The sequence below is a fragment of the Myxine glutinosa genome, chromosome 7 (genome assembly GCF_964187855.1).
Source record: "Myxine glutinosa chromosome 7, kmMyxGlut1.1, whole genome shotgun sequence".
NCBI lineage: Eukaryota > Metazoa > Chordata > Myxini > Myxiniformes > Myxinidae > Myxine > Myxine glutinosa.
The window spans coordinates 166,753,110-166,897,288 of record NC_136267.1 but is presented as its reverse complement, the minus strand read 5'-3'; positions in this window follow the sequence as shown (position 1 = coordinate 166,897,288).

Sequence of the window (144,179 nt, the reverse complement as noted above, 5' to 3'; positions counted from 1 at the left end):
TGCAGTTCTACGCATCCTTTTAGGGCCTGGACAAGGCCTGCCTTTTTTACTTGTGTAAAAAGGTAAAAAGTCAAACATTCGAACAGCCTCGGACGTGCACCTTGACCCCATGGTCAAGGCACATCGTCAACAAGGCTGTCCCCATAACAATACACATGCGCCTCAACCCCGAGGGGGAAGCGCATGGTCATTCAAACGCATGCACCATGCCCCCCGAAGGGCCACAATGCATGGTCATACAGTTGGGACCACTCCTCTTAATAGGAGTGAGACCCCTTAATCCACCAGCAGGGTATTACTCCTGCCAGGTCCGATTTGCATGCAGTTCTACGCGCGTTTTGGGCCTGCACGGAAGGCCTGCCTTTTTTACAATGAAAAAAGGTAAAAAATCAAACATTCGAACAGCCTCGGACGTGCAACTTGACCCCATGGTCAAGGCACATCGTCAACGAGGCTGTCCCCATAACAATACACATGCGCCTCAACCCCGAGGGGGAAGCGCATGGTCATTCAAACGCATGCATCATGCCCCCCGAAGGGCCACAATGCATGGTCATACAGTTGGGACCACTCCTCTTAATAGGAGTGAGACCCCTTAATCCACCGGCAGGGTATTACTCCTGCCAGGTCCGATTTGCATGCAGTACTTGTTCGCGTGTTTAGGGCCCACACGGAAGGCCAGCCTTTTTTACACGAAAAAAGGTAAAAAGTCAAACATTTGAACAGCCTTGGACGTGCACCTTGACCCCATGGTCAAGGCACATCGTCAACAAGGCTGTCCCCATAACAATACACATGCGCCTCAACGCCGAGGGGGAAGCGCATGGTCATTCAAACGCATGCATCATGCCCCCCGAAGGGCCACAATGCATGGTCATACAGTTGGGACCACTCCTCTTAATAGGAGTGAGACCCCTTAATCCACCGGCAGGGCATTACTCCTGCCAGGTCCGATTTGCATGCAGTTCTTTTTGTCCTTTTAGGGCCTGGACAAGGCCTGCCTTTTTTACTTGTGAAAAAGGTAAAAAGTCAAACATTCGAACAGCCTCGGACGTGCACCTTGACCCCATGGTCAAGGCACATCGTCAACGAGGCTGTCCCCATAACAATACACATGCGCCTCAACCCCGAGGGGGAAGCGCATGGTCATTCAAACGCATGCATCATGCCCCCGGAGGGCCACAATGCATGGTCATACAATTGGGACCACTCCTCTTAATAGGAGTAAGACCCCTTAATCCACCAGCAGGGAATTACTCCTGCCAGGTCCGATTTGCATGCAGTTCTACGCGCGTTTTGGGCCTGCACGGAAGGCCTGCCTTTTTTACAATGAAAAAAGGTAAAAAATCAAACATTCGAACAGCCTCGGACGTGCAACTTGACCCCATGGTCAAGGCACATCGTCAACGAGGCTGTCCCCATAACAATACACATGCGCCTCAACCCCGAGGGGGAAGCGCATGGTCATTCAAACGCATGCATCATGCCCCCCGAAGGGCCACAATGCATGGTCATACAGTTGGGACCACTCCTCTTAATAGGAGTGAGACCCCTTAATCCACCGGCAGGGTATTACTCCTGCCAGGTCCGATTTGCATGCAGTACTTGTTCGCGTGTTTAGGGCCCACACGGAAGGCCTGCCTTTTTTACACGAAAAAAGGTAAAAAGTCAAACATTTGAACAGCCTTGGACGTGCACCTTGACCCCATGGTCAAGGCACATCGTCAACAAGGCTGTCCCCATAACAATACACATGCGCCTCAACCCCGAAGGGGAAGCGCATGGTCATTCAAACGCATGCATCATGCCCCACGAAGGGCCACAATGCATGGTCATACAGTTGGGACCACTCCTCTTAATAGGAGTGAGACCCCTTAATCCACCGGCAGGGCATTACTCCTGCCAGGTCCGATTTGCATGCAGTTCTACGCGTGTTTAGGGCCCACACGGAAGGCCTGCCTTTTTTACGTGAAAAAAGGTAAAAAGTCAAACATTTGAACAGCCTTGGACGTGCACCTTGACCCCATGGTCAAGGCACATCGTCAACAAGGCTGTCCCCATAACAATACACATGCGCCTCAACCCCGAGGGGGAAGCGCATGGTCATTCAAACGCATGCATCATGCCCCCAGAGGGCCACAATGCACGGTCATACAATTGGGACCACTCCTCTTAATAGGAGTAAGACCCCTTAATCCACCAGCAGGGAATTACTCCTGCCAGGTCCGATTTGCATGCAGTTCTACGCGTGTTTAGGGCCCACACGGAAGGCCAGCCTTTTTTACACGAAAAAAGGTAAAAAGTCAAACATTTGAACAGCCTTGGACGTGCACCTTGACCCCATGGTCAAGGCACATCGTCAACAAGGCTGTCCCCATAACAATACACATGCGCCTCAACCCCGAGGGGGAAGCGCATGGTCATTCAAACGCATGCATCATGCCCCCCAAAGGGCCACAATGCATGGTCATACAGTTGGGACCACTCCTCTTAATAGGAGTGAGACCCCTTAATCCACCGGCAGGGTATTACTCCTGCCAGGTCCGATTTGCATGCAGTTCTACGCGTCTGGTTTAGGGCCATAGACAGGGCCTGCCTTTTTTACACTGAAAAAAGGTAAAAAGTCAAACATTTGAACAGCCTCGGACGTCACCTTGACCCCATGGTCAAGGCACATCGTCAACGAGGCTGTCCCCATAACAATACACATGCGCCTCAACCCCGAGGGGGAAGCACATGGTCATTCAAACACATGCATCACGCCCCCGGAGGGCCGCAATGCATGGTCATACAATTGGGACCACTCCTCTTAATAGGAGTAAGACCCCTTAATCCACCAGCAGGGCATTACTCCTGCCAGGTCCGATTTGCATGCAGTTCTACGCATCCTTTTAGGGCCTGGACAAGGCCTGCCTTTTTCACTTGTGTAAAAAGGTAAAAAGTCAAACATTCGAACAGCCTCGGACGTGCACCTTGACCCCATGGTCAAGGCACATCGTCAACAAGGCTGTCCCCATAACAATACACATGCGCCTCAACCCCGAGGGGGAAGCGCATGGTCATTCAAACGCATGCACCATGCCCCCCGAAGGGCCACAATGCATGGTCATACAGTTGGGACCACTCCTCTTAATAGGAGTGAGACCCCTTAATCCACCAGCAGGGTATTACTCCTGCCAGGTCCGATTTGCATGCAGTACTTGTTGGTGTGTTTAGGGCCCACACGGAAGGCCAGCCTTTTTTACACGAAAAAAGGTAAAAAGTCAAACATTTGAACAGCCTTGGACGTGCACCTTGACCCCATGGTCAAGGCACATCGTCAACAAGGCTGTCCCCATAACAATACACATGCACCTCAACCCCGAGGGGGAAGCGCATGGTCATTCAAACGCATGCATCATGCCCCCCAAAGGGCCACAATGCATGGTCATACAGTTGGGACCACTCCTCTTAATAGGAGTGAGACCCCTTAATCCACCGGCAGGGTATTACTCCTGCCAGGTCCGATTTGCATGCAGTGTTATTTACCTGTATTGGGGGCCACAGGGAAGCCCTGCCTTTTTAACTTGAAAAAAGGTAAAAAGTCAAACATTTGAACAGCCTTGGACGTGCACCTTGACCCCATGGTCAAGGCACATCGTCAACAAGGCTGTCCCCATAACAATACACATGCGCCTCAACCCCGAGGGGGAAGCGCATTGTCATTCAAACGCATGCATCATGCCCCCCGAAGCGCCACAATGCATGGTCATACAGTTGGGACCACTCCTCTTAATAGGAGTGAGACCCCTTAATCCACCGGCAGGGTATTACTCCTGCCAGGTCCGATTTGCATGCAGTACTTGTTGGCGTGTTTAGGGCCCACACCGGAAGGCCAGCCTTTTTTACACGAAAAAAGGTAAAAAGTCAAACATTTGAACAGCCTTGGACGTGCACCTTGACCCCATGGTCAAGGCACATCGTCAACAAGGCTGTCCGCATAACAATACACATGCGCCTCAACCCCGAGGGGGAAGCGCATGGTCATTCAAACGCATGCATCATGCCCCCGGAGGGCCACAATGCATGGTCATACAGTTGGGACCACTCCTCTTAATAGGAGTGAGACCCCTTAATCCACCGGCAAGGTATTACTCCTGCCAGGTCCGATTTGCATGCAGTACTTGTTGGCGTGTTTAGGGCCCACACCGGAAGGCCAGCCTTTTTTACACGAAAAAAGGTAAAAAGTCAAACATTTGAACAGCCTTGGACGTGCACCTTGACCCCATGGTCAAGGCACATCGTCAACAAGGCTGTCCCCATAACAATACACATGCGCCTCAACCCCGAGGGGGAAGCGCATGGTCATTCAAACGCATGCATCATGCCCCCCAAAGGGCCACAATGCATGGTCATACAGTTGGGACCACTCCTCTTAATAGGAGTGAGACCCCTTAATCCACCGGCAGGGTATTACTCCTGCCAGGTCCGATTTGCATGCAGTTTTATTTACCTGTATTGGGGGCCACAGGGAAGCCCTGCCTTTTTTACACGAAAAAAGGTAAAAAGTCAAACATTTGAACAGCCTTGGACGTGCACCTTGACCCCATGGTCAAGGCACATCGTCAACAAGGCTGTCCCCATAACAATACACATGCGCCTCAACCCCGAGGGGGAAGCGCATGGTCATTCAAACGCATGCATCATGCCCCCCAAAGGGCCACAATGCATGGTCATACAGTTGGGACCACTCCTCTTAATAGGAGTGAGACCCCTTAATCCACCGGCAGGGTATTACTCCTGCCAGGTCCGATTTGCATGCAGTTTTATTTACCTGTATTGGGGGCCACAGGGAAGCCCTGCCTTTTTTACTTGAAAAAAGGTAAAAAGTCAAACATTTGAACAGCCTTGGACGTGCACCTTGACCCCATGGTCAAGGCACATCGTCAACAAGGCTGTCCCCATAACAATACACATGCGCCTCAACCCCGAGGGGGAAGCGCATGGTCATTCAAACGCATGCATCATGCCCCCCGAAGGGCCACAATGCATGGTCATACAGTTGGGACCACTCCTCTTAATAGGAGTGAGACCCCTTAATCCACCGGCAGGGTATTACTCCTGCCAGGTCCGATTTGCATGCAGTACTTGTTCATCTGGTTTAGGGCCACAGATGAGGGCCTGCCTTTTTTACGTGAAAAAAGGTAAAAAATCAAACATTTGAACAGCCTTGGACGTGCACCTTGACCCCATGGTCAAGGCACATCGTCAACAAGGCTGTCCCCATAACAATACACATGCGCCTCAACCCCGAGGGGGAAGCGCATGGTCATTCAAACGCATGCATCATGCCCCCCGAAGGGCCACAATGCATGGTCATACAGTTGGGACCACTCCTCTTAATAGGAGTGAGACCCCTTAATCCACCGGCAGGGTATTACTCCTGCCAGGTCCGATTTGCATGCAGTACTTGTTCATCTGGTTTAGGGCCACAGATGAGGGCCTGCCTTTTTTACGTGAAAAAAGGTAAAAAGTCAAACATTTGAACAGCCTTGGACGTGCACCTTGACCCCATGGTCAAGGCACATCGTCAACAAGGCTGTCCCCATAACAATACACATGCGCCTCAACCCCGAGGGGGAAGCGCATGGTCATTCAAATGCATGCATCATGCCCCCCGAAGGGCCACAATGCATGGTCATACAGTTGGGACCACTCCTCTTAATAGGAGTGAGACCCCTTAATCCACCGGCAGGGTATTACTCCTGCCAGGTCCGATTTGCATGCAGTACTTGTTCATCTGGTTTAGGGCCACAGATGGGGGCCTGCCTTTTTTACGTGAAAAAAGGTAAAAAGTCAAACATTTGAACAGCCTTGGACGTGCACCTTGACCCCATGGTCAAGGCACATCATCAACAAGGCTGTCCCCATAACAATACACATGCGCCTCAACCCCGAGGGGGAAGCGCATGGTCATTCAAACGCATGCATCATGCCCCCCGAAGGGCCACAATGCATGGTCATACAGTTGGGACCACTCCTCTTAATAGGAGTGAGACCCCTTAATCCACCGGCATGGCATTACTCCTGCCAGGTCCGATTTGCATGCAGTTCTACGCGTCCTTTTAGGGCCTGGACAGGGCCTGCCTTTTTTACACGAAAAAAGGTAAAAAGTCAAACATTTGAACAGCCTTGGACGTGCACCTTGACCCCATGGTCAAGGCGCATCGTCAACAAGGCTGTCCCCATAACAATACACATGCGCCTCAACCCCGAGGGGGAAGCGCATGGTCATTCAAACGCATGCATCATGCCCCCCAAAGGGCCACAATGCATGGTCATACAATTGGGACCACTCCTCTTAATAGGAGTAAGACCCCTTAATCCACCAGCAGGGAATTACTCCTGCCAGGTCCGATTTGCATGCAGTTCTTTTTGTCCTTTTAGGGCCTGGACAAGGCCTGCCTTTTTTACTTGTGAAAAAAGGTAAAAAGTCAAACATTTGAACAGCCTTGGACGTGTACCTTGACCCCATGGTCAAGGCACAACGTCAACGAGGCTGTCCCCATAACAATACACATGCGCCTCAACCACGAGGGGGAAGCGCATGGTCATTCAAACGCATGCATCATGCCCCCGGAGGGCCACAATGCATGGTCATACAATTGGGACCACTCCTCTTAATAGGAGTAAGACACCTTAATCCACCAGCAGGGAATTACTCCTGCCAGGTCCGATTTGCATGCAGTTCTTTTTGTCCTTTTAGGGCCTGGACAAGGCCTGCCTTTTTTACATGAAAAAAGGTAAAAAGTCAAACATTTGAACAGCCTTGGACGTGCACCTTGACCCCATGGTCAAGGCACATCGTCAACAAGGCTGTCCCCATAACAATACACATGCGCCTCAACCCCGAGGGGGAAGCGCATGGTCATTCAAACGCATGCCTCATGCCCCCGGAGGGCCACAATGCATGGTCATACAGTTGGGACCACTCCTCTTAATAGGAGTGAGACCCCTTAATCCACCGGCAGGGCATTACTCCTGCCAGGTCCGATTTGCATGCAGTTCTTTTTGTCCTTTTAGGGCCTGGACAAGGCCTGCCTTTTTTACTTGTGAAAAAAGGTAAAAAGTCAAACATTCGAACAGCCTCGGACGTGCACCTTGACCCCATGGTCAAGGCACATCGTCAACGAGGCTGTCCCCATAACAATACACATGCGCCTCAACCCCGAGGGGGAAGCGCATGGTCATTCAAACGCATGCATCATGCCCCCGGAGGGCCACAATGCATGGTCATACAATTGGGACCACTCCTCTTAATAGGAGTAAGACCCATTAATCCACCAGCAGGGAATTACTCCTGCCAGGTCCGATTTGCATGCAGTTCTTTTTGTCCTTTTAGGGCCTGGACAAGGCCTGCCTTTTTTACATGAAAAAAGGTAAAAAGTCACACATTTGAACAGCCTTGGACGTGCACCTTGACCCCATGGTCAAGGCACATCGTCAACAAGGCTGTCCCCATAACAATACACATGCGCCTCAACCCCGAGGGGGAAGCGCATGGTCATTCAAACGCATGCATCATGCCCCCGGAGGGCCACAATGCATGGTCATACAGTTGGGACCACTCCTCTTAATAGGAGTGAGACCCCTTAATCCACCGGCAGGGCATTACTCCTGCCAGGTCCGATTTGCATGCAGTTCTTTTTGTCCTTTTAGGGCCTGGACAAGGCCTGCCTTTTTTACTTGTGAAAAAAGGTAAAAAGTCAAACATTCGAACAGCCTCGGACGTGCACCTTGACCCCATGGTCAGGGCACATCGTCAACGAGGCTGTCCCCATAACAATACACATGCGCCTCAACCCCGAGGGGGAAGCGCATGGTCATTCAAACGCATGCATCATGCCCCCGGAGGGCCACAATGCATGGTCATACAATTGGGACCACTCCTCTTAATAGGAGTAAGACCCCTTAATCCACCAGCAGGGAATTACTCCTGCCAGGTCCGATTTGCATGCAGTTCTACGCGCGTTTTGGGCCTGCACGGAAGGCCTGCCTTTTTTACAATGAAAAAAGGTAAAAAATCAAACATTCGAACAGCCTCGGACGTGCACCTTGACCCCATGGTCAAGGCACATCGTCAACGAGGCTGTCCCCATAACAATACACATGCGCCTCAACCCCGAGGGGGAAGCGCATGGTCATTCAAACGCATGCATCATGCCCCCCGAAGGGCCACAATGCATGGTCATACAGTTGGGACCACTCCTCTTAATAGGAGTGAGACCCCTTAATCCACCGGCAGGGTATTACTCCTGCCAGGTCCGATTTGCATGCAGTACTTGTTCGTGTGTTTAGGGCCCACACGGAAGGCCAGCCTTTTTTACACGAAAAAAGGTAAAAAGTCAAACATTTGAACAGCCTTGGACGTGCACCTTGACCCCATGGTCAAGGCACATCGTCAACAAGGCTGTCCCCATAACAATACACATGCGCCTCAACCCCGAGGGGGAAGCGCATGGTCATTCAAACGCATGCATCATGCCCCCCGAAGGGCCTCAATGCATGGTCATACAGTTGGGACCACTCCTCTTAATAGGAGTGAGACCCCTTAATCCACCAGCAGGGTATTACTCCTGCCAGGTCCGATTTGCATGCAGTACTTGTTGGTGTGTTTAGGGCCCACACGGAAGGCCAGCCTTTTTTACACGAAAAAAGGTAAAAAGTCAAACATTTGAACAGCCTTGGACGTGCACCTTGACCCCATGGTCAAGGCACATCGTCAACAAGGCTGTCCCCATAACAATACACATGCGCCTCAACCCCGAGGGGGAAGCGCATGGTCATTCAAACGCATGCATCATGCCCCCCAAAGGGCCACAATGCATGGTCATACAGTTGGGACCACTCCTCTTAATAGGAGTGAGACCCCTTAATCCACCGGCAGGGTATTACTCCTGCCAGGTCCGATTTGCATGCAGTTTTATTTACCTGTATTGGGGGCCACAGGGAAGCTCTGCCTTTTTTACTTGAAAAAAGGTAAAAAGTCAAACATTTGAACAGCCTTGGACGTGCACCTTGACCCCATGGTCAAGGCACATCGTCAACAAGGCTGTCCCCATAACAATACACATGCGCCTCAACCCCGAGGGGGAAGCGCATGGTCATTCAAACGCATGCATCATGCCCCCCGAAGGGCCACAATGCATGGTCATACAGTTGGGACCACTCCTCTTAATAGGAGTGAGACCCCTTAATCCACCGGCAGGGTATTACTCCTGCCAGGTCCGATTTGCATGCAGTACTTGTTGGCGTGTTTAGGGCCCACACCGGAAGGCCAGCCTTTTTTACACGAAAAAAGGTAAAAAGTCAAACATTTGAACAGCCTTGGACGTGCACCTTGACCCCATGGTCAAGGCACATCGTCAACAAGGCTGTCCCCATAACAATACACATGCGCCTCAACCCCGAGGGGGAAGCGCATGGTCATTCAAACGCATGCATCATGCCCCCGGAGGGCCAGAATGCATGGTCATACAGTTGGGACCACTCCTCTTAATAGGAGTGAGACCCCTTAATCCACCGGCAGGGTATTACTCCTGCCAGGTCCGATTTGTATGCAGTACTTGTTGGCGTGTTTAGGGCCCACACCGGAAGGCCAGCCTTTTTTACACGAAAAAAGGTAAAAAGTCAAACATTTGAACAGCCTTGGACGTGCACCTTGACCCCATGGTCAAGGCACATCGTCAACAAGGCTGTCCCCATAACAATACACATGCGCCTCAACCCCGAGGGGGAAGCGCATGGTCATTCAAACGCATGCATCATGCCCCCCAAAGGGCCACAATGCATGGTCATACAGTTGGGACCACTCCTCTTAATAGGAGTGAGACCCCTTAATCCACCGGCAGGGTATTACTCCTGCCAGGTCCGATTTGCATGCAGTTTTATTTACCTGTATTGGGGGCCACAGGGAAGCCCTGCCTTTTTTACACTGAAAAAAGGTAAAAAGTCAAACATTTGAACAGCCTTGGACGTGTACCTTGACCCCATGGTCAAGGCACAACGTCAACAAGGCTGTCCCCATAACAATACACATGCGCCTCAACCCCGAGGGGGAAGCGCATGGTCATTCAAACGCATGCATCATGCCCCCCAAAGGGCCACAATGCATGGTCATACAGTTGGGACCACTCCTCTTAATAGGAGTGAGACCCCTTAATCCACCGGCAGGGTATTACTCCTGCCAGGTCCGATTTGCATGCAGTACTTGTTCATCTGGTTTAGGGCCACAGATGGGGGCCTGCCTTTTTTACGTGAAAAAGGTAAAAAGTCAAACATTTGAACAGCCTTGGACGTGCACCTTGACCCCATGGTCAAGGCACATCGTCAACAAGGCTGTCCCCATAACAATACACATGCGCCTCAACCCCGAGGGGGAAGCGCATGGTCATTCAAACGCATGCATCATGCCCCCCGAAGGGCCACAATGCATGGTCATACAGTTGGGACCACTCCTCTTAATAGGAGTGAGACCCCTTAATCCACCGGCAGGGTATTACTCCTGCCAGGTCCGATTTGCATGCAGTACTTGTTGGCGTGTTTAGGGCCCACACCGGAAGGCCAGCCTTTTTTACACGAAAAAAGGTAAAAAGTCAAACATTTGAACAGCCTTGGACGTGCACCTTGACCCCATGGTCAAGGCACATCGTCAACAAGGCTGTCCCCATAACAATACACATGCGCCTCAACCCCGAGGGGGAAGCGCATGGTCATTCAAACGCATGCATCATGCCCCCGGAGGGCCAGAATGCATGGTCATACAGTTGGGACCACTCCTCTTAATAGGAGTGAGACCCCTTAATCCACCGGCAGGGTATTACTCCTGCCAGGTCCGATTTGTATGCAGTACTTGTTGGCGTGTTTAGGGCCCACACCGGAAGGCCAGCCTTTTTTACACGAAAAAAGGTAAAAAGTCAAACATTTGAACAGCCTTGGACGTGCACCTTGACCCCATGGTCAAGGCACATCGTCAACAAGGCTGTCCCCATAACAATACACATGCGCCTCAACCCCGAGGGGGAAGCGCATGGTCATTCAAACGCATGCATCATGCCCCCCAAAGGGCCACAATGCATGGTCATACAGTTGGGACCACTCCTCTTAATAGGAGTGAGACCCCTTAATCCACCGGCAGGGTATTACTCCTGCCAGGTCCGATTTGCATGCAGTTTTATTTACCTGTATTGGGGGCCACAGGGAAGCCCTGCCTTTTTTACACTGAAAAAAGGTAAAAAGTCAAACATTTGAACAGCCTTGGACGTGTACCTTGACCCCATGGTCAAGGCACAACGTCAACAAGGCTGTCCCCATAACAATACACATGCGCCTCAACCCCGAGGGGGAAGCGCATGGTCATTCAAACGCATGCATCATGCCCCCCAAAGGGCCACAATGCATGGTCATACAGTTGGGACCACTCCTCTTAATAGGAGTGAGACCCCTTAATCCACCGGCAGGGTATTACTCCTGCCAGGTCCGATTTGCATGCAGTACTTGTTCATCTGGTTTAGGGCCACAGATGGGGGCCTGCCTTTTTTACGTGAAAAAGGTAAAAAGTCAAACATTTGAACAGCCTTGGACGTGTACCTTGACCCCATGGTCAAGGCACAACGTCAACGAGGCTGTCCCCATAACAATACACATGCGCCTCAACCCCGAGGGGGAAGCGCATGGTCATTCAAACGCATGCATCATGCCCCCGGAGGGCCACAATGCATGGTCATACAATTGGGACCACTCCTCTTAATAGGAGTAAGACACCTTAATCCACCAGCAGGGAATTACTCCTGCCAGGTCCGATTTGCATGCAGTTCTTTTTGTCCTTTTAGGGCCTGGACAAGGCCTGCCTTTTTTACATGAAAAAAGGTAAAAAGTCAAACATTTGAACAGCCTTGGACGTGCACCTTGACCCCATGGTCAAGGCACATCGTCAACAAGGCTGTCCCCATAACAATACACATGCGCCTCAACCCCGAGGGGGAAGCGCATGGTCATTCAAATGCATGCATCATGCCCCCGGAGGGCCACAATGCATGGTCATACAGTTGGGACCACTCCTCTTAATAGGAGTGAGACCCCTTAATCCACCGGCAGGGCATTACTCCTGCCAGGTCCGATTTGCATGCAGTTCTTTTTGTCCTTTTAGGGCCTGGACAAGGCCTGCCTTTTTTACTTGTGAAAAAAGGTAAAAAGTCAAACATTCGAACAGCCTCGGACGTGCACCTTGACCCCATGGTCAAGGCACATCGTCAACGAGGCTGTCCCCATAACAATACACATGCGCCTCAACCCCGAGGGGGAAGCGCATGGTCATTCAAACGCATGCATCATGCCCCCGGAGGGCCACAATGCATGGTCATACAATTGGGACCACTCCTCTTAATAGGAGTAAGACCCATTAATCCACCAGCAGGGAATTACTCCTGCCAGGTCCGATTTGCATGCAGTTCTTTTTGTCCTTTTAGGGCCTGGACAAGGCCTGCCTTTTTTACATGAAAAAAGGTAAAAAGTCAAACATTTGAACAGCCTTGGACGTGCACCTTGACCCCATGGTCAAGGCACATCGTCAACAAGGCTGTCCCCATAACAATACACATGCGCCTCAACCCCGAGGGGGAAGCGCATGGTCATTCAAACGCATGCATCATGCCCCCGGAGGGCCACAATGCATGGTCATACAGTTGGGACCACTCCTCTTAATAGGAGTGAGACCCCTTAATCCACCGGCAGGGCATTACTCCTGCCAGGTCCGATTTGCATGCAGTTCTTTTTGTCCTTTTAGGGCCTGGACAAGGCCTGCCTTTTTTACTTGTGAAAAAAGGTAAAAAGTCAAACATTCGAACAGCCTCGGACGTGCACCTTGACCCCATGGTCAGGGCACATCGTCAACGAGGCTGTCCCCATAACAATACACATGCGCCTCAACCCCGAGGGGGAAGCGCATGGTCATTCAAACGCATGCATCATGCCCCCGGAGGGCCACAATGCATGGTCATACAATTGGGACCACTCCTCTTAATAGAAGTAAGACCCCTTAATCCACCAGCAGGGAATTACTCCTGCCAGGTCCGATTTGCATGCAGTTCTACGCGCGTTTTGGGCCTGCACGGAAGGCCTGCCTTTTTTACAATGAAAAAAGGTAAAAAATCAAACATTCGAACAGCCTCGGACGTGCACCTTGACGCCATGGTCAAGGCACATCGTCAACGAGGCTGTCCCCATAACAATACACATGCGCCTCAACCCCGAGGGGGAAGCGCATGGTCATTCAAACGCATGCATCATGCCCCCCGAAGGGCCACAATGCATGGTCATACAGTTGGGACCACTCCTCTTAATAGGAGTGAGACCCCTTAATCCACCGGCAGGGTATTACTCCTGCCAGGTCCGATTTGCATGCAGTACTTGTTCGTGTGTTTAGGGCCCACACGGAAGGCCAGCCTTTTTTACACGAAAAAAGGTAAAAAGTCAAACATTTGAACAGCCTTGGACGTGCACCTTGACCCCATGGTCAAGGCACATCGTCAACAAGGCTGTCCCCATAACAATACACATGCGCCTCAACCCCGAGGGGGAAGCGCATGGTCATTCAAACGCATGCATCATGCCCCCCGAAGGGCCACAATGCATGGTCATACAGTTGGGACCACTCCTCTTAATAGGAGTGAGACCCCTTAATCCACCGGCAGGGCATTACTCCTGCCAGGTCCGATTTGCATGCAGTTCTTTTTGTCCTTTTAGGGCCTGGACAAGGCCTGCCTTTTTTACTTGTGAAAAAAGGTAAAAAGTCAAACATTCGAACAGCCTCGGACGTGCACCTTGACCCCATGGTCAAGGCACATCGTCAACGAGGCTGTCCCCATAACAATACACATGCACCTCAACCCCGAGGGGGAAGCGCATGGTCATTCAAACGCATGCATCATGCCCCTGGAGGGCCACAATGCATGGTCATACAATTGGGACCACTCCTCTTAATAGGAGTAAGACCCCTTAATCCACCAGCAGGGAATTACTCCTGCCAGGTCCGATTTGCATGCAGTTCTACGCGCGTTTTGGGCCTGCACGGAAGGCCTGCCTTTTTTACAATGAAAAAAGGTAAAAAAATCAAACATTCGAACAGCCTCGGACGTGCACCTTGACCCCATGGTCAAGGCACATCGTCAACGAGGCTGTCCCCATAACAATACACATGCGCCTCAACCCCGAGGGGGAAGCGCATGGTCATTCAAACGCATGCATCATGCCCCCCGAAGGGCCACAATGCATGGTCATACAGTTGGGACCACTCCTCTTAATAGGAGTGAGACCCCTTAATCCACCGGCAGGGTATTACTCCTGCCAGGTCCGATTTGCATGCAGTACTTGTTCGCGTGTTTAGGGCCCACACGGAAGGCCTGCCTTTTTTACACGAAAAAAGGTAAAAAGTCAAACATTTGAACAGCCTTGGACATGCACCTTGACCCCATGGTCAAGGCACATCGTCAACAAGGCTGTCCCCATAACAATACACATGCGCCTCAACCCCGAAGGGGAAGCGCATGGTCATTCAAACGCATGCATCATGCCCCCCGAAGGGCCACAATGCATGGTCATACAGTTGGGACCACTCCTCTTAATAGGAGTGAGACCCCTTAATCCACCGGCAGGGCATTACTCCTGCCAGGTCCGATTTGCATGCAGTTCTACGCGTGTTTAGGGCCCACACGGAAGGCCTGCCTTTTTTCCGTGAAAAAAGGTAAAAAGTCAAACATTTGAACAGCCTTGGACGTGCACGTTGACCCCATGGTCAAGGCACATCGTCAACAAGGCTGTCCCCATAACAATACACATGCGCCTCAACCCCGAGGGGGAAGCGCATGGTCATTCAAACGCATGCATCATGCCCCCAGAGGGCCACAATGCATGGTCATACAATTGGGACCACTCCTCTTAATAGGAGTAAGACCCCTTAATCCACCAGCAGGGAATTACTCCTGCCAGGTCCGATTTGCATGCAGTTCTACGCGTCTGGTTTAGGGCCATAGACAGGGCCTGCCTTTTTTACACTGAAAAAAGGTAAAAAGTCAAACATTTGAACAGCCTTGGACGTGCACGTTGACCCCATGGTCAAGGCACATCGTCAACAAGGCTGTCCCCATAACAATACACATGCGCCTCAACCCCGAGGGGGAAGCGCATGGTCATTCAAACGCATGCATCATGCCCCCCAAAGGGCCACAATGCATGGTCATACAGTTGGGACCCCTCCTCTTAATAGGAGTGAGACCCCTTAATCCACCGGCAGGGTATTACTCCTGCCAGGTCCGATTTGCATGCAGTTCTACGCGTCTGGTTTAGGGCCATAGACAGGGCCTGCCTTTTTTACACTGAAAAAAGGTAAAAAGTCAAACATTTGAACAGCCTCGGACGTCACCTTGACCCCATGGTCAAGGCACATCGTCAACGAGGCTGTCCCCATAACAATACACATGCGCCTCAACCCCGAGGGGGAAGCACATGGTCATTCAAACACATGCATCACGCCCCCGGAGGGCCGCAATGCATGGTCATACAATTGGGACCACTCCTCTTAATAGGAGTAAGACCCCTTAATCCACCAGCAGGGCATTACTCCTGCCAGGTCCGATTTGCATGCAGTTCTACGCGTCCTTTTAGGGCCTGGACAAGGCCTGCCTTTTTTACTTGTGAAAAAAGGTAAAAAGTCAAACATTCGAACAGCCACGGACGTGCACCTTGACCCCATGGTCAAGGCACATCGTCAACAAGGCTGTCCCCATAACAATACACATGCGCCTCAACCCCGAGGGGGAAGCGCATGGTCATTCAAACGCATGCATCATGCCCCCCGAAGGGCCTCAATGCATGGTCATACAGTTGGGACCACTCCTCTTAATAGGAGTGAGACCCCTTAATCCACCAGCAGGGTATTACTCCTGCCAGGTCCGATTTGCATGCAGTACTTGTTGGTGTGTTTAGGGCCCACACGGAAGGCCAGCCTTTTTTACACGAAAAAAGGTAAAAAGTCAAACATTTGAACAGCCTTGGACGTGCACCTTGACCCCATGGTCAAGGCACATCGTCAACAAGGCTGTCCCCATAACAATACACATGCGCCTCAACCCCGAGGGGGAAGCGCATGGTCATTCAAACGCATGCATCATGCCCCCCAAAGGGCCACAATGCATGGTCATACAGTTGGGACCACTCCTCTTAATAGGAGTGAGACCCCTTAATCCACCGGCAGGGTATTACTCCTGCCAGGTCCGATTTGCATGCAGTTTTATTTACCTGTATTGGGGGCCACAGGGAAGCTCTGCCTTTTTTACTTGAAAAAAGGTAAAAAGTCAAACATTTGAACAGCCTTGGACGTGCACCTTGACCCCATGGTCAAGGCACATCGTCAACAAGGCTGTCCCCATAACAATACACATGCGCCTCAACCCCGAGGGGGAAGCGCATGGTCATTCAAACGCATGCATCATGCCCCCCAAAGGGCCACAATGCATGGTCATACAGTTGGGACCACTCCTCTTAATAGGAGTGAGACCCCTTAATCCACCGGCAGGGTATTACTCCTGCCAGGTCCGATTTGCATGCAGTTTTATTTACCTGTATTGGGGGCCACAGGGAAGCCCTGCCTTTTTTACACTGAAAAAAGGTAAAAAGTCAAACATTTGAACAGCCTTGGACGTGTACCTTGACCCCATGGTCAAGGCACAACGTCAACAAGGCTGTCCCCATAACAATACACATGCGCCTCAACCCCGAGGGGGAAGCGCATGGTCATTCAAACGCATGCATCATGCCCCCCAAAGGGCCACAATGCATGGTCATACAGTTGGGACCACTCCTCTTAATAGGAGTGAGACCCCTTAATCCACCGGCAGGGCATTACTCCTGCCAGGTCCGATTTGCATGCAGTTTTATTTACCTGTATTGGGGGCCACAGGGAAGCCCTGCCTTTTTTACACTGAAAAAAGGTAAAAAAGTCAAACATTTGAACAGCCTTGGACGTGCACCTTGACCCCATGGTCAAGGCACATCGTCAACAAGGCTGTCCCCATAACAATACACATGCACCTCAACCCCGAGGGGGAAGCGCATGGTCATTCAAACGCATGCATCATGCCCCCCAAAGGGCCACAATGCATGGTCATACAGTTGGGACCACTCCTCTTAATAGGAGTGAGACCCCTTAATCCACCGGCAGGGTATTACTCCTGCCAGGTCCGATTTGCATGCAGTGTTATTTACCTGTATTGGGGGCCACAGGGAAGCCCTGCCTTTTTAACTTGAAAAAAGGTAAAAAGTCAAACATTTGAACAGCCTTGGACGTGCACCTTGACCCCATGGTCAAGGCACATCGTCAACAAGGCTGTCCCCATAACAATACACATGCGCCTCAACCCCGAGGGGGAAGCGCATTGTCATTCAAACGCATGCATCATGCCCCCGGAGGGCCACAATGCATGGTCATACAGTTGGGACCACTCCTCTTAATAGGAGTGAGACCCCTTAATCCACCGGCAGGGTATTACTCCTGCCAGGTCCGATTTGCATGCAGTACTTGTTGGCGTGTTTAGGGCCCACACCGGAAGGCCAGCCTTTTTTACACGAAAAAAGGTAAAAAGTCAAACATTTGAACAGCCTTGGACGTGCACCTTGACCCCATGGTCAAGGCACATCGTCAACAAGGCTGTCCCCATAACAATACACATGCGCCTCAACCCCGAGGGGGAAGCGCATGGTCATTCAAACGCATGCATCATGCCCCCCAAAGGGCCACAATGCATGGTCATACAGTTGGGACCACTCCTCTTAATAGGAGTGAGACCCCTTAATCCACCGGCAGGGTATTACTCCTGCCAGGTCCGATTTGCATGCAGTTTTATTTACCTGTATTGGGGGCCACAGGGAAGCCCTGCCTTTTTTACTTGAAAAAAGGTAAAATGTCAAACATTTGAACAGCCTTGGACGTTGTCGCGGAAGTGGAGGGTGAGACTCAAGACGCCAATGGTCGGAAACAGGTTTTACAAAAGGTCACAACTTTATTAACTGGTTATTCACTTGATTCCATTTACCAAATAATACCGCATTATTCAATGGCTGAGATTAACTCTTTTCCATGGTCCTTTTCGTTCGGCTGATGTTCCTCCGCCATGGTCCCGTTCGTCAGAGCTCCTCGCAGCAAGTCCTCTCGACTCCAGCCGCAGCTCCCGCTTATATGGACCAACTCGACTTAATCCTCTGTCCGCTGAACTCGTAATCTCCTCTCCGCCGACGTCACCGGTCGCCTTCCTGGCGCCAGCTAGCCCCCCCCCCCTGCTGTGAGTTCCTTTTATCAAACAATAGGGGGGTGCTCCAGCCTGGGGCTGTGACCAGGTGTTTCAAGAGACCATCATGTTCGTGCACATTCCTAACTCATTTACAAACCCGTCCCCCACAGAGTTTGCATGTAAAATGCATCTGCTTTGTTACTAGGTCAACCAATAAGTTACCAGTGCCAATTAATAAGTTACACTGAATTACACTTCCACAATTCCCTCATCTTTTTGTTTTTGTTTATATTAACCATTAATCTAAACATCAATATAAGTAAACAATCAATCACTACAAGTAAACATCATTACAAGTATAAGTAAATAATCATAACTTTGGTAATCAAATTCCCTTAGGCATACACCGTCATCCTGCAAGAATCACAAAACATTTCGTTGGTCATTGACTCCTTCCATATTGTTCAATCTATTGCATTTGCATCACAAATATATTTTCAAAACAACACTTCACCATCACCAAGATACAACAATTTCACTTCATTTTCAAGTTTTGTAAAGCATCTGCACCATCTGGCAAAAACGTTTGCCTCCACACAAATGTTGACTTTGTTTGAAAGGAAGGGCTGATCACTTGTGTTTGAATCCAGGTATGAAACATTTTCTCCTAATGTCTTCATAGCTCCTGCACTACTTCGTGTAGGATTTCGCTGTTGTGGTAACATTGCGGAGTCATAGACTGACCCTGCTCTCCTTGTAGCATTCTTGCCACTTTTTGCTGTAAACCATAGTAATTCCTGAACAAGGCCTTCACCCAGTTGTAGTTGACTTGCCTCCTCCCTTATTGTGAGTGGGCAGCAAGTATTGGTGTGACATTGATTGGCCAGCAAGATGTGGAACAGGGATGCCGGATGCATCCACAATGATGTTGGGACCATGGTGTTCAGGTCATTCATGGTCCTTACCAGGAGCAATCCAGCAGAATCGTGCACAGCTGTTGTGACAAGGGCACAGCCGTTTTTTGCAGCTCCATGCTGGTTCCCCGGACGTTGGTGAAGTAATAACATATGTCCCCGCATTTCACAGAGGTTGCAGGTAAAATGTCGTTGTCCTGCAACTTCTGATGTGGTGAATGTTCGAAGTCTTCGAACAAGAGTAAGTGATCGCCTTTCTTTCATATGTTGCAGTGTGATCCAGGCAAATGGTCACATAAATTTCCTTGGTGAAGGTAAGCATTCATCTCCAAGTTACACGGGAGAATGTCTTCATCATTCTTTGAGAAAGAGGGTGTATGCCACGATTAACTTCATTTTTTAGCCACAAATTTTCTTTCTTTCTTCTTCCCAATTCCGTTAGCAATCCCTCCAAAATGTGATCTCGTCTTATCCTTATGCTCAGTCATATCTGAATCTGCTTTCCGCACACACTGAATCAGATAGGGTACATCTTACCATGAAATCAGCATAATCATGTATATCTTCCGACAGTTTCACATTCAACAATTTGTTGTTTTTCCTTAACACAAAAAGTTATATTCATTTCTATGCGTCACACAAATAATATTCAATCAGGTATGTATTTTATTACTAAACTAAGAATAGCATTGTATATGATTACAATCACACACGGGAATACCTAATTCCCAACAACAATTTTCCCAAACCAACAAATTAAGCATAATGTATTATTACCATAATTCCTCTCCACTTTTTCTTTTCCCTCTTTTTTTTTTTTTTTTTTTTTCTCCTAACAGTGTGTCACTCGTGGTGATATGAGTTCATTGATATTGTAATTGACACAACTCATAACATTGTCGTTATGCCATTATCTTAATTCTACTGTATTCATTTGCAACATCACTTGATTTAGTCTTTTAATCTCAGTATTTATGTCGCCATAAAAGTCTTCCTTTTCTGGTTCCACATTTCTTTCCTCATTTGTCACTTCATGCGTTATCATCGTGTTGTTGGTTACCTTATTCAAACACACCGTCACTAAGGCTTTCAAGCAAGCCACCACTAAAACAATTGCCAATATAACTACTAAACCAACAAACAAGTCTGCTACTCCTTGTATATATTCATATCTATGACATAGTTATATGTCGATGACATTTAACATTATATACCAAACTAACAAGCTTCCTAAAAGGTAAATAAAGAAAATCCCTTAATATGTAACATAATCAGATTATTTGTCTTACCCTGATCCCCCTATCTCCCGGGGTTGAACTCAATCCCCTGATCATGAGTGTAGTTGTGATACATTTTTTCACTCATGCTGTATTAATATCAGCAGGTAATTGTATGTCATGTAGGCAAATAAATGTCACTATTCCAAGTAGGAATATCACATGTTGAAAATGTAATGTTTATCAATGCAAGGGGTGTTAAAATGTAATTCAAATGACTGTAAATCATGACTATCATTTTTCTACCACTGAATGTTCTGCTGGGCTGCTAGGTGCAGCCTCATTTTCTGTGGGATCGTCCACCTTAGCCCCATGTGCTTGCTTGCAATGAGAGGCATGAATCCAACTTTCTATTTTGGGTCCATATTTGTTTCTATTCTTATCAATCTCCTATGGTTTATCAATTCGTTCCAAGATACCGCAACCAAAGGTTTTAACCAAAGCTCTACCAAACTATTTCCAATTTGAACAAAAATGCCAGTGAAACAATGATTCGAAGGATTAACTTCAAGGGGTCAATAAATTTATTCTATAGCCAGATCTAATTTTCCCATCCAATAGTTTGCCTTGCCACATGTCATATTATAACACCTTAATAAACCTTCGAAAAAATGTTTCCCATCTCAACAAATTTCCTTTTTTACAAATAGCCATGTGTAACTTACGTATTTAACTACAATTTCCTCTCAATTTGTTTGGCCTAACTGGCCGCAAAAGTGGCTGCCAGCATGCAGTACCGTTTTTATCTACCAAGGAAGTGTTCCACACAAGACCTCTACCAAAATGTTGTTTGTAAAAACAAATCTGGGATTTCTGATTACATGGATGCACACTCTCAGGACATTTTCAGGCTGCTGTTAACAATCCACTACGATGACTTAATTCCTTTACCCACAATCAAATAATTAGTACAAATTGAGGATATTATCCCTATCACATTCTTTTATAGATTCATTATGTTGGATCTAATTTTTTCCAATAATTTTCCACTGCTGTAAGGCGGAACAATAGCTCTCATAAGTCTTAGTAATATCGTACTTAATTTGCCCAGCAGAGAATAATTTATTTACTATCCTTTCTCATCTGTTAACCAGTGACTTTGTTTAAACTCCAGAACTGAAAAACCCACAATAGTTCAAACCAGCAAAATTTTCTTTACTCTTTTCCCATATCATCTATGCCTAAAACACATCCATACATACAGCACAATTTATATGCTGATAAAATTCAAGTTTATATATATAAAATCCATGAGCAGAGTATTCTGGGAAGTTAGTGTAAGACCTCTCCCAAATTTGGATGATTTTGTACTTCCTCATTTCCTTTTATGAAGCTCATATCCATAAATAGATGTTATTCTCATATACATTCTATCAAAAATGGAATCCCAAAATTACTCACAATTTTACTATTAAATAATGGCTGCTCATAACCCAGCACATCAAAAAAAAATTTTTATATTCCATTTCCCTTGACAAAAGAGATAATGTTCATAATCAAATTATATTTCTATTTTATTTTACGGATTCTCTGGATATTCAATCCCATCCACATATCCCAATCCCATCCACATATAACTATCCATTTCCAGACAGGCACACTGTCGGTGTCAACAATCTTGTAAGATTGATACACAAAAACACACACACACATGCATTATGCATATTTGTTTGCGTTGGAACCATTATTTACAGATCAGATGGGTGTCAATTTTATTTCAATTTCATAAAATTTGTCAATCAAATTCAAAATGCTTATAGACAAATAAACCAGAAGTCCATTCTTAGAAAACCCTTATGATGTCAAATTGAAATTACCCTTTCTGCCTTCACAATAATCTATCCAAATTTTGACTACACACCCATTTGCATGTCAGTCGACCATTGACCTATCAATCGTGCGGAACAATAGTCCGAAATTCCCACCTGATCATCATGTGACTCTTGTTACTTGGTTTGCCAACAATTGCAACGCAATTGTTCCAAACTTTGTAAATTTAAAATTGCTGTGCCCAAAATAGAAGATCCAATTTTGGCATTTTATCAATTAATTATTAATTTGTTAACAAGCAAAAAGAAAAATGAATCATTCTTGCTCTGAAAACTTTTCAGACACAAGAATCATTGACAGTTGTTCATGTTTGTCCAGTAATCGAATCTGTTGAGGCCAATCATCATTTGGGATTTGCAGCAATGAAGGCCTAATCATTGTCTGAGGTACCGGTAAGCACTGGTACCCTTGATCTTGGTTTGCCCCATGACCTTGTCTTCCTGTTGACATACGGACATCTTCTTCTCCAATGTCCCATCTTTCCACACTCGAAACACCGGTTTCTGTCGTTGTCTGATCTGTGCGCCTGTGCACTTGTATTGCTGGGCTGCATCTCTACATCCCTGAGTTGCCACTGCAATCTCTCGTTATCTCCTGAAACACGAAAAAATTCTCTGTACCGTCCTTTTTGGGGAGACAACTGGAAATCAGATGGGACAACTGTGACTTTCATTCCTAATTTCGAGGGCAGTTGTGCATTTGTCTCCTCCACTGTATCCTGTATCCTTTTTATTTTAAGTTCTAGTTCCGTTATCCGTTCTTGCTGTTCCCGTTGTCTGGATTCACCATCCCAAAGATGGAATGCAAGCCAGTCTACCGTTAGATTCTGTCTCTTCCTGGCTTTCAATCTTTGTTCCAATCTTTCCAATCGACTTCGCTCAAATGTACCATCTCTTGGAAACTCCTCATCATGTCCCTTTGTCCACAAATACCAATTCTCGACCTGCCTTATAGCTTCGGCACCATAACGGTCGTACATATGATGTGTACAAGTACCTTTTTGTGGAATCTCTGGTTGTCCTTGTGTGTTCTTGCAGGCTCCATTTCCCATTCTGCCTTTTATCAAAGTAGCGTTGGATGTGTTGTAGCTTGTTCCAGGTTCCTCTAAAGCTTCACTCGTACCTCCAGGAAGGATCTCTCCACCTGTTCGCACGGTGATTTCCAGAGAATCTCCCTCAGCTGTGGCTTTTGCACAATCCAATCTCACAGATCAGTATTTGCAGATGAGCCGGAGGGTCAGTATGAAGTGGGTGAATCCTCAGGTGTCCGCTCTGTTTGACGGGGAAATCACACAATGGTAACCGCACATATATATCTGTATATAAACTCACCACCTTGCTCAATTTTCCCAGGTTGTCTCCACATTGATAATATCTCGCAAAGATATCAAAGCTTCTTTCTTGAGACCGCATTTTCATCAATCAAACAATCAATATATTCAATTCAATTTATTCAGTTCAATTTATGCAATTAAATTCAATCAATTAGATTCAATCAATTAACAATTCAATCAATTATTCAATTTCAATTAATTCATCAATATTCATCAATAAATCAAATTAATCATTTTGAATGACTCCTTGCATAAGCCCTTTCCCCAATGATGTCAGGACAGGTCCATCCATTGACTGAGATCGAATTTCATCGGTCGTCACCTCGGATTCGTACCTCATGTCAATTGATGAATCGCCGTCCTGTCCTAGGGTCATATCTGACATATTTTCCCATTTTGCCTGGTCTCCACAAATTTTTCTTTGCAACCACTAAAGGCAACTCATCCTTCATTCGTGAGACAGCCAAAATGGATGCCAGATATTAAAGTTCTTTAGGAAAAATATCTCATCATTTTCCTTTTAATAGTACCCAAAATCTCTTGGCAATATAAATTTCGTAAAACTCCTGTAATGGGACTGTCAAATTCCTTCAATCATGCTAAATTTTGAAACTCCATTGCTTGTAATACCCAATTTATCCCCATAGGGCTTGAAAGTTCTTTCCCAAGTTCATGCAATCATTCTGCATTTGAACCCTATGATATCATTCATAATAATCATCATGATTTTATAGTCATGGTCCTATCATAATCATCTATTTAAACAAACATTTCCTTTATCACCACAGCTATGTGGTATAATCAACAATAGAATAAAACTGTACATAGCAACAGGCTACCTCATGGCCACTTAGTATACCTATTGACAAAAAGTCATAACAATATCGAATAATCATTGAACAATTCAAAAATCGCTTCCACTGCTCTAGCCGCAGCATCCGTGATATTTGTTTGCTCATTCCCTATTCCTGATTCGTCATCAAGGATCTCCATCATCACACAGCGTACTTAATTCCGCATTTTAATGAGAATTCAACAGGAATTTACGACTCAAAGGAAAAAGAACGAGCAGACCTTTTGCAGGATGATCGTTACAAAATCGTTACATATATTAAAGTATTTCTAATGTCGACAAATCATATCTTAATTCTTGCAAGATTTGGTTCTTTGAATAAATCACAGCACCGGGAGAACCAGCTCCAAAAATGGATCTTTGTGTTTATTCAGCACCCTAGTAATTGGTTCTTTGTGTACTAATTACACAGCACCCAGGCCCCGCTCATATGGATCTTTGTGCAGCGCTACACAGCACCTGAGCAAAAGGGGTTTCATCTACATTTTCCCTATCTGGTGTACCATCCGTGATATTTGTCTGCTCATTCACTATTCCTGATTCGTCATCAAGGATCTCCATCATCACACAGCGTACTTAATTCCGCTTTTTAATGAGAGTTCAACAGGAATTTACGACTCAAAGGAAAAGAACGAGCAGACCTTTTGCAGGACGATAACTGGAATTAGTCGTGAAAATATATCCAAAATACTCAAAATAGACACCCACAAAAATAAACAACAAACCCAAACAAACCCAAGGTCGACCATATTACACAATAAATTACATCATTTCAGCATCGTATTGATTGCTGAAATATTCCAGGGTTTATACACACCTCAAAAGAGGTATGCGTGGTGTTGCCCCCTCCCACGTTTATTCCAGGGTTTATACACACCTTAAAAGAGGTATGCGTGGTGTTGCCCCCTCCCACTTTTAATTCCTCATTAAATCGTTTCCATTTAAAAAACATCGCCTTTACTGCTCCAGTCGCAGCATTTGTCACTTTGTTTGCTCATCCGCATGACCAAAACGAAATAAAGGGAGCTCAACCATTACACTGCGCTTTTAATGGCGCATGCCATAGAAACTCAACGCAATTTCGACTCGGCCAGCAAACGAGCAAATTGTGCAGGATGTTAACTGGAATTAGTCGTGAAAAATATATCCAAATTCACAAAAATACACACCCACACAAATAAACAACATTTATTCCGTTTAACAGAACAAACATTTCCTCTATCATGACATGCATGTCTTCAAAATTATATGCCCAAGAGAAAAAGTAAAATTAATTAAAACTGCGGGCAGTGATGATCCGGGGACCATACCGCTCCATCCTGATTGGACGAGTGCGTGCTAGAGTCGTTAACAACGACAGTCCAGATCCGATTGTTCAAAATTTCAACTCAATCGATCGAAAAATGAACGCAGGGATGCATTTTAAAGGTGCAGTGGCACTAACTGAGTTGCCACGAATATGGCCACGAAATTGCCAATATGGCCATCACAAAATATTTTCCTTAATCAATTGGCTCATAGCATAACCAATCTGCAAGTATTTCATCCGAAGATGTATCTCTCAGGAATTTTAATTAAATAAGTCATTTATAAATCAACGAGTTAATTTATTAAATGATTAATCAATAAATCAATATTTTCCTTGACAGCCACATCCCTTGGTCAGTGTCATGTCCAAATATCAGCTTCCTTACTCAAAAGGTGCCTGAGTTAATGTAATGTAATTACTGTAATAAGATTACTGCAATTACTGTAATGATTACTGTAATTACTGTAATTACCGGAACTGTAATTACTGTAATTACCTCAGGTAATTACTGTAATGTAATTACTGTAATGTAATAAGAAATGTAATTAATTAAATAAGTACGGGTTCCAACAACAAGTTCCAACAACAAGTTCCAACAAGTTCCAACAGCAAGTTCCAACAGCAAGTTCCAACAACAAGTTCCAACAACAAGTTCCAACAAGTTCCAACAAGTGCCAACAGCAAGTTCCAACAACAAGTTCCAACAACAAGTTCCAACAAGTTCCAACAGCAAGTTCCAACAAGTTCCAACAACAAGTTCCAACAACAAGTTCCAACAACAAGTTCCAACAACAAGTTCCAACAAGTTCCAACAGCAAGTTCCAACAGCAAGTTCCAACAGCAAGTTCCAACAACAAGTTCCAACAACAAGTTCCAACAAGTTCCAACAAGTGCCAACAGCAAGTTCCAACAACAAGTTCCAACAACAAGTTCCAACAAGTTCCAACAGCAAGTTCCAACAGCAAGTTCCAACAACAAGTTCCAACAACAAGTTCCAACAGCAAGTTCCAACAGCAAGTTCCAACAACAAGTTCCAACAACAAGTTCCAACAAGTTCCAACAAGTGCCAACAGCAAGTTCCAACAACAAGTTCCAACAACAAGTTCCAACAACAAGTTCCAACAAGTTCCAACAGCAAGTTCGAACAGCAAGTTCCAACAAGTTCCAACAACAAGTTCCAACAAGTTCCAACAAGTGCCAACAGCAAGTTCCAACAACAAGTTCCAACAACAAGTTCCAACAAGTTCCAACAACAAGTTCCAACAACAAGTTCCAACAGCAAGTTCCAACAACAAGTTCCAACAAGTTCCAACAACAAGTTCCAACAGCAAGTTCCAACAAGTTCCAACAAGTGCCAACAGCAAGTTCCAACAACAAGTTCCAACAACAAGTTCCAACAAGTTCCAACAGCAAGTTCCAACAAGTTCCAACAACAAGTTCCAACAACAAGTTCCAACAACAAGTTCCAACAACAAGTTCCAACAAGTTCCAACAGCAAGTTCCAACAGCAAGTTCCAACAGCAAGTTCCAACAACAAGTTCCAACAACAAGTTCCAACAAGTTCCAACAAGTGCCAACAGCAAGTTCCAACAACAAGTTCCAACAACAAGTTCCAACAAGTTCCAACAGCAAGTTCCAACAGCAAGTTCCAACAACAAGTTCCAACAACAAGTTCCAACAAGTTCCAACAAGTGCCAACAGCAAGTTCCAACAACAAGTTCCAACAACAAGTTCCAACAACAAGTTCCAACAAGTTCCAACAGCAAGTTCCAACAGCAAGTTCCAACAAGTTCCAACAACAAGTTCCAACAAGTTCCAACAAGTGCCAACAGCAAGTTCCAACAACAAGTTCCAACAACAAGTTCCAACAAGTTCCAACAACAAGTTCCAACAACAAGTTCCAACAGCAAGTTATTATCACATTGCAATGACCTCTAAACATTCCTAAACCAATATCCCATTAAAAAATCCCATTAAAATCCCATATTTTGTCACCCTTTGCATTGTTGAAAGCAATTAATTCCATAACTTAATATTACCTCTGGTTTATATATACTAGGGCGTGCCCGCACGTACGTGCTCGCCCGTACGTGCTTGCAAAAAACATGCGTGCAAACAACAACAACAAAACTTTGAAACCACAATCCAATCTCACTTGGTCATCACTCTGTCTATCTCTTTTTGTCTGTCTCTCTCTATGTGTCTGACTATCATCTTTATCTCTGTTTGTCTCTATGTCTCTCTCTCTTTCTCTCTCTGTCTATCTCTCTCTGTCTGTCTCTCTCTATGTGTCTGACTCTGACTATCATCTTTATCTCTGTTTGTCTCTATGTCTCTCTTTCTTTCTTTTTTCTGTCTATCTCTCTCTGTCTGTCTCTCTTTCTCACTTTGTCTCACTCTGTCTATCTCTTTTTGTCTGTCTCTCTCTATGTGTCTGACTATCATCTTTATCTCTGTTTGTCTCTATGTCTCTCTTTCTTTCTTTTTCTGTCTATCTCTCTCTGTCTGTCTCTCTTTCTCACTTTGTCTCACTCTGTCTATCTCTTTTTGTCTGTCTCTCTCTATGTGTCTGACTATCATCTTTATCTCTGTTTGTCTCTATGTCTCTCTTTCTTTCTTTTTCTGTCTATCTCTCTCTGTCTGTCTCTCTTTCTCACTTTGTCTCACTCTGTCTATCTCTTTTTGTCTGTCTCTCTCTATGTGTCTGACTATCATCTTTATCTCTGTTTGTCTCTATGTCTCTCTTTCTTTCTGTTTCTGTCTATCTCTCTCTGTCTGTCTCTCTTTCTCACTTTGTCTCACTCTGTCTATCTCTTTTTGTCTGTCTCTCTCTATGTGTCTGACTATCATCTTTATCTCTGTTTGTCTCTATGTCTCTCTTTCTTTCTTTTTCTGTCTATCTCTCTCTGTCTGTCTCTCTTTCTCACTTTGTCTCACTCTGTCTATCTCTTTTTGTCTGTCTCTCTCTATGTGTCTGACTCTGACTATCATCTTTATCTCTGTTTGTCTCTATGTGTCTCTTTCTTTCTTTTTTCTGTCTATCTCTCTCTGTCTGTCTCTCTTTCTCACTTTGTCTCACTCTGTCTATCTCTTTTTGTCTGTCTCTCTCTATGTGTCTGACTCTGACTATCATCTTTATCTCTGTTTGTCTCTATGTGTCTCTTTCTTTCTTTTTTCTGTCTATCTCTCTCTGTCTGTCTCTCTTTCTCACTTTGTCTCACTCTGTCTATCTCTTTTTGTCTGTCTCTCTCTATGTGTCTGACTATCATCTTTATCTCTGTTTGTCTCTATGTCTCTCTTTCTTTCTTTTTCTGTCTATCTCTCTCTGTCTGTCTCTCTTTCTCACTTTGTCTCACTCTGTCTATCTCTTTTTGTCTGTCTCTCTCTATGTGTCTGACTATCATCTTTATCTCTGTTTGTCTCTATGTCTCTCTTTCTTTCTTTTTCTGTCTATCTCTCTCTGTCTGTCTCTCTTTCTCACTTTGTCTCACTCTGTCTATCTCTTTTTGTCTGTCTCTCTCTATGTGTCTGACTATCATCTTTATCTCTGTTTGTCTCTATGTCTCTCTTTCTTTCTTTTTCTGTCTATCTCTCTCTGTCTGTCTCTCTTTCTCACTTTGTCTCACTCTGTCTATCTCTTTTTGTCTGTCTCTCTCTATGTGTCTGACTATCATCTTTATCTCTGTTTGTCTCTATGTCTCTCTTTCTTTCTTTTTCTGTCTATCTCTCTCTGTCTGTCTCTCTTTCTCACTTTGTCTCACTCTGTCTATCTCTTTTTGTCTGTCTCTCTCTATGTGTCTGACTATCATCTTTATCTCTGTTTGTCTCTATGTCTCTCTTTCTTTCTTTTTCTGTCTATCTCTCTCTGTCTGTCTCTCTTTCTCACTTTGTCTCACTCTGTCTATCTCTTTTTGTCTGTCTCTCTCTATGTGTCTGACTATCATCTTTATCTCTGTTTGTCTCTATGTCTCTCTTTCTTTCTTTTTCTGTCTATCTCTCTCTGTCTGTCTCTCTTTCTCACTTTGTCTCACTCTGTCTATCTCTTTTTGTCTGTCTCTCTCTATGTGTCTGACTATCATCTTTATCTCTGTTTGTCTCTATGTCTCTCTTTCTTTCTTTTTCTGTCTATCTCTCTCTGTCTGTCTCTCTTTCTCACTTTGTCTCACTCTGTCTATCTCTTTTTGTCTGTCTCTGGGGTAGATGTAGGGATGGGTTCTTTTTAGGATCATGTTGCATCGAGCATTATTTTTCAAACAGTGTGACTATTAAGCCCACGCCAAAACCTCTGACATCCCACCATTAACACCTATTTTAAGCGTGCCGAATCAGTAAGCATCACCCCTTCTATGAGCCTCGACCAGAGGGTGGTTGTCACCCACAAACACTCGTCGCGAGCTGTTCCATTGTCTGTTGATTCCCATTCTGCTGTTTTTGTCTCATAATCAAGATAAATTTGGAACAGCCCTTAAACTAACACCAAGCAGATCAATTTTTATATTTAAATATAAAATCATTTTCTCATTAATTCATAATCATAAAATCATTTAATCCGTGTCACCCATGCTATTTATCTAGCAAATTTCGTCCAAAAAAAACAACAAGTTTTAGTTATGGCGGGAAAACTGAAAAAAAATTCTCTATTTAAAACGGGTGTACACGATTGTACACGTGTACGGACCTTACCGACCCGGCAAACAAATCGCCTCATGGTGCACTTCATGAGCCGACTTGTCCGCAGACCAGAGTAAGGCTCTTAACACCCAGCGTATACCGTACGCATATGCAAGCACACGAATAATAGAATCATTTAAACCGTTCCATCCGTGACTTTTACCTTGGACGGTCGTGACAAAAATACTTTTACACTCCTTGGATTACCTACGGAATGCAAGTCCCACACACCAAATCCTCCATCTTCAGAATTCATATTTCATTATGGACAGATCCCCAAGACGTCATGCTTACATGCTCACCTTGGCGACGTCCACTCGAAATTTCAGCGGTGCCTCCATATTGTCGCGGAAGTGGAGGGTGAGACTCAAGACGCCAATGGTCGGAAACAGGTTTTACAAAAGGTCACAACTTTATTAACTGGTTATTCACTTGATTCCATTTACCAAATAATACCGCATTATTCAATGGCTGAGATTAACTCTTTTCCATGGTCCTTTTCGTTCGGCTGATGTTCCTCCGCCATGGTCCCGTTCGTCAGAGCTCCTCGCAGCAAGTCCTCTCGACTCCAGCCGCAGCTCCCGCTTATATGGACCAACTCGACTTAATCCTCTGTCCGCTGAACTCGTAATCTCCTCTCCGCCGACGTCACCGGTCGCCTTCCTGGCGCCAGCTAGCCCCCCCCCCCCTGCTGTGAGTTCCTTTTATCAAACAATAGGGGGGTGCTCCAGCCTGGGGCTGTGACCAGGTGTTTCAAGAGACCATCATGTTCGTGCACATTCCTAACTCATTTACAAACCCGTCCCCCACAGAGTTTGCATGTAAAATGCATCTGCTTTGTTACTAGGTCAACCAATAAGTTACCAGTGCCAATTAATAAGTTACACTGAATTACACTTCCACAACGTGCACCTTGACCCCATGGTCAAGGCACATCGTCAACAAGGCTGTCCCCATAACAATACACATGCGCCTCAACCCCGAGGGGGAAGCGCATGGTCATTCAAACACATGCATCATGCCCCCCGAAGGGCCACAATGCATGGTCATACAGTTGGGACCACTCCTCTTAATAGGAGTGAGACCCCTTAATCCACCGGCAGGGTATTACTCCTGCCAGGTCCGATTTGCATGCAGTACTTGTTCATCTGGTTTAGGGCCACAGATGAGGGCCTGCCTTTTTTACGTGAAAAAAGGTAAAAAATCAAACATTTGAACAGCCTTGGACGTGCACCTTGACCCCATGGTCAAGGCACATCGTCAACAAGGCTGTCCCCATAACAATACACATGCGCCTCAACCCCGAGGGGGAAGCGCATGGTCATTCAAACGCATGCATCATGCCCCCCGAAGGGCCACAATGCATGGTCATACAGTTGGGACCACTCCTCTTAATAGGAGTGAGACCCCTTAATCCACCGGCAGGGTATTACTCCTGCCAGGTCCGATTTGCATGCAGTACTTGTTCATCTGGTTTAGGGCCACAGATGAGGGCCTGCCTTTTTTACGTGAAAAAAGGTAAAAAGTCAAACATTTGAACAGCCTTGGACGTGCACCTTGACCCCATGGTCAAGGCACATCGTCAACAAGGCTGTCCCCATAACAATACACATGCGCCTCAACCCCGAGGGGGAAGCGCATGGTCATTCAAACGCATGCATCATGCCCCCCGAAGGGCCACAATGCATGGTCATACAGTTGGGACCACTCCTCTTAATAGGAGTGAGACCCCTTAATCCACCGGCAGGGTATTACTCCTGCCAGGTCCGATTTGCATGCAGTACTTGTTCATCTGGTTTAGGGCCACAGATGGGGGCCTGCCTTTTTTACGTGAAAAAAGGTAAAAAGTCAAACATTTGAACAGCCTTGGACGTGCACCTTGACCCCATGGTCAAGGCACATCGTCAACAAGGCTGTCCCCATAACAATACACATGCGCCTCAACCCCGAGGGGGAAGCGCATGGTCATTCAAACGCATGCATCATGCCCCCCGAAGGGCCACAATGCATGGTCATACAGTTGGGACCACTCCTCTTAATAGGAGTGAGACCCCTTAATCCACCGGCAGGGCATTACTCCTGCCAGGTCCGATTTGCATGCAGTTCTACGCGTCCTTTTAGGGCCTGGACAGGGCCTGCCTTTTTTACACGAAAAAAGGTAAAAAGTCAAACATTTGAACAGCCTTGGACGTGCACCTTGACCCCATGGTCAAGGCGTATCGTCAACAAGGCTGTCCCCATAACAATACACATGCGCCTCAACCCCGAGGGGGAAGCGCATGGTCATTCAAACGCATGCATCATGCCCCCCAAAGGGCCACAATGCATGGTCATACAATTGGGACCACTCCTCTTAATAGGAGTAAGACCCCTTAATCCACCAGCAGGGAATTACTCCTGCCAGGTCCGATTTGCATGCAGTTCTTTTTGTCCTTTTAGGGCCTGGACAAGGCCTGCCTTTTTTACTTGTGAAAAAAGGTAAAAAGTCAAACATTTGAACAGCCTTGGATGTGTACCTTGACCCCATGGTCAAGGCACAACGTCAACGAGGCTGTCCCCATAACAATACACATGCGCCTCAACCCCGAGGGGGAAGCGCATGGTCATTCAAACGCATGCATCATGCCCCCGGAGGGCCACAATGCATGGTCATACAATTGGGACCACTCCTCTTAATAGGAGTAAGACACCTTAATCCACCAGCAGGGAATTACTCCTGCCAGGTCCGATTTGCATGCAGTTCTTTTTGTCCTTTTAGGGCCTGGACAAGGCCTGCCTTTTTTACATGAAAAAAGGTAAAAAGTCAAACATTTGAACAGCCTTGGACGTGCACCTTGACCCCATGGTCAAGGCACATCGTCAACAAGGCTGTCCCCATAACAATACACATGCGCCTCAACCCCGAGGGGGAAGCGCATGGTCATTCAAACGCATGCATCATGCCCCCGGAGGGCCACAATGCATGGTCATACAGTTGGGACCACTCCTCTTAATAGGAGTGAGACCCCTTAATCCACCGGCAGGGCATTACTCCTGCCAGGTCCGATTTGCATGCAGTTCTTTTTGTCCTTTTAGGGCCTGGACAAGGCCTGCCTTTTTTACTTGTGAAAAAAGGTAAAAAGTCAAACATTCGAACAGCCTCGGACGTGCACCTTGACCCCATGGTCAAGGCACATCGTCAACGAGGCTGTCCCCATAACAATACACATGCGCCTCAACCCCGAGGGGGAAGCGCATGGTCATTCAAACGCATGCATCATGCCCCCGGAGGGCCACAATGCATGGTCATACAATTGGGACCACTCCTCTTAATAGGAGTAAGACCCATTAATCCACCAGCAGGGAATTACTCCTGCCAGGTCCGATTTGCATGCAGTTCTTTTTGTCCTTTTAGGGCCTGGACAAGGCCTGCCTTTTTTACATGAAAAAAGGTAAAAAGTCAAACATTTGAACAGCCTTGGACGTGCACCTTGACCCCATGGTCAAGGCACATCGTCAACAAGGCTGTCCCCATAACAATACACATGCGCCTCAACCCCGAGGGGGAAGCGCATGGTCATTCAAACGCATGCATCATGCCCCCGGAGGGCCACAATGCATGGTCATACAGTTGGGACCACTCCTCTTAATAGGAGTGAGACCCCTTAATCCACCGGCAGGGCATTACTCCTGCCAGGTCCGATTTGCATGCAGTTCTTTTTGTCCTTTTAGGGCCTGGACAAGGCCTGCCTTTTTTACTTGTGAAAAAAGGTAAAAAGTCAAACATTCGAACAGCCTCGGACGTGCACCTTGACCCCATGGTCAGGGCACATCGTCAACGAGGCTGTCCCCATAACAATACACATGCGCCTCAACCCCGAGGGGGAAGCGCATGGTCATTCAAACGCATGCATCATGCCCCCGGAGGGCCACAATGCATGGTCATACAATTGGGACCACTCCTCTTAATAGGAGTAAGACCCCTTAATCCACCAGCAGGGAATTACTCCTGCCAGGTCCGATTTGCATGCAGTTCTACTCGCGTTTTGGGCCTGCACGGAAGGCCTGCCTTTTTTACAATGAAAAAAGGTAAAAAATCAAACATTCGAACAGCCTCGGACGTGCACCTTGACCCCATGGTCAAGGCACATCGTCAACGAGGCTGTCCCCATAACAATACACATGCGCCTCAACCCCGAGGGGGAAGCGCATGGTCATTCAAACGCATGCATCATGCCCCCCGAAGGGCCACAATGCATGGTCATACAGTTGGGACCACTCCTTTTAATAGGAGTGAGACCCCTTAATCCACCGGCAGGGTATTACTCCTGCCAGGTCCGATTTGCATGCAGTACTTGTTCGTGTGTTTAGGGCCCACACGGAAGGCCAGCCTTTTTTACACGAAAAAAGGTAAAAAGTCAAACATTTGAACAGCCTTGGACGTGCACCTTGACCCCATGGTCAAGGCACATCGTCAACAAGGCTGTCCCCATAACAATACACATGCGCCTCAACCCCGAGGGGGAAGCGCATGGTCATTCAAACGCATGCATCATGCCCCCCGAAGGGCCACAATGCATGGTCATACAGTTGGGACCACTCCTCTTAATAGGAGTGAGACCCCTTAATCCACCGGCAGGGCATTACTCCTGCCAGGTCCGATTTGCATGCAGTTCTTTTTGTCCTTTTAGGGCCTGGACAAGGCCTGCCTTTTTTACTTGTGAAAAAAGGTAAAAAGTCAAACATTCGAACAGCCTCGGACGTGCACCTTGACCCCATGGTCAAGGCACATCGTCAACGAGGCTGTCCCCATAACAATACACATGCACCTCAACCCCGAGGGGGAAGCGCATGGTCATTCAAACGCATGCATCATGCCCCCGGAGGGCCACAATGCATGGTCATACAATTGGGACCACTCCTCTTAATAGGAGTAAGACCCCTTAATCCACCAGCAGGGAATTACTCCTGCCAGGTCCGATTTGCATGCAGTTCTACGCGCGTTTTGGGCCTGCACGGAAGGCCTGCCTTTTTTACAATGAAAAAAGGTAAAAAATCAAACATTCGAACAGCCTCGGACGTGCACCTTGACCCCATGGTCAAGGCACATCGTCAACGAGGCTGTCCCCATAACAATACACATGCACCTCAACCCCGAGGGGGAAGCGCATGGTCATTCAAACGCATGCATCATGCCCCCCGAAGGGCCACAATGCATGGTCATACAGTTGGGACCACTCCTCTTAATAGGAGTGAGACCCCTTAATCCACCGGCAGGGTATTACTCCTGCCAGGTCCGATTTGCATGCAGTTCTACGCGTGTTTAGGGCCCACACGGAAGGCCTGCCTTTTTTCCGTGAAAAAATGTAAAAAGTCAAACATTTGAACAGCCTTGGACGTGCACGTTGACCCCATGGTCAAGGCACATCGTCAACAAGGCTGTCCCCATAACAATACACATGCGCCTCAACCCCGAGGGGGAAGCGCATGGTCATTCAAACGCATGCATCATGCCCCCAGAGGGCCACAATGCATGGTCATACAATTGGGACCACTCCTCTTAATAGGAGTAAGACCCCTTAATCCACCAGCAGGGAATTACTCCTGCCAGGTACGATTTGCATGCAGTTCTACGCGTGTTTAGGGCCCACACGGAAGGCCAGCCTTTTTTACACGAAAAAAGGTAAAAAGTCAAACATTTGAACAGCCTTGGACGTGCACCTTGACCCCATGGTCAAGGCACATCGTCAACAAGGCTGTCCCCATAACAATACACATGGGCCTCAACCCCGAGGGGGAAGCGCATGGTCATTCAAACGCATGCATCATGCCCCCCAAAGGGCCACAATGCATGGTCATACAGTTGGGACCACTCCTCTTAATAGGAGTGAGACCCCTTAATCCACCGGCAGGGTATTACTCCTGCCAGGTCCGATTTGCATGCAGTTCTACGCGTCTGGTTTAGGGCCATAGACAGGGCCTGCCTTTTTTACACTGAAAAAAGGTAAAAAGTCAAACATTTGAACAGCCTCGGACGTCACCTTGACCCCATGGTCAAGGCACATCGTCAACGAGGCTGTCCCCATAACAATACACATGCGCCTCAACCCCGAGGGGGAAGCACATGGTCATTCAAACACATGCATCACGCCCCCGGAGGGCCGCAATGCATGGTCATACAATTGGGACCACTCCTCTTAATAGGAGTAAGACCCCTTAATCCACCAGCAGGGCATTACTCCTGCCAGGTCCGATTTGCATGCAGTTCTACGCGTCCTTTTAGGGCCTGGACAAGGCCTGCCTTTTTTACTTGTGAAAAAAGGTAAAAAGTCAAACATTCGAACAGCCACGGACGTGCACCTTGACCCCATGGTCAAGGCACATCGTCAACAAGGCTGTCCCCATAACAATACACATGCGCCTAAACCCCGAGGGGGAAGCGCATGGTCATTCAAACGCATGCATCATGCCCCCCGAAGGGCCTCAATGCATGGTCATACAGTTGGGACCACTCCTCTTAATAGGAGTGAGACCCCTTAATCCACCAGCAGGGTATTACTCCTGCCAGGTCCGATTTGCATGCAGTACTTGTTGGTGTGTTTAGGGCCCACACGGAAGGCCAGCCTTTTTTACATGAAAAAAGGTAAAAAGTCAAACATTTGAACAGCCTTGGACGTGCACCTTGACCCCATGGTCAAGGCACATCGTCAACAAGGCTGTCCCCATAACAATACACATGCGCCTCAACCCCGAGGGGGAAGCGCATGGTCATTCAAACGCATGCATCATGCCCCCCGAAGGGCCACAATGCATGGTCATACAGTTGGGACCACTCCTCTTAATAGGAGTGAGACCCCTTAATCCACCGGCAGGGTATTACTCCTGCCAGGTCCGATTTGCATGCAGTACTTGTTCATCTGGTTTAGGGCCACAGATGGGGGCCTGCCTTTTTTACGTGAAAAAAGGTAAAAAGTCAAACATTTGAACAGCCTTGGACGTGCACCTTGACCCCATGGTCAAGGCACATCGTCAACAAGGCTGTCCCCATAACAATACACATGCGCCTCAACCCCGAGGGGGAAGCGCATGGTCATTCAAACGCATGCATCATGCCCCCCGAAGGGCCACAATGCATGGTCATACAGTTGGGACCACTCCTCTTAATAGGAGTGAGACCCCTTAATCCACCGGCAGGGCATTACTCCTGCCAGGTCCGATTTGCATGCAGTTCTACGCGTCCTTTTAGGGCCTGGACAGGGCCTGCCTTTTTTACACGAAAAAAGGTAAAAAGTCAAACATTTGAACAGCCTTGGACGTGCACCTTGACCCCATGGTCAAGGCGTATCGTCAACAAGGCTGTCCCCATAACAATACACATGCGCCTCAACCCCGAGGGGGAAGCGCATGGTCATTCAAACGCATGCATCATGCCCCCCAAAGGGCCACAATGCATGGTCATACAATTGGGACCACTCCTCTTAATAGGAGTAAGACCCCTTAATCCACCAGCAGGGAATTACTCCTGCCAGGTCCGATTTGCATGCAGTTCTTTTTGTCCTTTTAGGGCCTGGACAAGGCCTGCCTTTTTTACTTGTGAAAAAAGGTAAAAAGTCAAACATTTGAACAGCCTTGGATGTGTACCTTGACCCCATGGTCAAGGCACAACGTCAACGAGGCTGTCCCCATAACAATACACATGCGCCTCAACCCCGAGGGGGAAGCGCATGGTCATTCAAACGCATGCATCATGCCCCCGGAGGGCCACAATGCATGGTCATACAATTGGGACCACTCCTCTTAATAGGAGTAAGACACCTTAATCCACCAGCAGGGAATTACTCCTGCCAGGTCCGATTTGCATGCAGTTCTTTTTGTCCTTTTAGGGCCTGGACAAGGCCTGCCTTTTTTACATGAAAAAAGGTAAAAAGTCAAACATTTGAACAGCCTTGGACGTGCACCTTGACCCCATGGTCAAGGCACATCGTCAACAAGGCTGTCCCCATAACAATACACATGCGCCTCAACCCCGAGGGGGAAGCGCATGGTCATTCAAACGCATGCATCATGCCCCCGGAGGGCCACAATGCATGGTCATACAGTTGGGACCACTCCTCTTAATAGGAGTGAGACCCCTTAATCCACCGGCAGGGCATTACTCCTGCCAGGTCCGATTTGCATGCAGTTCTTTTTGTCCTTTTAGGGCCTGGACAAGGCCTGCCTTTTTTACTTGTGAAAAAAGGTAAAAAGTCAAACATTCGAACAGCCTCGGACGTGCACCTTGACCCCATGGTCAAGGCACATCGTCAACGAGGCTGTCCCCATAACAATACACATGCGCCTCAACCCCGAGGGGGAAGCGCATGGTCATTCAAACGCATGCATCATGCCCCCGGAGGGCCACAATGCATGGTCATACAATTGGGACCACTCCTCTTAATAGGAGTAAGACCCCTTAATCCACCAGCAGGGAATTACTCCTGCCAGGTCCGATTTGCATGCAGTTCTACTCGCGTTTTGGGCCTGCACGGAAGGCCTGCCTTTTTTACAATGAAAAAAGGTAAAAAATCAAACATTCGAACAGCCTCGGACGTGCACCTTGACCCCATGGTCAAGGCACATCGTCAACGAGGCTGTCCCCATAACAATACACATGCGCCTCAACCCCGAGGGGGAAGCGCATGGTCATTCAAACGCATGCATCATGCCCCCCGAAGGGCCACAATGCATGGTCATACAGTTGGGACCACTCCTCTTAATAGGAGTGAGACCCCTTAATCCACCGGCAGGGTATTACTCCTGCCAGGTCCGATTTGCATGCAGTACTTGTTCGTGTGTTTAGGGCCCACACGGAAGGCCAGCCTTTTTTACACGAAAAAAGGTAAAAAGTCAAACATTTGAACAGCCTTGGACGTGCACCTTGACCCCATGGTCAAGGCACATCGTCAACAAGGCTGTCCCCATAACAATACACATGCGCCTCAACCCCGAGGGGGAAGCGCATGGTCATTCAAACGCATGCATCATGCCCCCCGAAGGGCCACAATGCATGGTCATACAGTTGGGACCACTCCTCTTAATAGGAGTGAGACCCCTTAATCCACCGGCAGGGCATTACTCCTGCCAGGTCCGATTTGCATGCAGTTCTTTTTGTCCTTTTAGGGCCTGGACAAGGCCTGCCTTTTTTACTTGTGAAAAAAGGTAAAAAGTCAAACATTCGAACAGCCTCGGACGTGCACCTTGACCCCATGGTCAAGGCACATCGTCAACGAGGCTGTCCCCATAACAATACACATGCACCTCAACCCCGAGGGGGAAGCGCATGGTCATTCAAACGCATGCATCATGCCCCCGGAGGGCCACAATGCATGGTCATACAATTGGGACCACTCCTCTTAATAGGAGTAAGACCCCTTAATCCACCAGCAGGGAATTACTCCTGCCAGGTCCGATTTGCATGCAGTTCTACGCGCGTTTTGGGCCTGCACGGAAGGCCTGCCTTTTTTACAATGAAAAAAGGTGAAAAATCAAACATTCGAACAGCCTCGGACGTGCACCTTGACCCCATGGTCAAGGCACATCGTCAACGAGGCTGTCCCCATAACAATACACATGCACCTCAACCCCGAGGGGGAAGCGCATGGTCATTCAAACGCATGCATCATGCCCCCCGAAGGGCCACAATGCATGGTCATACAGTTGGGACCACTCCTCTTAATAGGAGTGAGACCCCTTAATCCACCGGCAGGGTATTACTCCTGCCAGGTCCGATTTGCATGCAGTTCTACGCGTGTTTAGGGCCCACACGGAAGGCCTGCCTTTTTTCCGTGAAAAAAGGTAAAAAGTCAAACATTTGAACAGCCTTGGACGTGCACCTTGACCCCATGGTCAAGGCACATCGTCAACAAGGCTGTCCCCATAACAATACACATGGGCCTCAACCCCGAGGGGGAAGCGCATGGTCATTCAAACGCATGCATCATGCCCCCCAAAGGGCCACAATGCATGGTCATACAGTTGGGACCACTCCTCTTAATAGGAGTGAGACCCCTTAATCCACCGGCAGGGTATTACTCCTGCCAGGTCCGATTTGCATGCAGTTCTACGCGTCTGGTTTAGGGCCATAGACAGGGCCTGCCTTTTTTACACTGAAAAAAGGTAAAAAGTCAAACATTTGAACAGCCTCGGACGTCACCTTGACCCCATGGTCAAGGCACATCGTCAACGAGGCTGTCCCCATAACAATACACATGCGCCTCAACCCCGAGGGGGAAGCACATGGTCATTCAAACACATGCATCACGCCCCCGGAGGGCCGCAATGCATGGTCATACAATTGGGACCACTCCTCTTAATAGGAGTAAGACCCCTTAATCCACCAGCAGGGCATTACTCCTGCCAGGTCCGATTTGCATGCAGTTCTACGCGTCCTTTTAGGGCCTGGACAAGGCCTGCCTTTTTTACTTGTGAAAAAAGGTAAAAAGTCAAACATTCGAACAGCCACGGACGTGCACCTTGACCCCATGGTCAAGGCACATCGTCAACAAGGCTGTCCCCATAACAATACACATGCGCCTAAACCCCGAGGGGGAAGCGCATGGTCATTCAAATGCATGCATCATGCCCCCCGAAGGGCCTCAATGCATGGTCATACAGTTGGGACCACTCCTCTTAATAGGAGTGAGACCCCTTAATCCACCAGCAGGGTATTACTCCTGCCAGGTCCGATTTGCATGCAGTACTTGTTGGTGTGTTTAGGGCCCACACGGAAGGCCAGCCTTTTTTACACGAAAAAAGGTAAAAAGTCAAACATTTGAACAGCCTTGGACGTGCACCTTGACCCCATGGTCAAGGCACATCGTCAACAAGGCTGTCCCCATAACAATACACATGCGCCTCAACCCCGAGGGGGAAGCGCATGGTCATTCAAACGCATGCATCATGCCCCCCAAAGGGCCACAATGCATGGTCATACAGTTGGGACCACTCCTCTTAATAGGAGTGAGACCCCTTAATCCACCGGCAGGGTATTACTCCTGCCAGGTCCGATTTGCATGCAGTTTTATTTACCTGTATTGGGGGCCACAGGGAAGCTCTGCCTTTTTTACTTGAAAAAAGGTAAAAAGTCAAACATTTGAACAGCCTTGGACGTGCACCTTGACCCCATGGTCAAGGCACATCGTCAACAAGGCTGTCCCCATAACAATACACATGCGCCTCAACCCCGAGGGGGAAGCGCATGGTCATTCAAACGCATGCATCATGCCCCCCGAAGGGCCACAATGCATGGTCATACAGTTGGGACCACTCCTCTTAATAGGAGTGAGACCCCTTAATCCACCGGCAGGGTATTACTCCTGCCAGGTCCGATTTGCATGCAGTACTTGTTGGCGTGTTTAGGGCCCACACCGGAAGGCCAGCCTTTTTTACACGAAAAAAGGTAAAAAGTCAAACATTTGAACAGCCTTGGACGTGCACCTTGACCCCATGGTCAAGGCACATCGTCAACAAGGCTGTCCCCATAACAATACACATGCGCCTCAACCCCGAGGGGGAAGCGCATGGTCATTCAAACGCATGCATCATGCCCCCAGAGAGCCAGAATGCATGGTCATACAGTTGGGACCACTCCTCTTAATAGGAGTGAGACCCCTTAATCCACCGGCAGGGTATTACTCCTGCCAGGTCCGATTTGCATGCAGTACTTGTTGGCGTGTTTAGGGCCCACACCGGAAGGCCAGCCTTTTTTACACGAAAAAAGGTAAAAAGTCAAACATTTGAACAGCCTTGGACGTGCACCTTGACCCCATGGTCAAGGCACATCGTCAACAAGGCTGTCCCCATAACAATACACATGCGCCTCAACCCCGAGGGGGAAGCGCATGGTCATTCAAACGCATGCATCATGCCCCCCAAAGGGCCACAATGCATGGTCATACAGTTGGGACCACTCCTCTTAATAGGAGTGAGACCCCTTAATCCACCGGCAGGGTATTACTCCTGCCAGGTCCGATTTGCATGCAGTTTTATTTACCTGTATTGGGGGCCACAGGGAAGCCCTGCCTTTTTTACACTGAAAAAAGGTAAAAAGTCAAACATTTGAACAGCCTTGGACGTGTACCTTGACCCCATGGTCAAGGCACAACGTCAACAAGGCTGTCCCCATAACAATACACATGCGCCTCAACCCCGAGGGGGAAGCGCATGGTCATTCAAACGCATGCATCATGCCCCCCAAAGGGCCACAATGCATGGTCATACAGTTGGGACCACTCCTCTTAATAGGAGTGAGACCCCTTAATCCACCGGCAGGGCATTACTCCTGCCAGGTCCGATTTGCATGCAGTTTTATTTACCTGTATTGGGGGCCACAGGGAAGCCCAGCCTTTTTTACACTGAAAAAAGGTAAAAAAGTCAAACATTTGAACAGCCTTGGACGTGTACCTTGACCCCATGGTCAAGGCACAACGTCAACAAGGCTGTCCCCATAACAATACACATGCGCCTCAACCCCGAGGGGGAAGCGCATGGTCATTCAAACGCATGCATCATGCCCCCCAAAGGGCCACAATGCATGGTCATACAGTTGGGACCACTCCTCTTAATAGGAGTGAGACCCCTTAATCCACCGGCAGGGCATTACTCCTGCCAGGTCCGATTTGCATGCAGTTTTATTTACCTGTATTGGGGGCCACAGGGAAGCCCTGCCTTTTTTACTATGAAAAAAGGTAAAAAGTCAAACATTTGAACAGCCTTGGACGTGTACCTTGACCCCATGGTCAAGGCACATCGTCAACAAGGCTGTCCCCATAACAATACACATGCGCCTCAACCCCGAGGGGGAAGCGCATGGTCATTCAAACGCATGCATCATGCCCCCCAAAGGGCCACAATGCATGGTCATACAGTTGGGACCACTCCTCTTAATAGGAGTGAGACCCCTTAATCCACCGGCAGGGTATTACTCCTGCCAGGTCCGATTTGCATGCAGTTTTATTTACCTGTATTGGGGGCCACAGGGAAGCCCTGCCTTTTTTACTTGAAAAAAGGTAAAAAGTCAAACATTTGAACAGCCTTGGACGTGTACCTTGACCCCATGGTCAAGGCACAACGTCAACAAGGCTGTCCCCATAACAATACACATGCGCCTCAACCCCGGGGGGGAAGCGCATGGTCATTCAAACGCATGCATCATGCCCCCCGAAGGGCCACAATGCATGGTCATACAGTTGGGACCACTCCTCTTAATAGGAGTGAGACCCCTTAATCCACCGGCAGGGTATTACTCCTGCCAGGTCCGATTTGCATGCAGTTTTATTTGCCTGTATTGGGGGCCACAGGGAAGCCCTGCCTTTTTTACTTGAAAAAAGGTAAAAAGTCAAACATTTGAACAGCCTTGGACGTGTACCTTAACCCCATGGTCAAGGCACAACGTCAACAAGGCTGTCCCCATAACAATACACATGCGCCTCAACCCCGGGGGGGAAGCCCATGGTCATTCAAACGCATGCATCATGCCCCCCGAAGGGCCACAATGCATGGTCATACAGTTGGGACCACTCCTCTTAATAGGAGTGAGACCCCTTAATCCACCGGCAGGGTATTACTCCTGCCAGGTCCGATTTGCATGCAGTTTTATTTACCTGTATTGGGGGTGTGGAAGTGTAATTCAGTGTAACTTATTAATTGGCACTGGTAACTTATTGGTTGACCTAGTAACAAAGCAGATGCATTTTACATGCAAACTCTGTGGGGGACGGGTTTGTAAATGAGTTAGGAATGTGCACGAACATGATGGTCTCTTGAAACACCTGGTCACAGCCCCAGGCTGGAGCACCCCCCTATTGTTTGATAAATGGAACTCACAGCAGGGGGGGGCTAGCTGGTGCCAGGAAGGCGACCGGTGACGTCGGCGGAGAGGAGATTACGAGTTCAGCGGACAGAGGATTAAGTCGAGTTGGTCCATATAAGCGGGAGCTGCGGCTGGAGTCGAGAGTACTTGCTACGTGAAGCGCTGACCGAACGGGAGTGTCGGATGGAGAGAAGGACCAGCGAAAAGAGTTAACCTGATCCATTATATTATGCGGTATCATTTTGGTAATTGGATGAAGTGAATACAGTTTAATAAACGAGACCTTTTGTAACCTGTGTCCGGTCTTTGGAGTCCTGTGAGTCCCCCAGTAAATTCCCTGACAATCATGGAGGCACCGCTGCGATCAATTGTACAAGCAAGTCTTCTTTAAAAGGTGAGTGTGTCTTGTCTTGTCCAATATGATTTACGAACTTGGAAGTTATGGGTACATACATGGGGGAGCAGGTGATCTGGGGCTTCTTTGCGCACCGATGCCGCGATATAGGTGGCGTGAGCCATCACGAATGGGATTTCGATAAACGACTGTAGCAATTTATTCGTTTTTTCTAAATGATTTCTGTAAATACGTATTTTTGCGCTGGTTATTAAAGGGCCTTACTGTAACCTGGAAGCAAACGAAGCAAGTGTGCACCTTGCGACCGCTTGCTTCCAGGACGTGTAAGGCCGGTACACTCGTTTACCCACCAGCACACGGATAAAGTACTACTTTTTTTTTTGCACTTGTTCGAAGCACTTGACTTGATCGGCGCTTGGCGAGCGACAGGGAACCGGGAAACGGAATTATACTTATATATATATATATTTCCAATATGGTACACCGGCCACAACGATTTTAGCGATTATCCGAGTTTTTTTTTTTTTAACGATTTCTGTAAATACGTATTTTTCCTGCGCTGTGTAATTCTTCTGACACGCGCCACGAAGAAACGCACCACTGATGTGCATGAAGCGACTTGTTTGCCGGTTCGGTAAGGTCCTTCCGTACACGTGTACAATCGTGTACACCCGTTTTAAATAAATAATTTTTTTCAGTTTTCCCGCCATGCCTATAAATTCATGACAGACAACCCCCCTCATGCCGGTCCAGAATTATGATGAAAGATGGCGATTGAGAAAAAAAATTGCATCAAATTTTGTCCAGGTCCATCAAGAAGCCTTTGAGACATGCTTCACGGTTGAATAAAAAACCACCGTTTAGAGTACTTCTTTTTTTTGTTCAAAGCACTCGACTTGGAGCCAGCGACTTGCTCGGCGGGGGATATAATTTTAGATATATATATAGTACGGGCATGCCCTAGTGAGAGATAATTACAGGAAATGGTGTTTTGTGAGTAGCAACCACTCTCTGGTCGAGGCTCGTAGAAAAAAAAATTGATACTTATTGATTTGGCACGCTTACAATAGATATTAATGGCGAGGGTTCTGTGGTCGTTCGTTTTGGCTTTGCGAATGGACCAAAGAGACAAAGTGAGAAAGAGAGACAGACAGAGAGAGATAGACAGAAAAAGAAAGAAAGAGAGACATAGAGACAAACAGAGATAAAGATGATAGTCAGAGTCAGACACATAGAGAGAGACAGACAAAAAGAGATAGACAGAGTGAGACAAAGTGAGAAAGAGAGACAGACAGAGAGAGATAGACAGAAAAAGAAAGAAAGAGAGACATAGAGACAAACAGAGATAAAGATGATAGTCAGAGTCAGACACATAGAGAGAGACAGACAAAAAGAGATAGACAGAGTGAGACAAAGTGAGAAAGAGAGACAGACAGAGAGAGATAGACAGAAAAAGAAAGAAAGAGAGACATAGAGACAAACAGAGATAAAGATGATAGTCAGACACATAGAGAGAGACAGACAAAAAGAGATAGACAGAGTGAGACAAAGTGAGAAAGAGAGACAGACAGAGAGAGATAGACAGAAAAAGAAAGAAAGAGAGACATAGAGACAAACAGAGATAAAGATGATAGTCAGAGTCAGACACATAGAGAGAGACAGACAGAGAGAGATAGACAGAGTGAGACAGAAAGTGAGAAAGAGAGACAGACAGAGAGAGATAGACAGAAAAAGAAAGAAAGAGAGACATAGAGACAAACAGAGATAAAGATGATAGTCAGACACATAGAGAGAGACAGACAAAAAGAGATAGACAGAGTGAGACAAAGTGAGAAAGAGAGACAGACAGAGAGAGATAGACAGAAAAAGAAAGAAAGAGAGACATAGAGACAAACAGAGATAAAGATGATAGTCAGACACATAGAGAGAGACAGACAAAAAGAGATAGACAGAGTGAGACAAAGTGAGAAAGAGAGACAGACAGAGAGAGATAGACAGAAAAAAGAAAGAAAGAGAGACATAGAGACAAACAGAGATAAAGATGATAGTCAGACACATAGAGAGAGACAGACAAAAAGAGATAGACAGAGTGAGACAAAGTGAGAAAGAGAGACAGACAGAGAGAGATAGACAAAAAAAGAAAGAAAGAGAGACATAGAGACAAACAGAGATAAAGATGATAGTCAGACACATAGAGAGAGACAGACAAAAAGAGATAGACAGAGTGAGACAAAGTGAGAAAGAGAGACAGACAGAGAGAGATAGACAGAAAAAAGAAAGAAAGAGAGACATAGAGACAAACAGAGATAAAGATGATAGTCAGACACATAGAGAGAGACAGACAAAAAGAGATAGACAGAGTGAGACAAAGTGAGAAAGAGAGACAGACAGAGAGAGATAGACAGAAAAAGAAAGAAAGAGAGACATAGAGACAAACAGAGATAAAGATGATAGTCAGAGTCAGACACATAGAGAGAGACAGACAAAAAGAGATAGACAGAGTGAGACAAAGTGAGAAAGAGAGACAGACAGAGAGAGATAGACAGAAAAAGAAAGAAAGAGAGACATAGAGACAAACAGAGATAAAGATGATAGTCAGACACATAGAGAGAGACAGACAAAAAGAGATAGACAGAGTGAGACAAAGTGAGAAAGAGAGACAGACAGAGAGAGATAGACAGAAAAAGAACCATGGGAACATTCAAATGTTGTGTTTTGCTGATGCTAATTACCTGAGGTAATTACAGTAATTACAGTTCCGGTAATTACAGTAATTACAGTAATCATTACAGTAATTGCAGTAATCTTATTACAGTAATTACATTACATTAACTCAGGCACCTGTTGAGTAAGGAAGCTGATATTTGGACATGACACTGACCAAGTGAGGTGGCTGTCAAGGAAAATATTGATTTATTGATTAATCATTTAATAAATTAACTCGTTGATTTATAAATGACTTATTTAATTGAAAGTCCTCAGAGATACATCTTCGGATGAAATACTTACAGATTGGTTATGCTATGAGCCAATTGATTAAGGAAAATATTTTGTCATATTGGCCATATTGGCAATTTCGTGGCCATATTCGTGGCAACTCAGTTAGTGCCACTGCACCTTTAAAATGCATCCCTGCGTTCATTTTTCGATCGATTGAGTTGAAATTTTGAACAATCGGATCTGGACTGTCGTTGTTAACGACTCTAGCACGCACTCGTCCAATCAGGATGGAGCGGTATGGTCCCCGGATCATCACTGCCCGCAGTTTTAATTAATTTTACTTTTTCTCTTGGGCATATAATTTTGAAGACATGCATGTCATGATAGAGGAAATGTTTGTTCTGTTAAACGGAATAAATGTTGTTTATTTGTGTGGGTGTGTATTTTTGTGAATTTGGATATATTTTTCACGACTAATTCCAGTTAACATCCTGCACAATTTGCTCGTTTGCTGGCCGAGTCGAAATTGCGTTGAGTTTCTATGGCATGCGCCATTAAAAGCGCAGTGTAATGGTTGAGCTCCCTTTATTTCGTTTTGGTCATGCGGATGAGCAAACAAAGTGACAAATGCTGCGACTGGAGCAGTAAAGGCGATGTTTTTTAAATGGAAACGATTTAATGAGGAATTAAAAGTGGGAGGGGGCAACACCACGCATACCTCTTTTGAGGTGTGTATAAACCCTGGAATATTTCAGCAATCAATACGATGCTGAAATGATGTAATTTATTGTGTAATATGGTCGACCTTGGGTTTGTTTGGGTTTGTTGTTTATTTTTGTGGGTGTCTATTTTGAGTATTTTGGATATATTTTCACGACTAATTCCAGTTATCGTCCTGCAAAAGGTCTGCTCGTTCTTTTCCTTTGAGTCGTAAATTCCTGTTGAACTCTCATTAAAAAGCGGAATTAAGTACGCTGTGTGATGATGGAGATCCTTGATGACGAATCAGGAATAGTGAATGAGCAGACAAATATCACGGATGGTACACCAGATAGGGAAAATGTAGATGAAACCCCTTTTGCTCAGGTGCTGTGTAGCGCTGCACAAAGATCCATATGAGCGGGGCCTGGGTGCTGTGTAATTAGTACACAAAGAACCAATTACTAGGGTGCTGAATAAACACAAAGATCCATTTTTGGAGCTGGTTCTCCCGGTGCTGTGATTTATTCAAAGAACCAAAATCTTGTAAGAATTAAGATATGATTTGTCGACATCATAAATACTTTAATATATGTAACGATTTTTGTAACGATCATCCTGCAAAAGGTCTGCTCGTTCTTTTCCTTTGAGTCGTAAAATCCTGTTGAATTCTCATTAGAACGCGGAATTAAGTACGCTGTGTGATGATGGAGATCCTTGATGACGAATCGGGAATAGTGAATGAGCAAACAAATATCACGGATGCTGCGGCTGGAGCAGGGGAAGCGATTTTTGAATTGTTCAGTGATTATTCGATATTGTTATGACTTATTATCAATAGGTATACTAAGTGGCCATGAGGTAGCCTGTTGCTATGTACAGTTTTATTCTATTGTTGATTATACCACATAGCTGTGGTGATAAAGGAAATGTTCGTTTAAATAGATGATTATGATAGGACCATGACTATAAAATCATGATGATTATTATGAATGATATCATAGGGTTCAAATGCAGAATGATTGCATGAACTTGGGAAAGAACTTTCAAGCCCTATGGGATAAATTGGGTATTACAAGCGATGGAGTTTCAAAATTTAGCATGATTGAAGGAATTTGACAGTCCCATTTCAGGAGTTTTACGAAATTTATATTGCCAAGAGATTTTGGGTACTATTAAAAGGAAAATGATGAGATATTTTTCCCAAAGAACTTTAATATCTGGCATCCATTTTGGCTGTCTCACGAATGAAGGATGAGTTGCCTTTAGTGGTTGCAAAGAAAAATTTGTGGAGACCAGGCAAAATGGGAAAATATGTCAGATATGACCCTAGGACAGGACGGCGATTCATCAATTGACATGAGGTACGAATCCGAGGTGACGACCGATGAAATTCGATCTCAGTCAATGGATGGACCTGTCCTGACATCATTGGGGAAAGGGCTTATGCAAGGAGTCATTCAAAATGATTAATTTGATTTATTGATGAATATTGATGAATTAATTGAAATTGAATAATTGATTGAATTGTTAATTGATTGAATCTAATTGATTGAATTTAATTGCATAAATTGAACTGAATAAATTGAATTGAATATATTGATTGTTTGATTGATGAAAATGCGGTCTCAAGAAAGAAGCTTTGATATCTTTGCGAGATATTATCAATGTGGAGACAACCTGGGAAAATTGAGCAAGGTGGTGAGTTTATATACAGATATATATGTGCGGTTACCATTGTGTGATTTCCCCGTCAAACAGAGCGGACACCTGAGGATTCACCCACTTCATACTGACCCTCCGGCTCATCTGCAAATACTGATCTGTGAGATTGGATTGTGCAAAAGCCACAGCTGAGGGAGATTCTCTGGAAATCACCGTGCGAACAGGTGGAGAGATCCTTCCTGGAGGTACGAGTGAAGCTTTAGAGGAACCTGGAACAAGCTACAACACATCCAACGCTACTTTGATAAAAGGCAGAATGGGAAATGGAGCCTGCAAGAACACACAAGGACAACAAGAGATTCCACAAAAAGGTACTTGTACACATCATATGTACGACCGTTATGGTGCCGAAGCTATAAGGCAGGTCGAGAATTGGTATTTGTGGACAAAGGGACATGATGAGGAGTTTCCAAGAGATGGTACATTTGAGCGAAGTCGATTGGAAAGATTGGAACAAAGATTGAAAGCCAGGAAGAGACAGAATCTAACGGTAGACTGGCTTGCATTCCATCTTTGGGATGGTGAATCCAGACAACGGGAACAGCAAGAACGGATAACGGAACTAGAACTTAAAATAAAAAGGATACAGGATACAGTGGAGGAGACAAATGCACAACTGCCCTCGAAATTAGGAATGAAAGTCACAGTTGTCCCATCTGATTTCCAGTTGTCTCCCCAAAAAGGACGTACAGAGAATTTTTTCGTGTTTCAGGAGATAACGAGAGATTGCAGTGGCAACTCAGGGATGTAGAGATGCAGCCCAGCAATACAAGTGCACAGGCGCACAGATCAGACAACGACAGAAACAGGTGTTTCGAGTGTGGAAAGATGGGACATTGGAGAAGAAGATGTCCGTATGTCAACAGGAAGACAAGGTCATGGGGCAAACCAAGATCAAGCGTACCAGTGCTTACCGGTACCTCAGACAATGATTAGGCCTTCATTGCTGCAAATCCCAAATGATGATTGGCCTCAACAGATTCGATTACTGGACAAACATGAACAACTGTCAATGATTCTTGTGTCTGAAAAGTTTTCAGAGCAAGAATGATTCATTTTTCTTTTTGCTTGTTAACAAATTAATAATTAATTGATCAAATGCCAAAATTGGATCTTCTATTTTGGGCACAGCAATTTTAAATTTACAAAGTTTGGAACAATTGCGTTGCAATTGTTGGCAAACCAAGTAACAAGAGTCACATGATGATCAGGTGGGAATTTCGGACTATTGTTCCGCACGATTGATAGGTCAATGGTCGACTGACATGCAAATGGGTGTGTAGTCAAAATTTGGATAGATTATTGTGAAGGCAGAAAGGGTAATTTCAATTTGACATCATAAGGGTTTTCTAAGAATGGACTTTTGGTTTATTTGTCTATAAGCATTTTGAATTTGATTGACAAATTTTATGAAATTGAAATAAAATTGACACCCATCTGATCTGTAAATAATGGTTCCAACGCAAACAAATATGCATAATGCATGTGTGTGTGTGTTTTTGTGTATCAATCTTACAAGATTGTTGACACCGACAGTGTGCCTGTCTGGAAATGGATAGTTATATGTGGATGGGATTGGGATATGTGGATGGGATTGAATATCCAGAGAATCCGTAAAATAAAATAGAAATATAATTTGATTATGAACATTATCTCTTTTGTCAAGGGAAATGGAATATAAAAAAAAATTTGATGTGCTGGGTTATGAGCAGCCATTAATTAATAGTAAAATTGTGAGTAATTATGGGATTCCATTTTTGATAGAATGTATATGAGAATAACATCTATTTATGGATATGAGCTTCATAAAAGGAAATGAGGAAGTACAAAATCATCCAAATTTGGGAGAGGTCTTACACTGACTTCCCAGAATACTCTGCTCATGGATTTTATATATATAAACTTGAATTTTATCAGCATATAAATTGTGCTGTATGTATGGATGTGTTTTAGGCATAGATGATATGGGAAAAGAGGAAAGAAAATTTTGCTGGTTTGAACTATTGTGGGTTTTTCAGTTCTGGAGTTTAAACAAAGTCACTGGTTAACAGATGAGAAAGGATAGTAAATAAATTATTCTCTGCTGGGCAAATTAAGTACGATATTACTAAGACTTATGAGAGCTATTGTTCTTCCTTACAGCAGTGGAAAATTATTGGGAAAAATTAGATCCAACATAATGAATCTATAAAAGAATGTGATAGGGATAATATCCTCAATTTGTACTAATTATTTGATTGTGGGTAAAGGAATTAAGTCATCGTAGTGGATTGTTAACAGCAGCCTGAAAATGTCCTGAGAGTGTGCATCCATGTAATCAGAAATCCCAGATTTGTTTTTACAAACAACATTTTGGTAGAGGTCTTGTGTGGAACACTTCCTTGGTAGATAAAAACGGTACTGCATGCTGGCAGCCACTTTTGCGGCCAGTTAGGCCAAACAAATTGAGAGGAAATTGTAGTTAAATACGTAAGTTACACATGGCTATTTGTAAAAAAGGAAATTTGTTGAGATGGGAAACATTTTTTCGAAGGTTTATTAAGGTGTTATAATATGACATGTGGCAAGGCAAACTATTGGATGGGAAAATTAGATCTGGCTATAGAATAAATTTATTGACCCCTTGAAGTTAATCCTTCGAATCATTGTTTCACTGGCATTTTTGTTCAAATTGGAAATAGTTTGGTAGAGCTTTGGTTAAAACCTTTGGTTGCGGTATCTTGGAACGAATTGATAAACCATAGGAGATTGATAAGAATAGAAACAAATATGGACCCAAAATAGAAAGTTGGATTCATGCCTCTCATTGCAAGCAAGCACATGGGGCTAAGGTGGACGATCCCACAGAAAATGAGGCTGCACCTAGCAGCCCAGCAGAACATTCAGTGGTAGAAAAATGATAGTCATGATTTACAGTCATTTGAATTACATTTTAACACCCCTTGCATTGATAAACATTACATTTTCAACATGTGATATTCCTACTTGGAATAGTGACATTTATTTGCCTACATGACATACAATTACCTGCTGATATTAATACAGCATGAGTGAAAAAAATGTATCACAACTACACTCATGACCAGGGGATTGAGTTCAACCCCGGGAGATAGGGGGATCAGGGTAAGACAAATAATCTGATTATGTTACATATTAAGGGATTTTCTTTATTTACCTTTTAGGAAGCTTGTTAGTTTGGTATATAATGTTAAATGTCATCGACATATAACTATGTCATAGATATGAATATATACAAGGAGTAGCAGACTTGTTTGTTGGTTTAGTAGTTATATTGGCAATTGTTTTAGTGGTGGCTTGCTTGAAAGCCTTAGTGACGGTGTGTTTGAATAAGGTAACCAACAACACGATGATAACACATGAAGTGACAAATGAGGAAAGAAATGTGGAACCAGAAAAGGAAGACTTTTATGGCGACATAAACAGTAGAATTAAGATAATGGCATAATGACAATGTTATGAGTTGTGTCAATTACAATATCAATGAACTCATATCACCACGAGTGACACACTGTTAGGAAAAGAGGGAAAAGAAAAAGTGGAGAGGAATTATGGTAATAATACATTATGCTTAATTTGTTGGTTTGGGAAAATTGTTGTTGGGAATTAGGTATTCCCGTTTGTGATTGTAATCATATACAATGCTATTCTTAGTTTAGTAATAAAATACATACCTGATTGAATATTATTTGTGTGACGCATATAAATGAATATAACTTTTGTGTTAAGGAAAAACAGCAAATTGTTGAATGTGAAACTATCGGAAGATATACATGATTATGCTGATTTCATGGTAAGATGTACCCTATCTGATTCAGTGTGTGCGGAAAGCAGATTCAGATGTGACTGAGCATAAGGATAAGACGAGATCACATTTTGAAGGGAGTGCTAACGGAATTGGGAAGAAGTTCGAGAAAGAAAATTTGTGGCTAAAAATGAAGTTAATCATGGCATACACCCTCTTTCTCAAAGAATGATGAAGACATTCTCCCGTGTAACTTGGAGATGAATGCTTACCTTCACCAAGGAAATTTATGTGACCATTTGCCTGGATCACACTGCAACATATGAAAGAAAGGCGATCACTTACTCTTGTTCGAAGGCTTCGAACATTCATCACATCAGAAGTTGCAGGACAACGACATTTTACCTGCAACCTCTGTGAAATGCGGGGACATATGTTATTACTTCACCAACGTCCGGGGAACCAGCATGGAGCTGCAAAAACGGCTGTGCCCTTGTCACAACAGCTGTGCACGATTCTGCTGGATTGCTCCTGGTAAGGACCATGAATGACCTGAACACCATGGTCCCAACATCATTGTGGATGCATCCGGCATCCCTGTTCCACATCTTGCTGGCCAATCAATGTCACACCAATACTTGCTGCCCACTCACAATAAGGGAGGAGGCAAGTCGACTACAACTGGGTGAAGGCCTTGTTCAGGAATTACTATGGTTTACAGCAAAAAGTGGCAAGAATGCTACAAGGAGAGCAGGGTCAGTCTATGACTCCGCAATGTTACCACAACAGCGAAATCCTACACGAAGTAGTGCAGGAGCTATGAAGACATTAGGAGAAAATGTTTCATACCTGGATTCAAACACAAGTGATCAGCCCTTCCTTTCAAACAAAGTCAACATTTGTGTGGAGGCAAACGTTTTTGCCAGATGGTGCAGATGCTTTACAAAACTTGAAAATGAAGTGAAATTGTTGTATCTTGGTGATGGTGAAGTGTTGTTTTGAAAATATATTTGTGATGCAAATGCAATAGATTGAACAATATGGAAGGAGTCAATGACCAACGAAATGTTTTGTGATTCTTGCAGGATGACGGTGTATGCCTAAGGGAATTTGATTACCAAAGTTATGATTATTTACTTATACTTGTAATGATGTTTACTTGTAGTGATTGATTGTTTACTTATATTGATGTTTAGATTAATGGTTAATATAAACAAAAACAAAAAGATGAGGGAATTGTGGAAGTGTAATTCAGTGTAACTTATTAATTGGCACTGGTAACTTATTGGTTGACCTAGTAACAAAGCAGATGCATTTTACATGCAAACTCTGTGGGGGACGGGTTTGTAAATGAGTTAGGAATGTGCACGAACATGATGGTCTCTTGAAACACCTGGTCACAGCCCCAGGCTGGAGCACCCCCCTATTGTTTGATAAATGGAACTCACAGCAGGGGGGGCTAGCTGGTGCCAGGAAGGCGACCGGTGACGTCGGCGGAGAGGAGATTACGAGTTCAGCGGACAGAGGATTAAGTCGAGTTGGTCCATATAAGCGGGAGCTGCGGCTGGAGTCGAGAGTACTTGCTACGTGAAGCGCTGACCGAACGGGAGTGTCGGATGGAGAGAAGGACCAGCGAAAAGAGTTAACCTGATCCATTATATTATGCGGTATCATTTTGGTAATTGGATGAAGTGAATACAGTTTAATAAACGAGACCTTTTGTAACCTGTGTCCGGTCTTTGGAGTCCTGTGAGTCCCCCAGTAAATTCCCTGACAGGGGCCACAGGGAAGCCCTGCCTTTTTTACTATGAAAAAAGGTAAAAAGTCAAACATTTGAACAGCCTTGGACGTGTACCTTGACCCCATGGTCAAGGCACAACGTCAACAAGGCTGTCCCCATAACAATACACATGCGCCTCAACCCCGGGGGGGGGAGCGCATGGTCATTCAAACGCATGCATCATGCCCCCCGAAGGGCCACAATGCATGGTCATACAGTTGGGACCACTCCTCTTAATAGGAGTGAGACCCCTTAATCCACCGGCAGGGCATTACTCCTGCCAGGTCCGATTTGCATGCAGGCTTGATTGTCCTTTTAGGGCCTGGACAGGGCCTGCCTTTTTTACACGAAAAAAGGTAAAAAGTCAAACATTTGAACAGCCTTGGACGTGCACCTTGACCCCATGGTCAAGGCGCATCGTCAACAAGGCTGTCCCCATAACAATACACATGCGCCTCAACCCCGAGGGGGAAGCGCATGGTCATTCAAACGCATGCATCATGCCCCCCAAAGGGCCACAATGCATGGTCATACAATTGGGACCACTCCTCTTAATAGGAGTGAGACCCCTTAATCCACCAGCAGGGCATTACTCCTGCCAGGTCCGATTTGCATGCAGTTCTTTTTGTCCTTTTAGGGCCTGGACAAGGCCTGCCTTTTTTACATGAAAAAGGTAAAAAGTCAAACATTTGAACAGCCTTGGACGTGCACCTTGACCCCATGGTCAAGGCACATCGTCAACAAGGCTGTCCCCATAACAATACACATGCGCCTCAACCCCGAGGGGGAAGCGCATGGTCATTCAAACGCATGCATCATGCCCCCGGAGGGCCACAATGCATGGTCATACAGTTGGGACCACTCCTCTTAATAGGAGTGAGACCCCTTAATCCACCGGCAGGGCATTACTCCTGCCAGGTCCGATTTGCATGCAGTTCTTTTTGTCTGGTTTAGGGCCACAGATGGGGGCCTGCCTTTTTTACGTGAAAAAAGGTAAAAAGTCAAACATTTGAACAGCCTTGGACGTGCACCTTGACCCCATGGTCAAGGCACATCGTCAACAAGGCTGTCCCCATAACAATACACATGCGCCTCAACCCCGAGGGTGAAGCGCATGGTCATTCAAACGCATGCATCATGCCCCCCGAAGGGCCACAATGCATGGTCATACAGTTGGGACCACTCCTCTTAATAGGAGTGAGACCCCTTAATCCACCGGCAGGGTATTACTCCTGCCAGGTCCGATTTGCATGCAGTACTTGTTCATCTGGTTTAGGGCCACAGATGGGGGCCTGCCTTTTTTACGTGAAAAAAGGTAAAAAGTCAAACATTTGAACAGCCTTGGACGTGCACCTTGACCCCATGGTCAAGGCACATCGTCAACAAGGCTGTCCCCATAACAATACACATGCGCCTCAACCCCAAGGGGGAAGCGCATGGTCATTCAAACGCATGCATCATGCCCCCCGAAGGGCCACAATGCATGGTCATACAGTTTGGACCACTCCTCTTAATAGGAGTGAGACCCCTTAATCCACCGGCAGGGTATTACTCCTGCCAGGTCCGATTTGCATGCAGTACTTGTTCATCTGTATTGGGGGCCACAGGGAAGCCCTGCCTTTTTTACACTGAAAAAAGGTAAAAAGTCAAACATTTGAACAGCCTTGGACGTGCACCTTGACCCCATGGTCAAGTCACATCGTCAACAAGGCTGTCCCCATAACAATACACATGCGCCTCAACCCCGAGGGGGAAGCGCATGGTCATTCAAACGCATGCATCATGCCCCCCAAAGGGCCACAATGCATGGTCATACAGTTGGGACCACTCCTCTTAATAGGAGTGAGACCCCTTAATCCACCGGCAGGGTATTACTCCTGCCAGGTCCGATTTGCATGCAGTACTTGTTCGTGTGTTTAGGGCCCACACGGAAGGCCAGCCTTTTTTACACGAAAAAAGGTAAAAAGTCAAACATTTGAACAGCCTTGGACGTGCACCTTGACCCCATGGTCAAGGCACATCGTCAACAAGGCTGTCCCCATAACAATACACATGCGCCTCAACCCCGAGGGGGGAGCGCATGGTCATTCAAACGCATGCATCATGCCCCCCAAAGGGCCACAATGCATGGTCATACAGTTGGGACCACTCCTCTTAATAGGAGTGAGACCCCTTAATCCACCGGCAGGGTATTACTCCTGCCAGGTCCGATTTGCATGCAGTTCTACGCGTCTGGTTTAGGGCCATAGACAGGGCCTGCCTTTTTTACACTGAAAAAGGTAAAAAGTCAAACATTTGAACAGCCTCGGACGTCACCTTGACCCCATGGTCAAGGCACATCGTCAACGAGGCTGTCCCCATAACAATACACATGCGCCTCAACCCCGAGGGGGAAGCACATGGTCATTCAAACACATGCATCACGCCCCCGGAGGGCCGCAATGCATGGTCATACAATTGGGACCACTCCTCTTAATAGGAGTAAGACCCCTTAATCCACCAGCAGGGCATTACTCCTGCCAGGTCCGATTTGCATGCAGTTCTACGCGTCCTTTTAGAGCCTGGACAAGGCCTGCCTTTTTTACTTGTGAAAAAAGGTAAAAAGTCAAACATTCGAACAGCCTCGGACGTGCACCTTGACCCCATGGTCAAGGCACATCGTCAACAAGGCTGTCCCCATAACAATACACATGCGCCTCAACCCCGAGGGGGAAGCGCATGGTCATTCAAACGCATGCATCATGCCCCCCGAAGGGCCACAATGCATGGTCATACAGTTGGGACCACTCCTCTTAATAGGAGTGAGACCCCTTAATCCACCAGCAGGGTATTACTCCTGCCAGGTCCGATTTGCATGCAGTACTTGTTGGTGTGTTTAGGGCCCACACGGAAGGCCAGCCTTTTTTACACGAAAAAAGGTAAAAAGTCAAACATTTGAACAGCCTTGGACGTGCACCTTGACCCCATGGTCAAGGCACATCGTCAACAAGGCTGTCCCCATAACAATACACATGCGCCTCAACCCCGAGGGGGAAGCGCATGGTCATTCAAACGCATGCATCATGCCCCCCAAAGGGCCACAATGCATGGTCATACAGTTGGGACCACTCCTCTTAATAGGAGTGAGACCCCTTAATCCACCGGCAGGGTATTACTCCTGCCAGGTCCGATTTGCATGCAGTTTTATTTACCTGTATTGGGGGCCACAGGGAAGCCCTGCCTTTTTTACTTGAAAAAAGGTAAAAAGTCAAACATTTGAACAGCCTTGGACGTGCACCTTGACCCCATGGTCAAGGCACATCATCAACAAGGCTGTCCCCATAACAATACACATGCGCCTCAACCCCGAGGGGGAAGCGCATGGTCATTCAAACGCATGCATCATGCCCCCCGAAGGGCCACAATGCATGGTCATACAGTTGGGACCACTCCTCTTAATAGGAGTGAGACCCCTTAATCCACCGGCAGGGTATTACTCCTGCCAGGTCCGATTTGCATGCAGTACTTGTTGGCGTGTTTAGGGCCCACACCGGAAGGCCAGCCTTTTTTACACGAAAAAAGGTAAAAAGTCAAACATTTGAACAGCCTTGGACATGCACCTTGACCCCATGGTCAAGGCACATCGTCAACAAGGCTGTCCCCATAACAATACACATGCGCCTCAACCCCGAGGGGGAAGCGCATGGTCATTCAAACGCATGCATCATGCCCCCGGAGGGCCACAATGCATGGTCATACAGTTGGGACCACTCCTCTTAATAGGAGTGAGACCCCTTAATCCACCGGCAGGGTATTACTCCTGCCAGGTCCGATTTGCATGCAGTACTTGTTGGCGTGTTTAGGGCCCACACCGGAAGGCCAGCCTTTTTTACGTGAAAAAAGGTAAAAAGTCAAACATTTGAACAGCCTTGGACGTGCACCTTGACCCCATGGTCAAGGCACATCGTCAACAAGGCTGTCCCCATAACAATACACATGCGCCTCAACCCCGAGGGGGAAGCGCATGGTCATTCAAACGCATGCATCATGCCCCCCAAAGGGCCACAATGCATGGTCATACAGTTGGGACCACTCCTCTTAATAGGAGTGAGACCCCTTCATCCACCGGCAGGGTATTACTCCTGCCAGGTCCGATTTGCATGCAGTTATATTTACCTGTATTGGGGGCCACAGGGAAGCCCTGCCTTTTTTACACTGAAAAAAGGTAAAAAGTCAAACATTTGAACAGCCTTGGACGTGTACCTTGACCCCATGGTCAAGGCACAACGTCAACAAGGCTGTCCCCATAACAATACACATGCGCCTCAACCCCGAGGGGGAAGCGCATGGTCATTCAAACGCATGCATCATGCCCCCCAAAGGGCCACAATGCATGGTCATACAGTTGGGACCACTCCTCTTAATAGGAGTGAGACCCCTTAATCCACCGGCAGGGCATTACTCCTGCCAGGTCCGATTTGCATGCAGTTTTATTTACCTGTATTGGGGGCCACAGGGAAGCCCTGCCTTTTTTACACTGAAAAAAGGTAAAAAGTCAAACATTTGAACAGCCTTGGACGTGTACCTTGACCCCATGGTCAAGGCACAACGTCAAAAAGGCTGTCCCCATAACAATACACATGCGCCTCAACCCCGAGGGGGAAGCGCATGGTCATTCAAACGCATGCATCATGCCCCCCAAAGGGCCACAATGCATGGTCATACAGTTGGGACCACTCCTCTTAATAGGAGTGAGACCCCTTAATCCACCGGCAGGGCATTACTCCTGCCAGGTCCGATTTGCATGCAGTTTTATTTACCTGTATTGGGGGCCACAGGGAAGCCCTGCCTTTTTTACTATGAAAAAAGGTAAAAAGTCAAACATTTGAACAGCCTTGGACGTGTACCTTGACCCCATGGTCAAGGCACATCGTCAACAAGGCTGTCCCCATAACAATACACATGCGCCTCAACCCCGAGGGGGAAGCGCATGGTCATTCAAACGCATGCATCATGCCCCCCAAAGGGCCACAATGCATGGTCATACAGTTGGGACCACTCCTCTTAATAGGAGTGAGACCCCTTAATCCACCGGCAGGGTATTACTCCTGCCAGGTCCGATTTGCATGCAGTTTTATTTACCTGTATTGGGGGCCACAGGGAAGCCCTGCCTTTTTTACTTGAAAAAAGGTAAAAAGTCAAACATTTGAACAGCCTTGGACGTGTACCTTGACCCCATGGTCAAGGCACAACGTCAACAAGGCTGTCCCCATAACAATACACATGCGCCTCAACCCCGGGGGGGAAGCGCATGGTCATTCAAACGCATGCATCATGCCCCCCGAAGGGCCACAATGCATGGTCATACAGTTGGGACCACTCCTCTTAATAGGAGTGAGACCCCTTAATCCACCGGCAGGGTATTACTCCTGCCAGGTCCGATTTGCATGCAGTTTTATTTACCTGTATTGGGGGCCACAGGGAAGCCCTGCCTTTTTTACTATGAAAAAAGGTAAAAAGTCAAACATTTGAACAGCCTTGGACGTGTACCTTGACCCCATGGTCAAGGCACAACGTCAACAAGGCTGTCCCCATAACAATACACATGCGCCTCAACCCCGAGGGGGAAGCGCATGGTCATTCAAACGCATGCATCATGCCCCCCAAAGGGCCACAATGCATGGTCATACAGTTGGGACCACTCCTCTTAATAGGAGTGAGACCCCTTAATCCACCGGCAGGGCATTACTCCTGCCAGGTCCGATTTGCATGCAGGCTTGATTGTCCTTTTAGGGCCTGGACAGGGCCTGCCTTTTTTACTTGAAAAAAGGTAAAAAGTCAAACATTTGAACAGCCTTGGACGTGTACCTTGACCCCATGGTCAAGGCACAACGTCAACAAGGCTGTCCCCATAACAATACACATGCGCCTCAACCCGGGGGGGGAAGCGCATGGTCATTCAAACGCATGCATCATGCCCCCCGAAGGGCCACAATGCATGGTCATACAGTTGGGACCACTCCTCTTAATAGGAGTGAGACCCCTTAATCCACCGGCAGGGTATTACTCCTGCCAGGTCCGATTTGCATGCAGTTTTATTTACCTGTATTGGGCGCCACAGGGAAGCCCTGCCTTTTTTACTATGAAAAAAGGTAAAAAGTCAAACATTTGAACAGCCTTGGACGTGTACCTTGACCCCATGGTCAAGGCACAACGTCAACAAGGCTGTCCCCATAACAATACACATGCGCCTCAACCCCGGGGGGGAAGCGCATGGTCATTCAAACGCATGCATCATGCCCCCCGAAGGGCCACAATGCATGGTCATACAGTTGGGACCACTCCTCTTAATAGGAGTGAGACCCCTTAATCCACCGGCAGGGCATTACTCCTGCCAGGTCCGATTTGCATGCAGGCTTGATTGTCCTTTTAGGGCCTGGACAGGGCCTGCCTTTTTTACACGAAAAAAGGTAAAAAGTCAAACATTTGAACAGCCTTGGACGTGCACCTTGACCCCATGGTCAAGGCGCATCGTCAACAAGGCTGTCCCCATAACAATACACATGCGCCTCAACCCCGAGGGGGAAGCGCATGGTCATTCAAACGCATGCATCATGCCCCCCAAAGGGCCACAATGCATGGTCATACAATTGGGACCACTCCTCTTAATAGGAGTGAGACCCCTTAATCCACCAGCAGGGCATTACTCCTGCCAGGTCCGATTTGCATGCAGTTCTTTTTGTCCTTTTAGGGCCTGGACAAGGCCTGCCTTTTTTACATGAAAAAAGGTAAAAAGTCAAACATTTGAACAGCCTTGGACGTGCACCTTGACCCCATGGTCAAGGCACATTGTCAACAAGGCTGTCCCCATAACAATACACATGCGCCTCAACCCCGAGGGGGAAGCGCATGGTCATTCAAACGCATGCATCATGCCCCCGGAGGGCCACAATGCATGGTCATACAGTTGGGACCACTCCTCTTAATAGGAGTGAGACCCCTTAATCCACCGGCAGGGCATTACTCCTGCCAGGTCCGATTTGCATGCAGTTCTTTTTGTCTGGTTTAGGGCCACAGATGGGGGCCTGCCTTTTTTACGTGAAAAAAGGTAAAAAGTCAAACATTTGAACAGCCTTGGACGTGCACCTTGACCCCATGGTCAAGGCACATCGTCAACAAGGCTGTCCCCATAACAATACACATGCGCCTCAACCCCGAGGGGGAAGCGCATGGTCATTCAAACGCATGCATCATGCCCCCCAAAGGGCCACAATGCATGGTCATACAGTTGGGACCACTCCTCTTAATAGGAGTGAGACCCCTTAATCCACCGGCAGGGTATTACTCCTGCCAGGTCCGATTTGCATGCAGTACTTGTTCATCTGGTTTTGGGCCGCAGATGAGGGCCTGCCTTTTTTACGTGAAAAAAGGTAAAAAGTCAAACATTTGAACAGACTTGGACGTGCACCTTGACCCCATGGTCAAGGCACATCGTCAACAAGGCTGTCCCCATAACAATACACATGCGCCTCAACCCCGAGGGGGAAGCGCATGGTCATTCAAACGCATGCATCATGCCCCCCGAAGGGCCACAATGCATGGTCATACAGTTGGGACCACTCCTCTTAATAGGAGTGAGACCCCTTAATCCACCGGCAGGGTATTACTCCTGCCAGGTCCGATTTGCATGCAGTTTTATTTACCTGTATTGGGGGCCACAGGGAAGCCCTGCCTTTTTTACTTGAAAAAAGGTAAAAAGTCAAACATTTGAACAGCCTTGGACGTGTACCTTGACCCCATGGTCAAGGCACAACGTCAACAAGGCTGTCCCCATAACAATACACATGCGCCTCAACCCCGGGGGGGAAGCGCATGGTCATTCAAACGCATGCATCATGCCCCCCGAAGGGCCACAATGCATGGTCATACAGTTGGGACCACTCCTCTTAATAGGAGTGAGACCCCTTAATCCACCGGCAGGGTATTACTCCTGCCAGGTCCGATTTGCATGCAGTTTTATTTACCTGTATTGGGGGCCACAGGGAAGCCCTGCCTTTTTTACTATGAAAAAAGGTAAAAAGTCAAACATTTGAACAGCCTTGGACGTGTACCTTGACCCCATGGTCAAGGCACAACGTCAACAAGGCTGTCCCCATAACAATACACATGCGCCTCAACCCCGAGGGGGAAGCGCATGGTCATTCAAACGCATGCATCATGCCCCCCAAAGGGCCACAATGCATGGTCATACAGTTGGGACCACTCCTCTTAATAGGAGTGAGACCCCTTAATCCACCGGCAGGGCATTACTCCTGCCAGGTCCGATTTGCATGCAGGCTTGATTGTCCTTTTAGGGCCTGGACAGGGCCTGCCTTTTTTACTTGAAAAAAGGTAAAAAGTCAAACATTTGAACAGCCTTGGACGTGTACCTTGACCCCATGGTCAAGGCACATCGTCAACAAGGCTGTCCCCATAACAATACACATGCGCCTCAACCCCGAGGGGGAAGCGCATGGTCATTCAAACGCATGCATCATGCCCCCCGAAGGGCCACAATGCATGGTCATACAGTTGGGACCACTCCTCTTAATAGGAGTGAGACCCCTTAATCCACCGGCAGGGTATTACTCCTGCCAGGTCCGATTTGCATGCAGTTTTATTTACCTGTATTGGGGGCCACAGGGAAGCCCTGCCTTTTTTACTTGAAAAAAGGTAAAAAGTCAAACATTTGAACAGCCTTGGACGTGTACCTTGACCCCATGGTCAAGGCACAACGTCAACAAGGCTGTCCCCATAACAATACACATGCGCCTCAACCCCGGGGGGGAAGCGCATGGTCATTCAAACGCATGCATCATGCCCCCCGAAGGGCCACAATGCATGGTCATACAGTTGGGACCACTCCTCTTAATAGGAGTGAGACCCCTTAATCCACCGGCAGGGTATTACTCCTGCCAGGTCCGATTTGCATGCAGTTTTATTTACCTGTATTGGGGGCCACAGGGAAGCCCTGCCTTTTTTACTATGAAAAAAGGTAAAAAGTCAAACATTTGAACAGCCTTGGACGTGTACCTTGACCCCATGGTCAAGGCACAACGTCAACAAGGCTGTCCCCATAACAATACACATGCGCCTCAACCCCGAGGGGGAAGCGCATGGTCATTCAAACGCATGCATCATGCCCCCCAAAGGGCCACAATGCATGGTCATACAGTTGGGACCACTCCTCTTAATAGGAGTGAGACCCCTTAATCCACCGGCAGGGTATTACTCCTGCCAGGTCCGATTTGCATGCAGTTTTATTTACCTGTATTGGGGGCCACAGGGAAGCCCTGCCTTTTTTACTTGAAAAAAGGTAAAAAGTCAAACATTTGAACAGCCTTGGACGTGTACCTTGACCCCATGGTCAAGGCACAACGTCAACAAGGCTGTCCCCATAACAATACACATGCGCCTCAACCCCGGGGGGGAAGCGCATGGTCATTCAAACGCATGCATCATGCCCCCCGAAGGGCCACAATGCATGGTCATACAGTTGGGACCACTCCTCTTAATAGGAGTGAGACCCCTTAATCCACCGGCAGGGTATTACTCCTGCCAGGTCCGATTTGCATGCAGTTTTATTTACCTGTATTGGGGGCCACAGGGAAGCCCTGCCTTTTTTACTATGAAAAAAGGTAAAAAGTCAAACATTTGAACAGCCTTGGACGTGTACCTTGACCCCATGGTCAAGGCACAACGTCAACAAGGCTGTCCCCATAACAATACACATGCGCCTCAACCCCGAGGGGGAAGCGCATGGTCATTCAAACGCATGCATCATGCCCCCCAAAGGGCCACAATGCATGGTCATACAGTTGGGACCACTCCTCTTAATAGGAGTGAGACCCCTTAATCCACCGGCAGGGCATTACTCCTGCCAGGTCCGATTTGCATGCAGGCTTGATTGTCCTTTTAGGGCCTGGACAGGGCCTGCCTTTTTTACTTGAAAAAAGGTAAAAAGTCAAACATTTGAACAGCCTTGGACGTGTACCTTGACCCCATGGTCAAGGCACAACGTCAACAAGGCTGTCCCCATAACAATACACATGCGCCTCAACCCGGGGGGGGAAGCGCATGGTCATTCAAACGCATGCATCATGCCCCCCGAAGGGCCACAATGCATGGTCATACAGTTGGGACCACTCCTCTTAATAGGAGTGAGACCCCTTAATCCACCGGCAGGGTATTACTCCTGCCAGGTCCGATTTGCATGCAGTTTTATTTACCTGTATTGGGCGCCACAGGGAAGCCCTGCCTTTTTTACTATGAAAAAAGGTAAAAAGTCAAACATTTGAACAGCCTTGGACGTGTACCTTGACCCCATGGTCAAGGCACAACGTCAACAAGGCTGTCCCCATAACAATACACATGCGCCTCAACCCCGGGGGGGAAGCGCATGGTCATTCAAACGCATGCATCATGCCCCCCGAAGGGCCACAATGCATGGTCATACAGTTGGGACCACTCCTCTTAATAGGAGTGAGACCCCTTAATCCACCGGCAGGGCATTACTCCTGCCAGGTCCGATTTGCATGCAGGCTTGATTGTCCTTTTAGGGCCTGGACAGGGCCTGCCTTTTTTACACGAAAAAAGGTAAAAAGTCAAACATTTGAACAGCCTTGGACGTGCACCTTGACCCCATGGTCAAGGCGCATCGTCAACAAGGCTGTCCCCATAACAATACACATGCGCCTCAACCCCGAGGGGGAAGCGCATGGTCATTCAAACGCATGCATCATGCCCCCCAAAGGGCCACAATGCATGGTCATACAATTGGGACCACTCCTCTTAATAGGAGTGAGACCCCTTAATCCACCAGCAGGGCATTACTCCTGCCAGGTCCGATTTGCATGCAGTTCTTTTTGTCCTTTTAGGGCCTGGACAAGGCCTGCCTTTTTTACATGAAAAAAGGTAAAAAGTCAAACATTTGAACAGCCTTGGACGTGCACCTTGACCCCATGGTCAAGGCACATTGTCAACAAGGCTGTCCCCATAACAATACACATGCGCCTCAACCCCGAGGGGGAAGCGCATGGTCATTCAAACGCATGCATCATGCCCCCGGAGGGCCACAATGCATGGTCATACAGTTGGGACCACTCCTCTTAATAGGAGTGAGACCCCTTAATCCACCGGCAGGGCATTACTCCTGCCAGGTCCGATTTGCATGCAGTTCTTTTTGTCTGGTTTAGGGCCACAGATGGGGGCCTGCCTTTTTTACGTGAAAAAAGGTAAAAAGTCAAACATTTGAACAGCCTTGGACGTGCACCTTGACCCCATGGTCAAGGCACATCGTCAACAAGGCTGTCCCCATAACAATACACATGCGCCTCAACCCCGAGGGGGAAGCGCATGGTCATTCAAACGCATGCATCATGCCCCCCAAAGGGCCACAATGCATGGTCATACAGTTGGGACCACTCCTCTTAATAGGAGTGAGACCCCTTAATCCACCGGCAGGGTATTACTCCTGCCAGGTCCGATTTGCATGCAGTACTTGTTCATCTGGTTTTGGGCCGCAGATGAGGGCCTGCCTTTTTTACGTGAAAAAAGGTAAAAAGTCAAACATTTGAACAGACTTGGACGTGCACCTTGACCCCATGGTCAAGGCACATCGTCAACAAGGCTGTCCCCATAACAATACACATGCGCCTCAACCCCGAGGGGGAAGCGCATGGTCATTCAAACGCATGCATCATGCCCCCCGAAGGGCCACAATGCATGGTCATACAGTTGGGACCACTCCTCTTAATAGGAGTGAGACCCCTTAATCCACCGGCAGGGTATTACTCCTGCCAGGTCCGATTTGCATGCAGTTTTATTTACCTGTATTGGGGGCCACAGGGAAGCCCTGCCTTTTTTACTTGAAAAAAGGTAAAAAGTCAAACATTTGAACAGCCTTGGACGTGTACCTTGACCCCATGGTCAAGGCACAACGTCAACAAGGCTGTCCCCATAACAATACACATGCGCCTCAACCCCGGGGGGGAAGCGCATGGTCATTCAAACGCATGCATCATGCCCCCCGAAGGGCCACAATGCATGGTCATACAGTTGGGACCACTCCTCTTAATAGGAGTGAGACCCCTTAATCCACCGGCAGGGTATTACTCCTGCCAGGTCCGATTTGCATGCAGTTTTATTTACCTGTATTGGGGGCCACAGGGAAGCCCTGCCTTTTTTACTATGAAAAAAGGTAAAAAGTCAAACATTTGAACAGCCTTGGACGTGTACCTTGACCCCATGGTCAAGGCACAACGTCAACAAGGCTGTCCCCATAACAATACACATGCGCCTCAACCCCGAGGGGGAAGCGCATGGTCATTCAAACGCATGCATCATGCCCCCCAAAGGGCCACAATGCATGGTCATACAGTTGGGACCACTCCTCTTAATAGGAGTGAGACCCCTTAATCCACCGGCAGGGCATTACTCCTGCCAGGTCCGATTTGCATGCAGGCTTGATTGTCCTTTTAGGGCCTGGACAGGGCCTGCCTTTTTTACTTGAAAAAAGGTAAAAAGTCAAACATTTGAACAGCCTTGGACGTGTACCTTGACCCCATGGTCAAGGCACATCGTCAACAAGGCTGTCCCCATAACAATACACATGCGCCTCAACCCCGAGGGGGAAGCGCATGGTCATTCAAACGCATGCATCATGCCCCCCGAAGGGCCACAATGCATGGTCATACAGTTGGGACCACTCCTCTTAATAGGAGTGAGACCCCTTAATCCACCGGCAGGGTATTACTCCTGCCAGGTCCGATTTGCATGCAGTTTTATTTACCTGTATTGGGGGCCACAGGGAAGCCCTGCCTTTTTTACTTGAAAAAAGGTAAAAAGTCAAACATTTGAACAGCCTTGGACGTGTACCTTGACCCCATGGTCAAGGCACAACGTCAACAAGGCTGTCCCCATAACAATACACATGCGCCTCAACCCCGGGGGGGAAGCGCATGGTCATTCAAACGCATGCATCATGCCCCCCGAAGGGCCACAATGCATGGTCATACAGTTGGGACCACTCCTCTTAATAGGAGTGAGACCCCTTAATCCACCGGCAGGGTATTACTCCTGCCAGGTCCGATTTGCATGCAGTTTTATTTACCTGTATTGGGGGCCACAGGGAAGCCCTGCCTTTTTTACTATGAAAAAAGGTAAAAAGTCAAACATTTGAACAGCCTTGGACGTGTACCTTGACCCCATGGTCAAGGCACAACGTCAACAAGGCTGTCCCCATAACAATACACATGCGCCTCAACCCCGAGGGGGAAGCGCATGGTCATTCAAACGCATGCATCATGCCCCCCAAAGGGCCACAATGCATGGTCATACAGTTGGGACCACTCCTCTTAATAGGAGTGAGACCCCTTAATCCACCGGCAGGGCATTACTCCTGCCAGGTCCGATTTGCATGCAGGCTTGATTGTCCTTTTAGGGCCTGGACAGGGCCTGCCTTTTTTACTTGAAAAAAGGTAAAAAGTCAAACATTTGAACAGCCTTGGACGTGTACCTTGACCCCATGGTCAAGGCACAACGTCAACAAGGCTGTCCCCATAACAATACACATGCGCCTCAACCCGGGGGGGGGAGCGCATGGTCATTCAAACGCATGCATCATGCCCCCCGAAGGGCCACAATGCATGGTCATACAGTTGGGACCACTCCTCTTAATAGGAGTGAGACCCCTTAATCCACCGGCAGGGTATTACTCCTGCCAGGTCCGATTTGCATGCAGTTTTATTTACCTGTATTGGGCGCCACAGGGAAGCCCTGCCTTTTTTACTATGAAAAAAGGTAAAAAGTCAAACATTTGAACAGCCTTGGACGTGTACCTTGACCCCATGGTCAAGGCACAACGTCAACAAGGCTGTCCCCATAACAATACACATGCGCCTCAACCCCGGGGGGGAAGCGCATGGTCATTCAAACGCATGCATCATGCCCCCCGAAGGGCCACAATGCATGGTCATACAGTTGGGACCACTCCTCTTAATAGGAGTGAGACCCCTTAATCCACCGGCAGGGCATTACTCCTGCCAGGTCCGATTTGCATGCAGGCTTGATTGTCCTTTTAGGGCCTGGACAGGGCCTGCCTTTTTTACACGAAAAAAGGTAAAAAGTCAAACATTTGAACAGCCTTGGACGTGCACCTTGACCCCATGGTCAAGGCGCATCGTCAACAAGGCTGTCCCCATAACAATACACATGCGCCTCAACCCCGAGGGGGAAGCGCATGGTCATTCAAACGCATGCATCATGCCCCCCAAAGGGCCACAATGCATGGTCATACAATTGGGACCACTCCTCTTAATAGGAGTGAGACCCCTTAATCCACCAGCAGGGCATTACTCCTGCCAGGTCCGATTTGCATGCAGTTCTTTTTGTCCTTTTAGGGCCTGGACAAGGCCTGCCTTTTTTACATGAAAAAAGGTAAAAAGTCAAACATTTGAACAGCCTTGGACGTGCACCTTGACCCCATGGTCAAGGCACATTGTCAACAAGGCTGTCCCCATAACAATACACATGCGCCTCAACCCCGAGGGGGAAGCGCATGGTCATTCAAACGCATGCATCATGCCCCCGGAGGGCCACAATGCATGGTCATACAGTTGGGACCACTCCTCTTAATAGGAGTGAGACCCCTTAATCCACCGGCAGGGCATTACTCCTGCCAGGTCCGATTTGCATGCAGTTCTTTTTGTCTGGTTTAGGGCCACAGATGGGGGCCTGCCTTTTTTACGTGAAAAAAGGTAAAAAGTCAAACATTTGAACAGCCTTGGACGTGCACCTTGACCCCATGGTCAAGGCACATCGTCAACAAGGCTGTCCCCATAACAATACACATGCGCCTCAACCCCGAGGGGGAAGCGCATGGTCATTCAAACGCATGCATCATGCCCCCCAAAGGGCCACAATGCATGGTCATACAGTTGGGACCACTCCTCTTAATAGGAGTGAGACCCCTTAATCCACCGGCAGGGTATTACTCCTGCCAGGTCCGATTTGCATGCAGTACTTGTTCATCTGGTTTTGGGCCGCAGATGAGGGCCTGCCTTTTTTACGTGAAAAAAGGTAAAAAGTCAAACATTTGAACAGACTTGGACGTGCACCTTGACCCCATGGTCAAGGCACATCGTCAACAAGGCTGTCCCCATAACAATACACATGCGCCTCAACCCCGAGGGGGAAGCGCATGGTCATTCAAACGCATGCATCATGCCCCCCGAAGGGCCACAATGCATGGTCATACAGTTGGGACCACTCCTCTTAATAGGAGTGAGACCCCTTAATCCACCGGCAGGGTATTACTCCTGCCAGGTCCGATTTGCATGCAGTACTTGTTGGTGTGTTTAGGGCCCACACGGAAGGCCAGCCTTTTTTGCACGAAAAAAGGTAAAAAGTCAAACATTTGAACAGCCTTGGACGTGCACCTTGACCCCATGGTCAAGGCACATCGTCAACAAGGCTGTCCCCATAACAATACACATGCGCCTCAACCCCGAGGGGGAAGCGCATGGTCATTCAAACGCATGCATCATGCCCCCCAAAGGGCCACAATGCATGGTCATACAGTTGGGACCACTCCTCTTAATAGGAGTGAGACCCCTTAATCCACCGGCAGGGTATTACTCCTGCCAGGTCCGATTTGCATGCAGTTTTATTTACCTGTATTGGGGGCCACAGGGAAGCTCTGCCTTTTTTACTTGAAAAAAGGTAAAAAGTCAAACATTTGAACAGCCTTGGACGTGCACCTTGACCCCATGGTCAAGGCACATCGTCAACAAGGCTGTCCCCATAACAATACACATGCGCCTCAACCCCGAGGGGGAAGCGCATGGTCATTCAAACGCATGCATCATGCCCCCCGAAGGGCCACAATGCATGGTCATACAGTTGGGACCACTCCTCTTAATAGGAGTGAGACCCCTTAATCCACCGGCAGGGTATTACTCCTGCCAGGTCCGATTTGCATGCAGTACTTGTTGGCGTGTTTAGGGCCCACACCGGAAGGCCAGCCTTTTTTACACGAAAAAAGGTAAAAAGTCAAACATTTGAACAGCCTTGGACGTGCACCTTGACCCCATGGTCAAGGCACATCGTCAACAAGGCTGTCCCCATAACAATACACATGCGCCTCAACCCCGAGGGGGAAGCGCATGGTCATTCAAACGCATGCATCATGCCCCCGAGGGCCAGAATGCATGGTCATACAGTTGGGACCACTCCTCTTAATAGGAGTGAGACCCCTTAATCCACCGGCAGGGTATTACTCCTGCCAGGTCCGATTTGCATGCAGTACTTGTTGGCGTGTTTAGGGCCCACACCGGAAGGCCAGCCTTTTTTACACGAAAAAAGGTAAAAAGTCAAACATTTGAACAGCCTTGGACGTGCACCTTGACCCCATGGTCAAGGCACATCGTCAACAAGGCTGTCCCCATAACAATACACATGCGCCTCAACCCCGAGGGGGAAGCGCATGGTCATTCAAACGCATGCATCATGCCCCCCAAAGGGCCACAATGCATGGTCATACAGTTGGGACCACTCCTCTTAATAGGAGTGAGACCCCTTAATCCACCGGCAGGGTATTACTCCTGCCAGGTCCGATTTGCATGCAGTTTTATTTACCTGTATTGGGGGCCACAGGGAAGCCCTGCCTTTTTTACAATGAAAAAAGGTAAAAAGTCAAACATTTGAACAGCCTTGGACGTGTACCTTGACCCCATGGTCAAGGCACAACGTCAACAAGGCTGTCCCCATAACAATACACATGCGCCTCAACCCCGAGGGGGAAGCGCATGGTCATTCAAACGCATGCATCATGCCCCCCAAAGGGCCACAATGCATGGTCATACAGTTGGGACCACTCCTCTTAATAGGAGTGAGACCCCTTAATCCACCGGCAGGGCATTACTCCTGCCAGGTCCGATTTGCATGCAGTTTTATTTACCTGTATTGGGGGCCACAGGGAAGCCCTGCCTTTTTTACTTGAAAAAAGGTAAAAAGTCAAACATTTGAACAGCCTTGGACGTGTACCTTGACCCCATGGTCAAGGCACAACGTCAACAAGGCTGTCCCCATAACAATACACATGCGCCTCAACCCCGGGGGGGAAGCGCATGGTCATTCAAACGCATGCATCATGCCCCCCGAAGGGCCTCAATGCATGGTCATACAGTTGGGACCACTCCTCTTAATAGGAGTGAGACCCCTTAATCCACCGGCAGGGTATTACTCCTGCCAGGTCCGATTTGCATGCAGTTTTATTTACCTGTATTGGGGGCCACAGGGAAGCCCTGCCTTTTTTACTATGAAAAAAGGTAAAAAGTCAAACATTTGAACAGCCTTGGACGTGTACCTTGACCCCATGGTCAAGGCACAACGTCAACAAGGCTGTCCCCATAACAATACACATGCGCCTCAACCCCGGGGGGGAAGCGCATGGTCATTCAAACGCATGCATCATGCCCCCCGAAGGGCCACAATGCATGGTCATACAGTTGGGACCACTCCTCTTAATAGGAGTGAGACCCCTTAATCCACCGGCAGGGCATTACTCCTGCCAGGTCCGATTTGCATGCAGGCTTGATTGTCCTTTTAGGGCCTGGACAGGGCCTGCCTTTTTTACACGAAAAAAGGTAAAAAGTCAAACATTTGAACAGCCTTGGACGTGCACCTTGACCCCATGGTCAAGGCGCATCGTCAACAAGGCTGTCCCCATAACAATACACATGCGCCTCAACCCCGAGGGGGAAGCGCATGGTCATTCAAACGCATGCATCATGCCCCCCAAAGGGCCACAATGCATGGTCATACAATTGGGACCACTCCTCTTAATAGGAGTGAGACCCCTTAATCCACCAGCAGGGCATTACTCCTGCCAGGTCCGATTTGCATGCAGTTCTTTTTGTCCTTTTAGGGCCTGGACAAGGCCTGCCTTTTTTACATGAAAAAAGGTAAAAAGTCAAACATTTGAACAGCCTTGGACGTGCACCTTGACCCCATGGTCAAGGCACATCGTCAACAAGGCTGTCCCCATAACAATACACATGCGCCTCAACCCCGAGGGGGAAGCGCATGGTCATTCAAACGCATGCATCATGCCCCCGGAGGGCCACAATGCATGGTCATACAGTTGGGACCACTCCTCTTAATAGGAGTGAGACCCCTTAATCCACCGGCAGGGCATTACTCCTGCCAGGTCCGATTTGCATGCAGTTCTTTTTGTCTGGTTTAGGGCCACAGATGGGGGCCTGCCTTTTTTACGTGAAAAAAGGTAAAAAGTCAAACATTTGAACAGCCTTGGACGTGCACCTTGACCCCATGGTCAAGGCACATCGTCAACAAGGCTGTCCCCATAACAATACACATGCGCCTCAACCCCGAGGGGGAAGCGCATGGTCATTCAAACGCATGCATCATGCCCCCCAAAGGGCCACAATGCATGGTCATACAGTTGGGACCACTCCTCTTAATAGGAGTGAGACCCCTTAATCCACCGGCAGGGTATTACTCCTGCCAGGTCCGATTTGCATGCAGTACTTGTTCATCTGGTTTTGGGCCGCAGATGAGGGCCTGCCTTTTTACGTGAAAAAAGGTAAAAAGTCAAACATTTGAACAGCCTTGGACATGCACCTTGACCCCATGGTCATGGCACATCGTCAACAAGGCTGTCCCCATAACAATACACATGCGCCTCAACCCCGAGGGGGAAGCGCATGGTCATTCAAACGCATGCATCATGCCCCCCGAAGGGCCACAATGCATGGTCATACAGTTGGGACCACTCCTCTTAATAGGAGTGAGACCCCTTAATCCACCGGCAGGGTATTACTCCTGCCAGGTCCGATTTGCATGCAGTACTTGTTCATCTGGTTTAGGGCCACAGATGGGGGCCTGCCTTTTTTACGTGAAAAAAGGTAAAAAGTCAAACATTTGAACAGCCTTGGACGTGCACCTTGACCCCATGGTCAAGGCACATCGTCAACAAGGCTGTCCCCATAACAATACACATGCGCCTCAACCCCGAGGGGGAAGCGCATGGTCATTCAAACGCATGCATCATGCCCCCCGAAGGGCCACAATGCATGGTCATACAGTTGGGACCACTCCTCTTCATAGGAGTGAGACCCCTTAATCCACCGGCAGGGTATTACTCCTGCCAGGTCCGATTTGCATGCAGTACTTGTTCATCTGTATTGGGGGCCACAGGGAAGCCCTGCCTTTTTTACACTGAAAAAAGGTAAAAAGTCAAACATTTGAACAGCCTTGGACGTGCACCTTGACCCCATGGTCAAGTCACATCGTCAACAAGGCTGTCCCCATAACAATACACATGCGCCTCAACCCCGAGGGGGAAGCGCATGGTCATTCAAACGCATGCATCATGCCCCCGAGGGCCAGAATGCATGGTCATACAGTTGGGACCACTCCTCTTAATAGGAGTGAGACCCCTTAATCCACCGGCAGGGTATTACTCCTGCCAGGTCCGATTTGCATGCAGTACTTGTTGGCGTGTTTAGGGCCCACACCGGAAGGCCAGCCTTTTTTACACGAAAAAAGGTAAAAAGTCAAACATTTGAACAGCCTTGGACGTGCACCTTGACCCCATGGTCAAGGCACATCGTCAACAAGGCTGTCCCCATAACAATACACATGCGCCTCAACCCCGAGGGGGAAGCGCATGGTCATTCAAACGCATGCATCATGCCCCCCAAAGGGCCACAATGCATGGTCATACAGTTGGGACCACTCCTCTTAATAGGAGTGAGACCCCTTAATCCACCGGCAGGGTATTACTCCTGCCAGGTCCGATTTGCATGCAGTTTTATTTACCTGTATTGGGGGCCACAGGGAAGCCCTGCCTTTTTTACAATGAAAAAAGGTAAAAAGTCAAACATTTGAACAGCCTTGGACGTGTACCTTGACCCCATGGTCAAGGCACAACGTCAACAAGGCTGTCCCCATAACAATACACATGCGCCTCAACCCCGAGGGGGAAGCGCATGGTCATTCAAACGCATGCATCATGCCCCCCAAAGGGCCACAATGCATGGTCATACAGTTGGGACCACTCCTCTTAATAGGAGTGAGACCCCTTAATCCACCGGCAGGGCATTACTCCTGCCAGGTCCGATTTGCATGCAGTTTTATTTACCTGTATTGGGGGCCACAGGGAAGCCCTGCCTTTTTTACTTGAAAAAAGGTAAAAAGTCAAACATTTGAACAGCCTTGGACGTGTACCTTGACCCCATGGTCAAGGCACAACGTCAACAAGGCTGTCCCCATAACAATACACATGCGCCTCAACCCCGGGGGGGAAGCGCATGGTCATTCAAACGCATGCATCATGCCCCCCGAAGGGCCTCAATGCATGGTCATACAGTTGGGACCACTCCTCTTAATAGGAGTGAGACCCCTTAATCCACCGGCAGGGTATTACTCCTGCCAGGTCCGATTTGCATGCAGTTTTATTTACCTGTATTGGGGGCCACAGGGAAGCCCTGCCTTTTTTACTATGAAAAAAGGTAAAAAGTCAAACATTTGAACAGCCTTGGACGTGTACCTTGACCCCATGGTCAAGGCACAACGTCAACAAGGCTGTCCCCATAACAATACACATGCGCCTCAACCCCGGGGGGGAAGCGCATGGTCATTCAAACGCATGCATCATGCCCCCCGAAGGGCCACAATGCATGGTCATACAGTTGGGACCACTCCTCTTAATAGGAGTGAGACCCCTTAATCCACCGGCAGGGCATTACTCCTGCCAGGTCCGATTTGCATGCAGGCTTGATTGTCCTTTTAGGGCCTGGACAGGGCCTGCCTTTTTTACACGAAAAAAGGTAAAAAGTCAAACATTTGAACAGCCTTGGACGTGCACCTTGACCCCATGGTCAAGGCGCATCGTCAACAAGGCTGTCCCCATAACAATACACATGCGCCTCAACCCCGAGGGGGAAGCGCATGGTCATTCAAACGCATGCATCATGCCCCCCAAAGGGCCACAATGCATGGTCATACAATTGGGACCACTCCTCTTAATAGGAGTGAGACCCCTTAATCCACCAGCAGGGCATTACTCCTGCCAGGTCCGATTTGCATGCAGTTCTTTTTGTCCTTTTAGGGCCTGGACAAGGCCTGCCTTTTTTACATGAAAAAAGGTAAAAAGTCAAACATTTGAGCAGCCTTGGACGTGCACCTTGACCCCATGGTCAAGGCACATCGTCAACAAGGCTGTCCCCATAACAATACACATGCGCCTCAACCCCGAGGGGGAAGCGCATGGTCATTCAAACGCATGCATCATGCCCCCGGAGGGCCACAATGCATGGTCATACAGTTGGGACCACTCCTCTTAATAGGAGTGAGACCCCTTAATCCACCGGCAGGGCATTACTCCTGCCAGGTCCGATTTGCATGCAGTTCTTTTTGTCTGGTTTAGGGCCACAGATGGGGGCCTGCCTTTTTTACGTGAAAAAAGGTAAAAAGTCAAACATTTGAACAGCCTTGGACGTGCACCTTGACCCCATGGTCAAGGCACATCGTCAACAAGGCTGTCCCCATAACAATACACATGCGCCTCAACCCCGAGGGGGAAGCGCATGGTCATTCAAACGCATGCATCATGCCCCCCAAAGGGCCACAATGCATGGTCATACAGTTGGGACCACTCCTCTTAATAGGAGTGAGACCCCTTAATCCACCGGCAGGGTATTACTCCTGCCAGGTCCGATTTGCATGCAGTACTTGTTCATCTGGTTTTGGGCCGCAGATGAGGGCCTGCCTTTTTACGTGAAAAAAGGTAAAAAGTCAAACATTTGAACAGCCTTGGACGTGTACCTTGACCCCATGGTCAAGGCACATCGTCAACAAGGCTGTCCCCATAACAATACACATGCGCCTCAACCCCGAGGGGGAAGCGCATGGTCATTCAAACGCATGCATCATGCCCCCCAAAGGGCCACAATGCATGGTCATACAGTTGGGACCACTCCTCTTAATAGGAGTGAGACCCCTTAATCCACCGGCAGGGTATTACTCCTGCCAGGTCCGATTTGCATGCAGTACTTGTTGGCGTGTTTAGGGCCCACACCGGAAGGCCAGCCTTTTTTACACGAAAAAAGGTAAAAAGTCAAACATTTGAACAGCCTTGGACGTGCACCTTGACCCCATGGTCAAGGCACATCGTCAACAGGGCTGTCCCCATAACAATACACATGCGCCTCAACCCCGAGGGGGAAGCGCATGGTCATTCAAACGCATGCATCATGCCCCCGGAGGGCCACAATGCATGGTCATACAGTTGGGACCACTCCTCTTAATAGGAGTGAGACCCCTTAATCCACCGGCAGGGTATTACTCCTGCCAGGTCCGATTTGCATGCAGTACTTGTTGGCGTGTTTAGGGCCCACACCGGAAGGCCAGCCTTTTTTACACGAAAAAAGGTAAAAAGTCAAACATTTGAACAGCCTTGGACGTGCACCTTGACCCCATGGTCAAGGCACATCGTCAACAAGGCTGTCCCCATAACAATACACATGCGCCTCAACCCCGAGGGGGAAGCGCATGGTCATTCAAACGCATGCATCATGCCCCCCAAAGGGCCACAATGCATGGTCATACAGTTGGGACCACTCCTCTTAATAGGAGTGAGACCCCTTAATCCACCGGCAGGGTATTACTCCTGCCAGGTCCGATTTGCATGCAGTTTTATTTACCTGTATTGGGGGCCACAGGGAAGCCCTGCCTTTTTTACACGAAAAAAGGTAAAAAGTCAAACATTTGAACAGCCTTGGACGTGCACCTTGACCCCATGGTCAAGGCACATCGTCAACAAGGCTGTCCCCATAACAATACACATGCGCCTCAACCCCGAGGGGGAAGCGCATGGTCATTCAAACGCATGCATCATGCCCCCCAAAGGGCCACAATGCATGGTCATACAGTTGGGACCACTCCTCTTAATAGGAGTGAGACCCCTTAATCCACCGGCAGGGTATTACTCCTGCCAGGTCCGATTTGCATGCAGTTTTATTTACCTGTATTGGGGGCCACAGGGAAGCCCTGCCTTTTGTACACTGAAAAAAGGTAAAAAGTCAAACATTTGAACAGCCTTGGACGTGTACCTTGACCCCATGGTCAAGGCACAACGTCAACAAGGCTGTCCCCATAACAATACACATGCGCCTCAACCCCGAGGGGGAAGCGCATGGTCATTCAAACGCATGCATCATGCCCCCCAAAGGGCCACAATGCATGGTCATACAGTTGGGACCACTCCTCTTAATAGGAGTGAGACCCCTTAATCCACCGGCAGGGCATTACTCCTGCCAGGTCCGATTTGCATGCAGTTTTATTTACCTGTATTGGGGGCCACAGGGAAGCCCTGCCTTTTTTACACTGAAAAAAGGTAAAAAGTCAAACATTTGAACAGCCTTGGACGTGTACCTTGACCCCATGGTCAAGGCACAACGTCAACAAGGCTGTCCCCATAACAATACACATGCGCCTCAACCCCGAGGGGGAAGCGCATGGTCATTCAAACGCATGCATCATGCCCCCCAAAGGGCCACAATGCATGGTCATACAGTTGGGACCACTCCTCTTAATAGGAGTGAGACCCCTTAATCCACCGGCAGGGCATTACTCCTGCCAGGTCCGATTTGCATGCAGTTTTATTTACCTGTATTGGGGGCCACAGGGAAGCCCTGCCTTTTTTACTATGAAAAAAGGTAAAAAGTCAAACATTTGAACAGCCTTGGACGTGTACCTTGACCCCATGGTCAAGGCACATCGTCAACAAGGCTGTCCCCATAACAATACACATGCGCCTCAACCCCGAGGGGGAAGCGCATGGTCATTCAAACGCATGCATCATGCCCCCCAAAGGGCCACAATGCATGGTCATACAGTTGGGACCACTCCTCTTAATAGGAGTGAGACCCCTTAATCCACCGGCAGGGTATTACTCCTGCCAGGTCCGATTTGCATGCAGTTTTATTTACCTGTATTGGGGGCCACAGGGAAGCCCTGCCTTTTTTACTTGAAAAAAGGTAAAAAGTCAAACATTTGAACAGCCTTGGACGTGTACCTTGACCCCATGGTCAAGGCACAACGTCAACAAGGCTGTCCCCATAACAATACACATGCGCCTCAACCCCGGGGGGGAAGCGCATGGTCATTCAAACGCATGCATCATGCCCCCCGAAGGGCCACAATGCATGGTCATACAGTTGGGACCACTCCTCTTAATAGGAGTGAGACCCCTTAATCCACCGGCAGGGTATTACTCCTGCCAGGTCCGATTTGCATGCAGTTTTATTTACCTGTATTGGGGGCCACAGGGAAGCCCTGCCTTTTTTACTATGAAAAAAGGTAAAAAGTCAAACATTTGAACAGCCTTGGACGTGTACCTTGACCCCATGGTCAAGGCACAACGTCAACAAGGCTGTCCCCATAACAATACACATGCGCCTCAACCCCGAGGGGGAAGCGCATGGTCATTCAAACGCATGCATCATGCCCCCCAAAGGGCCACAATGCATGGTCATACAGTTGGGACCACTCCTCTTAATAGGAGTGAGACCCCTTAATCCACCGGCAGGGCATTACTCCTGCCAGGTCCGATTTGCATGCAGGCTTGATTGTCCTTTTAGGGCCTGGACAGGGCCTGCCTTTTTTACTTGAAAAAAGGTAAAAAGTCAAACATTTGAACAGCCTTGGACGTGTACCTTGACCCCATGGTCAAGGCACAACGTCAACAAGGCTGTCCCCATAACAATACACATGCGCCTCAACCCCGGGGGGGAAGCGCATGGTCATTCAAACGCATGCATCATGCCCCCCGAAGGGCCACAATGCATGGTCATACAGTTGGGACCACTCCTCTTAATAGGAGTGAGACCCCTTAATCCACCGGCAGGGTATTACTCCTGCCAGGTCCGATTTGCATGCAGTTTTATTCACCTGTATTGGGGGCCACAGGGAAGCCCTGCCTTTTTTACTATGAAAAAAGGTAAAAAGTCAAACATTTGAACAGCCTTGGACGTGTACCTTGACCCCATGGTCAAGGCACAACGTCAACAAGGCTGTCCCCATAACAATACACATGCGCCTCAACCCCGGGGGGGAAGCGCATGGTCATTCAAACGCATGCATCATGCCCCCCGAAGGGCCACAATGCATGGTCATACAGTTGGGACCACTCCTCTTAATAGGAGTGAGACCCCTTAATCCACCGGCAGGGCATTACTCCTGCCAGGTCCGATTTGCATGCAGGCTTGATTGTCCTTTTAGGGCCTGGACAGGGCCTGCCTTTTTTACACGAAAAAAGGTAAAAAGTCAAACATTTGAACAGCCTTGGACGTGCACCTTGACCCCATGGTCAAGGCGCATCGTCAACAAGGCTGTCCCCATAACAATACACATGCGCCTCAACCCCGAGGGGGAAGCGCATGGTCATTCAAACGCATGCATCATGCCCCCCAAAGGGCCACAATGCATGGTCATACAATTGGGACCACTCCTCTTAATAGGAGTGAGACCCCTTAATCCACCAGCAGGGCATTACTCCTGCCAGGTCCGATTTGCATGCAGTTCTTTTTGTCCTTTTAGGGCCTGGACAAGGCCTGCCTTTTTTACATGAAAAAAGGTAAAAAGTCAAACATTTGAACAGCCTTGGACGTGCACCTTGACCCCATGGTCAAGGCACATCGTCAACAAGGCTGTCCCCATAACAATACACATGCGCCTCAACCCCGAGGGGGAAGCGCATGGTCATTCAAACGCATGCATCATGCCCCCGGAGGGCCACAATGCATGGTCATACAGTTGGGACCACTCCTCTTAATAGGAGTGAGACCCCTTAATCCACCGGCAGGGCATTACTCCTGCCAGGTCCGATTTGCATGCAGTTCTTTTTGTCTGGTTTAGGGCCACAGATGGGGGCCTGCCTTTTTTACGTGAAAAAAGGTAAAAAGTCAAACATTTGAACAGCCTTGGACGTGCACCTTGACCCCATGGTCAAGGCACATCGTCAACAAGGCTGTCCCCATAACAATACACATGCGCCTCAACCCCGAGGGGGAAGCGCATGGTCATTCAAACGCATGCATCATGCCCCCCAAAGGGCCACAATGCATGGTCATACAGTTGGGACCACTCCTCTTAATAGGAGTGAGACCCCTTAATCCACCGGCAGGGTATTACTCCTGCCAGGTCCGATTTGCATGCAGTACTTGTTCATCTGGTTTTGGGCCGCAGATGAGGGCCTGCCTTTTTTACGTGAAAAAAGGTAAAAAGTCAAACATTTGAACAGCCTTGGACGTGCACCTTGACCCCATGGTCAAGGCACATCGTCAACAAGGCTGTCCCCATAACAATACACATGTGCCTCAACCCCGAGGGGGAAGCGCATGGTCATTCAAACGCATGCATCATGCCCCCCGAAGGGCCACAATGCATGGTCATACAATTGGGACCACTCCTCTTAATAGGAGTGAGACCCCTTAATCCACTGGCAGGGTATTACTCCTGCCAGGTCCGATTTGCATGCAGTACTTGTTCATCTGGTTTAGGGCCACAGATGGGGGCCTGCCTTTTTTACGTGAAAAAAGGTAAAAAGTCAAACATTTGAACAGCCTTGGACGTGCACCTTGACCCCATGGTCAAGGCACATCGTCAACAAGGCTGTCCCCATAACAATACACATGCGCCTCAACCCCGAGGGGGAAGCGCATGGTCATTCAAACGCATGCATCATGCCCCCCGAAGGGCCACAATGCATGGTCATACAGTTGGGACCACTCCTCTTAATAGGAGTGAGACCCCTTAATCCACCGGCAGGGTATTACTCCTGCCAGGTCCGATTTGCATGCAGTACTTGTTCATCTGTATTGGGGGCCACAGGGAAGCCCTGCCTTTTTTACACTGAAAAAAGGTAAAAAGTCAAACATTTGAACAGCCTTGGACGTGTACCTTGACCCCATGGTCAAGGCACATCGTCAACAAGGCTGTCCCCATAACAATACACATGCGCCTCAACCCCGAGGGGGAAGCGCATGGTCATTCAAACGCATGCATCATGCCCCCCAAAGGGCCACAATGCATGGTCATACAGTTGGGACCACTCCTCTTAATAGGAGTGAGACCCCTTAATCCACCGGCAGGGCATTACTCCTGCCAGGTCCGATTTGCATGCAGTTTTATTTACCTGTATTGGGGGCCACAGGGAAGCCCTGCCTTTTTTACTATGAAAAAAGGTAAAAAGTCAAACATTTGAACAGCCTTGGACGTGTACCTTGACCCCATGGTCAAGGCACATCGTCAACAAGGCTGTCCCCATAACAATACACATGCGCCTCAACCCCGAGGGGGAAGCGCATGGTCATTCAAACGCATGCATCATGCCCCCCAAAGGGCCACAATGCATGGTCATACAGTTGGGACCACTCCTCTTAATAGGAGTGAGACCCCTTAATCCACCGGCAGGGTATTACTCCTGCCAGGTCCGATTTGCATGCAGTTTTATTTACCTGTATTGGGGGCCACAGGGAAGCCCTGCCTTTTTTACTTGAAAAAAGGTAAAAAGTCAAACATTTGAACAGCCTTCGACGTGTACCTTGACCCCATGGTCAAGGCACAACGTCAACAAGGCTGTCACCATAACAATACACATGCGCCTCAACCCCGGGGGGGAAGCGCATGGTCATTCAAACGCATGCATCATGCCCCCCGAAGGGCCACAATGCATGGTCATACAGTTGGGACCACTCCTCTTAATAGGAGTGAGACCCCTTAATCCACCGGCAGGGTATTACTCCTGCCAGGTCCGATTTGCATGCAGTTTTATTTACCTGTATTGGGGGCCACAGGGAAGCCCTGCCTTTTTTACGATGAAAAAAGGTAAAAAGTCAAACATTTGAACAGCCTTGGACGTGTACCTTGACCCCATGGTCAAGGCACAACGTCAACAAGGCTGTCCCCATAACAATACACATGCGCCTCAACCCCGAGGGGGAAGCGCATGGTCATTCAAACGCATGCATCATGCCCCCCAAAGGGCCACAATGCATGGTCATACAGTTGGGACCACTCCTCTTAATAGGAGTGAGACCCCTTAATCCACCGGCACGGCATTACTCCTGCCAGGTCCGATTTGCATGCAGGCTTGATTGTCCTTTTAGGGCCTGGACAGGGCCTGCCTTTTTTACTTGAAAAAAGGTAAAAAGTCAAACATTTGAACAGCCTTGGACGTGTACCTTGACCCCATGGTCAAGGCACAACGTCAACAAGGCTGTCCCCATAACAATACACATGCGCCTCAACCCCGGGGGGGAAGCGCATGGTCATTCAAACGCATGCATCATGCCCCCCGAAGGGCCACAATGCATGGTCATACAGTTGGGACCACTCCTCTTAATAGGAGTGAGACCCCTTAATCCACCGGCAGGGTATTACTCCTGCCAGGTCCGATTTGCATGCAGTTTTATTTACCTGTATTGGGGGCCACAGGGAAGCCCTGCCTTTTTTACTATGAAAAAAGGTAAAAAGTCAAACATTTGAACAGCCTTGGACGTGTACCTTGACCCCATGGTCAAGGCACAACGTCAACAAGGCTGTCCCCATAACAATACACATGCGCCTCAACCCCGGGGGGGAAGCGCATGGTCATTCAAACGCATGCATCATGCCCCCCGAAGGGCCACAATGCATGGTCATACAGTTGGGACCACTCCTCTTAATAGGAGTGAGACCCCTTAATCCACCGGCAGGGCATTACTCCTGCCAGGTCCGATTTGCATGCAGGCTTGATTGTCCTTTTAGGGCCTGGACAGGGCCTGCCTTTTTTACACGAAAAAAGGTAAAAAGTCAAACATTTGAACAGCCTTGGACGTGCACCTTGACCCCATGGTCAAGGCGCATCGTCAACAAGGCTGTCCCCATAACAATACACATGCGCCTCAACCCCGAGGGGGAAGCGCATGGTCATTCAAACGCATGCATCATGCCCCCCAAAGGGCCACAATGCATGGTCATACAATTGGGACCACTCCTCTTAATAGGAGTGAGACCCCTTAATCCACCAGCAGGGCATTACTCCTGCCAGGTCCGATTTGCATGCAGTTCTTTTTGTCCTTTTAGGGCCTGGACAAGGCCTGCCTTTTTTACATGAAAAAAGGTAAAAAGTCAAACATTTGAACAGCCTTGGACGTGCACCTTGACCCCATGGTCAAGGCACATCGTCAACAAGGCTGTCCCCATAACAATACACATGCGCCTCAACCCCGAGGGGGAAGCGCATGGTCATTCAAACGCATGCATCATGCCCCCGGAGGGCCACAATGCATGGTCATACAGTTGGGACCACTCCTCTTAATAGGAGTGAGACCCCTTAATCCACCGGCAGGACATTACTCCTGCCAGGTCCGATTTGCATGCAGTTCTTTTTGTCTGGTTTAGGGCCACAGATGGGGGCCTGCCTTTTTTACGTGAAAAAAGGTAAAAAGTCAAACATTTGAACAGCCTTGGACGTGCACCTTGACCCCATGGTCAAGGCACATCGTCAACAAGGCTGTCCCCATAACAATACACATGCGCCTCAACCCCGAGGGGGAAGCGCATGGTCATTCAAACGCATGCATCATGCCCCCCAAAGGGCCACAATGCATGGTCATACAGTTGGGACCACTCCTCTTAATAGGAGTGAGACCCCTTAATCCACCGGCAGGGTATTACTCCTGCCAGGTCCGATTTGCATGCAGTACTTGTTCATCTGGTTTTGGGCCGCAGATGAGGGCCTGCCTTTTTTACGTGAAAAAAGGTAAAAAGTCAAACATTTGAACAGCCTTGGACGTGCACCTTGACCCCATGGTCAAGGCACATCGTCAACAAGGCTGTCCCCATAACAATACACATGCGCCTCAACCCCGAGGGGGAAGCGCATGGTCATTCAAACGCATGCATCATGCCCCCCAAAGGGCCACAATGCATGGTCATACAATTGGGACCACTCCTCTTAATAGGAGTGAGACCCCTTAATCCACCAGCAGGGCATTACTCCTGCCAGGTCCGATTTGCATGCAGTTCTTTTTGTCTGGTTTAGGGCCACAGATGGGGGCCTGCCTTTTTTACGTGAAAAAAGGTAAAAAGTCAAACATTTGAACAGCCTTGGACGTGCACCTTGACCCCATGGTCAAGGCACATCGTCAACAAGGCTGTCCCCATAAAAATACACATGCGCCTCAACCCCGAGGGGGAAGCGCATGGTCATTCAAACGCATGCATCATGCCCCCCAAAGGGCCACAATGCATGGTCATACAGTTGGGACCACTCCTCTTAATAGGAGTGAGACCCCTTAATCCACCGGCAGGGTATTACTCCTGCCAGGTCCGATTTGCATGCAGTACTTGTTCATCTGGTTTTGGGCCGCAGGTGAGGGCCTGCCTTTTTTACGTGAAAAAAGGTAAAAAGTCAAACATTTGAACAGCCTTGGACGTGCACCTTGACCCCATGGTCAAGGCACATCGTCAACAAGGCTGTCCCCATAACAATACACATGCGCCTCAACCCCGAGGGGGAAGCGCATGGTCATTCAAACGCATGCATCATGCCCCCCGAAGGGCCACAATGCATGGTCATACAGTTGGGACCACTCCTCTTAATAGGAGTGAGACCCCTTAATCCACCGGCAGGGTATTACTCCTGCCAGGTCCGATTTGCATGCAGTACTTGTTCATCTGGTTTAGGGCCACAGATGGGGGCCTGCCTTTTTTACGTGAAAAAAGGTAAAAAGTCAAACATTTGAACAGCCTTGGACGTGCACCTTGACCCCATGGTCAAGGCACATCGTCAACAAGGCTGTCCCCATAACAATACACATGCGCCTCAACCCCGAGGGGGAAGCGCATGGTCATTCAAACGCATGCATCTTGCCCCCCGAAGGGCCACAATGCATGGTCATACAGTTGGGACCACTCCTCTTAATAGGAGTGAGACCCCTTAATCCACCGGCAGGGTATTACTCCTGCCAGGTCCGATTTGCATGCAGTACTTGTTCATCTGTATTGGGGGCCACAGGGAAGCCCTGCCTTTTTTACACTGAAAAAAGGTAAAAAGTCAAACATTTGAACAGCCTTGGACGTGTACCTTGACCCCATGGTCAAGGCACATCGTCAACAAGGCTGTCCCCATAACAATACACATGCGCCTCAACCCCGAGGGGGAAGCGCATGGTCATTCAAACGCATGCATCATGCCCCCCAAAGGGCCACAATGCATGGTCATACAGTTGGGACCACTCCTCTTAATAGGAGTGAGACCCCTTAATCCACCGGCAGGGTATTACTCCTGCCAGGTCCGATTTGCATGCAGTACTTGTTCGTGTGTTTAGGGCCCACACGGAAGGCCAGCCTTTTTTACACGAAAAAAGGTAAAAAGTCAAACATTTGAACAGCCTTGGACGTGCACCTTGACCCCATGGTCAAGGCACATCGTCAACAAGGCTGTCCCCATAACAATACACATGCGCCTCAACCCCGAGGGGGAAGCGCATGGTCATTCAAACGCATGCATCATGGCCCCCAAAGGGCCACAATGCATGGTCATACAGTTGGGACCACTCCTCTTAATAGGAGTGAGACCCCTTAATCCACCGGCAGGGTATTACTCCTGCCAGGTCCGATTTGCATGCAGTTCTACGCGTCTGGTTTAGGGCCATAGACAGGGCCTGCCTTTTTTACACTGAAAAAAGGTAAAAAGTCAAACATTTGAACAGCCTCGGACGTCACCTTGACCCCATGGTCAAGGCACATCGTCAACGAGGCTGTCCCCATAACAATACACATGCGCCTCAACCCCGAGGGGGAAGCACATGGTCATTCAAACACATGCATCACGCTTCCGGAGGGCCGCAATGCATGGTCATACAATTGGGACCACTCCTCTTAATAGGAGTAAGACCCCTTAATCCACCAGCAGGGCATTACTCCTGCCAGGTCCGATTTGCATGCAGTTCTACGCGTCCTTTTAGGGCCTGGACAAGGCCTGCCTTTTTTACTTGTGAAAAAAGGTAAAAAGTCAAACATTCGAACAGCCTCGGACGTGCACCTTGACCCCATGGTCAAGGCACATCGTCAACAAGGCTGTCCCCATAACAATACACATGCGCCTCAACCCCGAGGGGGAAGCGCATGGTCATTCAAACGCATGCATCATGCCCCCCGAAGGGCCACAATGCATGGTCATACAGTTGGGACCACTCCTCTTAATAGGAGTGAGACCCCTTAATCCACCAGCAGGGTATTACTCCCGCCAGGTCCGATTTGCATGCAGTACTTGTTGGTGTGTTTAGGGCTGTCGGGGAAGTGGTTGGGACTCAAGACTCCAATGATCGGACACAGGTTTACAAAAGGTCTGGTTTATTAACTGTATTTACTACATTCCAATTACCAAAATGATACCGCATAATATAATGGATCAGGTTAACTCTTTTCGCTGGTCCTTCTCGTTCAGCCGATGTTTCCTCCGCCACTCCCGTTCGGTCAGCGCTTCTCGTAGCAAGTCCTCTCGACTCCACGTTTGCTCTCGTTTATATGGCCAAACTGGACTTAATCCTCTGTCCGCTAATGCCCCGAGGTCATGCATGTACCAAGTCCTGGCATCAGCTCGCTCCCCTCCTGCTGTGATTTCCATTTACACAGTAGGAGGGTCCTCTAGCCCAGGGCTGTACAGGAGCTGGACAATGGACTCCCAGCTTTAACAGAGTGAGACACATTTCTAACATTCTTACGACCACCTGCTCGTACCTTGGTTCGTTACTAGTGTTAATTAATAAGTTACCAGTGCCAACTAATAAGTTACACTGAGTTACACTTCCACAATTCCCTCATTTTTTTGTTTTTGTTTATATTAACCATTAATCTAAACATCAATATAAGTAAACAATCAATCACTACAAGTAAACATCATTACAAGTATAAGTAAATAATCAATCACTTTGGTAATCAAATTCCTTTGGGCATACACCGTCATCCTGCAAGAATCATAAAACATTTCGTTGGTCATTGACTCCTTCCATATCGTTCAATCTATTGCATTTGTATCACAAATATATTTTCAAAACAACACTTCACCATCACCAAGGTACAACAATTTCACTTCATTTTCAAGTTTTGTATAGCATCTGCACCATCTGGCAAAAACGTTTGCCTCCACACAAATGTTGACTTTGTTTGAAAGGAAGGGCTGATCACTTGTGTTTGAATCCAGGTATGAAACATTTTCTCCTAATGTCTTCATAGCTCCTGCACTACTTCGTGTAGGATTTCGCTGTTGTGGTAACATTGCGGAGTCATAGACTGACCCTGCTCTCCTTGTAGCATTCTTGCCACTTTTTTTGCTGTAAACCATAGTAATTCCTGAACAAGGCCTTCACCCAGTTGTAGTCGACTTGCCTCCTCCCTCATTGTGAGTGGGCAGCAAGTATTGGTGTGACGTTGATTGGCCAGCAAGATGTGGAACAGGGATGCCGGATGCATCCACAATGATGTTGGGACCATGGTGTTCAGGTCATCCATGGTCCATACCAGGCGTGGCCCGCAGAATCGCGCACAGCTGTTGTGAAAAGGCACAGCCATTGGTTTGCAGCTTCATGCTGGCTCCCCGGAAGTTGGTGAAGTAATAACATATGTCCCCGCATTTCACAGAGGTTGCGGGTAAAATGTCGTTGTCCTGCAACTTCTGATGTGATGAATGTTCGAAGCCTCCGAACAAGAGTAAGTGATCGCCTTTCTTTCATATGTTGCAGTGTGATCCAGGCAAATGGTCACATAAATTTCCTTGGTGAAGGTAAGCATTCATCTCCAAGTTACACGGGAGAATGTCTTCATCATTCTTTGAGAAAGAGGGTGTATGCCATGATTAACTTCATTTTTTAGCCACAAATTTTCTTTCTCGAACTTCTTCCCAATTCCGTTAGCACTTCCTTCAAAATGTGATCTCGTCTTATCCTTATGCTCAGTCACATCTGAATCTGCTTTCCGCCCACACTGAATCAGATAGGGTACATCTTACCATGAAATCAGCATAATCATGTATATCTTCCGACAGTTTCACATTCAACAATTTGTTGTTTTTCCTTAACACAAAAGTTATATTCATCTTTATGCGTCACACAAATAATATTCAATCAGGTATGTATTTCACTACTAAACTAAGAATAGCATCCACAATTGCTTTCAGGTTAATATAGTTCAAAAATTAACTCATGCAGGTATTTTAGCACTACTCTAAGACAATAAATTGTATATGATTACAATCACAAACGGGAATATCTAATTCCCCACAACACTTTTCCCAAACCAACAAATTAAGCATAATGTATTATTACCATAATTCCTCTCCACTTTTTCTTTTCCCTCTTTTTTCCTAACAGTGTGTCACTCGTGGTGATATGAGTTCACTGATATTGTAATTGACACAACTCATAACATTGTCGTTATGCCATTAACTTAATTCTACTGTTTATGTCGCCATAAAAGTCTTCCTTTTCTGGTTCCACATTTCTTTCCTCATTTGTCACTTCATGCGTTATCATCGTGTTGTTGGTTACCTTATTCAAACATACCGTCACTAAGGCTTTCAAGCAAGCCACCACTAAAACAATTGCCAATATAACTACTAAACCAACAAACAAGTCTGCTACTCCTTGTATATATTCATACCTATGACATAGTTATATGTCGATGACATTTAACATTATATACCAAACTAACAAGCTTCCTAAAAGGTAAATAAAGAAAATCCCTTAATATGTAACATAATCAGATTATTTGTCTTACCCTGATCCCCCTATCTCCCGGGGTTGAACTCAATCCCCTGATCATGAGTGTAGTTGTGATACATTTTTCACTCATGTTGTATTAATATCAGCAGGTAATTGTATGTCATGTAGGCAAATAAATGTCACTATTCCAAGTAGGAATATCACATGTTGACAATGTAATGTTTATCAATGCAAGGGGTGTTAAAATGTATTTCAAATGACTGTAAATCACGACTATCATTTATCTACCACTGAATGTTCTGCTGGGCTGCTAGGTGCAGCCTCATTTTCTGTGGGATCGTCCACCTTAGCCCTATGTGCTTGTTTGCAATGAGGGGCATGAATCCAACTTTCTATTTTGGGTCCATATTTTTCTATTCTTATCAATCTCCTATGGTTTATCATTTCGTTCCAAGATACCGCAACCAAAGGTTTTAACCAAAGCTCTACCAAACTATTTCCAATTTGAACAAAAAATGCCAGTGAAACAATGATTCGAAGAATTAACTTCAAGGGGTCAATAAATTTATTCTATAGCCAGATCTAATTTTCCCATCCAATAGTTTGCCTTGCCACATGTCATATTATAACACCTTAATAAACCTTTGAAAAATGTTTCCCATCTCAACAAATTTCCTTTTTTTCAAATAGCCATGTGTAACTTACGTATTTAACTACAATTTCCTCTCAATTTGTTTGGCCTAACTGGCCGCAAAAGTGGCTGCCAGCATGCAGTACCGTTTTTTATCTACCAAGGAAGTGTTCCACACAAGACCTCTACCAAAATGTTGTTTGTAAAAAACAAATCTGGGATTTCTGATTACATGGATGCACTCTCAGGACATTTTCAGGCTGCTGTTAACAATCCACTACGATAACTTAATTCCTTTACCCACAATCAAATAATTAGTACAAATTGAGGATATTATCCCTATCACATTCTTTTATAGATTCATTATGTTGGATCTAATTTTTCCCAATAATTTTCCACTGCTGTAAGGCGGAACAATAGCTCTCATAAGTCTAAGTAATATCGTACTTAATTTGCCCAGCAGCGAATAATTTATTTACTATCCTTTCTCATCTGTTAACCAGTGACTTTGTTTGAACTCCAAAACTTAATTTGATGAATCCCATGTGTACAGCTACCACTTATTGAAACCCATACTTTTGTAGAAAATATCCAAGTAAGTGTTTTTATTTTAAACCCCCTTAACTGTTGCTCATCCATTTCTATGCACCCAGTGAGTACTACTGACACCAGTATGCCAATATAGGTGTGCGAGTTTAACAAATATGTTGCAGGTACACGTGACATCGCGTGATAAAATTCAAGTTTATATATATAAAATCCGTGAGCAGAGCACTCTGGGAAGTCAGTGCAAGACCTCTCCCAAATTTGGCCAATTTTGTACTCCCACATTTCCATGAAGCTCATATCCATAAATAGCTTTGATTCTCATATAAATTCTATCAAAATGGAATCTCAAGATTACTCCCAATTTTTACTATCAATGAATTTACTATCAATGAATGGCTGCTCATAACTCAGCAAATCAAATTTTTATATTCCATCTCCCTTGACAAAAAGGATAATGTTCATAATCAAATTGTATTTCTATTTTATTTTGCTAATTCTCTCGATATGCGATCCCATCCCCATGGAACTATCTATTTTCAGACAAGGCACACTGTCGGTGTCAACAATCTCGTAAGATTGATACACAAAAACACACACACACATGCATTATGCATATTTGTTTGCGTTGGAACCATTATTTACAGATCAGATGGGTGTCAATTTTATTTCAATTTCATAAAATTTGTCAATCAAATTCAAAATGCTTATAGACAAATAAACCAAAAGTCCATTCTTAGAAAACCCTTATGATGTCACATTGAAATTACCCTTTCAGCCTTCACAATAATCTATCCAAATTTTGACTACACACCCATTTCCATGTCAGTCGACCACTGACCTATCAATCGTGCGGAACAATAGTCCGAAATTCCCACCTGATCATCATGTGACTCTTGTCACTTGGTTTGCCAAAAAAATTGCAACGCAATTGTTCCAAACTTTGTAAATTTAAAATTGCTGTGCCCAAAATAGAAGATCCAATTTTGGCATTTGATCAATTAATTATTAATTTGTTAACAAGCAAAAGAAAAAATGAATCATTCTTGCTCTGAAAACTTTTCAGACACAAGAATCATCGACAGTTATTCATGTTTGTCCAGTAATCGAATCTGTTGAGGCCAATCATCATTTGGGATTTGCAGCAATGAAGGCCTAATCATTGTCTGAGGTACCGGTAAGCACTGGTACCCTTGATCTTGGTTTGCCCCATGACCTTGTCTTCCTGTTGACATACGGACATCTTCTTCTCCAATGTCCCATCTTTCCACACTCGAAACACCGGTTTCTGTCGTTTCCTGGTCTGTGCACCTGTGCATTTGTATTGCTGGGCTGCATCTCTACATCCCTGAGTTGCCACTGCAATCTCTCGTTGTCTCCTGAAACACGAAAAAATTCTCTGTACCGTCCTTTTTGGGGAGGCAACTGGAAATCAGATGGGACAACTGTCACTTTCATTCCTAATTTCGAGGGCAGTTGTGCATTTGTCTCCTCCACTGTATCCTGTATCCTTTTTATTTTAAGTTCTAGATCCGTTATCCGTTCTTGCTGTTCCCGTTGTCTGGATTCACCATCCCAAAGATGGAATGCAAGCCAGTCTACCGTTAGATTCTGTCTCTTCCTGGCTTTCAATCTTTGTTCCAATCTTTCCAATCGACTTCGCTCAAATGTACCATCTCTTGGAAACTCCTCATAATGTCCCTTTGTCCACAAATACCAATTCTCGACCTGCCTTATAGCTTCGGCACCATAACGGTCGTACATATGATGTGTACAAGTACCTTTTTGTGGAATCTCTGGTTGTCCTTGTGTATTCTTGCAGGCTCCATTTCCCATTCTGCCTTTTATCAAAGTAGCGTTGGATGTATTGTAGCTTGTTCCAGGTTCCTCTAAAGCTTCACTCGTACCTCCAGGAAGGATCTCTCCACCTGTTCACACGGTGATTTCCAGAGAATCTCCCTCAGCTGTGGCTGTTGCACAATCCAATCTCACAGATCAGTATTTGCAGATGAGCCGGAGGGTCAGTATGAAATGGGTGAATCCTCAGGTGTCCGCTCTGTTGAAGGGGAAATCAAACAATGGTAACCGCACATATATATCTGTATATATACTCACCACCTTGCTCAATTTTCCCAGGTTGTCTCCACATTGATAATATCTCGCAAAGATATCAAAGCTTCTTTCTTGAGACCGCATTTTCATCAATCAAACAATCAATATATTCAATTCAATTTATTCAGTTCAATTTATTCAGTTAAATTCATTCAATTAAATTCAATCAATTAGATTCAATCAATCAACAATTCAATCAATTATTCAATTTCAATTAATTCATCAATATTCATCAATAAATCAAATTAATCATTTTGAATGACTCCTTGCATATCTGACATATTTCCCCATTTTGCCTGGTCTCCACAAATTTTCTTTGCAACCACTAAAGGCAACTCATCCTTCATTCGTGAGACAGCCAAAATGGATGGCAGATATTAAAGTTCATTGGGAAAAATATCTCATCATTTTTTTTCTTTAATAGTACCCAAAATCTCTTGGCAATTTAAATTTCGTAAAACTCCTGAAATAAGACTGTAAAATTCCTTCAATCATGCTAAATTTTGAAACTCCATCGCTTGTAACACCCAATTTATCCCATAGGGCTTGAAAGTTCTTTCCCAAGTTCATGCAATCATTCTGCATTTGAACCCTATGATATCATTCATAATAATCATCATGATTTTATAGTCATGGTCATATCACAATCATCTATTTAAAACGAACATTTCCTTTATCACCACAGCTATGTGGTATAATCAACAATAGAATAAAACTGTACATAGCAACAGGCTACCTCATGGCCACTTAGTATACCTATTGACAATAAGTCATAACAATATCGAATAATCATTGAACAATTCAAAAATCGCTTCCACTGCTCCAGCCGCAGCATTCGTCATTTTGTTTGCTCATTCACTATTCCTGATTCGTCATCAAGGATCTCCATCATCACACAGCGTACTTAATTCCGCATTTTAATGAGAATTCAACAGGAAATTACGACTCAAAGGAAAAAGAACGAGCAGACCTTTTGCCGGATGATCGTTACAAAATCGTTACATATATTAAAGTATTTATAATGTCGACAAATCATATCTTAATTCTTACAAAATTTGGTTCTTTGAATAAATCACAGCACCGGGAGAACCAGCTCCAAAAAATGGATCTTTGTGTTTATTCAGCACCCTAGTAATTGGTTCTTTGTGTACTAATTACACAGCACCCAGGCCCCGCTCATATGGATCTTTGTGCAGCGCTGCACAGCACCTGAGCAAAAAGGGGTTTCATCTACATTTTCCTTATCCGGTGTACCATCCGTGATATTTGTTTGCTCATTCACTATTCCTGATTCGTCATCAAGGATCTCCATCATCACACAGCGTACTTAATTCCGCATTTTAATGAGAATTCAACAGGAATTTACGACTCAAAGGAAAAAGAACGAGCAGACATTTTGCAGGACGATAACTGGAATTAGTCGTGAAAATATATCCAAAATACACAAAAATACACACCCACACAAATAAACAAAATAAACCCACAAATAAACAAATAAACCCACACAAAAAAACTGCGGGCAGTGATGATCCGGGGACCATACCGCTCCATCCTGATTGGACGAGTGCGTGCTAGAGTCGTTAACAACGACAGTCCAGATCCGATTGTTCAAAATTTCAACTCAATCGATCGAAAAATGAACGCAGGGATGCATTTTAAAGGTGCAGTGGCACTAACTGAGTTGCCACGAATATGGCCACGAAATTGCCAATATGGCCATCACAAAATATTTTCCTTAATCAATTGGCTCATAGCATAACCAATCTGCAAGTATTTCATCCGAAGATGTATCTCTGAGGAATTTTAATTAAATAAGTCATTTATAAATCAACGAGTTAATTTATTAAATGATTAATCAATAAATCAATATTTTCCTTGACAGCCACATCACTTGGTCAGTGTCATGTCCAAATATCAGCTTCCTTACTCAAAAGGTGGCTGAGTTAATGTAATGTAATTACTGTAATAAGATTACTGCAATTACTGTAATGATTACTGTAATTACTGTAATTACCTCAGGTAATTACTGTAATGTAATTACTGTAATTTAATAAGAAATGTAATTAATTAAATAAGTACTTCATTAATCGTTAATAATGAAATAATTCCTTAATTTTCATTCGATTCACTTGACATTCGAATGTTCTCAAAACGTTGGAGCAAAACGTTGCCACAACGAAAGTGAAACGTTGTAGCGACGTTGTGGAAACGTTAGCAAAACCCAACATTTGAATGTTCTCAAAACGTTGGAGCAAAACGTTGCCACAACGAAAGTGAAACGTTGTAGCGACGTTGTGGAAACGTTAGCAAAACCCAACATTTGAATGTTCTCAAAACGTTGGAGCAAAACGTTGCCACAACGAAAGTGAAACGTTGTAATTATCACATTGCAATGACCTCTTAACATTCCTAAACCAATAAGCTAGTCTGGTGATGCCAAATACCCCACACCCCTGTCATCCCAGAAGTCACTGTTTGCCACAACCATTATTTGGAAGTCTTTTGCTGTCAAAACTCAATTTCTCTGCTTTCAAAGGCCCAAAACCCGGCCTCTGTGACTTCTCCGCCAATTGTCACTTTCTTTTGACAAAAACAAACATCTTCTATATTTATCCCATTAAAATCCCATTAAAATCCCATTAAAATCCTATTAAAATCCCATTAAAATCCTATTAAAATCCCATTAAAATCCTATTAAAATCCCATATCTTGTCACATTAAATTTCCTTTGAAACCAGGTGGGAGTAACGACCACAGAACCCCCCCCCCTCTATTTACATGAAATGGTTTGGTCCATTCGCAGAACCAAAGCGAACGGCTTGCGAGTACGGTGACCATACCTTGGGACCCACTTGTCCGATTAATTTCAAACCTTGAAAAGGCACATCCTCGGGTCCCCAGCAATATACCTTACCAGGACTAACCTTACCTTACCTTACCAGACTAAAATTACCAGGACCATTATCAAACATTTATCAAAATATTAGGACCATCATCACACCAATGAATGACTCAATCCTTTAATGACTACATCCAAACCCAGACAATTTGAGTTCCGTAACTTTAATACTTCAAATTTTCCATTCCTTCCCTTCCTGATCCTTCGATGTAGGGATGGGTTATTTTTAGGGTCATGTTGCATCGAGCATTATTTTCCAAAACAGTGTGAACATTAAACCACACTAAAACCTCTGACATCCCACCATTAACACCTATTGTAAGAGTGCCGAATCAGTAAGCATCACCCCTCCTATGAGCCTCGACCAGAGGGTGGTTGTTACTCGCAAACACTCGTCGCTAGTTGTTCCATTGTCTGCCGATTCCCACTCTGCTGCCGATTTCCACTAGCTGTTTTATTTCTCTGAGCTCATGACAGTGGTGACAATGGGTGGTCTGCCATTGCTCTTCCACAAAAGCATCTTTCACCTTTCAATAAAATATTTGTACCAACCAAATCTGCGAGTATGGGGCGCAGAGAAAATACACAAAAGCAACAGCCCTGGCTTTGCTTCCTGGAAGCTTCCTGGAAGCTTCCTGCAAAACGCTTTGCTTCTCGCAAAACGTCCGCCTATGAGAACTAGAGGGAGGGGAGAAGAGCGGGAGGAAGAGACAGGGTGCCGGAATGGACATGAGGGACAATGAGGGACAGTGAGGGAGTGTTGGTATGCAATTTTTATCCAATCGCCATCTTTCACAGTAATTCTGGACCGGCATGAGGTGGGATTGTCTGTCATGAATTTATTTGTAGATCGAACGAGTTTTAATTTGTCTAAATCCGACCAGTCGTTCCAAAGATATAAGCCTTTTTGTCGCAATACCATAAATTGGAATGAGGTAAAAATATTTATATAAATATAATTCTCTTTCCCGGTTCCCTATCGCTCGCCGAGCGCCGAGCAAGTCGAGTGCTCTGAACAAGTGCAAAAAAAGAAGTACTTTATACGTGTACGGGTGGGTAAACGAGTGTACCGGCCTTACACGTCCTGGAAGCAAATGGTCGCAAGGTGCACGCTTGCTCCGTTTGCTCCCAGGTCACAGTAAGATCCTTCGTGACCAGCGCAAAAATGCGTATTTACAGAAATCATTTAGAAAAAAAAAAAAAAAAAAAAAACACGAATAAATTGCTACAGTCGTTTATCGAAGTTCCATTCGTGATGGCTCACGCCACCTATCGCGGCATCGGTGCGCACGGAACCCCAGACCACCTCCTCCACCATGTATATTTTATTTCCAAGTTCGTAAATCATATTGTACAAAACAAGACAAACTCACCTTTTAAAGACTTGTTTGTACAATTGATCTCAGCGGTGCCTCCAAGATTGTCGGGGAAGTGGTTGGGACTCAAGACTCCAATGATCGGACACAGGTTTACAAAAGGTCTGGTTTATTAACTGTATTTACTACATTCCAATTACCAAAATGATACCGCATAATATAATGGATCAGGTTAACTCTTTTCGCTGGTCCTTCTCGTTCAGCCGATGTTTCCTCCGCCACTCCCGTTCGGTCAGCGCTTCTCGTAGCAAGTCCTCTCGACTCCACGTTTGCTCTCGTTTATATGGCCAAACTGGACTTAATCCTCTGTCCGCTAATGCCCCGAGGTCATGCATGTACCAAGTCCTGGCATCAGCTCGCTCCCCTCCTGCTGTGATTTCCATTTACACAGTAGGAGGGTCCTCTAGCCCAGGGCTGTACAGGAGCTGGACAATGGACTCCCAGCTTTAACAGAGTGAGACACATTTCTAACATTCTTACGACCACCTGCTCGTACCTTGGTTCGTTACTAGTGTTAATTAATAAGTTACCAGTGCCAACTAATAAGTTACACTGAGTTACACTTCCACAGGGCCCACACGGAAGGCCAGCCTTTTTTACACGAAAAAAGGTAAAAAGTCAAACATTTGAACAGCCTTGGACGTGCACCTTGACCCCATGGTCAAGGCACATCGTCAACAAGGCTGTCCCCATAACAATACACATGCGCCTCAACCCCGAGGGGGAAGCGCATGGTCATTCAAACGCATGCATCATGCCCCCCAAAGGGCCACAATGCATGGTCATACAGTTGGGACCACTCCTCTTAATAGGAGTGAGACCCTTTATCCACCGGCAGGGTATTACTCCTGCCAGGTCCGATTTGCATGCAGTTTTATTTACCTGTATTGGGGGCCACAGGGAAGTCCTGCCTTTTTTACTTGAAATAAGGTAAAAAGTCAAACATTTGAACAGCCTTGGACGTGCACCTTGACCCCATGGTCAAGGCACATCGTCAACAAGGCTGTCCCCATAACAATACACATGCGCCTCAACCCCGAGGGGGAAGCGCATGGTCATTCAAACGCATGCATCATGCCCCCCGAAGGGCCACAATGCATGGTCATACAGTTGGGACCACTCCTCTTAATAGGAGTGAGACCCCTTAATCCACCGGCAGGGTATTACTCCTGCCAGGTCCGATTTGCATGCAGTTTTATTTACCTGTATTGGGGGCCACAGGGAAGCCCTGCCTTTTTTACACTGAAAAAAGGTAAAAAGTCAAACATTTGAACAGCCTTGGACGTGTACCTTGACCCCATGGTCAAGGCACAACGTCAACAAGGCTGTCCCCATAACAATACACATGCGCCTCAACCCCGAGGGGGAAGCGCATGGTCATTCAAACGCATGCATCATGCCCCCCAAAGGGCCACAATGCATGGTCATACAGTTGGGACCACTCCTCTTAATAGGAGTTAGACCCCGTAATCCACCGGCAGGGCATTACTCCTGCCAGGTCCGATTTGCATGCAGTTTTATTTACCTGTATTGGGGGCCACAGGGAAGCCCTGCCTTTTTTACACTGAAAAAGGTAAAAAGTCAAACATTTGAACAGCCTTGGACGTGTACCTTGACCCCATGGTCAAGGCACAACGTCAACAAGGCTGTCCCCATAACAATACACATGCGCCTCAACCCCGAGGGGGAAGCGCATGGTCATTCAAACGCATGCATCATGCCCCCCAAAGGGCCACAATGCATGGTCATACAGTTGGGACCACTCCTCTTAATAGGAGTGAGACCCCTTAATCCACCGGCAGGGCATTACTCCTGCCAGGTCCGATTTGCATGCAGTTTTATTTACCTGTATTGGGGGACACAGGGAAGCCCTGCCTTTTTTACTTGAAAAAAGGTAAAAAGTCAAACATTTGAACAGCCTTGGACGTGTACCTTGACCCCATGGTCAAGGCACAACGTCAACAAGGCTGTCCCCATAACAATACACATGCGCCTCAACCCCGGGGGGGAAGCGCATGGTCATTCAAACGCATGCATCATGCCCCCCGAAGGGCCACAATGCATGGTCATACAGTTGGGACCACTCCTCTTAATAGGAGTGAGACCCCTTAATCCACCGGCAGGGTATTACTCCTGCCAGGTCCGATTTGCATGCAGTTTTATTTACCTGTATTGGGGGCCACAGGGAAGCCCTGCCTTTTTTACTTGAAAAAAGGTAAAAAGTCAAACATTTGAACAGCCTTGGACGTGTACCTTGACCCCATGGTCAAGGCACAACGTCAACAAGGCTGTCCCCATAACAATACACATGCGCCTCAACCCCGGGGGGGAAGCTCATGGTAATTCAAACGCATGCACCATGCCCCCCGAAGGGCCACAATGCATGGTCATACAGTTGGGACCACTCCTCTTAATAGGAGTGAGACCCCTTAATCCACCGGCAGGGTATTACTCCTGCCAGGTCCGATTTGCATGCAGTTTTATTTACCTGTATTGGGGGCCACAGGGAAGCCCTGCCTTTTTTACTATGAAAAAAGGTAAAAAGTCAAACATTTGAACAGCCTTGGACGTGTACCTTGACCCCATGGTCAAGGCACAACGTCAACAAGGCTGTCCCCATAACAATACACATGCGCCTCAACCCCGGGGGGGAAGCGCATGGTCATTCAAACGCATGCATCATGCCCCCCGAAGGGCCACAATGCATGGTCATACAGTTGGGACCACTCCTCTTAATAGGAGTGAGACCCCTTAATCCACCGGCAGGGCATTACTCCTGCCAGGTCCAATTTGCATGCAGGCTTGATTGTCCTTTTAGGGCCTGGACAGGGCCTGCCTTTTTTACACGAAAAAAGGTAAAAAGTCAAACATTTGAACAGCCTTGGACGTGCACCTTGACCCCATGATCAAGGCGCATCATCAACAAGGCTGTCCCCATAACAATACACATGCGCCTCAACCCCGAGGTGGAAGCGCATGGTCATTCAAACGCATGCATCATGCCCCCCAAAGGGCCACAATGCATGGTCATACAATTGGGACCACTCCTCTTAATAGGAGTGAGACCCCTTAATCCACCAGCAGGGCATTACTCCTGCCAGCTCCGATTTGCATGCAGTTCTTTTTGTCCTTTTAGGGCCTGGACAAGGCCTGCCTTTTTTACATGAAAAAAGGTAAAAAGTCAAACATTTGAACAGCCTTGGACGTGCACCTTGACCCCATGGTCAAGGCACATCGTCAACAAGGCTGTCCCCATAACAATACACATGTGCCTCAACCCCGAGGGGGAAGCGCATGGTCATTCAAACGCATGCATCATGCCCCCGGAGGGCCACAATGCATGGTCATACAGTTGGGACCACTCCTCTTAATAGGAGTGAGACCCCTTAATCCACCGGCAGGGCATTACTCCTGCCAGGTCCGATTTGCATGCAGTTCTTTTTGTCTGGTTTAGGGCCACAGATGGGGGCCTGCCTTTTTTACGTGAAAAAAGGTAAAAGGTCAAACATTTGAACAGCCTTGGACGTGCACCTTGACCCCATGGTCAAGGCACATCGTCAACAAGGCTGTCCCCATAACAATACACATGCGCCTCAACCCCGAGGGGGAAGCGCATGGTCATTCAAACGCATGCATCATGCCCCCCAAAGGGCCACAATGCATGGTCATACAGTTGGGACCACTCCTCTTAATAGGAGTGAGACCCCTTAATCCACCGGCAGGGTATTACTCCTGCCAGGTCCGATTTGCATGCAGTACTTGTTCCTCTGGTTTTGGGCCGCAGATGAGGGCCTGCCTTTTTTACGTGAAAAAAGGTAAAAAGTCAAACATTTGAACAGCCTTGGACGTGCACCTTGACCCCATGGTCAAGGCACATCGTCAACAAGGCTGTCCCCATAACAATACACATGCGCCTCAACCCCGAGGGGGAAGCGCATGGTCATTCAAACGCATGCATCATGCCCCCCGAAGGGCCACAATGCATGGTCATACAGTTGGGACCACTCCTCTTAATAGGAGTGAGACCCCTTAATCCACCGGCAGGGTATTACTCCTGCCAGGTCCGATTTGCATGCAGTACTTGTTCATCTGGTTTAGGGCCACAGATGGGGACCTGCCTTTTTTACGTGAAAAAAGGTAAAAAGTCAAACATTTGAACAGCCTTGGACGTGCACCTTGACCCCATGGTCAAGGCACATCGTCAACAAGGCTGTCCCCATAACAATACACATGCGCCTTGTGGAAGTGTAACTCAGTGTAACTTATTAATTGGCACTGGTAACTTATTAATTAATACTAGTAACGAACCAAGGTACGAGCAGGTGGTCGTAAGAATGTTAGAAATGTATCTCACTCTGTTAAAGCTGGGAGTCCATTGTCCAACACCACAAAGCATACCTCTTTTTAAGGTGTGTATAAACCCATGAACATTTCAGCAATCAATACGATGCTGAAATGATGTAAGTTAATTAAACGTGGTAGGTGGGCCAAAACCGCAAAGCATACCTCTTTTAAGGTGTGTTCAAACCCATGAACATTTCAGCAATCAATACGATGCTGAAATGATGTAATTTAATTAAACGTGGTAGGTGGGCAAAACCGCAAAGCATACCTCTTTTAAGGTGTGTTCAAACCCATGAATATTTCAGCAATCAATACAATGCTGAAACTATGTAAGTTAATTTAATGAGTAATTTAATGAGTAATTTAATGAGTAAAAAAGTATTAAAGTAAAGTAAAAAGTAGAAAAGTATTAAAGTAAAATTATGAGTAAAATGTAATTAATGAGTAATTAATGAGTAATTTAATGAGTAATTTAACAGAAAGAGAGACAGACAGAAAGAGAGAGACAGACAGACAGAGAGACAGACAGAAAGAGAGAGACAGACAGACAGAGAGACAGACAGAAAGACAGAGAGACAGACAGAGAGACAGAAAGAGAGACAGACAGAAAGAGAGAGACAGACAGACAGAGAGACAGACAGAAAGACAGAGAGACAGACAGACAGACAGACAGAGAGACAGACAGAAAGAGAGAGACAGACAGACAGAAGAGAGGTGTAGATGAAACCCCTTTTGCTCAGGTGCTGTGCAGCGCTGCACAAAGATCCATATGAGCGGGGCCTGGGTGCTGTGTAATTAGTACACAAAGAACCAATTACTAGGGTGCTGAATAAACACAAAGATCCATTTTTTGGAGCTGGTTCTCCCGGTGCTGTGATTTATTCAAAGAACCAAAATTTTGTAAGAATTAAGCTATGATTTGTCGACATTATAAATACTTTAATATATGTAACGATTTTGTAACGATCGTCCTGCAAAAGGTCTGCTCGTTTTTTTTTCCTTTGAGTCGTAAATTCCTGTTGAATTCTCATTAAAATGCGGAATTAAGTACGCTGTCTGATGATGGAGATCCTTGATGCGAATCAGGAAAAGTGAATGAGCGGACAAAATTTGGGAGAGGTCTTACACACGGTTTTATCTATTATTCGTGTTTTTTTTTTTTTTTCCTCTAGCGATTTGTAAATACGGTTTTTTAAATATTATTCACACTTAGAAGAAGTTGAATGATATGATGGGATATTCTTCACACTTATGGAAGAGGTTGAATGATATGATTGGATATTCTTCACACTCAGGAAGAGGTTGAATGATATGATTGGATATTCTTGTCTCACGAATGAAGGATGAGTTGCCTTTAGTGGTTGCAAAGAAAATTTGTGGAGACCAGGCAAAATGGGGAAATATGTCAGATATGACCCTAGGACAGGACGGTGATTCATCAATTAACATGAGGTACGAACCAGAGGTGACGACCGATGAGATTCGATCTCAGTCAATGGATGGACCTGTCCTGACATCATTGGGGAAAGGGCTTATGCAAGGAGTCATTCAAAATGATTAATTTGATTTATTGATGAATATTGATGAATTGATTGAAATTGAATAATTGATTGTTGATTGATTGAATCTAATTGATTGAATTTAATTGAATAAATTGAACTGAATAAATTGAATTGAATATATTGATTGTTTGATTGATGAAAATGCGGTCTCAATAAAGAAGCTTTGATATCTTTGCGAGATATTATCAATGTGGAGACAACCTGGGAAAATTGAGCAAGGTGGTGAGTTAATATACAGATATATATGTGCGGTTACCATTGTGTGATTTCCCCGTCAACAGAGCGGACACCTGAGGATTCACCCATTTCATACTGATCCTCCGGCTCATCTGCAAATACTGATCTGTGAGATTGGATTGTGCAAAAGCCACAGCTGAGGGAGATTCTCTGGAAATCACCGTGTGAACAGGTGGAGAGATCCTTCCTGGAGGTACGAGTGAAGCTTTAGAGGAACCTGGAACAAGCTACAACACATCCAACGCTACTTTAATAAAAGGCAGAATGGGAAATGGAGCCTGCAAGAATACACAAGGACAACCAGAGATTCCACAAAAAGGTACTTGTACACATCATATGTACGACCGTTATGGTGCCGAAGCTATAAGGCAGGTCGAGAATTGGTATTTGTGGACAAAGGGACATGATGAGGAGTTTCCAAGAGATGGTACATTTGAGCGAAGTCGATTGGAAAGATTGGGACAAAGATTGAAAGCCAGGGAGAGACAGAATCTAACGGTAGACTGGCTTGCATTCCATCTTTGGGATGGCGAATCCAGACAACGGGAACAGCAAGAACGGATAACGGATCTAGAACTTAAAATAAAAAGGATACAGGATACAGTGGAGGAGACAAATGCACAACTGCCCTCGAAATTAGGAATGAAAGTGACAGTTGTCCCATCTGATTTCCAGTTGTCTCCCCAAAAAGGACGGTACAGAGAATTTTTTCGTGTTTCAGGAGACAACGAGAGATTGCAGTGGCAACTCAGGGATGTAGAGATGCAGCCCAGCAATACAAATGCACAGGTGCACAGACCAGGAAACGACAGAAACCGGTGTTTCGAGTGTGGAAAGATGGGACATTGGAGAAGAAGATGTCCGTATGTCAACAGGAGGACAAGGTCATGGGGCAAACCAAGATCAAGGGTACCAGTGCGTACCGGTACCTCAGACAATGATTAGGCCTTCATTGCTGCAAATCCCAAATGATGATTGGCCTCAACAGATTCGATTACTGGACAAACATGAATAACTGTCGATGATTCTTGGGTCTGAAAAGTTTTCGGAGCAAGAATTATTCAGTTATTCTTTTGCTTGTAAGCAAATTAGTAATTAATTGATCACATGCCGAAATTGGATCTTTTATGTTGGGCACACAATTTTAAATTTACAAAGTTGGAACAATTGCTTTGCAAATTTTTGAAACCAAGTGACAAGGGTCACATCATGATCAGGTGGGAATTTCGGACTAGTGTTCCGCATGATTGATAAGTCAGTGGTCGACTGACATGTAAATGGGTGTGTAGTCAAATTTGGATAAATTATTGTGAGAACTGAAAGGGTAATTTCAATGTGACATCATAGGGGTTTTCTAAGAATAAACTTTTTGGTCCATTTGTGTAATAGCATTTCTAAAATTGAAGGACAAATTTTATGAAATTGAAATAAAATTGACACCCATCTTGATCTGTAAATAATAGTTCCAACGCAAACAAATACGCATAATGCATGTGTGTGTGTATTTTTGTGTGTCAATGTTAGTGTTTTTTATTGTTTTGTGTATCAATCTTACAAGATTGTTGACACCGACAGTGTGTCTGTCTGGAAATGGATAGTTTTATGTGGATGGGATTGAATATGCAGAGAATCCATAAAATAAAATAGAAATATAATTTGATTATGAACAATATCACTTTTGTCAAGGGAGATGGAGAATAAAGATTTGATTTGCTGACTTATGAGCAGCCATTCATTGATAGTAAAATTGGGAGTAATCTTGGGATTCCATCTTGATATAATTTATATGAGAATCAAAGCTATTTATGGATATGAGCTTCATAAAAATGTGGGAGTACAAAATTAGCCAAAGTTTGGAGAGGTCTTACACTGACTTCCCAGAGTACTCTGCTCACGGATTTTATATATATAAACTTGAATTTTATCAGAATATAAATTGGGCTGTAGGTATGGATGTGTATTAGGCATAGATGATAAGGGAAAATAGTAAAATCTTGCTGATTTGAACTATTGTGAGTTTTAAAACGGAATGCATTGTGAATCTTAAACCAAGGGGCAGACATGAACGCGCTGTTACGTTATTTATACTCAGAACGCGATGTCACGGGTACCTGCAACATATTTGTTAAACTCGCACACCTATATTGGCATACTGGTGTGAGTAGTACTCACTGGGTGCATAGAAATGGATGAGCAACAGTTAACGGGGTTTAAAATAAAAACACTTGGATATTTTCTACAAAAGTATGGGTTTCAATAAGTGGTAGCTGTACACATGGGATTCATCAAATTACGTTTTGGAGTTCAAACAAAGTCACTGGTTAACAGATGGGAATGGATAGTAAATAAATTCTTCGATGCTGGGTAAATGAAGTGAGATATTACAAAAACTTATGAGAGCTATTGTTCTTCCTTGCAGCAGTGGGAGAAAATTTAGATCCAACATAATGAATCTATAAATGAATGTGATAGGGATAATATCTTCAATTTGTACTAATTATTTGATTGTGGGTAAAGGAATTAATTTATCGTAGTGGATTGTTAACAAGCAGCCTGAAATGTCCTGAGAGTGTGCATCCATGTAATCAGAAATCCCAGATTTGTTTTTTACAAACAACATTTTGGTAGAGATCTTATGTGGACGAATACTTGCTTGGTAGATAAAAACGGTACTGCATGTTGGCATCCACTTCGGTGGCCATTTAGGCCGAACAAATAGGGAGAAACTGTAATTGAATATGTAATTTACAGATGAGTATTTGGGAAGTAAAAAGGGAATTTATTGATTTGGGAGACATTTTTCGAAGGTTTATTAAAGTGTTATAATATGACATGTGGCAAGGCAAATTATTGGATGGGAAAATTAGATCTGGCTATAGAATAAATTTATTGACCCCTTGAAGTTAATTCTTCGAATCATTGTGTCACTGGCATTTTTGTTCAAATTGGAAATAGTTTGGTAGAGCTTTGGTTAAAACCTTTGGTTGCGGTATCTTGGAACGAAATGATAAACCATAGGAGATTGATAAGAATAGAAACGAATATGGACCCAAAATAGAAAGTTGGATTCATGCCTCTCATTGCAAGCAAGCACATGGGGCTAAGGTGGACGATCCCACAGAAAATGAGGCTGCACCTAGCAGCCCAGCAGAACATTCAGTGGCAGATAAATGATAGTCGTGATTTACAGTCATTTGAATTACATTTTAACACCCCTTGCATTGATAAACATTACATTTTCAACATGTGATATTCCTACTTGGGATAGTGACATTTATTTGCCTACATGACATACAATTACCTGCTGATATTAATACAACATGAGTGAAAAAATGTATCACAACTACACTCATGATCAGGGGATTGAGTTCAACCCCGGGAGATAGGGGGATCAGGGTAAGACAAATAATCTGATTTATGTTACATATTAAGGGATTTTCTTTATTTACCTTTTAGGAAGCTTGTTAGTTTGGTATATAATGTTGAATGTCATCGACATATAATTATGTCATAGGTATGAATATATACAAGGAGTAGCAGACTTGTTTGTTGGTTTAGTAGTTATAGTGGCAATTGTTTTAGTGGTGGCTTGCTTGAAAGCCTTAGTGACGGTGTGCTTGAATAAGGTAACCAACAACACGATGATAACGCATGAAGTGACAAATGAGGAAAGAAATGTGGAACCAGAAAAGGAAGACTTTTATGGCGACATAAACAGTAGAATTAAGATAATGGCATAACGACAATGTTATGAGTTGTGTCAATTACAATATCAGTGAACTCATATCACCACGAGTGACACACTGTTAGGGAAAAAAGAGGGAAAAGAAAAAAGTGGAGAGGAATTATGGTAATAATACATTATGCTTAATTTGTTGGTTTGGGAAAATTGTTGTTGGGAATTAGGTATTCCCGTTTGTGATTGTAATCATATACAATTTATTTTCTTAGAGTAGTGCTAAAATACCTGCATGAGTTAATTTTTGTGAACAATTTTGTGAATAAGGAAAAACAACAAATTGTTGAATGTGAAACTGTCGGAAGATATACATGATTATGCTGATTTCATGGTAAGATGTACCCTATCTGATTCAGTGTGTGCGGAAAGCAGATTCAGATGTGACTGAGCATAAGGATAAGACGAGATCACATTTCGGAGGGATTGCTAACGGAATTGGGAAGAAGTTCGAGAAAGAAAATTTGTGGCTAAAAATTGAAGTTAATCGTGGCATACACCCTCTTTCTCAAAGAATGATGAAGACATTCTCCCGTGTAACTTGGAGATGAATGCTTACCTTCACCAAGGAAATTTATGTGACCATTTGCCTGGATCACACTGCAACATATGAAAGAAAGGCGATCACTTACTCTTGTTCGAAGGCTTCGAACATTCACCACATCAGAAGTTGCAGGATAACGACATTTTACCTGCAACCTCTGTGAAATGCGGGGACATATGTTATTACTTCACCAACGTCGGGGGAACCAGCATGGAGCTGCAAAAAACGGCTGTGCCCTTGTCACAACAGCTGTGCACGATTCTGCTGGTTGCTCCTGGTATGGACCATGGATGACCTGAACACCATGGTCCCAACATCATTGTGGATGCATCCGGCATCCCTGTTCCACATCTTGCTGGCCAATCAACGTCACACCAATACTTGCTGCCCACTCACAATGAGGGAGGAGGCAAGTCGACTACAACTGGGTGAAGGCCTTGTTCAGGAATTACTATGGTTTACAGCAAAAAGTGGCAAGAATGCTACAAGGAGAGCAGGGTCAGTCTATGACTCCGCAATGTTACCACAACAGCGAAATCCTACACGAAGTAGTGCAGGAGCTATGAAGACATTAGGAGAAAATGTTTCATACCTGGATTCAAACACAAATGATCAGCCCTTCCTTTCAAACAAAGTCAACATTTGTGTGGAGGCAAACGTTTTTGCCAGATGGTGCAGATGCTATACAAAACTTGAAAATGAAGTGAAATTGTTGTACCTTGGTGATGGTGAAGTGTTGTTTTGAAAATATATTTGTGATACAAATGCAATAGATTGAACGATATGGAAGGAGTCAATGACCAACGAAATGTTTTATGATTCTTGCAGGATGACGGTGTATGCCCAAAGGAATTTGATTACCAAAGTGATTGATTATTTACTTATACTTGTAATGATGTTTACTTGTAGTGATTGATTGTTTACTTATATTGATGTTTAGATTAATGGTTAATATAAACAAAAACAAAAAGATGAGGGAATTGTGGAAGTGTAACTCAGTGTAACTTATTAATTGGCACTGGTAACTTATTAATTAATACTAGTAACGAACCAAGGTACGAGCAGGTGGTCGTAAGAATGTTAGAAATGTATCTCACTCTGTTAAAGCTGGGAGTCCATTGTCCACCTCCTGTACAGCCCTGGGCTAGAGCACCCTCCCACTGTGTAAATGGAAATCACAGCAGGAGGGGAGCGAGCTGATGCCAGGACTTGGTACATGCATGACCTCGGGGCATTAGCGGAGAAAGGATTAACGGTCAGCGGACAGAGGATTAAGTCCAGTTTGGCCATATAAACGAGAGCAAACGTGGAGTCAGAAGAACTTGCTATCAGGAGCTCTGACCGACGGAACGGACGAGCACTCCTCATCATCAGACCCTCTGCCCGACGGGAGTGGCGGAGGAACATCGGCCGAACGAGAAGGACCATGTGAAAAGAGTAAACCTGATCCATTGTATTATGCGGTATTATTTGGTAAATGGAATGAAGTGAATAACCAGTTAATAAACCAGACCTTTTGTAAACCTGTGTCCGGTCATTGGAGTCTTGAGTCCCAACTACTTCCCCGACAGCCTCAACCCCGAGGGGGAAGCGCATGGTCATTCAAACGCATGCATCATGCCCCCCGAAGGGCCACAATGCATGGTCATACAGTTGGGACCACTCCTCTTAATAGGAGTGAGACCCCTTAATCCACCGGCAGGGTATTACTCCTGCCAGGTCCGATTTGCATGCAGTACTTGTTCATCTGTATTGGGGGCCACAGGGAAGCCCTGCCTTTTTTACACTGAAAAAAGGTAAAAAGTCAAACATTTGAACAGCCTTGGACGTGTACCTTGACCCCATGGTCAAGGCACATCGTCAACAAGGCTGTCCCCATAACAATACACATGCGCCTCAACCCCGAGGGGGAAGCGCATGGTCATTCAAACGCATGCATCATGCCCCCCAAAGGGCCACAATGCATGGTCATACAGTTGGGACCACTCCTCTTAATAGGAGTGAGACCCCTTAATCCACCGGCAGGGTATTACTCCTGCCAGGTCCGATTTGCATGCAGTACTTGTTCGTCTGGTTTAGGGCCACAGATGGGGGCCTGCCTTTTTTACGTGAAAAAAGGTAAAAAGTCAAACATTTGAACAGCCTTGGACGTGCACCTTGACCCCATGGTCAAGGCACATCGTCAACAAGGCTGTCCCCATAACAATACACATGCGCCTCAACCCCGAGGGGGAAGCGCATGGTCATTCAAACGCATGCATCATGCCCCCCCGAAGGGCCACAATGCATGGTCATACAGTTGGGACCACTCCTCTTAATAGGAGTGAGACCCCTTAATCCACCGGCAGGGTATTACTCCTGCCAGGTCCGATTTGCATGCAGGCTTGATTGCCTGTATTGGGGGCCACAGGGAAGCCCTGCCTTTTTTACTTGAAAAAAGGTAAAAAGTCAAACATTTGAACAGCCTTGGACGTGTACCTTGACCCCATGGTCAAGGCACAACGTCAACAAGGCTGTCCCCATAACAATACACATGCGCCTCAACCCCGAGGGGGAAGCGCATGGTCATTCAAACGCATGCATCATGCCCCCCGAAGGGCCACAATGCATGGTCATACAGTTGGGACCACTCCTCTTAATAGGAGTGAGACCCCTTAATCCACCGGCAGGGTATTACTCCTGCCAGGTCCGATTTGCATGCAGTTTTATTTACCTGTATTGGGGGCCACAGGGAAGCCCTGCCTTTTTTACACTGAAAAAAGGTAAAAAGTCAAACATTTGAACAGCCTTGGACGTGTACCTTGACCCCATGGTCAAGGCACAACGTCAACAAGGCTGTCCCCATAACAATACACATGCGCCTCAACCCCGAGGGGGAAGCGCATGGTCATTCAAACGCATGCATCATGCCCCCCAAAGGGCCACAATGCATGGTCATACAGTTGGGACCACTCCTCTTAATAGGAGTGAGACCCCTTAATCCACCGGCAGGGTATTACTCCTGCCAGGTCCGATTTGCATGCAGTACTTGTTCATCTGGTTTAGGGCCACAGATGGGGGGGGGGGCCTTTTTTACGTGAAAAAAGGTAAAAAGTCAAACATTTGAACAGCCTTGGACGTGCACCTTGACCCCATGGTCAAGGCACATCGTCAACAAGGCTGTCCCCATAACAATACACATGCGCCTCAACCCCGGGGGGGGGAAGCGCATGGTCATTCAAACGCATGCATCATGCCCCCCGAAGGGCCACAATGCATGGTCATACAGTTGGGACCACTCCTCTTAATAGGAGTGAGACCCCTTAATCCACCGGCAGGGTATTACTCCTGCCAGGTCCGATTTGCATGCAGTACTTGTTCATGTGTTTAGGGCCCACACGGAAGGCCTGCCTTTTTTACACGAAAAAAGGTAAAAAGTCAAACATTTGAACAGCCTTGGACGTGCACCTTGACCCCATGGTCAAGGCACATCGTCAACAAGGCTGTCCCCATAACAATACACATGCGCCTCAACCCCGAGGGGGAAGCGCATGGTCATTCAAACGCATGCATCATGCCCCCCAAAGGGCCACAATGCATGGTCATACAATTGGGACCACTCCTCTTAATAGGAGTGAGACCCCTTAATCCACCGGCAGGGTATTACTCTTGCCAGGTCCGATTTGCATGCAGTACTTGTTCATCTGGTTTAGGGCCACAGATGGGGGCCTGCCTTTTTTACATGAAAAAAGGTAAAAAGTCAAACATTTGAACAGCGTTGGACGTGCACCTTGACCCCATAGTCAAGGCACATCGTCAACAAGGCTGTCCCCATAACAATACACATGCGCCTCAACCCCGAGGGGGAAGCGCATGGTCATTCAAACGCATGCATCATGCCCCCCAAAGGGCCACAATGCATGGTCATACAGTTGGGACCACTCCTCTTAATAGGAGTGAGACCCCTTGATCCACCGGCAGGGTATTACTCCTGCCAGGTCCGATTTGCATGCAGTACTTGTTCATCTGGTTTAGGGCCACAGATGGGGGCCTGCCTTTTTTACGTGAAAAAGGGTAAAAAGTCAAACATTTGAACAGCCTTGGACGTGCACCTTGACCCCATGGTCAAGGCACATCGTCAACAAGGCTGTCCCCATAACAATACAAATGCGCCTCAACCCCGAGGGGGAAGCGCATGGTCATTCAAACGCATGCATCATGCCCCCCAAAGGGCCACAATGCATGGTCATACAGTTGGGACCACTCCTCTTAATAGGAGTGAGACCCCTTAATCCACCGGCAGGGTATTACTCCTGCCAGGTCCGATTTGCATGCAGTACTTGTTCATCTGGTTTAGGGCCACAGATGGGGGCCTGCCTTTTTTACATGAAAAAAGGTAAAAAGTCAAACATTCGAACAGCCTCGGACGTGCACCTTGACCCCATGGTCAAGGCACATCGTCAACGAGGCTGTCCCCATAACAATACACATGCGCCTCAACCCCGAGGGGGAAGCGCATGGTCATTCAAACGCATGCATCATGCCCCCGGAGGGCCACAATGCATGGTCATACAATTGGGACCTCTCCTCTTAATAGGAGTAAGACCCCTTAATCCACCAGCAGGGAATTACTCCTGCCAGGTCCGATTTGCATGCAGTTCTACGCGTCCTTTTAGGGCCTGGACAAGGCCTGCCTTTTTTACTTGTGAAAAAAGGTAAAAAGTCAAACATTCGAACAGCCTCGGACGTGCACCTTGACCCCATGGTCAAGGCACATCGTCAACGAGGCTGTCCCCATAACAATACACATGCGCCTCAACCCCGAGGGGGAAGCACATGGTCATTCAAACGCATGCATCATGCCCCCGGAGGGCCACAATGCATGGTCATACAATTGGGACAACTCCTCTTAATAGGAGTAAGACCCCTTAATCCACCAGCAGGGAATTACTCCTGCCAGGTCCGATTTGCATGCAGTTCTACGCGTCCTTTTAGGGCCTGGACGAGGCCTGCCTTTTTTACTATGAAAAAAGGTAAAAAGTCAAACATTCGAACAGCCTCGGACGTGCACCTTGACCCCATGGTCAAGGCACATCGTGAACGAGGCTGTCCCCATAACAATACACATGCGCCTCAACCCCGAGGGGGAAGCGCATGGTCATTCAAACGCATGCATCATGCCCCCCGAAGGGCCACAATGCATGGTCATACAGTTGGGACCACTCCTCTTAATAGGAGTGAGACCCCTTTATCCACCGGCAGGGTATTACTCCTGCCAGGTCCGATTTGCATGCAGTACTTGTTCATCTGGTTTAGGGCCACAGATGGGGGCCTGCCTTTTTTACGTGAAAAAAGGTAAAAAGTCAAACATTTGAACAGCCTTGGACGTGCACCTTGACCCCATGGTCAAGGCACATCGTCAACAAGGCTGTCCCCATAACAATACACATGCGCCTCAACCCCGAGGGGGAAGCGCATGGTCATTCAAACGCATGCATCATGCCCCCCAAAGGGCCACAATGCATGGTCATACAGTTGGGACCACTCCTCTTAATAGGAGTGAGACCCCTTAATCCACCGGCAGGGTATTACTCCTGCCAGGTCCGATTTGCATGCAGTACTTGTTCATCTGGTTTAGGGCCACAGATGGGGGCCTGCCTTTTTTACGTGAAAAAAGGTAAAAAGTCAAACATTTGAACAGCCTTGGACGTGCACCTTGACCCCATGGTCAAGGCACATCGTCAACAAGGCTGTCCCCATAACAATACACATGCGCCTCAACCCCGAGGGGGAAGCGCATGGTCATTCAAACGCATGCATCATGCCCCCCAAAGGGCCACAATGCATGGTCATACAGTTGGGACCACTCCTCTTAATAGGAGTGAGACCCCTTAATCCACCGGCAGGGTATTACTCCTGCCAGGTCCGATTTGCATGCAGTACTTGTTCATCTGGTTTAGGGCCACAGATGGGGGCCTGCCTTTTTTACGTGAAAAAAGGTAAAAAGTCAAACATTTGAACAGCCTTGGACGTGCAACTTGACCCCATGGTCAAGGCACATCGTCAACAAGGCTGTCCCCATAACAATACACATGCGCCTCAACCCCGAGGGGGAAGCGCATGGTCATTCAAACGCATGCATCATGCCCCCCGAAGGGCCACAATGCATGGTCATACAGTTGGGACCACTCCTCTTAATAGGAGTGAGACCCCTTAATCCACCGGCAGGGTATTACTCCTGCCAGGTCCGATTTGCATGCAGTACTTGTTCATGCGTTTAGGGCCCGCACGGAAGGCCAGCCTTTTTTGCACTGAAAAAGGTAAAAAGTCAAACATTTGAACAGCCTTGGACGTGCACCTTGACCCCATGGTCAAGGCACATCGTCAACAAGGCTGTCCCCATAAACAATACACATGCGCCTCAACCCCGAGGGGGAAGCGCATGGTCATTCAAACGCATGCATCATGCCCCCCAAAGGGCCAAATGCATGGTCATACAGTTGGGACCACTCCTCTTAATAGAAGTGAGACCCCTTAATCCACCGGCAGGGTATTACTCCTGCCAGGTCCGATTTGCATGCAGTACTTGTTCGTCTGGTTTAGGGCCACAGATGGGGGCCTGCCTTTTTTACGTGAAAAAAGGTAAAAAGTCAAACATTTGAACAGCCTTGGACGTGCACCTTGACCCCATGGTCAAGGCACATCGTCAACAAGGCTGTCCCCATAACAATACACATGCGCCTCAACCCCGAGGGGGAAGCGCATGGTCATTCAAACGCATGCATCATGCCCCCCGAAGGGCCACAATGCATGGTCATACAGTTGGGACCACTCCTCTTAATAGGAGTGAGACCCCTTAATCCACCGGCAGGGTATTACTCCTGCCAGGTCCGATTTGCATGCAGGCTTGATTGCCTGTATTGGGGGCCACAGGGAAGCCCTGCCTTTTTTACTTGAAAAAAGGTAAAAAGTCAAACATTTGAACAGCCTTGGACGTGTACCTTGACCCCATGGTCAAGGCACAACGTCAACAAGGCTGTCCCCATAACAATACACATGCGCCTCAACCCCGGGGGGGAAGCGCATGGTCATTCAAACGCATGCATCATGCCCCCCGAAGGGCCACAATGCATGGTCATACAGTTGGGACCACTCCTCTTAATAGGAGTGAGACCCCTTAATCCACCGGCAGGGTATTACTCCTGCCAGGTCCGATTTGCATGCAGTTTTATTTACCTGTATTGGGGGCCACAGGGAAGCCCTGCCTTTTTTACACTGAAAAAAGGTAAAAAGTCAAACATTTGAACAGCCTTGGACGTGTACCTTGACCCCATGGTCAAGGCACAACGTCAACAAGGCTGTCCCCATAACAATACACATGCGCCTCAACCCCGAGGGGGAAGCGCATGGTCATTCAAACGCATGCATCATGCCCCCCAAAGGGCCACAATGCATGGTCATACAGTTGGGACCACTCCTCTTAATAGGAGTGAGACCCCTTAATCCACCGGCAGGGTATTACTCCTGCCAGGTCCGATTTGCATGCAGTACTTGTTCATCTGGTTTAGGGCCACAGATGGGGGGGGGGGGGCCTTTTTTACGTGAAAAAAGGTAAAAAGTCAAACATTTGAACAGCCTTGGACGTGCACCTTGACCCCATGGTCAAGGCACATCGTCAACAAGGCTGTCCCCATAACAATACACATGCGCCTCAACCCCGGGGGGGGGGAAGCGCATGGTCATTCAAACGCATGCATCATGCCCCCCGAAGGGCCACAATGCATGGTCATACAGTTGGGACCACTCCTCTTAATAGGAGTGAGACCCCTTAATCCACCGGCAGGGTATTACTCCTGCCAGGTCCGATTTGCATGCAGTTTTATTTACCTGTATTGGGGGCCACAGGGAAGCCCTGCCTTTTTTACACTGAAAAAAGGTAAAAAGTCAAACATTTGAACAGCCTTGGACGTGTACCTTGACCCCATGGTCAAGGCACAACGTCAACAAGGCTGTCCCCATAACAATACACATGCGCCTCAACCCCGAGGGGGAAGCGCATGGTCATTCAAACGCATGCATCATGCCCCCCAAAGGGCCACAATGCATGGTCATACAGTTGGGACCACTCCTCTTAATAGGAGTGAGACCCCTTAATCCACCGGCAGGGTATTACTCCTGCCAGGTCCGATTTGCATGCAGTACTTGTTCATCTGGTTTAGGGCCACAGATGGGGGGGGGGGGCCTTTTTTACGTGAAAAAAGGTAAAAAGTCAAACATTTGAACAGCCTTGGACGTGCACCTTGACCCCATGGTCAAGGCACATCGTCAACAAGGCTGTCCCCATAACAATACACATGCGCCTCAACCCCGGGGGGGGGGGGGAAGCGCATGGTCATTCAAACGCATGCATCATGCCCCCCGAAGGGCCACAATGCATGGTCATACAGTTGGGACCACTCCTCTTAATAGGAGTGAGACCCCTTAATCCACCGGCAGGGTATTACTCCTGCCAGGTCCGATTTGCATGCAGTACTTGTTCATGTGTTTAGGGCCCACACGGAAGGCCTGCCTTTTTTACACGAAAAAAGGTAAAAAGTCAAACATTTGAACAGCCTTGGACGTGCACCTTGACCCCATGGTCAAGGCACATCGTCAACAAGGCTGTCCCCATAACAATACACATGCGCCTCAACCCCGAGGGGGAAGCGCATGGTCATTCAAACGCATGCATCATGCCCCCCAAAGGGCCACAATGCATGGTCATACAATTGGGACCACTCCTCTTAATAGGAGTGAGACCCCTTAATCCACCGGCAGGGTATTACTCTTGCCAGGTCCGATTTGCATGCAGTACTTGTTCATCTGGTTTAGGGCCACAGATGGGGGCCTGCCTTTTTTACGTGAAAAAAGGTAAAAAGTCAAACATTTGAACAGCGTTGGACGTGCACCTTGACCCCATAGTCAAGGCACATCGTCAACAAGGCTGTCCCCATAACAATACACATGCGCCTCAACCCCGAGGGGGAAGCGCATGGTCATTCAAACGCATGCATCATGCCCCCCAAAGGGCCACAATGCATGGTCATACAGTTGGGACCACTCCTCTTAATAGGAGTGAGACCCCTTGATCCACCGGCAGGGTATTACTCCTGCCAGGTCCGATTTGCATGCAGTACTTGTTCATCTGGTTTAGGGCCACAGATGGGGGCCTGCCTTTTTTACGTGAAAAAAGGTAAAAAGTCAAACATTTGAACAGCCTTGGACGTGCACCTTGACCCCATGGTCAAGGCACATCGTCAACAAGGCTGTCCCCATAACAATACAAATGCGCCTCAACCCCGAGGGGGAAGCGCATGGTCATTCAAACGCATGCATCATGCCCCCCAAAGGGCCACAATGCATGGTCATACAGTTGGGACCACTCCTCTTAATAGGAGTGAGACCCCTTAATCCACCGGCAGGGTATTACTCCTGCCAGGTCCGATTTGCATGCAGTACTTGTTCATCTGGTTTAGGGCCACAGATGGGGGCCTGCCTTTTTTACATGAAAAAAGGTAAAAAGTCAAACATTCGAACAGCCTCGGACGTGCACCTTGACCCCATGGTCAAGGCACATCGTCAACGAGGCTGTCCCCATAACAATACACATGCGCCTCAACCCCGAGGGGGAAGCGCATGGTCATTCAAACGCATGCATCATGCCCCCGGAGGGCCACAATGCATGGTCATACAATTGGGACCACTCCTCTTAATAGGAGTAAGACCCCTTAATCCACCAGCAGGGAATTACTCCTGCCAGGTCCGATTTGCATGCAGTTCTACGCGTCCTTTTAGGGCCTGGACAAGGCCTGCCTTTTTTACTTGTGAAAAAAGGTAAAAAGTCAAACATTCGAACAGCCTCGGACGTGCACCTTGACCCCATGGTCAAGGCACATCGTCAACGAGGCTGTCCCCATAACTATACACATGCGCCTCAACCCCGAGGGGGAAGCACATGGTCATTCAAACGCATGCATCATGCCCCCGGAGGGCCACAATGCATGGTCATACAATTGGGACAACTCCTCTTAATAGGAGTAAGACCCCTTAATCCACCAGCAGGGAATTACTCCTGCCAGGTCCGATTTGCATGCAGTTCTACGCGTCCTTTTAGGGCCTGGACGAGGCCTGCCTTTTTTACTATGAAAAAAGGTAAAAAGTCAAACATTCGAACAGCCTCGGACGTGCACCTTGACCCCATGGTCAAGGCACATCGTGAACGAGGCTGTCCCCATAACAATACACATGCGCCTCAACCCCGAGGGGGAAGCGCATGGTCATTCAAACGCATGCATCATGCCCCCCGAAGGGCCACAATGCATGGTCATACAGTTGGGACCACTCCTCTTAATAGGAGTGAGACCCCTTTATCCACCGGCAGGGTATTACTCCTGCCAGGTCCGATTTGCATGCAGTACTTGTTCATCTGGTTTAGGGCCACAGATGGGGGCCTGCCTTTTTTACGTGAAAAAAGGTAAAAAGTCAAACATTTGAACAGCCTTGGACGTGCACCTTGACCCCATGGTCAAGGCACATCGTCAACAAGGCTGTCCCCATAACAATACACATGCGCCTCAACCCCGAGGGGGAAGCGCATGGTCATTCAAACGCATGCATCATGCCCCCCAAAGGGCCACAATGCATGGTCATACAGTTGGGACCACTCCTCTTAATAGGAGTGAGACCCCTTAATCCACCGGCAGGGTATTACTCCTGCCAGGTCCGATTTGCATGCAGTACTTGTTCATCTGGTTTAGGGCCACAGATGGGGGCCTGCCTTTTTTACGTGAAAAAAGGTAAAAAGTCAAACATTTGAACAGCCTTGGACGTGCACCTTGACCCCATGGTCAAGGCACATCGTCAACAAGGCTGTCCCCATAACAATACACATGCGCCTCAACCCCGAGGGGGAAGCGCATGGTCATTCAAACGCATGCATCATGCCCCCCAAAGGGCCACAATGCATGGTCATACAGTTGGGACCACTCCTCTTAATAGGAGTGAGACCCCTTAATCCACCGGCAGGGTATTACTCCTGCCAGGTCCGATTTGCATGCAGTACTTGTTCATCTGGTTTAGGGCCACAGATGGGGGCCTGCCTTTTTTACGTGAAAAAAGGTAAAAAGTCAAACATTTGAACAGCCTTGGACGTGCAACTTGACCCCATGGTCAAGGCACATCGTCAACAAGGCTGTCCCCATAACAATACACATGCGCCTCAACCCCGAGGGGGAAGCGCATGGTCATTCAAACGCATGCATCATGCCCCCCGAAGGGCCACAATGCATGGTCATACAGTTGGGACCACTCCTCTTAATAGGAGTGAGACCCCTTAATCCACCGGCAGGGTATTACTCCTGCCAGGTCCGATTTGCATGCAGTACTTGTTCATGCGTTTAGGGCCCGCACGGAAGGCCAGCCTTTTTTGCACTGAAAAAGGTAAAAAGTCAAACATTTGAACAGCCTTGGACGTGCACCTTGACCCCATGGTCAAGGCACATCGTCAACAAGGCTGTCCCCATAAACAATACACATGCGCCTCAACCCCGAGGGGGAAGCGCATGGTCATTCAAACGCATGCATCATGCCCCCCAAAGGGCCAAATGCATGGTCATACAGTTGGGACCACTCCTCTTAATAGAAGTGAGACCCCTTAATCCACCGGCAGGGTATTACTCCTGCCAGGTCCGATTTGCATGCAGTACTTGTTCGTCTGGTTTAGGGCCACAGATGGGGGCCTGCCTTTTTTACGTGAAAAAAGGTAAAAAGTCAAACATTTGAACAGCCTTGGACGTGCACCTTGACCCCATGGTCAAGGCACATCGTCAACAAGGCTGTCCCCATAACAATACACATGCGCCTCAACCCCGAGGGGGAAGCGCATGGTCATTCAAACGCATGCATCATGCCCCCCGAAGGGCCACAATGCATGGTCATACAGTTGGGACCACTCCTCTTAATAGGAGTGAGACCCATTAATCCACCGGCAGGGTATTACTCCTGCCAGGTCCGATTTGCATGCAGGCTTGATTGCCTGTATTGGGGGCCACAGGGAAGCCCTGCCTTTTTTACTTGAAAAAAGGTAAAAAGTCAAACATTTGAACAGCCTTGGACGTGTACCTTGACCCCATGGTCAAGGCACAACGTCAACAAGGCTGTCCCCATAACAATACACATGCGCCTCAACCCCGGGGGGGAAGCGCATGGTCATTCAAACGCATGCATCATGCCCCCCGAAGGGCCACAATGCATGGTCATACAGTTGGGACCACTCCTCTTAATAGGAGTGAGACCCCTTAATCCACCGGCAGGGTATTACTCCTGCCAGGTCCGATTTGCATGCAGTTTTATTTACCTGTATTGGGGGCCACAGGGAAGCCCTGCCTTTTTTACACTGAAAAAAGGTAAAAAGTCAAACATTTGAACAGCCTTGGACGTGTACCTTGACCCCATGGTCAAGGCACAACGTCAACAAGGCTGTCCCCATAACAATACACATGCGCCTCAACCCCGAGGGGGAAGCGCATGGTCATTCAAACGCATGCATCATGCCCCCCGAAGGGCCACAATGCATGGTCATACAGTTGGGACCACTCCTCTTAATAGGAGTGAGACCCCTTAATCCACCGGCAGGGTATTACTCCTGCCAGGTCCGATTTGCATGCAGTACTTGTTCATCTGGTTTAGGGCCACAGATGGGGGCCTGCCTTTTTTACGTGAAAAAAGGTAAAAAGTCAAACATTTGAACAGCCTTGGACGTGCACCTTGACCCCATGGTCAAGGCACATCGTCAACAAGGCTGTCCCCATAACAATACAAATGCGCCTCAACCCCGAGGGGGAAGCGCATGGTCATTCAAACGCATGCATCATGCCCCCCAAAGGGCCACAATGCATGGTCATACAGTTGGGACCACTCCTCTTAATAGGAGTGAGACCCCTTAATCCACCGGCAGGGTATTACTCCTGCCAGGTCCGATTTGCATGCAGTACTTGTTCATCTGGTTTAGGGCCACAGATGGGGGCCTGCCTTTTTTACATGAAAAAAGGTAAAAAGTCAAACATTCGAACAGCCTCGGACGTGCACCTTGACCCCATGGTCAAGGCACATCGTCAACGAGGCTGTCCCCATAACAATACACATGCGCCTCAACCCCGAGGGGGAAGCGCATGGTCATTCAAACGCATGCATCATGCCCCCGGAGGGCCACAATGCATGGTCATACAATTGGGACCACTCCTCTTAATAGGAGTAAGACCCCTTAATCCACCAGCAGGGAATTACTCCTGCCAGGTCCGATTTGCATGCAGTTCTACGCGTCCTTTTAGGGCCTGGACAAGGCCTGCCTTTTTTACTTGTGAAAAAAGGTAAAAAGTCAAACATTCGAACAGCCTCGGACGTGCACCTTGACCCCATGGTCAAGGCACATCGTCAACGAGGCTGTCCCCATAACAATACACATGCGCCTCAACCCCGAGGGGGAAGCACATGGTCATTCAAACGCATGCATCATGCCCCCGGAGGGCCACAATGCATGGTCATACAATTGGGACAACTCCTCTTAATAGGAGTAAGACCCCTTAATCCACCAGCAGGGAATTACTCCTGCCAGGTCCGATTTGCATGCAGTTCTACGCGTCCTTTTAGGGCCTGGACGAGGCCTGCCTTTTTTACTATGAAAAAAGGTAAAAAGTCAAACATTCGAACAGCCTCGGACGTGCACCTTGACCCCATGGTCAAGGCACATCGTGAACGAGGCTGTCCCCATAACAATACACATGCGCCTCAACCCCGAGGGGGAAGCGCATGGTCATTCAAACGCATGCATCATGCCCCCCGAAGGGCCACAATGCATGGTCATACAGTTGGGACCACTCCTCTTAATAGGAGTGAGACCCCTTTATCCACCGGCAGGGTATTACTCCTGCCAGGTCCGATTTGCATGCAGTACTTGTTCATCTGGTTTAGGGCCACAGATGGGGGCCTGCCTTTTTTACGTGAAAAAAGGTAAAAAGTCAAACATTTGAACAGCCTTGGACGTGCACCTTGACCCCATGGTCAAGGCACATCGTCAACAAGGCTGTCCCCATAACAATACACATGCGCCTCAACCCCGAGGGGGAAGCGCATGGTCATTCAAACGCATGCATCATGCCCCCCAAAGGGCCACAATGCATGGTCATACAGTTGGGACCACTCCTCTTAATAGGAGTGAGACCCCTTAATCCACCGGCAGGGTATTACTCCTGCCAGGTCCGATTTGCATGCAGTACTTGTTCATCTGGTTTAGGGCCACAGATGGGGGCCTGCCTTTTTTACGTGAAAAAAGGTAAAAAGTCAAACATTTGAACAGCCTTGGACGTGCACCTTGACCCCATGGTCAAGGCACATCGTCAACAAGGCTGTCCCCATAACAATACACATGCGCCTCAACCCCGAGGGGGAAGCGCATGGTCATTCAAACGCATGCATCATGCCCCCCAAAGGGCCACAATGCATGGTCATACAGTTGGAACCACTCCTCTTAATAGGAGTGAGACCCCTTAATCCACCGGCAGGGTATTACTCCTGCCAGGTCCGATTTGCATGCAGTACTTGTTCATCTGGTTTAGGGCCACAGATGGGGGCCTGCCTTTTTTACGTGAAAAAAGGTAAAAAGTCAAACATTTGAACAGCCTTGGACGTGCACCTTGACCCCATGGTCAAGGCACATCGTCAACAAGGCTGTCCCCATAACAATACACATGCGCCTCAACCCCGAGGGGGAAGCGCATGGTCATTCAAACGCATGCATCATGCCCCCCGAAGGGCCACAATGCATGGTCATACAGTTGGGACCACTCCTCTTAATAGGAGTGAGACCCCTTAATCCACCGGCAGGGTATTACTCCTGCCAGGTCCGATTTGCATGCAGTACTTGTTCATGCGTTTAGGGCCCGCACGGAAGGCCAGCCTTTTTTGCACTGATAAAAGGTAAAAAGTCAAACATTTGAACAGCCTTGGACGTGCACCTTGACCCCATGGTCAAGGCACATCGTCAACAAGGCTGTCCCCTTAAACAATACACATGCGCCTCAACCCCGAGGGGGAAGCGCATGGTCATTCAAACGCATGCATCATGCCCCCCAAAGGGCCACAATGCATGGTCATACAGTTGGGACCACTCCTCTTAATAGAAGTGAGACCCCTTAATCCACCGGCAGGGTATTACTCCTGCCAGGTCCGATTTGCATGCAGTACTTGTTCGTCTGGTTTAGGGCCACAGATGGGGGCCTGCCTTTTTTACGTGAAAAAAGGTAAAAAGTCAAACATTTGAACAGCCTTGGACGTGCACCTTGACCCCATGGTCAAGGCACATCGTCAACAAGGCTGTCCCCATAACAATACACATGCGCCTCAACCCCGAGGGGGAAGCGCATGGTCATTCAAACGCATGCATCATGCCCCCCGAAGGGCCACAATGCATGGTCATACAGTTGGGACCACTCCTCTTAATAGGAGTGAGACCCCTTAATCCACCGGCAGGGTATTACTCCTGCCAGGTCCGATTTGCATGCAGGCTTGATTGCCTGTATTGGGGGCCACAGGGAAGCCCTGCCTTTTTTACTTGAAAAAAGGTAAAAAGTCAAACATTTGAACAGCCTTGGACGTGTACCTTGACCCCATGGTCAAGGCACAACGTCAACAAGGCTGTCCCCATAACAATACACATGCGCCTCAACCCCGGGGGGGAAGCGCATGGTCATTCAAACGCATGCATCATGCCCCCCGAAGGGCCACAATGCATGGTCATACAGTTGGGACCACTCCTCTTAATAGGAGTGAGACCCCTTAATCCACCGGCAGGGTATTACTCCTGCCAGGTCCGATTTGCATGCAGTTTTATTTACCTGTATTGGGGGCCACAGGGAAGCCCTGCCTTTTTTACACTGAAAAAAGGTAAAAAGTCAAACATTTGAACAGCCTTGGACGTGTACCTTGACCCCATGGTCAAGGCACAACGTCAACAAGGCTGTCCCCATAACAATACACATGCGCCTCAACCCCGAGGGGGAAGCGCATGGTCATTCAAACGCATGCATCATGCCCCCCGAAGGGCCACAATGCATGGTCATACAGTTGGGACCACTCCTCTTAATAGGAGTGAGACCCCTTAATCCACCGGCAGGGTATTACTCCTGCCAGGTCCGATTTGCATGCAGTACTTGTTCATCTGGTTTAGGGCCACAGATGGGGGCCTGCCTTTTTTACGTGAAAAAAGGTAAAAAGTCAAACATTTGAACAGCCTTGGACGTGCACCTTGACCCCATGGTCAAGGCACATCGTCAACAAGGCTGTCCCCATAACAATACACATGCGCCTCAACCCCGGGGGGGAAGCGCATGGTCATTCAAACGCATGCATCATGCCCCCCGAAGGGCCACAATGCATGGTCATACAGTTGGGACCACTCCTCTTAATAGGAGTGAGACCCCTTAATCCACTGGCAGGGTATTACTCCTGCCAGGTCCGATTTGCATGCAGTACTTGTTCATGTGTTTAGGGCCCACACGGAAGGCCTGCCTTTTTTACACGAAAAAAGGTAAAAAGTCAAACATTTGAACAGCCTTGGACGTGCACCTTGACCCCATGGTCAAGGCACATCGTCAACAAGGCTGTCCCCATAACAATACACATGCGCCTCAACCCCGAGGGGGAAGCGCATGGTCATTCAAACGCATGCATCATGCCCCCCAAAGGGCCACAATGCATGGTCATACAATTGGGACCACTCCTCTTAATAGGAGTGAGACCCCTTAATCCACCGGCAGGGTATTACTCCTGCCAGGTCCGATTTGCATGCAGTACTTGTTCATCTGGTTTAGGGCCACAGATGGGGGCCTGCCTTTTTTACGTGAAAAAAGGTAAAAAGTCAAACATTTGAACAGCCTTGGACGTGCACCTTGACCCCATGGTCAAGGCACATCGTCAACAAGGCTGTCCCCATAACAATACACATGCGCCTCAACCCCGAGGGGGAAGCGCATGGTCATTCAAACGCATGCATCATGCCCCCCAAAGGGCCACAATGCATGGTCATACAGTTGGGACCACTCCTCTTAATAGGAGTGAGACCCCTTGATCCACCGGCAGGGTATTACTCCTGCCAGGTCCGATTTGCATGCAGTACTTGTTCATCTGGTTTAGGGCCACAGATGGGGGCCTGCCTTTTTTACGTGAAAAAAGGTAAAAAGTCAAACATTTGAACAGCCTTGGACGTGCACCTTGACCCCATGGTCAAGGCACATCGTCAACAAGGCTGTCCCCATAACAATACAAATGCGCCTCAACCCCGAGGGGGAAGCGCATGGTCATTCAAACGCATGCATCATGCCCCCCAAAGGGCCACAATGCATGGTCATACAGTTGGGACCACTCCTCTTAATAGGAGTGAGACCCCTTAATCCACCGGCAGGGTATTACTCCTGCCAGGTCCGATTTGCATGCAGTACTTGTTCATCTGGTTTAGGGCCACAGATGGGGGCCTGCCTTTTTTACATGAAAAAAGGTAAAAAGTCAAACATTCGAACAGCCTCGGACGTGCACCTTGACCCCATGGTCAAGGCACATCGTCAACGAGGCTGTCCCCATAACAATACACATGCGCCTCAACCCCGAGGGGGAAGCGCATGGTCATTCAAACGCATGCATCATGCCCCCGGAGGGCCACAATGCATGGTCATACAATTGGGACCACTCCTCTTAATAGGAGTAAGACCCCTTAATCCACCAGCAGGGAATTACTCCTGCCAGGTCCGATTTGCATGCAGTTCTACGCGTCCTTTTAGGGCCTGGACAAGGCCTGCCTTTTTTACTTGTGAAAAAAGGTAAAAAGTCAAACATTCGAACAGCCTCGGACGTGCACCTTGACCCCATGGTCAAGGCACATCGTCAACGAGGCTGTCCCCATAACAATACACATGCGCCTCAACCCCGAGGGGGAAGCGCATGGTCATTCAAACGCATGCATCATGCCCCCGGAGGGCCACAATGCATGGTCATACAATTGGGACCACTCCTCTTAATAGGAGTAAGACCCCTTAATCCACCAGCAGGGAATTACTCCTGCCAGGTCCGATTTGCATGCAGTTCTATGCGTCCTTTTAGGGCCTGGACAAGGCCTGCCTTTTTTACTATGAAAAAAGGTAAAAAGTCAAACATTCGAACAGCCTCGGACGTGCACCTTGACCCCATGGTCAAGGCACATCGTCAACGAGGCTGTCCCCATAACAATACACATGCGCCTCAACCCCGAGGGGGAAGCGCATGGTCATTCAAACGCATGCATCATGCCCCCCGAAGGGCCACAATGCATGGTCATACAGTTGGGACCACTCCTCTTAATAGGAGTGAGACCCCTTTATCCACCGGCAGGGTATTACTCCTGCCAGGTCCGATTTGCATGCAGTACTTGTTCATCTGGTTTAGGGCCACAGATGGGGGCCTGCCATTTTTACGTGAAAAAAGGTAAAAAGTCAAACATTTGAACAGCCTTGGACGTGCACCTTGACCCCATGGTCAAGGCACATTGTCAACAAGGCTGTCCCCATAACAATACACATGCGCCTCAACCCCGAGGGGGAAGCGCATGGTCATTCAAACGCATGCATCATGCCCCCCAAAGGGCCACAATGCATGGTCATACAGTTGGGACCACTCCTCTTAATAGGAGTGAGACCCCTTAATCCACCGGCAGGGTATTACTCCTGCCAGGTCCGATTTGCATGCAGTACTTGTTCATCTGGTTTAGGGCCACAGATGGGGGCCTGCCTTTTTTACGTGAAAAAAGGTAAAAAGTCAAACATTTGAACAGCCTTGGACGTGCACCTTGACCCCATGGTCAAGGCACATCGTCAACAAGGCTGTCCCCATAACAATACACATGCGCCTCAACCCCGAGGGGGAAGCGCATGGTCATTCAAACGCATGCATCATGCCCCCCAAAGGGCCACAATGCATGGTCATACAGTTGGGACCACTCCTCTTAATAGGAGTGAGACCCCTTAATCCACCGGCAGGGTATTACTCCTGCCAGGTCCGATTTGCATGCAGTACTTGTTCATCTGGTTTAGGGCCACAAATGGGGGCCTGCCTTTTTTACGTGAAAAAAGGTAAAAAGTCAAACATTTGAACAGCCTTGGACGTGCACCTTGACCCCATGGTCAAGGCACATCGTCAACAAGGCTGGCCCCATAACAATACACATGCGCCTCAAACCCGAGGGGGAAGCGCATGGTCATTCAAACGCATGCATCATGCCCCCCGAAGGGCCACAATGCATGGTCATACAGTTGGGACCAATCCTCTTAATAGGAGTGAGACCCCTTAATCCACCGGCAGGGTATTACTCCTGCCAGGTCCGATTTGCATGCAGTACTTGTTCATCTGGTTTAGGGCCACAGATGGGGGCCTGCCTTTTTTACGTGAAAAAAGGTAAAAAGTCAAACATTTGAACAGCCTTGGACGTGCACCTTGACCCCATGGTCAAGGCACATCGTCAACAAGGCTGTCCCCATAACAATACACATGCGCCTCAACCCCGAGGGGGAAGCGCATGGTCATTCAAACGCATGCATCATGCCCCCCGAAGGGCCACAATGCATGGTCATACAGTTGGGACCACTCCTCTTAATAGGAGTAAGACCCCTTAATCCACCAGCAGGGAATTACTCCTGCCAGGTCCGATTTGCATGCAGTTCTACGCGTCCTTTTAGGGCCTGGACGAGGCCTGCCTTTTTTACTATGAAAAAAGGTAAAAAGTCAAACATTCGAACAGCCTCGGACGTGCACCTTGACCCCATGGTCAAGGCACATCGTGAACGAGGCTGTCCCCATAACAATACACATGCGCCTCAACCCCGAGGGGGAAGCGCATGGTCATTCAAACGCATGCATCATGCCCCCCGAAGGGCCACAATGCATGGTCATACAGTTGGGACAACTCCTCTTAATAGGAGTGAGACCCCTTTATCCACCGGCAGGGTATTACTCCTGCCAGGTCCGATTTGCATGCAGTACTTGTTCATCTGGTTTAGGGCCACAGATGGGGGCCTGCCTTTTTTACGTGAAAAAAGGTAAAAAGTCAAACATTTGAACAGCCTTGGACGTGCACCTTGACCCCATGGTCAAGGCACATCGTCAACAAGGCTGTCCCCATAACAATACACATGCGCCTCAACCCCGAGGGGGAAGCGCATGGTCATTCAAACGCATGCATCATGCCCCCCAAAGGGCCACAATGCATGGTCATACAGTTGGGACCACTCCTCTTAATAGGAGTGAGACCCCTTAATCCACCGGCAGGGTATTACTCCTGCCAGGTCCGATTTGCATGCAGTACTTGTTCATCTGGTTTAGGGCCACAGATTGGGGCCTGCCTTTTTTACGTGAAAAAAGGTAAAAAGTCAAACATTTGAACAGCCTTGGACGTGCACCTTGACCCCATGGTCAAGGCACATCGTCAACAAGGCTGTCCCCATAACAATACACATGCGCCTCAACCCCGAGGGGGAAGCGCATGGTCATTCAAACGCATGCATCATGCCCCCCGAAGGGCCACAATGCATGGTCATACAGTTGGGACCACTCCTCTTAATAGGAGTGAGACCCCTTAATCCACCGGCAGGGTATTACTCCTGCCAGGTCCGATTTGCATGCAGGCTTGATTGCCTGTATTGGGGGCCACAGGGAAGCCCTGCCTTTTTTACTTGAAAAAAGGTAAAAAGTCAAACATTTGAACAGCCTTGGACGTGTACCTTGACCCCATGGTCAAGGCACAACGTCAACAAGGCTGTCCCCATAACAATACACATGCGCCTCAACCCCGGGGGGGAAGCGCATGGTCATTCAAACGCATGCATCATGCCCCCCGAAGGGCCACAATGCATGGTCATACAGTTGGGACCACTCCTCTTAATAGGAGTGAGACCCCTTAATCCACCGGCAGGGTATTACTCCTGCCAGGTCCGATTTGCATGCAGTTTTATTTACCTGTATTGGGGGCCACAGGGAAGCCCTGCCTTTTTTACACTGAAAAAAGGTAAAAAGTCAAACATTTGAACAGCCTTGGACGTGTACCTTGACCCCATGGTCAAGGCACAACGTCAACAAGGCTGTCCCCATAACAATACACATGCGCCTCAACCCCGAGGGGGAAGCGCATGGTCATTCAAACGCATGCATCATGCCCCCCGAAGGGCCACAATGCATGGTCATACAGTTGGGACCACTCCTCTTAATAGGAGTGAGACCCCTTAATCCACCGGCAGGGTATTACTCCTGCCAGGTCCGATTTGCATGCAGTACTTGTTCATCTGGTTTAGGGCCACAGATGGGGGCCTGCCTTTTTTACGTGAAAAAAGGCAAAAAGTCAAACATTTGAACAGCCTTGGACGTGCACCTTGACCCCATGGTCAAGGCACATCGTCAACAAGGCTGTCCCCATAACAATACACATGCGCCTCAACCCCGGGGGGGAAGCGCATGGTCATTCAAACGCATGCATCATGCCCCCCGAAGGGCCACAATGCATGGTCATACAGTTGGGACCACTCCTCTTAATAGGAGTGAGACCCCTTAATCCACCGGCAGGGTATTACTCCTGCCAGGTCCGATTTGCATGCAGTACTTGTTCATGTGTTTAGGGCCCACACGGAAGGCCTGCCTTTTTTACACGAAAAAAGGTAAAAAGTCAAACATTTGAACAGCCTTGGACGTGCACCTTGACCCCATGGTCAAGGCACATCGTCAACAAGGCTGTCCCCATAACAATACACATGCGCCTCAACCCCGAGGGGGAAGCGCATGGTCATTCAAACGCATGCATCATGCCCCCCAAAGGGCCACAATGCATGGTCATACAGTTGGGACCACTCCTCTTAATAGGAGTGAGACCCCTTGATCCACCGGCAGGGTATTACTCCTGGCAGGTCCGATTTGCATGCAGTACTTGTTCATCTGGTTTAGGGCCACAGATGGGGGCCTGCCTTTTTTTACGTGAAAAAAGGTAAAAAGTCAAACATTTGAACAGCCTTGGACGTGCACCTTGACCCCATGGTCAAGGCACATCGTCAACAAGGCTGTCCCCATAACAATACAAATGCGCCTCAACCCCGAGGGGGAAGCGCATGGTCATTCAAACGCATGCATCATGCCCCCCAAAGGGCCACAATGCATGGTCATACAGTTGGGACCACTCCTCTTAATAGGAGTGAGACCCCTTAATCCACCGGCAGGGTATTACTCCTGCCAGGTCCGATTTGCATGCAGTACTTGTTCATCTGGTTTAGGGCCACAGATGGGGGCCTGCCTTTTTTACATGAAAAAAGGTAAAAAGTCAAACATTCGAACAGCCTCGGACGTGCACCTTGACCCCATGGTCAAGGCACATCGTCAACGAGGCTGTCCCCATAACAATACACATGCGCCTCAACCCCGAGGGGGAAGCGCATGGTCATTCAAACGCATGCATCATGCCCCCGGAGGGCCACAATGCATGGTCATACAATTGGGACCACTCCTCTTAATAGGAGTAAGACCCCTTAATCCACCAGCAGGGAATTACTCCTGCCAGGTCCGATTTGCATGCAGTTCTACGCGTCCTTTTAGGGCCTGGACGAGGCCTGCCTTTTTTACTATGAAAAAAGGTAAAAAGTCAAACATTCGAACAGCCTCGGACGTGCACCTTGACCCCATGGTCAAGGCACATCGTGAACGAGGCTGTCCCCATAACAATACACATGCGCCTCAACCCCGAGGGGGAAGCGCATGGTCATTCAAACGCATGCATCATGCCCCCCGAAGGGCCACAATGCATGGTCATACAGTTGGGACAACTCCTCTTAATAGGAGTGAGACCCCTTTATCCACCGGCAGGGTATTACTCCTGCCAGGTCCGATTTGCATGCAGTACTTGTTCATCTGGTTTAGGGCCACAGATGGGGGCCTGCCTTTTTTACGTGAAAAAAGGTAAAAAGTCAAACATTTGAACAGCCTTGGACGTGCACCTTGACCCCATGGTCAAGGCACATCGTCAACAAGGCTGTCCCCATAACAATACACATGCGCCTCAACCCCGAGGGGGAAGCGCATGGTCATTCAAACGCATGCATCATGCCCCCCAAAGGGCCACAATGCATGGTCATACAGTTGGGACCACTCCTCTTAATAGGAGTGAGACCCCTTAATCCACCGGCAGGGTATTACTCCTGCCAGGTCCGATTTGCATGCAGTACTTGTTCATCTGGTTTAGGGCCACAGATTGGGGCCTGCCTTTTTTACGTGAAAAAAGGTAAAAAGTCAAACATTTGAACAGCCTTGGACGTGCACCTTGACCCCATGGTCAAGGCACATCGTCAACAAGGCTGTCCCCATAACAATACACATGCGCCTCAACCCCGAGGGGGAAGCGCATGGTCATTCAAACGCATGCATCATGCCCCCCGAAGGGCCACAATGCATGGTCATACAGTTGGGACCACTCCTCTTAATAGGAGTGAGACCCCTTAATCCACCGGCAGGGTATTACTCCTGCCAGGTCCGATTTGCATGCAGGCTTGATTGCCTGTATTGGGGGCCACAGGGAAGCCCTGCCTTTTTTACTTGAAAAAAGGTAAAAAGTCAAACATTTGAACAGCCTTGGACGTGTACCTTGACCCCATGGTCAAGGCACAACGTCAACAAGGCTGTCCCCATAACAATACACATGCGCCTCAACCCCGGGGGGGAAGCGCATGGTCATTCAAACGCATGCATCATGCCCCCCGAAGGGCCACAATGCATGGTCATACAGTTGGGACCACTCCTCTTAATAGGAGTGAGACCCCTTAATCCACCGGCAGGGTATTACTCCTGCCAGGTCCGATTTGCATGCAGTTTTATTTACCTGTATTGGGGGCCACAGGGAAGCCCTGCCTTTTTTACACTGAAAAAAGGTAAAAAGTCAAACATTTGAACAGCCTTGGACGTGTACCTTGACCCCATGGTCAAGGCACAACGTCAACAAGGCTGTCCCCATAACAATACACATGCGCCTCAACCCCGAGGGGGAAGCGCATGGTCATTCAAACGCATGCATCATGCCCCCCGAAGGGCCACAATGCATGGTCATACAGTTGGGACCACTCCTCTTAATAGGAGTGAGACCCCTTAATCCACCGGCAGGGTATTACTCCTGCCAGGTCCGATTTGCATGCAGTACTTGTTCATCTGGTTTAGGGCCACAGATGGGGGCCTGCCTTTTTTACGTGAAAAAAGGTAAAAAGTCAAACATTTGAACAGCCTTGGACGTGCACCTTGACCCAATGGTCAAGGCACATCGTCAACAAGGCTGTCCCCATAACAATACACATGCGCCTCAACCCCGGGGGGGAAGCGCATGGTCATTCAAACGCATGCATCATGCCCCCCGAAGGGCCACAATGCATGGTCATACAGTTGGGACCACTCCTCTTAATAGGAGTGAGACCCCTTAATCCACCGGCAGGGTATTACTCCTGCCAGGTCCGATTTGCATGCAGTACTTGTTCATGTGTTTAGGGCCCACACGGAAGGCCTGCCTTTTTTACACGAAAAAAGGTAAAAAGTCAAACATTTGAACAGCCTTGGACGTGCACCTTGACCCCATGGTCAAGGCACATCGTCAACAAGGCTGTCCCCATAACAATACACATGCGCCTCAACCCCGAGGGGGAAGCGCATGGTCATTCAAGCGCATGCATCATGCCCCCCAAAGGGCCACAATGCATGGTCATACAGTTGGGACCACTCCTCTTAATAGGAGTGAGACCCCTTGATCCACCGGCAGGGTATTACTCCTGGCAGGTCCGATTTGCATGCAGTACTTGTTCATCTGGTTTAGGGCCACAGATGGGGGCCTGCCTTTTTTACGTGAAAAAAGGTAAAAAGTCAAACATTTGAACAGCCTTGGACGTGCACCTTGACCCCATGGTCAAGGCACATCGTCAACAAGGCTGTCCCCATAACAATACAAATGCGCCTCAACCCCGAGGGGGAAGCGCATGGTCATTCAAACGCATGCATCATGCCCCCCAAAGGGCCACAATGCATGGTCATACAGTTGGGACCACTCCTCTTAATAGGAGTGAGACCCCTTAATCCACCGGCAGGGTATTACTCCTGCCAGGTCCGATTTGCATGCAGTACTTGTTCATCTGGTTTAGGGCCACAGATGGGGGCCTGCCTTTTTTACATGAAAAAAGGTAAAAAGTCAAACATTCGAACAGCCTCGGACGTGCACCTTGACCCCATGGTCAAGGCACATCGTCAACGAGGCTGTCCCCATAACAATACACATGCGCCTCAACCCCGAGGGGGAAGCGCATGGTCATTCAAACGCATGCATCATGCCCCCGGAGGGCCACAATGCATGGTCATACAATTGGGACCACTCCTCTTAATAGGAGTAAGACCCCTTAATCCACCAGCAGGGAATTACTCCTGCCAGGTCCGATTTGCATGCAGTTCTACGCGTCCTTTTAGGGCCTGGACAAGGCCTGCCTTTTTTACTTGTGAAAAAAGGTAAAAAGTCAAACATTCGAACAGCCTCGGACGTGCACCTTGACCCCATGGTCAAGGCACATCGTCAACGAGGCTGTCCCCATAACAATACACATGCGCCTCAACCCCGAGGGGGAAGCGCATGGTCATTCAAACGCATGCATCATGCCCCCGGAGGGCCACAATGCATGGTCATACAATTGGGACCACTCCTCTTAATAGGAGTAAGACCCCTTAATCCACCAGCAGGGAATTACTCCTGCCAGGTCCGATTTGCATGCAGTTCTACGCGTCCTTTTAGGGCCTGGACAAGGCCTGCCTTTTTTACTATGAAAAAAGGTAAAACGTCAAACATTCGAACAGCCTCGGACGTGCACCTTGACCCCATGGTCAAGGCACATCGTCAACGAGGCTGTCCCCATAACAATACACATGCGCCTCAACCCCGAGGGGGAAGCGCATGGTCATTCAAACGCATGCATCATGCCCCCCGAAGGGCCACAATGCATGGTCATACAGTTGGGACCACTCCTCTTAATAGGAGTGAGACCCCTTTATCCACCGGCAGGGTATTACTCCTGCCAGGTCCGATTTGCATGCAGTACTTGTTCATCTGGTTTAGGGCCACAGATGGGGGCCTGCCATTTTTACGTGAAAAAAGGTAAAAAGTCAAACATTTGAACAGCCTTGGACGTGCACCTTGACCCCATGGTCAAGGCACATTGTCAACAAGGCTGTCCCCATAACAATACACATGCGCCTCAACCCCGAGGGGGAAGCGCATGGTCACTCAAACGCATGCATCATGCCCCCCAAAGGGCCACAATGCATGGTCATACAGTTGGGACCACTCCTCTTAATAGGAGTGAGACCCCTTAATCCACCGGCAGGGTATTACTCCTGCCAGGTCCGATTTGCATGCAGTACTTGTTCATCTGGTTTAGGGCCACAGATGGGGGCCTGCCTTTTTTACGTGAAAAAAGGTAAAAAGTCAAACATTTGAACAGCCTTGGACGTGCACCTTGACCCCATGGTCAAGGCACATCGTCAACAAGGCTGTCCCCATAACAATACACATGCGCCTCAACCCCGAGGGGGAAGCGCATGGTCATTCAAACGCATGCATCATGCCCCCCAAAGGGCCACAATGCATGGTCATACAGTTGGGACCACTCCTCTTAATAGGAGTGAGACCCCTTAATCCACCGGCAGGGTATTACTCCTGCCAGGTCCGATTTGCATGCAGTACTTGTTCATCTGGTTTAGGGCCACAAATGGGGGCCTGCCTTTTTTACGTGAAAAAAGGTAAAAAGTCAAACATTTGAACAGCCTTGGACGTGCACCTTGACCCCATGGTCAAGGCACATCGTCAACAAGGCTGGCCCCATAACAATACACATGCGCCTCAACCCCGAGGGGGAAGCGCATGGTCATTCAAACGCATGCATCATGCCCCCCGAAGGGCCACAATGCATGGTCATACAGTTGGGACCACTCCTCTTAATAGGAGTGAGACCCCTTAATCCACCGGCAGGGTATTACTCCTGCCAGGTCCGATTTGCATGCAGTACTTGTTCATCTGGTTTAGGGCCACAGATGGGGGCCTGCCTTTTTTACGTGAAAAAAGGTAAAAAGTCAAACATTTGAACAGCCTTGGACGTGCACCTTGACCCCATGGTCAAGGCACATCGTCAACAAGGCTGTCCCCATAACAATACACATGCGCCTCAACCCCGAGGGGGAAGCGCATGGTCATTCAAACGCATGCATCATGCCCCCCGAAGGGCCACAATGCATGGTCATACAGTTGGGACCACTCCTCTTAATAGGAGTAAGACCCCTTAATCCACCAGCAGGGAATTACTCCTGCCAGGTCCGATTTGCATGCAGTTCTACGCGTCCTTTTAGGGCCTGGACGAGGCCTGCCTTTTTTACTATGAAAAAAGGTAAAAAGTCAAACATTCGAACAGCCTCGGACGTGCACCTTGACCCCATGGTCAAGGCACATCGTGAACGAGGCTGTCCCCATAACAATACACATGCGCCTCAACCCCGAGGGGGAAGCGCATGGTCATTCAAACGCATGCATCATGCCCCCCGAAGGGCCACAATGCATGGTCATACAGTTGGGACAACTCCTCTTAATAGGAGTGAGACCCCTTTATCCACCGGCAGGGTATTACTCCTGCCAGGTCCGATTTGCATGCAGTACTTGTTCATCTGGTTTAGGGCCACAGATGGGGGCCTGCCTTTTTTACATGAAAAAAGGTAAAAAGTCAAACATTCGAACAGCCTCGGACGTGCACCTTGACCCCATGGTCAAGGCACATCGTCAACGAGGCTGTCCCCATAACAATACACATGCGCCTCAACCCCGAGGGGGAAGCGCATGGTCATTCAAACGCATGCATCATGCCCCCGGAGGGCCACAATGCATGGTCATACAATTGGGACCACTCCTCTTAATAGGAGTAAGACCCCTTAATCCACCAGCAGGGAATTACTCCTGCCAGGTCCGATTTGCATGCAGTTCTACGCGTCCTTTTAGGGCCTGGACGAGGCCTGCCTTTTTTACTATGAAAAAAGGTAAAAAGTCAAACATTCGAACAGCCTCGGACGTGCACCTTGACCCCATGGTCAAGGCACATCGTGAACGAGGCTGTCCCCATAACAATACACATGCGCCTCAACCCCGAGGGGGAAGCGCATGGTCATTCAAACGCATGCATCATGCCCCCCGAAGGGCCACAATGCATGGTCATACAGTTGGGACAACTCCTCTTAATAGGAGTGAGACCCCTTTATCCACCGGCAGGGTATTACTCCTGCCAGGTCCGATTTGCATGCAGTACTTGTTCATCTGGTTTAGGGCCACAGATGGGGGCCTGCCTTTTTTACGTGAAAAAAGGTAAAAAGTCAAACATTTGAACAGCCTTGGACGTGCACCTTGACCCCATGGTCAAGGCACATCGTCAACAAGGCTGTCCCCATAACAATACACATGCGCCTCAACCCCGAGGGGGAAGCGCATGGTCATTCAAACGCATGCATCATGCCCCCCAAAGGGCCACAATGCATGGTCATACAGTTGGGACCACTCCTCTTAATAGGAGTGAGACCCCTTAATCCACCGGCAGGGTATTACTCCTGCCAGGTCCGATTTGCATGCAGTACTTGTTCATCTGGTTTAGGGCCACAGATTGGGGCCTGCCTTTTTTACGTGAAAAAAGGTAAAAAGTCAAACATTTGAACAGCCTTGGACGTGCACCTTGACCCCATGGTCAAGGCACATCGTCAACAAGGCTGTCCCCATAACAATACACATGCGCCTCAACCCCGAGGGGGAAGCGCATGGTCATTCAAACGCATGCATCATGCCCCCCGAAGGGCCACAATGCATGGTCATACAGTTGGGACCACTCCTCTTAATAGGAGTGAGACCCCTTAATCCACCGGCAGGGTATTACTCCTGCCAGGTCCGATTTGCATGCAGGCTTGATTGCCTGTATTGGGGGCCACAGGGAAGCCCTGCCTTTTTTACTTGAAAAAAGGTAAAAAGTCAAACATTTGAACAGCCTTGGACGTGTACCTTGACCCCATGGTCAAGGCACAACGTCAACAAGGCTGTCCCCATAACAATACACATGCGCCTCAACCCCGGGGGGGAAGCGCATGGTCATTCAAACGCATGCATCATGCCCCCCGAAGGGCCACAATGCATGGTCATACAGTTGGGACCACTCCTCTTAATAGGAGTGAGACCCCTTAATCCACCGGCAGGGTATTACTCCTGCCAGGTCCGATTTGCATGCAGTTTTATTTACCTGTATTGGGGGCCACAGGGAAGCCCTGCCTTTTTTACACTGAAAAAAGGTAAAAAGTCAAACATTTGAACAGCCTTGGACGTGTACCTTGACCCCATGGTCAAGGCACAACGTCAACAAGGCTGTCCCCATAACAATACACATGCGCCTCAACCCCGAGGGGGAAGCGCATGGTCATTCAAACGCATGCATCATGCCCCCCAAAGGGCCACAATGCATGGTCATACAGTTGGGACCACTCCTCTTAATAGGAGTGAGACCCCTTAATCCACCGGCAGGGTATTACTCCTGCCAGGTCCGATTTGCATGCAGTACTTGTTCATCTGGTTTAGGGCCACAGATGGGGGCCTGCCTTTTTTACGTGAAAAAAGGTAAAAAGTCAAACATTTGAACAGCCTTGGACGTGCACCTTGACCCAATGGTCAAGGCACATCGTCAACAAGGCTGTCCCCATAACAATACACATGCGCCTCAACCCCGGGGGGGAAGCGCATGGTCATTCAAACGCATGCATCATGCCCCCCGAAGGGCCACAATGCATGGTCATACAGTTGGGACCACTCCTCTTAATAGGAGTGAGACCCCTTAATCCACCGGCAGGGTATTACTCCTGCCAGGTCCGATTTGCATGCAGTACTTGTTCATGTGTTTAGGGCCCACACGGAAGGCCTGCCTTTTTTACACGAAAAAAGGTAAAAAGTCAAACATTTGAACAGCCTTGGACGTGCACCTTGACCCCATGGTCAAGGCACATCGTCAACAAGGCTGTCCCCATAACAATACACATGCGCCTCAACCCCGAGGGGGAAGCGCATGGTCATTCAAACGCATGCATCATGCCCCCCAAAGGGCCACAATGCATGGTCATACAGTTGGGACCACTCCTCTTAATAGGAGTGAGACCCCTTGATCCACCGGCAGGGTATTACTCCTGGCAGGTCCGATTTGCATGCAGTACTTGTTCATCTGGTTTAGGGCCACAGATGGGGGCCTGCCTTTTTTACGTGAAAAAAGGTAAAAAGTCAAACATTTGAACAGCCTTGGACGTGCACCTTGACCCCATGGTCAAGGCACATCGTCAACAAGGCTGTCCCCATAACAATACAAATGCGCCTCAACCCCGAGGGGGAAGCGCATGGTCATTCAAACGCATGCATCATGCCCCCCAAAGGGCCACAATGCATGGTCATACAGTTGGGACCACTCCTCTTAATAGGAGTGAGACCCCTTAATCCACCGGCAGGGTATTACTCCTGCCAGGTCCGATTTGCATGCAGTACTTGTTCATCTGGTTTAGGGCCACAGATGGGGGCCTGCCTTTTTTACATGAAAAAAGGTAAAAAGTCAAACATTCGAACAGCCTCGGACGTGCACCTTGACCCCATGGTCAAGGCACATCGTCAACGAGGCTGTCCCCATAACAATACACATGCGCCTCAACCCCGAGGGGGAAGCGCATGGTCATTCAAACGCATGCATCATGCCCCCGGAGGGCCACAATGCATGGTCATACAATTGGGACCACTCCTCTTAATAGGAGTAAGACCCCTTAATCCACCAGCAGGGAATTACTCCTGCCAGGTCCGATTTGCATGCAGTTCTACGCGTCCTTTTAGGGCCTGGACAAGGCCTGCCTTTTTTACTTGTGAAAAAAGGTAAAAAGTCAAACATTCGAACAGCCTCGGACGTGCACCTTGACCCCATGGTCAAGGCACATCGTCAACGAGGCTGTCCCCATAACAATACACATGCGCCTCAACCCCGAGGGGGAAGCGCATGGTCATTCAAACGCATGCATCATGCCCCCGGAGGGCCACAATGCATGGTCATACAATTGGGACCACTCCTCTTAATAGGAGTAAGACCCCTTAATCCACCAGCAGGGAATTACTCCTGCCAGGTCCGATTTGCATGCAGTTCTACGCGTCCTTTTAGGGCCTGGACAAGGCCTGCCTTTTTTACTATGAAAAAAGGTAAAACGTCAAACATTCGAACAGCCTCGGACGTGCACCTTGACCCCATGGTCAAGGCACATCGTCAACGAGGCTGTCCCCATAACAATACACATGCGCCTCAACCCCGAGGGGGAAGCGCATGGTCATTCAAACGCATGCATCATGCCCCCCGAAGGGCCACAATGCATGGTCATACAGTTGGGACCACTCCTCTTAATAGGAGTGAGACCCCTTTATCCACCGGCAGGGTATTACTCCTGCCAGGTCCGATTTGCATGCAGTACTTGTTCATCTGGTTTAGGGCCACAGATGGGGGCCTGCCATTTTTACGTGAAAAAAGGTAAAAAGTCAAACATTTGAACAGCCTTGGACGTGCACCTTGACCCCATGGTCAAGGCACATTGTCAACAAGGCTGTCCCCATAACAATACACATGCGCCTCAACCCCGAGGGGGAAGCGCATGGTCACTCAAACGCATGCATCATGCCCCCCAAAGGGCCACAATGCATGGTCATACAGTTGGGACCACTCCTCTTAATAGGAGTGAGACCCCTTAATCCACCGGCAGGGTATTACTCCTGCCAGGTCCGATTTGCATGCAGTACTTGTTCATCTGGTTTAGGGCCACAGATGGGGGCCTGCCTTTTTTACGTGAAAAAAGGTAAAAAGTCAAACATTTGAACAGCCTTGGACGTGCACCTTGACCCCATGGTCAAGGCACATCGTCAACAAGGCTGTCCCCATAACAATACACATGCGCCTCAACCCCGAGGGGGAAGCGCATGGTCATTCAAACGCATGCATCATGCCCCCCAAAGGGCCACAATGCATGGTCATACAGTTGGGACCACTCCTCTTAATAGGAGTGAGACCCCTTAATCCACCGGCAGGGTATTACTCCTGCCAGGTCCGATTTGCATGCAGTACTTGTTCATCTGGTTTAGGGCCACAAATGGGGGCCTGCCTTTTTTACGTGAAAAAAGGTAAAAAGTCAAACATTTGAACAGCCTTGGACGTGCACCTTGACCCCATGGTCAAGGCACATCGTCAACAAGGCTGGCCCCATAACAATACACATGCGCCTCAACCCCGAGGGGGAAGCGCATGGTCATTCAAACGCATGCATCATGCCCCCCGAAGGGCCACAATGCATGGTCATACAGTTGGGACCACTCCTCTTAATAGGAGTGAGACCCCTTAATCCACCGGCAGGGTATTACTCCTGCCAGGTCCGATTTGCATGCAGTACTTGTTCATCTGGTTTAGGGCCACAGATGGGGGCCTGCCTTTTTTACATGAAAAAAGGTAAAAAGTCAAACATTTGAACAGCCTTGGACGTGCACCTTGACCCCATGGTCAAGGCACATCGTCAACAAGGCTGTCCCCATAACAATACACATGCGCCTCAACCCCGAGGGGGAAGCGCATGGTCATTCAAACGCATGCATCATGCCCCCCGAAGGGCCACAATGCATGGTCATACAGTTGGGACCACTCCTCTTAATAGGAGTAAGACCCCTTAATCCACCAGCAGGGAATTACTCCTGCCAGGTCCGATTTGCATGCAGTTCTACGCGTCCTTTTAGGGCCTGGACGAGGCCTGCCTTTTTTACTATGAAAAAAGGTAAAAAGTCAAACATTCGAACAGCCTCGGACGTGCACCTTGACCCCATGGTCAAGGCACATCGTGAACGAGGCTGTCCCCATAACAATACACATGCGCCTCAACCCCGAGGGGGAAGCGCATGGTCATTCAAACGCATGCATCATGCCCCCCGAAGGGCCACAATGCATGGTCATACAGTTGGGACAACTCCTCTTAATAGGAGTGAGACCCCTTTATCCACCGGCAGGGTATTACTCCTGCCAGGTCCGATTTGCATGCAGTACTTGTTCATCTGGTTTAGGGCCACAGATGGGGGCCTGCCTTTTTTACGTGAAAAAAGGTAAAAAGTCAAACATTTGAACAGCCTTGGACGTGCACCTTGACCCCATGGTCAAGGCACATCGTCAACAAGGCTGTCCCCATAACAATACACATGCGCCTCAACCCCGAGGGGGAAGCGCATGGTCATTCAAACGCATGCATCATGCCCCCCAAAGGGCCACAATGCATGGTCATACAGTTGGGACCACTCCTCTTAATAGGAGTGAGACCCCTTAATCCACCGGCAGGGTATTACTCCTGCCAGGTCCGATTTGCATGCAGTACTTGTTCATCTGGTTTAGGGCCACAGATGGGGGCCTGCCTTTTTTACGTGAAAAAAGGTAAAAAGTCAAACATTTGAACAGCCTTGGACGTGCACCTTGACCCCATGGTCAAGGCACATCGTCAACAAGGCTGTCCCCATAACAATACACATGCGCCTCAACCCCGAGGGGGAAGCGCATGGTCATTCAAACGCATGCATCATGCCCCCCGAAGGGCCACAATGCATGGTCATACAGTTGGGACCACTCCTCTTAATAGGAGTGAGACCCCTTAATCCACCGGCAGGGTATTACTCCTGCCAGGTCCGATTTGCATGCAGGCTTGATTGCCTGTATTGGGGGCCACAGGGAAGCCCTGCCTTTTTTACTTGAAAAAAGGTAAAAAGTCAAACATTTGAACAGCCTTGGACGTGTACCTTGACCCCATGGTCAAGGCACAACGTCAACAAGGCTGTCCCCATAACAATACACATGCGCCTCAACCCCGGGGGGGAAGCGCATGGTCATTCAAACGCATGCATCATGCCCCCCGAAGGGCCACAATGCATGGTCATACAGTTGGGACCACTCCTCTTAATAGGAGTGAGACCCCTTAATCCACCGGCAGGGTATTACTCCTGCCAGGTCCGATTTGCATGCAGTTTTATTTACCTGTATTGGGGGCCACAGGGAAGCCCTGCCTTTTTTACACTGAAAAAAGGTAAAAAGTCAAACATTTGAACAGCCTTGGACGTGTACCTTGACCCCATGGTCAAGGCACAACGTCAACAAGGCTGTCCCCATAACAATACACATGCGCCTCAACCCCGAGGGGGAAGCGCATGGTCATTCAAACGCATGCATCATGCCCCCCGAAGGGCCACAATGCATGGTCATACAGTTGGGACCACTCCTCTTAATAGGAGTGAGACCCCTTAATCCACCGGCAGGGTATTACTCCTGCCAGGTCCGATTTGCATGCAGTACTTGTTCATCTGGTTTAGGGCCACAGATGGGGGCCTGCCTTTTTTACGTGAAAAAAGGTAAAAAGTCAAACATTTGAACAGCCTTGGACGTGCACCTTGACCCAATGGTCAAGGCACATCGTCAACAAGGCTGTCCCCATAACAATACACATGCGCCTCAACCCCGGGGGGGAAGCGCATGGTCATTCAAACGCATGCATCATGCCCCCCGAAGGGCCACAATGCATGGTCATACAGTTGGGACCACTCCTCTTAATAGGAGTGAGACCCCTTAATCCACCGGCAGGGTATTACTCCTGCCAGGTCCGATTTGCATGCAGTACTTGTTCATGTGTTTAGGGCCCACACGGAAGGCCTGCCTTTTTTACACGAAAAAAGGTAAAAAGTCAAACATTTGAACAGCCTTGGACGTGCACCTTGACCCCATGGTCAAGGCACATCGTCAACAAGGCTGTCCCCATAACAATACACATGCGCCTCAACCCCGAGGGGGAAGCGCATGGTCATTCAAACGCATGCATCATGCCCCCCAAAGGGCCACAATGCATGGTCATACAGTTGGGACCACTCCTCTTAATAGGAGTGAGACCCCTTGATCCACCGGCAGGGTATTACTCCTGGCAGGTCCGATTTGCATGCAGTACTTGTTCATCTGGTTTAGGGCCACAGATGGGGGCCTGCCTTTTTTACGTGAAAAAAGGTAAAAAGTCAAACATTTGAACAGCCTTGGACGTGCACCTTGACCCCATGGTCAAGGCACATCGTCAACAAGGCTGTCCCCATAACAATACAAATGCGCCTCAACCCCGAGGGGGAAGCGCATGGTCATTCAAACGCATGCATCATGCCCCCCAAAGGGCCACAATGCATGGTCATACAGTTGGGACCACTCCTCTTAATAGGAGTGAGACCCCTTAATCCACCGGCAGGGTATTACTCCTGCCAGGTCCGATTTGCATGCAGTACTTGTTCATCTGGTTTAGGGCCACAGATGGGGGCCTGCCTTTTTTACATGAAAAAAGGTAAAAAGTCAAACATTCGAACAGCCTCGGACGTGCACCTTGACCCCATGGTCAAGGCACATCGTCAACGAGGCTGTCCCCATAACAATACACATGCGCCTCAACCCCGAGGGGGAAGCGCATGGTCATTCAAACGCATGCATCATGCCCCCGGAGGGCCACAATGCATGGTCATACAATTGGGACCACTCCTCTTAATAGGAGTAAGACCCCTTAATCCACCAGCAGGGA